The 121,121-nt window shown below is 38.6% G+C and overlaps 3 protein-coding genes across 10 annotated transcripts; 1 reads left to right on the top strand and 2 right to left on the bottom strand.

The window, feature by feature from the left end:
• Positions 1–11,846: 11,846 nt before the first annotated feature.
• On the bottom strand, positions 11,847–32,898 carry LOC115611124. Of its 7 annotated transcripts, none has more exons than XM_030493529.1 (8): positions 32,705–32,898; positions 24,614–24,764; positions 23,510–23,603; positions 22,338–22,456; positions 21,299–21,441; positions 19,939–20,136; positions 17,804–17,963; positions 11,847–12,291 (listed from the first exon to the last, which is right to left on the bottom strand). In XM_030493529.1, exons 1-7 carry the CDS (start codon positions 32,734–32,736, stop codon positions 17,852–17,854), a joined length of 849 nt encoding a protein of 282 aa, XP_030349389.1. In that variant the 5' UTR covers positions 32,737–32,898; the 3' UTR covers positions 11,847–12,291; positions 17,804–17,851. The 7 variants fall into 7 exon arrangements, with proteins under 7 accessions (XP_030349389.1, XP_030349391.1, XP_030349390.1 ...); XM_030493531.1 differs by lacking the exon at positions 11,847–12,291 and adding an exon at positions 29,954–31,016 and having other exon boundaries at positions 17,517–17,963; XM_030493530.1 differs by lacking the exon at positions 11,847–12,291 and adding an exon at positions 29,954–30,610 and having other exon boundaries at positions 17,517–17,963.
• An 11,075-nt stretch (positions 32,899–43,973) lies between these two features.
• On the bottom strand, positions 43,974–97,112 carry SERPINI1 (serpin family I member 1). Of its 2 annotated transcripts, none has more exons than XM_030493525.1 (9): positions 96,588–97,112; positions 69,595–69,862; positions 67,616–67,846; positions 64,742–64,936; positions 63,687–63,891; positions 56,242–56,339; positions 49,989–50,075; positions 48,617–48,706; positions 43,974–46,817 (listed from the first exon to the last, which is right to left on the bottom strand). In XM_030493525.1, exons 2-9 carry the CDS (start codon positions 69,842–69,844, stop codon positions 46,741–46,743), a joined length of 1,233 nt encoding a protein of 410 aa, XP_030349385.1. In that variant the 5' UTR covers positions 69,845–69,862; positions 96,588–97,112; the 3' UTR covers positions 43,974–46,740. The 2 variants fall into 2 exon arrangements, with proteins under 2 accessions (XP_030349385.1, XP_030349386.1); XM_030493526.1 differs by lacking the exon at positions 96,588–97,112 and adding an exon at positions 96,540–96,583.
• On the top strand, positions 96,848–111,437 carry PDCD10 (programmed cell death 10). Its single transcript, XM_030493527.1, has 8 exons — positions 96,848–96,961; positions 103,599–103,813; positions 104,391–104,444; positions 105,769–105,886; positions 106,536–106,662; positions 107,044–107,122; positions 107,432–107,514; positions 109,193–111,437. The coding sequence occupies exons 2-8, from the start codon at positions 103,718–103,720 to the stop codon at positions 109,272–109,274; spliced, it is 639 nt and encodes a 212-aa protein (XP_030349387.1). The 5' UTR covers positions 96,848–96,961; positions 103,599–103,717; the 3' UTR covers positions 109,275–111,437.
• Positions 111,438–121,121: the final 9,684 nt, after the last annotated feature.

Here is a 121,121-nt window from a genome sequence, read left to right as displayed (position 1 = left end):
CGCAATTGTTTCAGCAATTCACTGGCTACCGGTGCCATTGAGGTGCTCGCGTGTCCTGCCCGATATCCCTGGGCACACAGCATGTTTATTAATCAGCTTTGACCCTCTGTCAGTCTTTTTGTTTACTATCAGGCTGCAGGGCTTTGCTTGGATAACCTGCGGCTCCAGCAAGAGTCCGGAGAGACAAACTACTGCCCAAACAAGGAGATGCAGTATAAGGCTCCTATTGTGTATTTTATGAGCCAGTATTCACAGCGGATGCTGTATTTACTACAGCAAGCATAACAAGTTCACATCTAATGTGATTAGGCCAAGAAAGTCCTAACAAAAGTCTGTTCTGTCCTTGCCCAAGGGCTTGTTCACTTCAGACAAGAGTGAGTTCACTGAAGATCAGCTTTCCAAGTAAGGCTTCAGGTGTGGCTGACAACAACCATGTGTAATCTTAGTAACATGCCTCAGCGACCACTTGAGCAACAGCTAAATCTACTAAATGCCAGTGGACCAAGTTAAGACTGGCTCTAACCCAAGCTGAAAAGGGAGTTAGATAGCTCTGCTTTAAGGTGAACTTTAGGAAAATTGCTGCAATTACAAATGAACACAGAGATACACTTGTCATTGAAGTACAAACTAGTTTCTAACAAATTTTATCCACTTTTGCCACGGGTTTTAATGACAAAAGAGCTGCAACACAGTCATTGATAAAAAATGACCTTCACTCAGCTTCTCAAGGTTGAGCATGTAAAATGTGTTTACTCTGTCTGGGCACAGAACTTCTTACTCTGCTACATGCAGGAAAAAGATTTATATTCTTACAGCTAAAAGCAGGTTGAAGGGAATGAGAAACCCAAAGCTGCATATCCAGAGGAAGATAAAAAGTTGCCTTCAGTACGCTTGACATGTCATCAGCCTTCAAACAGGTTTCCTTTCCCTTCCATAGCTCTTGGAACAGTTCTTTGCTGGTTCAAATGCAAAATTATTCATCATTTCATAGACTCATGGAATGGTTTGTGTTTGAAGGGACCATAAAGCTCATCTTCTTCCAACCCCCCTGCCATGGGCAGGGACACCTTCCACTAGACCAGGTTGCTCCAAGCCCCGTCCAACCTGGCCTTGAACACTGCCAGGGATGGGGCAGCCACAGCTTCTCCGCACAACCTCTGCCAGTGCCTCTCCACCCGCACAGTGAAGAATTTCTTCCTTATATCTAACTTAAATCTACCCTCTGTCAGTTTAAAACTATTCCCCCTCGTCCTATCACCACATGCCCTTGTATTTTCTTATCACCATCACTTCTAAAGGGTCGTGATGGCCAATTTGGGGGAAGACACATGCCAAAGAGACAGATAACACAACAGCCAAGGGCTAATCTGAACCATGTGCACCACTACCTCTCAGCTGTAATCCTGGCCAAGGTCTGACTCAAGCCACGTTTCTGTAGATGGGATGCACACTTGACTAGGAGTCAGTCATCTTACTCTATGAACAGTGGAGAGCCCCCAGGGCCTATGGAGCCCTCCTGCACACCAGAATCTCCCCTTGAGTAGGGTTTCATCACTAATAAGTTCGCACAGTTTCTCCCCTGAGAGATTCTCCCAAATTTTACATTTGTCCTGGAGGTGCAATTAAGGCTTTAACTATGAATTGAAGTAGATAAAAAAGGTGAGCTTTAATGCAAGGTTAAACTTCACAGGGAATTTTATACACTGCCTTATGTAAAGAGAACAAAAAAGTCCTAGATGGCATTTTGGAAAAGGCAGCGTCCTTAATCAATGAATGAACAATATTGTTAGCTGTTCATCAGAATGAAATAGCCAAAATTGTGTAAAAATGAGATTATGAAATTAATTCACAGACTATTTAGGATCCATTATTCCACTGGTATCAGAGAGAACTGCAAGACCTACAGTTTCTCCCTGACCCGTAGAAAAAAACAAACTCAACTTTTCCTGGCAGGAGCTGCAAAATACCTTTCTAAAGTAGTAATTGTGGCAAATAACCCAGGTCAGCCAGTGCAAGATAGTCCTGATTTTAGAAGCCCTGAGCTGTTTGTGTACAGGAGATACTGCAAGTTGAAGGCAAACAGCCCTCTCTCATCACAGGGAGCCAATGTTCTGGTCATTTATTGTGACAGGTGAGAAACGCAGTGGCTCCTATTAAGCTGAGATGGTTTATAATACTGAACAGTGTCCTCACACACAAACAAATCCTACCTGGATTTGGCTTTATTAGTAGTTTCATACTGTACTGCCAAAAATTAAAATCAGTATCTGGGAAGACATAGAAAGAATCAGAGTATTCATTTAAAAGTTGGAGCAGAGCACAAATGGGAGGTGGAATATTGCCAAACACCTAGACACCACAGTACACCTCAAAATGATCTATTAAAAGCAATAGTGGTGCCAATGAAAATGGCTGTATTTAAGTCAGGGCCTGTGCCAGGAAAATGATATTAAAGAAAGATTAAAGGAGTTTTCTATTTCACCATGGGAATAACCAACAGGTATTAGAAATGAACACATGCAAATGCCCACTGCAGCAGCTACACCTCTGACAGCTTAAGAGTGACCTCATGGCAAGTACTGGACATCACAGATGTTTTATCAACCACAAAGGACAAGCTTAATTCAGCACCAGCCATCGTGCTGGAGCACTGCTGGGAACCAGGGAATATGAAAGGGACTGGAGAAGGTGGGCAGAAGCGGAATAACTGAAGACATAGCCAGGGTTACCGTGCCAGAAAAGGCATAGGGTGAAAGGACATAAAACCACTTGGCAACAGGTTACATGTGCTCTCATGTCTGTGGAGCAATTTGTGTCACCTTGAAATTCTACAGGTGTGTAAAAAGAATAGACAGGTATACAAAAATACATATTACATTCAGAAATAGTTTGTGGCAAATTATATCTACCTGAACCTTGGGCAAAAACCTCCTGTAGATGATCTCAGTTCTGAGTTTCCAGCTACGGCCTTTCTCCCACAACCCGAGTTAGATCTTTGTCGATATCTACATCCTACTGGCCTCTTTCACTGAAAAGCAGCAATGTTATGTGGCACAGAAGAGACAACTGCACTCCCTTACACTCCTTGGGCTTCCAAGTGCTCTAGAAGACATGGAAATGGTTCCACTCCTTGTTTTACTGCTATGCCAGATGGCCATATTATCAGATCAATTTGCTTGTAAAATTGGGGGATGTGGTACAGTAACGAAAAATGTTGAGGTGTTTCCAATCCCAAGATCAATATTTTGATGGGGTTTAAAATAAATTTGTTGAAAATAATGCTGTAACTGAAGTTTTATAATTCACAGCAATAAATGTGCAAAGCCACAAACCATGTTATTACCAAAGAGACATTGAGATTTATTCTGGAGAAAGGTTATTTAAAATTAGGATATTGGACAACCTGATTCCCTTCTGCAGTTTGAAAGTAATAGAAAAGTTATTTAGAAAGCAGTTTCACATTGCTGGTTTTGTACAGAGGTTCATAAACCCTACTAGGAAACATATCCAGCTCTGCTAGCCCAGAAACCAAAAAACCAAAGAGATTGTGCAGGTTACTTGATGTTTCTGGTACAAAGCAAGGTGACTCAATGCAAGTATGAGGAAAGAACGTGTCATAGCTTCTAGCCTTGCTTCGATTTTCCATATTGATTTTGACTGTTATGTAATTAGTAGTTCAGCAGGTTACTCTGAATGGTGGTTCCACACTGTCAGACATTCCCCTTAGGGCTTGTCCTCACAGAAAACATCATTAAACTTGCAATTTACCTTAGTGCTTGCTACGTCCCCTGTCCAGACAAACCTTAGTGTCATACTGCTTCAGTTAACATGAAGAACTGTTGGCCTACCATTACTTAAATGTGACACAGAGCACCATTTTCCTATCCTTTCTTACCCTGTTTTTATTTATACTATTTCCATTTCTTCATGAAAATCTACACGAATGGCTCTGCCTCTTCAGGTCTTCCCCTTATGCTTTACTGAGCCTCATGGATTCAAGCCCTTTGCAGATAATGTCACCATTAAATCAACCTAAACTCAGAATTTGAGTTGCACATATCTAATCGATGTTGTTAGTGGGCCATCTGCATTATAGGAATCATAATCAGCATTGTAAGGAGTGAAGGAAAGAAGGGGGCATTTTCATAATGTTGGATAGTAAAGGTTTCACATCTTGTAAACTATTACATGTTATAGTAAGGAAAAGAACAGGAATTTGAAATTCCTCTCTATCTTAGGAAACTGCTAAAGATTCATGAATATTTCAAAAAGCCCTGGCTTTCTAGAAGAGTTCCTTGGTTCTCTTGGGTGCGCTACAGATGGGGATTTTTTCATAGCGAGTACAGCACCACAGATGCATCGATTAAGATCTAGCGTGGGTTGACTATATTTTAAGCATCAGGGGAAAAAAAAAATATATTAACCAGGATTGATCCTTCTACAGGGCAATCCCAGGTCTTGCTCAGTTGGTTCATGTGAACACAGAACAACTGCATTTTCACAAATCGCTAATTGTTTGAGATTAACATTTTCTATAGCCAAATTCACATTTGCACAGAACCTGGTCTGTACAATTTGCTCATCCTACATAGTCTCTTACTCTGTTCACAGCCAGCTGAATTTTGCTACTACAAGCCTCTTCGTAGAAAGTAGCATTCAACTGGAGTAAAAGTACAGGGTCAGGTTCCAGTTTTCAGAAGTTTTTGTTTCTTTGCCTCCGTGAAATGGTATTTTTTCTTCTGATGCTGTTTTCTTGGGACAGTTGTGCCCAGAAGACAAAGCAGCTGCCACATTAGTTTTCCAGGGCACCCTGCAGAGGCTCCCTGTCTGTTCCTGTTTACTGATCACTCAGCCACCATTTAGCACCCCATCTGTAGAGCCAACAAACTCCACAGCACCTTACTATTGCAAGCCTGGTGAGAGCAGTGGGATTTGTAGTATGACTGAATTCAGCCCCAACTCTCTGCCTCTGAAACCCACTAATTTCATTAAGGTGAATGCACACAACAGAAACACTGAGAAATAAAGAAACAAGGCTTTAGCCCTCCCAGGAGGCGCTTGGTTTGCTCGATTCCTTATGATCCCATAGGGAAATTAAAGGCCTTCCACATTTTGTATTACCAGGCCCATATTCAAATAACTTCACCACCAGTGAGCAAACTGTGTTCATCCCCTGCAAGACAGGACATCCATTTTCTGTCTCTCACAAGATTTGGACCCATATAGGTATCACCTCTTGCACTGGACAGATGCAAATTGATTGCTGTATCAGCCCTTCTTATACAAGTCACTTAAGCATTCTCAAAAAATGACAGTTACCTTCATTACTTGCTCTTACCAACAGGTAGCAAACATGCTAACAGCCAAAGTAATACAATACCTAATAAGAGGATTAAGTAGAGAGAATTTCTATTTAATATTGTATTAGCAATAGTAGATACCTTCCCTGCCCATTCTAACTGTCTCTCAGGATACAATGTCCATGCTCGTAAGGGAAGCTTATTGACATCTGATCAGTCAATAAACCCATTCTTGTTTTTTAATGACCCCAAGAGTTGTTTCCACATGCTCACATAATCTTACCAACAATTTACTCTCATAAATTAATAATTGCTTTTAGGGCCTTTTAAACCCTAGAACCTGATTTAGCTCCTTTGCAACAATTCTCTTCTAGTTGTAAATCAAGACTCAGCACAGAGCAGGATTAAGCCTCACCAAACCAAGGAGAGCCGCACATAACAAATAACCAAGAGAGAGACAAGATGCCTTCTGTGCACAATCAACTCTGACACCTACAAACAGCAGCAAAAAACCTTCTCAAAAGAAAAAGAATTATCCTGGAGTTAGGATGCTAGATTTGGAATAAGTGGGTTTCAGTCTTTTTTGCTAAAGCCTACATATGACATTTGCAATTAGTTTCCCTTCTGTATTTCAGTTTTGCCTGTGGAAATGGGGAGGACAGCACTTCATTAGTATACAAGGACTTGATCAATAAGAATATATTAAAGATACATATGCAAGTGCATTAAAGCACCCATGCTATGCTAATGTGTCCCATTTAAATACTATAAAAAGCTCAGTGAGCTCTTGACTGAACCGCTGACTGAATAATAGGCAAATCAGAAATGTCCAGAAGAAAGTAGAATTCCATTCTGCTATGAAACACTGGGCAGCTCCTATAAAAATCAATGGGACTGCATAGTAGTAAATTGCTTTACTATATGAGCTTTATTTCATGGCTCATAAGTGAAAATGAATCTCTTAACAACCTGTCATTTTGCCTCTGGAAAGAACTGGCTTCTCAGGCATTGCTGCCGCCACAGCCTCCATTCCCCAGACTGGCTCCTTCAGGCAGCGGATCCCCTCCCAACACAGCTGCCCCCATGTACAAGCAGCCCTATCCTTCAGCAAGGCACCACAGGCTGGAGCATTAGCCACAGGCAGGGATAAGCCCATACGGTGTGTGGTCCCTAGAACACTGCAAGATGGAAGAAAGCCTCGTGAGCCTCACAGAGCTCACCCCACCAAAAGCTGCAGTAAGGAAGATGCTGGAGTGAAAGAAGCCTCAGTCAGCCAAGCTATGCAAACACCTCTTTAAACTGTGGGGTTTCTTTTATGTGCTCTGCTCTCTGACTAAGAATATTATGTTACAAACAAGCAAGTGATTCTCTAATAATGGTATCACTCCACTTTAAAGAGGGTGGCACCAAGAGAGAAAGCAGCCTGCCTGAAAACAAACGGAAAAATCTACAACAAGCCTACAAAATTAAACTGGAGCAGGGCTCCCACGTGCTTTGAAATCTGTGTCCTGGTCCAGGGTCTAACCAAAGCAGAAAGATGCAGTGTTAGCTAGCTGGTTTTATGTTAGGAAAATTGTGAACACATGGCAGTCATCAAATAAGATTGGCAGCAACTGTGGTGCTACAAAATACATTACAAGAGGAAAAAATGCATATTTCAGAGGCATAGACTTGGGTGACTGTGCTGTGCTCACTGAACTGGTAGGATGGTTGAATTTGAGGAAAATGCATATTAATATGCAAGATGTCCTGCAAACATGAGTAGCTTTGCTGCTCCCTTAGCTTGCTGGCAGAACATTCACCTACTCTTGTATGCCAGAAACCTAGCATGTGTCAATAAATTATCTCTTTTTGGATTACCATACAAATTACTTGTTTTGTTGCTGTCTAGTCACTTAGAGAGCATAGTGCCATCCTCCAGATAAAACAATAAAAGCCAACAGGGGTCTGTACAAATCAGCATTTTGTAGCCACATCTAGAGATAAAAGTTTAGGGGAGCAATAAACAAAAATCAAATAAATTACATAAATCCCTGAGGTTTCAGGGGGGAAAAAAAAAAAAAGATTTAATCATCGCCCCCTACTTCTTCACATAAGGACGTTAAACCAGGCCTTTCTATCTGACAGTGAAAAGTATGAACTTCTGAAACCTTGAGATGACAAACCAGCCTAAAACCGGGATGTATTTTCCCTCAAGCCAAGTTCTTCACCTTGTCTTCTCCCCAGATATTGCATTTGCCTTCAGCTCCCACCTTTAAGCTGCCAACCTTGCACGCCCCATATCAGGTGGGCACTTCCATCTCTCTACCTAAACTTTCAACTATTTTCCATATTTTCCATAGAGTTTTATTTTGCCTTTTTTTTTCCCCGATAATGATTTCTTATTACCCTCCAAAAGTCATTTGAATCTGTTTTCCCAGCTCATACAGCACAACAAATTATCAGGAATTAAATTAGGTATGAAAGAGCTAATAGACTTGTTCCTTCAAGGTCTAAATTAGTTTTATCAAACCTTATCTGAACGGGGGAAGGTTTAAAAACGTACTCTGCCAACAGGTTTTGTTCCTCATTACATATACTGAAGCCTATCTTCAACAGCCACTCGAGGGACCAAGAAAAGTCTGTTGCTCAGCACAGATGGCCTTGAACTAAAGGTCAAAGAACAGTGTGAAAAACGTGGAAATACTTTAAAAACATTCTTGCAGACAGCAGTTGCTGGCTGTATAGGCTTTCACTGTCTTTCTGTATAGGCTTCACTGTCTTTGAAATGCCTTCTCAGTTTCACTACATTCAATATAAATTTACAAGACTATTTTTTGCTTTAGCTTTGCTTTGTGTTTTCAGTGGGATTTCTGCTATCTCTCAAGAAAGGAAAAAATATTTGCTACATTGTGAGAGGATTAAGAAATACAGACAGCTGAATTAGCTAAGATACTGTATAACATTAAAGCAGCCTGGACTTCCCATTATTCAACAAAAACTTGACAAAAGCCCTCAAAAACAGATTATGAGAACTATTTTTCCCCATATATAACACTCTAATCCACACTGGCGGCAGAGTGGATGGAAAAGCTATACTGGACACTATTACATCTAAGAAAAATGCAGGGCAAACACCTATTTGTCTAAAGTCCCTTTCATCTTGTCAACTGATATCCAAGCAAAATAGCGTTCATCATTACTTTGACATTATTGTTTAGATACTGCTCTCAAATCACAGCTTAGTGCTGCACTGTACAGTTGATTTCCAATACACTCATTAATACAGAGATCATATGAAGACAGAGATCCCTGGTATAACTGGTACAGAATCCCAGTTATACTGATTGGTATGACCAATCAGTTTGTACTACCAGTCTGGGCAAAGAAGCCTTTTGGGTACAGGATCTTCCCTTACCTGGGTAAGACCAGACTAGATGAGCTCCAGATGGGTCCATTCCAACCCAACCTATCCTGCAATATGACATTCATCACAACCTTTCTAACACAAACATTAGCACCAAGTTGTCTTCCTGGCCACTATGATGTACTCCAACAATAAGATACACCTGTGAGGCAGGCAATCAAACCCAGCTGCCTTTGGCAAGAAAAAAAAGATGCTTAATTACAGGACAAGTGCAAACATGCAGCAACAGTGGCTGTTCCCTAACACACCCCCAACTAGGAAAAAATGGTTAAACAATGCACAATGGAAACAGTTTGTGGTTGCACCTGGGGGGCTCTGCGGAGCTGAACGCACTCAGCCTTACAGTATTTGCTGGGAGTTGAATATCTCTGCACAGAAATGGCATTTGTGAGTCTAAAGAGAGACCTTTAAAATGAGCATCTAATTAATTTTAAAAAACACCATAATAAAAGGATTTTATTCTTTTGGGAATCCTATGAAACAGAATTTTTTGAGACCTGCAGGAAGCTTTGGAGAATAATTTGCACAACCTAAAAAATCATCACAAAGAGGGAAAAAAAGGCACTTTAAGTCCAAGACCTAACACCAGCTACCTCAGCTAGGCTCTTTCAGGCATGCTGGACGCAACAGACTACACTTTTAGCAAAAACTCAGCAACCAAGAGACCCAGAATAACTTTAGGAAGAAAGAGCAGCAAATTGTAGTTGATTATTATGGTCAGAAAGTTCAGTATTTCTCTTTAAAATCTGTGTTCATTTTGGCTGTAGTTCGTTCCACTGGGAAAAAAAAACCCTCTGTATTTCTAATTAATTTTAACTTTTGGCAGTTGCACTGCAGTTTATTGGCTTGGTGGCTGCTCTGCTCTCTACAGTTCTTATTGTTGGATAGTTCAGGTCATATTATTTCACCCAAGACAAAATTAATTGCTGTGACAGTTCTCAGTGCTCATACAGACATCTATCTAACAGATAAGCCCCTAATCCTGTGAATATCTTTTCTTCCAATCAATGGTCTTTGTTAAAACAGGATTATACACTGAAATGAATAAAAGGAGATTCTATAGTGAGTAGGTAAAATCAGTACTAAGGGAGTTACAAAGCCCTATGCTTCGGGAATGAACCACGCACCAGCTGGTGGCAGTCAGACTTGCCCTTCACCTGTCTAGAAAAGGACAAGAGCTAAAGATATCTGAGAAACCCTATTCATATTCTTTGAAAGTGTGCACCCTGGCTCTGCTGCAAATAGCAGCCCTATCTCAAATTAAAGGATGGATCTCCAAATAAATTAGGAAAACAATATGTTTTAAAGACAGAGATAAATTACAACTTAATTAAAACAACATAAGAAGGCTGGAGAAGAAAAGAAGAATTCAGACCAGTCCTAAGGGAGCTCCAGTCCTTGCAGCACTTTGAAAGCAGACATTCGGGTACCATACATCAACACAAGAATTTCCATTAGTTATTCCCAGGAGGCACGACTCTCCTCAGGTAGATGGCTTCACAAATATACCTCTTTACCACAGCATACTTCCCAAGCACAGAAATCACTCACTACAAAGTCAGTTTGTATTTGAAAACAAGAAGGAAGAGAGATTGAATGGGGTCACAGCACCAGTCTGTTTCTGAAAGATCTAAAGTTGGAGCAGACAGAACAAAAGACATGCCACTTGCATAGCCATGAAATGCACCCATAACTTACAGTGCAGTAGCCAAAGAAGGTGTTTCAGCACGCTATCCCATGTGGGAAAGCAGGCAGTACTCTTGGAAATTCGATAAATGCAAGGAGCATGTTAAACTTCAGCAACATATAGTCTTTCAAGAAGCTAGTTTACCAGCTGCTTTTCTCCAGCAAAGTCACATTCAGTAATTAATAATCCAAGCTTTATGGCCTAGGAAAAAAGTGTGTGATAATTAGCTTACCTTGTTTAGCAGCATGTTGTCTCCTTATTTGTTTCCACTTGTAAGTCGCTAGTTGTCCTCAGACTATTAGGAAGAACTGAGGCTTCAGCAAACCTGCTGAGGCTGGAGAAGCAAATTACAGTAAGTCCTATGAAGCAAGCACTTACACAAAACAAATTCAATCTCGGTGATCCCCCCCTTCCCGGCCACTCCATGCACCCCTTAGCCCTTCACCTTCTCTTTCTTCAGAGACTCCAGAGTTCAGTTCACCAAGTTTTGCCTTGTTAGGCAGACCCCACTGGTCTTGGTCCACTGGCTGTAGCTGGCTATGCTGCATATCTGGGCTTTATTTATATGCCTTTCATATGTTCTGCTTTGTAGAAGACTGTTGACCTCTGTCCTCGGCTTCCCAGAAAGCCTAACAAAAACTCTTCCCTTGTTAGGAGGGCTGCCTTGTATCTGGAGATAGCTGCATGGGCCCCACGCCTGGAGGGCAGCATATTTTTTAATTTACAGGCAGGGGAAGGAGGAGAGGCAGTAACAGGAAGACCAGTAGCAACTGGAATATGAGCACATCAGGAGTCCCCCTCACTTAATGATGGACCTTACAGCATCCAGACTGGATTCCTGCCCTTCAGAGGAATTGGGCACATGGAGGAGATATGCTTATAGAGGGAGAAACGGCTTTCATTTAAACACAGATGTTTACAATTAGAAACAGAAACTGAGATGTTTGTTTTCTACTAATATTGTCGTGTAATACCTTTCACTGTACTTTATTTTTAAAAATACTTAGTTTCTTTCAGAGATGACTATTCACACACATTTTCTAAGCAAACAACCCCACCATCCCCAACCCTGGTCCTTCTCTTGCACTATGCACTGCCCTATCTAGCTTGCACATACTTCAAAGTTGCTTGACATTAAATACACACACACATTTATTATGTCACATTATATTTTGCTGTGAACGTAGATGTTTGGGATATCTGGGGCTTTTATTACTCATCTGGACTTTTTACACTGATAAAGACAACAGACATTACCTTTCCATCCATGTTTATAATTCTAAACTTGAAGATAACACCACTGCATCACTCACAATGAAGGCACCGCAATACATCTTCTAGACCAGCGAGGCATTATATTGTGATCTCTTGCATCTTTACTTTGTTGTAACAATGCATTTCCAGCCCTTGCTCTGCCTCAGTCCTTTCTTCACAATCTATGCAGTCCTTGACCAGAGACACGAGCAAGGAGAGAACAGCTTGGTCTGGGAGGTAATGAAAGGTTTGATGCAGTCTGAGTGACCAGAGACAGCCTGGGCTACAGCTTCAGGCTCCGAGAAGCATTAGCCCAACATGGTGAAGGTCTTTGCGGCCACAGAGTGTGACTGAGCTAACACAGAAAAAGAAGCAAGGTAAAATCCAGGAGAGTACAGCTCAAAGATGCTTAACTCTGAGAAAAGGTGAGAGCTAAGCACTGGCTGAAAAGGGCTTGGAGACCTGAGCACAGATGCAATATCTTGTTTGATTTTCCTTGAGTTCAGAAAAAATGGAACTTGTACATTTTACACAGAAAATTAAAATTTTATCAAAGAAACAGCTGACTTCATCATTCATGCCTCTTAATAGAAGCATCCTTAAACTGGTTCAGTGCTCAGGTTGTAAAGAGTAATTTTGGCAATCTATTCAAAAGAAAATAGACTGTAATTAGAGTAGGAATGGGAAATATAATATGTTAACACATAATAAAAATAAAATTATCAGTATAAAAACAAGTAAAAAATGGTTTGGATTTCACTCCCCAAGTCTGGCTGCACCACTTCCTGTAGCTTGACTATTCCTGAACTTTCTGGTCATTCCCAATTCGTTACTGTCCATGCTTATCTTGTCCTTGCTATGGTCATTACATTTATTTTTATAGCTGCTTTTATCCAAAGCATATGTTGGCAATGGCCTTCTTTCCTTATCTTCACTGTTTTCAGTTACATAATGTAGCATGGTACCCAGCAATTCCAAAGAAAATGTATCTTGGATGAGAGATTAAAAATAAAAAATGAACCTTAATATCTTATTTCCACCCATGTTTCCTGCCAGTGCTTCTCTGTGTGTCTCATACATGTATCCAAATAGATCAAAACATCAGTCAGTATATTCACTAAATTATTTTTTTCTTTTAGTGTTGATAGCAAGGAAGTAATAAAAAAATGGTGAAGGTTCTTTATTGAACAGCAAAACTTAAGTGGCAGTGATCGAAAGCTGCCTTACACAGGCCAGAAGGTATTTGATTTTAATCAGTCAGGAAGGAAATGGTAAAACAAATGAATATACTCTGATCTTCACTAAGAGGTTCTCCAGGGAAAGGGGAGAGTGTTCTGCTTCTTGAAGGTGAACAGTCTCAATAGTGCCCTTCTTGGTAACCTGATCCATGATTTGTGAATAGTTTCCTTCCTTCTACACAGAAGCATAAAACTGTGCTTCTGCAGCTTTGAAGTCACTGTTAAGTTTTGTTGTTAAAGCAGGAAAGACATTGGTAGTCACTTGTGTTCTGTGGGGCAATAAGCAAGCACTGAAAGCACCGCTGTCCTGGCATCCTGACACACAAATACCATGGACAGAAACTAAGGTAGACAAAAGAAAACTAATCCCCTTCCTGGCCACAGGAATGTGCAAGTTGGCCCATGGAGGAAGAGCTAGACCATCTTCAGCAGCAGCCAAAGCAGAGCCTGTGGCTCAGTGAGAGGCCAGCAACGATTCTGAGCAAAGCCCTTTGCACCAGCTCTTTCATGGTCTGTGGCGATGCAGCAAGCACCACGACCTACTCTGTCACCCAGATCCTTTCCCAGAGCATATTTCAAAGTGTGTGCCAGGCAAATTTCTTATAGACACAGTGACCTGAGAGTTGACAAGGACCTCAGGAGGTCACCTGTGACATCCTTAAAACCATTCTGTGCTCCATCACTACCAGGCTAACCTCTAGGGAATCACTGACGAGTTATTTCTCCATCCAGGCGTATAAATTTGGGCTTAAGGCATTTCCTTTAACATTCGTGATGATGAATTACAGGCTGAACTGAACAGCTCTGATTTGCCTCTGATACACTCTCTCAGATTCTGAGGCTGTGTAAGGAATTAAAAGACATTTTTTGCAAGGTCTCCTTTCTCAAGGAAATCCACTGATTTCCTCTTCACTGTATTCACATCTAATGCTGGTGCTGCAATATACAGTCCCAGAAAAGGATACTGTCTCAAAGTCTTTATTTCCTGCGTGTTCTAAATAATTTGGACCAATATGAACACATGGTGTTTCTGCTTCATGTTCTACAAGATTAATGTGTATATGAACAAACAGTCTTGGAAATGCTCATCAGTAGTTGATGATTTCTCTTCTGTTACAACTTGCTTTGCTCCCCTGACCCGTGTGCTGTAATTCTTATGGATTTTTTTAAACCTTGCTCTGGAATTCCTGGTATCATAATAAATGGATTAAATGAAAAGTCTTGTTTTCCCTCTGTTCATTTAAGGAATTTGTCTTTTGATTTGATATTGCTCACTTTTTATTTTGTATTGAGAGATTTAGACATAATAAGAAATGAAAAGACAGATAAAATGAGTCTTGGGAACTCAGTTCTGAGTTCTATCAATCAGCCCTGGAACTGTCCCATGATGTTAGGTAAGACTTTGGGAACTCTTTGCTAAATTTTCATGAAATGTCAGGATTGAGGGACTCTTTGTGAATAATTAGTAACTGATGTCATGATACTTTCATACTGAACTCACAGGTGGTAGCTATTATTTTCGATTTCAGAGTGCAATCACAATAGATGAAATCTCAAAAGCTGTTTTACTGTTCCTTCCAGATTTCCTTGAAGTCATAGATTGAGTTTAGATTAGACAACTCCATAACCTAAATGTGGAAAAGCAAGGGAGTAAAACTTTGGAGTAATTTGCTGCAGGCCCATTTTTTCTCGATTGAATGTAAGTATATGTTTGGCAGGAAAAGAAAGTTAGATAGTAATAATCTAATTTAGAACCCAAAATGCATAATAATTTATGCCTGGTTTGGCATGAACTTGAGGCCAGTTTCAAAACGCTCCTGCTGCTGGGGTTTCTAATTGACCAGTAATGTTGCAGTGTATCCAGTGTGCTTCCTCTGTCTTATGGCTGCTGTCCAGCCACCCAGCTGGAACGTTATTGCTCTTTTTCCCAATTTCCCATGTGAGATTGCTAATAGTGAACACATACAAAGGCAACGGGTGATAGTAATGGGTTCTCCTAAGAGCAGACTTTGGCCTCTTTGGGGATCTGCTTGGTAGAGTATCATGGGATAAAGTCCTGGAAGGAAGAGGGGTCACAGAAGGCAAAGGCAGGGACTGGGGGAAAGAAGAACTGCCCCCTGTGGGAGAAGATCAGGTTCAAGAACATCTAAGGAAGCTGAAGGTGCACAACATAAGGATGTGGACCTGCTGAAGTGAGTCCAGAGGAGGCCACAGAGATGAACAGAGGGCTGGAGCACCTCTCCTATGGAGACAAGCTGAGAGAGATAGGCTTGTTCAGCCTGGAGAGGAGAAGGGTCCAGGGAGACCTTAGAGCAGCTTCCAGTACTTAAAGGAGCCTTACAAGAAATCTGAAGAGTGACTTTTAACAAGGGCATGTAGGGATAGGACAAGGGGGAATGGCTTTAAACTGACAAAGGAGAGATTTAGATGAGATACTAGGAAGTAGTTCTTCGCTGTGGGGTTAGCGAGGCACTGGAGCAGTTTGCCCAGAGAAGTCGTGGATGCCCCATCCCTGGCAGTGTACAAGGCCAGGCAGAATGGGGCTTTGAGCAACCTGGTCTAGTGGAAGTTGTCCCTGCCCACGGCAGGGGAGTTGGAACTAGATGAGTTTTATGGTCCCTTCCAACCCAATGATTCTATGATTCTATGATCTCATTTAAATCTCACTGCAGCAAAATGACTCAAACATCACCAGTACATTCTTGCTCCTGGATGCACTTTAAATAAAATCAGAACACTCCCCAGATATTGCCTCGTATTTCTCTGGGATTCTAAAGCCAGAGGATTAAAATAATGAAAGGAAAATATATGAGAGCGGAACCAACTTCCTGTCCGGAAGGAATAAATCACTGTCTGTGCCTCTTACTTGTGACTGACGCAGGACTCAGGTCTAAAGAGCAAAGCCTCTGACCATGTTCTCAGGAGAGATTTGACCAGCTCCTAATTATATGAGCAAGAAGTGGGTGGTAACTTCACTAGGATCTTGTGACTGAAAGAACTACCCACGGGACTGAAGTAATTTCCCATCTCAGTCCCACTTTCTAATACCAAATTCTGGGAAGAGAGCCTAGTCCTCAAGTGCTTTTTGTTGTGTTTTGACCATCGCTGATAGGAATGCTCCTTTGTGTCTGATACCTTAGGGAATGACTGCCTTTCCCATCTCCAGATGCACAGCCTCACAGCAGTGAGTATTCAGCTGGTCACTGCTGGCTGTCTTTGGCTTGGTCAGTAAGCATGATCCTGCTTTAGCTCCCTGCCTTGCTTCTGAGGAGATGGTGTTTTGTCACATATATCGTCAGTTGAGAAGAATGTATTTCATCCTTTACCCTTTCTATTCCCAAACACAACAGTGGGTTTTTTATGTTGATTACTGTATTATATTGTATCTGGATTAATTTCTAGATCTGAGGTAGACTACTAGCCTCACTTCTCGGAAAGCTTTCATGTTTTCTGTTCTTATCCTCCCCATGTAAAAGATTCCCATTCTTCTGGACCAGTTTGCCATGCATGCTGTACAGCACACAGTGTTCTGCTTTTCCTGTTTCAAAGCTCTGGTTGCCTTGTCGTTGCTGTATAAACCACATCGTCTCTCTCTGAACCTGTAAAAGTGTGTTGCCATGTATCATTGAATTGTACCCTATTGATTCCGTAGTATGTTTATGGAGGAGTTTGTCATAGCGCGTTCTGTTCCCATTGTGGGGTGGACTACGCTGACTTGATCTAGTTATCAAACCCTGTGAGCATGTAAGTACTGGAAAGGAATTGGCCTGTTTCTGTGAATTGCAAGAATATTTCCTGAGTGTGAGCCCTGAACCTGACACCTCTCTGCAGTGGTCCATTATCTTTTTCCTTTCACAGCTTTAAAAAACACTTTGAGCCAGATACTGTTACACATTCAAAATCTTGTGATCTAGTTCATGCAATGTTTTGATCAACCTTTCTGAATATTAAGCTGAAGGAGAGGTAAGGACAGTCTTAAAGGAGAGCCTGGAAACTTTTCAAGCTGGTCATTTCTCTTGCCTAGATCCAATATAGACATTATACAGAGCTGCTGCGACCTTTCTGCTGTCATTGCTCTGCAGAGCTCTACAGGCCTGAGCAGTCATTACTCCTCCCTGTGTAACTGAACCAAGCATGCCTGCAGCCAATACACAGCAGAGAATTTATTGATTGTCTCTGGAATTAGGCAATTCTGTTAATTGTCTTCATTTTCCAGGACTCTGTCAGTCTTTTCCTGAACCACTAGTGGCACAGCTATTTGTGTGCCAGCATGAGCTGCCCAGAAAAAAAGCTAGAATTGAACAGCAAATCAATCAAAGACAAGGACAGATGATACCTCTCAAAGATAATTACACTCAGATATCCTGGGGATCCCTTACAAATCCCTCGTCAGTTTCCACAGCTCTTTTCCCTCATTATGGCTTTGGTTTGAGGAACCTCTATTGAGCAACAAGACATTCCTAAACAATGCCAGCAATGTGTCAAAAGACTTCTTTCTTTTTCCATGATTTACCTCCCCAGTGCTCTCTAGGCATACCAGACTCCCAAGCAAGGACTTTTCCATTATTTTTATTTCCAAGGGTCAAAATGGTTGGGGTGGCTCTGCCTTTCCCATCTACAAAGCGCATTAAAGAGCACTAAGACATTGGTGGGACTGAAGAAGGAAGTCAGTTTCAGGTTTTTTTCTTTCCTTTTCGTTGCAGCCTGGATATTAATCCCTGTAACATTTCCCATGGTGGGAACATGTAGTCTGAACTTGGACGTGTTCTAAGTAAATGAAACGGGAGTCAGTAATTGTGAGTTGTTGTCTACATAGATTTCATAGACAAGAATGTCACCCAATATTTTTAATACACCAAACTCGTTACACTTAGTATACATACTATGTCTTATTTACATATAATTTATCTATACTTACTTAAATGAGGTGTTTCTAGCACAGTTTTAATCCTACAAAAATACAGTGCTAGAGTATAGTACACATTTTGAAAAAACCCCTGATATCTGGGGGTGAACAGTCCTCTGGCAGTTTTGGGATACCATCCAGCATTTTCAGATTTGGCAAACTGGAGAACACACTTAAAGAAAGACAAAAGAAAAATAGAAATTGAGATAAATAATCTTGGGAAATATTTAGAACAAAATAGACACCTATAAATAACAAATTGTGGATTCTGACATATCCAAAATAGATTTGTATTACTGGAAATCTTGATTTTTCACTTGTTGCAGAATTTATCTTACAAAGAGCTAATTAGAAATGCTCAGGTTTTGCTCTATTGCACAAGTTTTATATTCTCAGACTCAGTAAAGCACGGCAAATGTCTACATTTTTAATAGAGAAGAACCAAACCAGTTGCCTAATGCAAAAGAGAGGACACAGTGTTAGCCTAGACTGAATTTCCTAGACTTCTGAAAAGCAAAGATTCAGACTGCAAAAAGTGCAACTTTCATTCTTCTGTGGCAGAGAAACCAGGCTCTCTGAAAACCTTTTGCACTCCTGTTTGTCCCAAAGAAAAGTCCTTGTTTTGTGGGCATGATGCCAAACTGAAACAAATGGCTCTACCTCCTGGCCCTTTTAAACAGCATATCAGTATCTCTAACCTCAGCCTTGAAGACTGCTGTTTTTCTGTTCAGAGGAGTGTGACGGGGCCAGAGCCCCTCCACAAGCATGGCAAAGGCTGTCAACCCACATGCTATGGTGTTTGCTTCTGTGCCTTTTAAGGTAAGTGTGGACTTCAGTGCTCAATCTCAGCATGTATTTATCATCAGAGCTTTGTCTGTGCTTGAAACTGATTCATTCTGTCTTATAACACTGGCAATGAAAGTAATACCAGAGTAATACAAATGTTTAATTGCCTTAAGAACAGGTAGGATTTGGAGCAGAAACATAATTAGTAATTGTTAAGAAGTTCTTTTAAGCTTTTGTTCTCCTGGACCTTTTGATATGCAAATAAAATGTGAAATCCATAATTTTAAATTTACTTTTTAACTTTTACTTTGCTGTCTGCCTGTCTAACTTTAGAAAGCACAAGCATCACCATCACACTGTCAAAGGGGTGCCTCTAGACTGAAGGAAAAACCATACTGGAAACTCAGAGAGGTTTTTATTAAACACTTTCTTTTAAATGTCTCCTTTTTTCCCCACTCCAAGAAAGAGATGACTTCTTAGACACATGCTGTAAAGTTTATCTTGAAAAATCAACAATGCCTTCTGTAGATGGCTGACATGACTCTGTAGAGTGTGAAAAACATGTAACCATGCAGATTTCTGAGGAGATCAGAAGGAACACGTTTTATTCCCTTTCTGACCTGTGCACAATTTTTTTCCTGGCAACAGCATTTTGGAGTCAAAACAACTGGGGAAGAACGGAATAGAGGTGTGAGTGTCAAAACATGCATGAGACAACAGAAATTATCTTCCCCTGAATTCTATACTCTGTCTTGGATTTGAATGTTAATTTCCAGTGTCTGAGGCAGCTCTATTAAGTCCACACTACACTACACTGCCTGCTACATACACCTGTGCCAAATAGGGTATTCAAGGCAGTGCAACTTCTGCAGTGCTGCCACAGAGAGAGGAGAGAATCCAGAAAAATCAAATTAAGGTAACTTAGTTTTCTTTTGCTTTAGCTTCCATTTTTCACCACATCCTTCTGATTCCATCTCTAACATGTAATGCAATTTAGACTCCTTTCAGAATACATGAGGGATGCAATGAGACTGAAGAGAGTTTGAGTAATAGGTAGTTTCTATTAATAAAAGGGAATCTAATTTATATGCCCTACTCACTGTCTCTAAATGTGATCCATGGACTTATTTCAGTTCAAGAACTGCCAGTCATGTGATTAGAAAGCCTCCTAGGCTTCTGAATATTTTGTGGCTATTATCAGAAACTGGCTCACCAGCCCATGTTTCTGGAGCATTTATGGTAGTTAAGACTATGGGAAAATAAAAAGATTGCTAGGGAGAAATTGTATTTGAGATCATATCCTTCAGAACTCTCTCACAAACTCTTCTTTGGGTTACCAGCCATGAGATAGTAAGACTTACAGTTGTCTGTATCTTTCTTGAAACTCACAGGGATTCCTCTTGAGTATAAGGGATTCAAGTGGAGTATGTCTGAAGTCTGATATTCCACTTAGTGTCATAATGTTATTTTCAGCAAGTGATAAGTGCTGAATCTGAGGTATCCTTGGCAGCTGTTTGAAGGATGTAAAGTGGTTTTTATTGACATTTAGTTCTCTGCATCTGTAAAGTATAAAATGTAAGACATCACTGATCACATCTGTAGTAGTATATACCTGTAAGTCAAAACAGGACATAGTAGTCAATGTCCTGGCAACTTAGAGCTTCCAATGAGAGACAGAAGAATTGGATTCCTTAGGACCTGCTTTCACACTAGTTTTACATTAGTGCTATTTTTGCCTACCCATGGACTGCAAGATCAGATCCCTACACTTCATATTCTCAGCTTTCTTTATATTGTACAATGGATAGATCATTATTCTTGTTCTTAATATTACAACTTTCCATAAGCCTAGACATACGACAACATAGTAGCAATAGATAGATTGTAAAAACCCTCTTTGCCTGGGTTATATTCCAGGATCCCTTCAGTGTTCAGAAATTTCCCTTTTCAGCATAAATATCATAGAATCATAGAATAGTTAGGGTTGGAAAGGACCTTAAGATCATGCAGTTCCAACCCCCCTGCCATGGGCAGGGACACCTCACACTAAACCATGTCGCCCAAGGCTCTGTCCAACCTGGCCTTGAACACCACCAGGGATGGAGCATCCACAACCTCCCTGGGCAACCCATTCCAGTGCCTCACCACCCTCACTGTAAAGAACTTCTTCCTTATATCTAATCTAAACTTCCCCCGTTTAAGTTTGAAGCCATTACCCCTTGTCCTACTACTATAGTCCCTCAGGAAGAGTCCCTCCCCAGCATCCTTGTAGACCCCCTTCAGATACTGGAAGGCTGCTATGAGGTCACCACGCAGCCTTCTCTTCTCCAGGCTGAACAGCCCCAACTCTCTCAGCCTGTCTTCATACAGGAGGTGCTCCAGCCCCCTTATCATCCTTGTGGCCCTCCTCTGGACTCGCTCCAACAGCGCCATGTCCTTTTTATGTTGAGGACACCAGAACTTATATCACTGAACTTAATGAGATTCATTAATTATTTGCCAGGAATAAAGGGGACATCGTCTGATCTCCTTGCTGAATATTTTCAATTTGGGAATGACATGAACTCAGAATATCAATATACTGATGGATTCTCAATAGAATACCCCCAAAATGTCATATTTTGGCAGTTCTCAAGAGGCTGCTCTAGCTATTACTTAAGTAAGTAATAATTTTTATTTCTATGATATTGCATAAAAAGAGAAACAAGACATTTTGTCTACCTTGGCAACCTTATGGCACTCAGGTCTGTCAAAGAATTGTCCACCAACCAAAGTTTTTCCACACGGATTAACCTTTGGAGAATCCTTTTGAAGTTTTCCACCTGGTAAAGATCACCCAGGTCCTGAAATGAAAGGTTCAACTCCTGGGAAGGGAAAAATAAGTGAAATAATTTACTTCCCCCCCCCCCCCCCCCCTTGCTTTCTAATAGCTATATCATTAAATCTTTACAATGTCAGAATTAGTTAAAAGGTGAATCTATTTTATTATGCTGCTTTTATAACAATTGGTGCTGCCAGTTGCCAAATTGACCTTAGAATCATAGTGACACACTGCATAATTCTTTGAAAGGAAAGAAGAAAGAAACCATCTCTTAAGCATGTGAATCTTACTGTCCAGCCCCTTCTCCCTCTTTGAGTGGGGTTGCTGGTGTGTGTGTGCGCTTTGGGTGGAGAAAGCAGGTCTAAGTGATCGTGGCTTATTGGTTTGGCTTCTAAACTCACCTGAAATAAAAAATGCTGTGCAGCAACCAGATACCAATATTCCCCAATCTGTGTCAGATGTTTATGCATAGGGAGAGGTGTGATTCAGAGTACTGGATCTCAGTGTTAGATGAAGTTACTACCTGGCTTTCTCCTTCATCTTATGGAGGTCATAACCTAATGCTGATCAGAACCAGCAATAATGTAGTACCTCCAGCCAAAAGAACTGCTCAGGCTGCTATAAGGAGAGACTGAAAGAGCTGAAATGAAACTAATCCATTCTCTAACCATTCATTTATCATCAATTTTTGAAGAAGGCACTAAGCAGGCAAATAATGTCACTAGTTCTCACATGTCCAAGCACAAATGAAGCCCAGTCACAACACAGAAGTTTACTCTTTTGGGTCACAACCCAAATAATAGTATATTCCAGTGTTTCTTCCTTTTACAATGTCATGGTGTCAACCAGAGCTTTAAAACTGCTAACTGCAGTGAGCAGCCAGCACATTATTATTTGCCTTATTTACTACAGTACAAAATATTAATGAGAAAATTTTACAGCACAGTCTTCCCAGTTCTCTTGCAGTTTCTTTTGCCACTTCTCTGTGTCAGTTGCTTGTTTTCTTTTTTTCAAAGTATGTTCTTCTCCTCTCAAAAATAGCTCTTCTTCTGAGGGCCCTGGTCAGAAAAAAACTTAGCATTTAAAACGGTGGACGTGATTGATAGGGAACTGGCACTTAGTTACTTGCTAAAAGACTACATACATGGCTTAGAAGATATCTGAAATGACGAAATATATATAATATTATAGGTGTGTGGGTTTCCAGGCTTCTACAATGTAAATTAATGTGAAGATTTTTCTATCATTTCTAGGCTCATAATTCAGCAAGCAATCTAAGGCCGTGATGATTTGGCATATGGTTACTAAAAGACTTCTTCTACAGCTAAGAATAAAAGCTTTTCCTACATGGTTGAGCATAAACATCTGAGTTCTAAAATACTGTTTCTGTATACACTTTCACATGCTATGAGTTTATATAGTGGTTACGTACTTATCCTTTAATTGTCCCAAGAAATGTATATGTTTGCAACTTCCAGACTACTGATAACAACTGCAACTTGAATCAGCAAGCCATATTCAAAACCTCAGTTATATTAAGAACAACACACACTGAAGACTTAAAATCTTAAGGTCTACTGAAATGCTTAGAGCTATGGACATCTTCAAGGTCCTAACAAAAGCAAGTACAGTGTGGACTTTTTCCATTGTTCAGTCCCAAACATGCAAACACTAGATTTTACAATCCACCTTTCATTCTCTGTTCTTGGGTGTGCCTATAGATTGTAATTGGGTCAATTCAGTCTTAAAATAAAATATATAAAACAGTGGTTTGCAGGACTGGATTTCATTCTTGGTTTCTTGTTTGGCAAAACGCTATTGCATTCTCAACAGTATTTAAATGCTAATGAACCTTTGAGAGAAGTAATCGACACCACATTAAAACTAAAACTTTCCACATTACAGTTTTTGCTTTTGTTTCAAATTTTCAAAATTATGAAGGGTATTTTCCTAGTGACTAAAAAAAGCAAACATGTACAATATGGGATGAAATCCTGCCCCTTTTCAAAACAATGGCAAACTCCATGACTTAAGTTCGTAACATTTAAGGACATACTGTTTGAGTAAATAGAGTTGAGTCTTGAACATGAATATGTCTTTTTGATCTTTACCTTCTCTCACTCGGGGACAATGAAGCAGATTTCCTTGAATACCATGTTCTTCTATGTCACACCAGCTGACATACTTGAAGCAATCAGAAGGAAGCTTAAAAAAAAGTAAAATAAAGGTATAAAAGAATCCGTTAAGATTTTTCAGTTTCTCACGTTGTATTTTTTCATGTTTCTGTCCCTGTTACAGTAAAAATAATATTCATACATGTTTACAATGTCTTTTGCCTTAATATCATCTGATGAATAGAAAAATTCTTTATGGAAGCAAGGAGACAATGGCACACTTTTGTGTATGTATATACATGTAAACATATTTCTGGACAAGCTTACATACAATATATCCTGGATGCAATTGGGGAACTAAATCTAAACACAGAAAACCTGCCATTGCATTCAAGAATACAAGGTTTATGCCCATTTTGCTTTTCCACTAAAACATGTTCTGTAATTTCCAGGTCATCAGTCTCCCAAGAGGGAGCAAGGAACAAAGTCTAACTCTGCCTGTAGCGTGTGGAGTAGGTGTGATTTGTGCCATGCCTAACAGACATAGCACCATGATTGCCTGTTGCGGGGGAATCTCTAAGTGCAATGCAGTCTGGCATTTGCTTGAATTTCCAGCATTTCTTTCACTGGAGACCATAAGGGTGGACTTGAGGTGGGAGGAGAGATGGAGCACGCAGCTCTGACTCACCCCCTCCAGTTAAAGCCACATCCAGAAGCTGGTAAATGCGGTGAGAATTCACAGTTTAGGTCTAGTTTACCACAGCCCATCCTGGTTTACTTCTACGAATTAGCTCAAATACTGGAGAGAGATCTCACACCAGCACGCAGGGTTATGACATTTTATAGCCTCTTCAGAACTTAAAACATATTCACCCATTGCATCCAGTTCTGTGCATAGTGCTCGAAGGCTGAGTCAAATTCTTTGTCACTGTTGCCACCATATCATATAATCTTATTTATAATCTGACCTAGCTTTGAAAGATAAAAGTAGGTAAACCATAATCAGCTTCAAAGCTGAGGAAGAGATTTCTGCCTTAGTTTCTCTTTGTCAGTTTCTCTCATCTATACACTTGTAATCAGACTGGTATGCCAAACACTTACTGAGGAAGATAGTCCAGAATCACAGTTCTGCCTGTTGATTCCTCTGTTTTGTGATAGAACCAGTGGAACAGTGTGTGTATCACTTAGGATGGAGCAGCAGGATGAATACAATTTACAGAACTTGTGACTGCTTGTAGTCAGACCTGAGGAACTAGAGAGGAGATGTTAAACCAGTGATTGTTTCTGTTCAGGGAAATGTAAGCTATTTTAAAATAATAGAAAATACAGAATAGTAAGGGGTAGGACTTACTACCAGACAATAGCCACATCATCCTGAGGTCAAACCATAGGTAATCCACTCTAGCCCGTTAATTTCACCTCTCACCTAAGGACCCTTTATTTATATGTACAAGGCTTTCACATGTATGTTCAAACATTTGAAAGAGAAACTTACTGGCAGTTTGTTAGAAAAACTCAGTCTTGGAGAAAATGAAGAACTGAACTTGTTCAACAGCATGATACTGTCCCCTTATATCCTGTATAGCCCTGCTTTTATGCATCCAGGTTGTACGAAAAGATACCTCAACTGCATACTTATTTTAATCCCTTGAATATGTTTTATAGAATATCAAGGCTCCACAGAAAAGTTGAACTTTGTTCAGTAGAGTCTTGAAGTCATGTGCTTATATGCTTTGCTAGTTCATTGCCTCAGAACACTTTCAAATGTATATTTTATATATACCAAACGATGTAATTTCTCCAATTGTGCTTCAGAGAGATTGAACAATTTGCAGACTGGCAGCTGCAATTTAGAAATTTACCATGGAATACTACAAAAAAATAATTTTAATTTACTAAGTGTGTGCATACGGCGCCATAATTTGACTTTTACTGTACAAACTCGGTGAGAGCTTGCCAGAAAGTATCAGCTGTCAGTAAGCATCATTAAAACAATTATAGTCAGGAGCACTAATAGAGAATAAAAATGCAGCTTTAAAATGGTCTAGTGAGGATGGTAATGAAAATTTCATATTGAGTGTAACAGACAAGCTAAACAGAACATCAGTTAAAACTTACGATTAAAGATTACTAGCAAATAATCATGAAGTGATGTATACTGCTGACTTTACTAAGATTGTTTTGCCTTTTTTAAACATTGGTAAAAAACAGTATTATATCTTTCCTGGCTTTTGTCTTAGAGTGCATACAGACTGCACATAACAGTACTGACATAAAGAACTACTACTGCCCTCATGCTTTATGTGTTTTGTTTTATTTTGTTCTGTTTTGTTTTGTTTTTTTAAATGGGAGCAAAGCAGCCATAGTAAACTGCAGGCAACTTAAAGGAAGTTGAGCAAGCTCAGCATTTCTGAAAATATAATCTAATTACTTAGGCAATTTAGAGTTCATCTTGAGGCAAACAGACCATTTTCATGTGTGTGTGCTGATACAGATCAGCAGGCATTCACACACATGAAAAAAACAATTGCTGGGATCTTTTGCTTAGCCCTATCTTGGTATTTGTTTTGCTTCTGGTTTCTTGCATGTTCAATGAGGTTGTACCAGGTAAATATGTAGATATTCTTTTATATTTAAGAAAAAGATATGTTACACTTCTCAGTTTTGCAAGTGAGGAAATACATCTGTTAGGATGTAAACAAATTACTATTTATAAATGCAAGACTTTTCAAAACCGACCTTCCTCTCAGCTAGATACTACCTCCTCTGCTGAGGCATGAATATACAGTCCTAGTCCCTTGAAATGTGGGATGAAATACTTTATCTGAGCCATTTAACACAATATCTATTCTGATCTTTTGGCAGAAACCTACTGACAAAATTCTGTACTGTTGATAGAAAATAAAACATAAAATTCCAGAATCAATATGTGATAGATAACACTTCTCCAATCAGGTGGGTAGTGAGATTTCTATTGGAAAGAGTGACAGAAGGAAGCATTTGCGATCTCAAAACTGCCTGAGTTTAATAAGCACCAGCTGGACCCTAACGTGATGTCACAGATCTTTCTGAAGGAGCAAGTGCAACACTGCTTTTCTCTCCCTTGCTTTGTTTTCCTTACTATTTTGCTGCAAAATTGATGCAAAATAAATGGCAATGAATGCGGCAGGATGCAATTCCAAACAATTACAGATCACAAAATACATGAAAGTAACAACATTTTCTGCCTTGATTGTGAGGCCCTTTGGCTGGATATGAATCTCCAATGACACCTCTGGGACCAGCACACTAGATTATGTCAAGCATTAGGGGGAAAAAAATTAGATTCATGATGTCTGTCCAGGCTGAGTCATTTCCTCTCACTTTGCCTGCAGTGAGAAATTGGTGGTTATCATAAATCATGGACCTAAATTCTTATGAGAGAGGAATTAATTTCACTAATGGAAACCCTCTGTGGCAATTTCATTCCTCCAGTCTCTCTTCTTGTGGGGGAGGGTATCTATAATGTCTTTTAAGCAAAGATACTTGACTATATTTTAAGAGTCTTATAAAAGAGGATTGGAAAGGAAACTTAAAATGGTAAGAGGGAAAAAACTTGTGTGTAACCAACTTCTAACTTCTAAGCCTGGCCCTCAGTCTCGTTGTTCATATCATGGCTGTTCAACATCTTTGTCAGCAACATGGACAGTGGGATTGAGTGCGCCCTCAGCAAGTTTGCTGACGACACCAAGCTGTGTGGTTCGGTTGATACGCTGGAGGGAAGGGATGCCATCCAGAGGGACCTTGACATGCTTGTGAGGTGAGCCAATGCCAACCTTATGAAGTTTAACCAAGCCAAGTGTAAGGTCCTACACCTGGGTCAGGGCAATCCCAGGCACAGCTACAGGTTGGGCAGAGAAGAGATTCAGAGCAGCCCTGCAGAGAAGGACTTGGGGGTGTTGGTTGATGAGAAGCTTAACATGAGCCGGCAGTGTGTGCTTGCAGCCCAGAAAGCCAACCGTATCCTGGGCTGCATCAAAAGAAGCGTGACCAGCAGGTCAAAGGAGGTGATCCTGCCCCTCTACTCTGCTCTCGTGAGACCTCACTTGGAGTATTGTGTACAGTTCTGGTGTCCTCAAATAAAAAGGACATGGAGCTGTTGGAGCGAGTCCAGAAGGCGGCCACGAGGATGATAAGAGGGCTGGAGCACCTCCCGTATGAAGACAGGCTGAGAAAGTTGGGGCTGTTCAGCCTGGAGAAGAGAAGCTGCGTGGAGACCTCATAGCAGCCTTCCAGTATCTGAAGGGGGCCTATAAGGATGCTGAGGAGGGACTCTTCCTTAGCGACTGTAGTGGTAGGACAAGGGGTAATGGCTTCAAACTTAAACGAGGGAAGTTTAGATTAGATATAAGGAAGAAGTTCTTTACAGTGAGGGTGGTGAGGCACTGGAATGGGTTGCCCAAGGAAGTTGTGAATGCTCCATCCCTGGTGGTGTTCAAGGCCAGGTTGGACAGAGCCTTGGGCGACATGGTTTAGTGTGAGGTGTCCCTGCCCATGGCAGGGGGGTTGGAACTACATGATCTTAAGGTCCTTTCCAACCCTAACTATTTTATGATTCTATGAGTCTATGATTCTATGATTAGTGGTTTTGCCACTAATATCAAATCCACTCACAAAATTTCAGAATACTCAAGCCAATGCTAAACATCTAAATCCTCCATCTGGTTGAAGTATGATTTCTCCCACCCAACTGGAGTTGCCAGCCTGCAAAACCAGGCTTCACGGATTTTCTTGGCTCCCTCTACAGTCAGTGGAGACAAGTGGCTATGTCCAGACACCCACTTACTCAATCCAACCTCGATGCCTATTATTCTCATCTGGAGTGAACCACAGTCTGCACTGTCTATATGAGGAGCCCACAGGCTTTCCTGAGAGTGAACACCACTTCAGGGCATCTGAAGTTTCATGAGGAGGACCTCACTTTAAGTGCCCAAAGGGTGCTTTGAAATAGCAGGGCTACGGGGGTAAGTGAAATTACTCATGACTAACCCAATGTATTTTATGCATTTCCCTCAGTGGAAGTCCCAGTGGGGAATTAAGTGGCTGAAATATTTTGTAAACTGGAAGGAATGAGTACAGAACAGCTACTGCATTTTTCAAAACATGATTTATGAGATATCAGGGCATATCTTGGAAAATCATGCACTCCTATAGAGTTCACTGATTAAAGTCACACTTTATCAAGTTGTCAGTGTCAGTCGTGTGCCCATGAAATAGGTCTGCTTCTCCTCCCACTGACATCTTGGCAAAATTTTCATAGGCAACAAAATGCTGTAAATTTCCTAACTGCAGTACAAGCACATTTGAGTCCAGCTGACTTTAAGGGTAGAATATATTAAAAGTACATTAAATATTTTGAAGAGCTATAACTGAGCTACTTCTGAAACTATACCAGTGAAAGATATTTTGTGCGAAAAACATTACTCCTATGTATTATTTTAAATACTTGGCTGTTAAGAAAAGACTGTCAGTCAAAAGACTCCTTTCTCCTGATATAACTGGCAGACTTGATAAACAAACATCTTAGACTCTACAGCACAGGTTCAGCTTTGCCTTACAGAAAATTTGCACAAATAGCTGTTTGCTTGCATGATACAAACACCCCATTATTTATGTTGTCTCAGTCAATTGAATGTGCCAAAGTCAGTCAACATAAATGAACTGCAGGGTTGAATTACAAACCCAATTTGTACAGGTATTTAAAAGACAGCAAACTTAGAAATCAGGCTGTGTTTTGTTCATTCAAAATTCACACAATTTACTGCTATGTAGCAGCTGTTGCTTGTATGCAAATATTTACGATAAGAACTCTGAACTTAGAATAGTAGAGGACTTGGACATAGCGTTTCCATGCTCTATTACCCTTCAATTATTTTTTAAAGGAGTTTTATGAGATGTCTTGAAACAGCTCTTTTGAGCATAATTCAGTGACAAGCACACCTGTAAGTTATGGCTACAATGTATCCTTGCTGTTAGCTGGATCATTAATTATCTCGCTTTATGCATCATAAAATTGCCCCCAAAAAAGACATAATTAACATAATTAGGTTTTATCACTGTAATTATACATTCCTAGCATATTAACTAACATTCCATGCAGCTCTTCATGGATCTAACTTGCAACAATACAAATTCCACATCTCAATCAATGTGCCTTTCACACATTTTTACAACAAATTACACATTTTCGTTGAGACACCTATTGTCTTTCAGTAATCAGCTAATGACACCCAGAGAAAAACCATTTTTCTTCCTGATTACACTGCACAACCATCTCCATCAGTAATATAGGTTGGTATATTTTGAAAAGATACTCAATCCTGTAACACTATCTTTGTTGTCAAAGCATGTCAAGCCAGCTGTGCAATGACTACAGTTACTTCTCTTCTTTCACCCTCCTACCTTTCAGACATGTCTTGCTGTTGCATAAAATCCTCACATCTTGCATAAGGCTACTTGTCTATAGTCAAAACTTATCTTCCCATCTTTACCCCTGCACAGAGCAGTAGTTCTACATCCTCTGAAGAAAGGTAACTTTCAAGGATCCTGGCTGGGGCTGTATGGATTCACTGTCTCCAAGGAAACGCTGTCACCTCGCAACGCAGTCATGTTAGGAGCTATTGTTACCGATCTCTTAAGCACATCAAACAAATTCCTGTGCTGATCTAGCTGGTATCAATGAATCGTCTTTCCAGAAGGTGGCTAAAGATAGGCTGGTGATACCTGTAGCAAGATACATGATCAGTCAGATGAATCTCTGGTGTTCTCACTCCAGAGAGTTCACTTTTCTGAATTGCTTTCACATTTTTGCCCACTTCAAGTTCATCTTTTCCTTGCTTAAAAGATGCCCTGCTTCATTAATAGCTGTTAAATGCCTTATTAGTTTATCCAAGAACTTCGGATGAAAAGAAAATAGATACTTAGAGTCTCATATTTTTTGTAACATTTGTGAAAGTTCTTCATGAGCGTCTCTTCACTCTGTTGAATGTCCTTGACTCACTTGAATATGCTCAGCCATTGCATGAACAATCTCCCAGGCTTCCTTCTTCAAGTTTGCATCTGAGAATGAAAACGAGAGACTTTTCTCTTGGTGGGAACTGACAAGTCAGTTTTGTGTGTCTATTTTTATAATATATGTTTCTTAAAACACTAAAGCTGTAAGTTCTGAGAATAAGTCTAGTGAAGCTGTTCACTTCAAAATGCATTTGATATAATGTTTGTTTGGTTCACTCAAAGTGTAGACACTGGCAGTGTGCCACTGATGGAACTGCAGCAGCCTGATATTGTTACCTGCATTGACTGGTCCCTGCTGAAATTTACAGACGGCTTTTAAACTCTAACAGTAGTTAAGGGAACCAAGTTTCAGTGCTTGCTGTGTAAAGTTGTAATAGAGCAGTCAATCATGCCCTATTGATCTGCATCTCCCACAAACAGGCACAGTTCCTTCTTCAGTTGAGCTCTTAGGCTTCATACAGAAAGAAGATGGAAAATATAAATTAAGATCAATACAGAAAAAAGCACACAGTAAACCCCTCTGCCCAGGGATATGCAACTGGAAATTCCCTATAGTCACAAACCTCTATGGTTCAGACTTCCTACCTTTCAATTTCTTCACAGAAAAATTATTCCTTATCCTCCCCTTCCTTCTGATTTCTCTTTTCTTGGTAGTTATAAAGGCTGATCATTATAAAATCTTTCTGTATAGAAAGGAGTATGCTTTTCTCAACATCGACTGAAGTCTCCAAAACATGCCCTTAAAAATTCTGTTGGCAAACTTGACTGTGCCAGTAAAACACCGGAACATAATGTTTATCTGAAAATTTGAGCTCCTATGCAAAAGTATTTTGTGGTTCCAAATACTGAATTGTCAGATGATTATCTGAAATTTAACAAAGTAGTCATTCCACTTTAGGTAGTACAAACTCAGTTTATTACAGGGTAGGAAGAGGATGGGGTATTAAGAGTTTTTTAGGTCACTTGAGCTTATCTTTATCCCCTAAGAAAAAAAAAAAAAAAAGTATTTCTAAATTAAACAAGACCGTAATTCGGGGGCTTTCTACTTAGCTTTTTAACTTGGTATATAAAATCAGAGGTGTTGGTCCACATCACAGTCTAATGGGCTTCAGATCTTCTATGGCAAACACATTCCTCATAAAGCACAAGAAAAACTACCTATATGCTATTTCAGTGAAATGATATATTTATGGTGTTGGCCTTTCTGTTATAAACACAATTTTTTTCAGATCTTTACAACCTGCCCATAAAAATGTGTTTCTGCTAAGAAATTCAGCAGCAAGCCCTATGCCTGCAAGAAAGAAATATTTTTTTCCCACTTTATCAAATTTTGACCAGTAATTTTGTCTTTGAAATGCCTGAGCAGGACAAATACAGGGTCAGCATCAGTCTCAACCATGTGTCTCTCCCATCTACATTCAACTGATCGGATGCTTCCCTGCAAGTCCTACAGGTACATGAAATATGTATGAACTGGGTAGAATACATCTCATCCTGAGATCTGATTAATAATGGAAACAATTGAAATTATTATTACTGCTGTAGTCCACAAGAGGCCCTATTGTTCTGGGCACCATAGAAAGCCCATTATATAGAGTTTGCTCCAGAGAGTTTGTAGTCTATTTGAACAGAGCAGACAGAAAAAGAGTAAGGGAAAGGAAACAATATTATCCCTCCCCCTTTTATACAGAAATAAGTGAAATAATTGTACCACGAAATCCTGGCGCTGTGGTGGTCAGCAGCAAAAATTCCGATAATATGAATATCATCATTCATGCAGGATTCATACAGAGACTGACTCCCTTAAGATCAGACTAGATGAACAATCTGGCTTTAAAGTCAATGCATTTAAATGGCTGAGTTTTTCTGGTCTAACATTATAGGAATCATCTTTAAAGAATACTTAGATTATACTTCTCTATTATAACATTTTTCTGATTAAGGGATACAGCAGCTTGTAAAAATCAGCTTGCTGATGTAATTTCATGTTCTTTATGTAAAATTCTTACTTTACTTAGTGTTAGCTTGATACTTACTGGTGATATCACACCATTGGGTTGATGCCACCAGTAAAATAAGATCTAAAAACTTAACAACATTAGAGCAACAGCAGAAAGTTAATTTCTGTATTGATCTTACCTGATTTGACTATATCCAGGAATCCATGGCATTTGTGTTGGATGAATCAGTAAGAGAAAATTTCTTTGAATATTTCATTAGGATAATCTGCATGCATACTCATAGGAAGCACTAGAGAAGGAACACAGTATTAAATGCATATATGCTCATCTGTGCTTCAGCAGATAAGCAGGCACGCTTACATAAACTAACTGGTTATTTTGCTGAGTTACCTAGGCAACAAATTTCCTTCTGTCCTGCCCATTCAGGATTCTAGTAAACTATTGAACTCCCACTGGCAGGACCTGGAAAGCATGAAAAGGGAAAAGCCAAGTACAGCAGAATAAACCCTTGGATAGAAGAAGAGCAGAGTTAGCGAAACATGTCATCAGGGTTACCAGGCAAAAAAAGAATCTAAAACTAGCTGCATAAATAATTGAAGTGAAAACTAGTCTGGTTTTCTAAGGTGTTATAAACCCATGAATTCCAAGAGGGTTGAAGGGGCTGTAACCAAGCAACAAGTACTGAAACTTGGTTCTCTCTTCTGGAAGAACAATGGGCTTGCAAGTCATAATGACAATATCTGGCACTGAAGATTGAGTCTATCCACAGATCTTATGGTCTTTGGAATCAAGCCATAAAAAGAGATATTTATGGAATGAAGAATGGCATTTTCATTTGGTTTAGGAGAGACTTATTTCAGTATCAAATCTGACTTTTCTAGTAAAATGTAGGTCAACAATTTCTGGATGTAGGCTTTTTCTGACAGTAAAGAAAGATCACAAATAAGTTGTGTATTGAGAATATTTTCCTGAAAAAAAAAAAAAAAAAAAGGACATAACTTGCTGTCTTTCACATATGGCAACATACCTGTGCATGTATGAAAGGGAAAACAAAATTGTATCCCAAGTAAAGTCAGTGGCATACTGCTGCGTTGCTTCAGCCAAGACTTGCAGAACTAAGCCAACCCCTGGCTTAGGGCTAGAAGATCACAGACACCAATATGGAGGATGACCAAATAGCGTTTTATTAAACAACAGCAGGTGCTTTATACCTTTCGGCCACACGGAAGTACCTGTTCTGACCCAATCAGAAGGGCAGGTTAACAAATTTTACCTTTTATGGTATTGTCCAGCCTAGCCCCACAATTCCCTTCTCCATGCTATGGGGCTTGTGAGAGTACCTAGGGAGGGGCTCTCTCTTTCCGTACATCGCGATATCTTCCGGCCGCCATACCTTAACTACCTACAGCATACAGCACTCCTCTCGATTGATGTGCAATAGTGATTTCTCCCATTATATGTCTGAGAAGAGATATAGTTCCCCTTTCACCTTAAAACATGGCTTTTTGTATTGAACAAAATCATTGCATCCCTAATCCACACATGCACATAAGCTTATGCTTATCTTTTTAGCCCTTAAGAGTAATGCCATGAATTTGACTGGAGCAGAATCAAACTTGTATGTGCATATAGAAAAAAACCCAAAAGGTATCTGCCAGATACCTGCCAGATTTTTCGCAAGAGATTGAACCAAGCATTCTTTTACAGAGGTCACAGTTTAGAGCTCATTGAAATTGATAGGCAAACTGCCATCCATTTTAATGAGCTTTCTGTCAGTCTTCACTTGTCCAAATGCCATTTCTGTCTAATTCTCAAAATTTTAAGTATGTGATCCAAAGCTGCCAAAACAAACAAGAACAGGCATTTGATGAAGCCACCGAGATGAAAACTCTGGAATGAGGGCACTCTCATTTGCCTCCATCCACATCTTTATTATGAATCTCATGTTTCATCTTTTCATATGTTAATTGTTAATAATTCCTGATGGAATACAGTATTAAGTACTTCCTAATTTATTGAACATATATCTCATCAGGTAATTTTAATCATATGAAAATCACTTTTAATTCATTTTGATAAACAATTTCCTGTTGCAGTCCTGTAAACTTCCTTTTAAACTGTGTCATTTGAAGCAGAATCTCTAGTTATTCTCCTGTCTAACTTTCATCATTGCAGATGCCACCATATTTCCATAAATTATTGTGTTTATTTATGTAACTGCTGCCAACTGCTAAGGAGTTATGTTTCCTTTTTTGTGAAGAATTGATTACCTGAATTATACTGAAAAAATCGTTTCACTTCATCCATCAAACCCCTGCCTTCTTGAAACTAAGATCTAGCAAATATGGGAATACTTAGGAGTCTCTAGAACACTCCTTTATTAAACTGGCTTTATGAAGTTGTCATATGTTAGATATGTAAGATAAATAGGCATAATCTCTAAGTGTGGAATGGGAAAACTACTCATAATACATTGGACTCATTCAGTCTCATTATCAATACCAGCAGTTCTCAATTTTTTTATACTGGGCAGCCTTTCCTTTTGGCTGAAATACCTTTCACCTTTCCCCCCCTTTCTCCCCAATACCTTCCTGCCTCAGATATGCACGTGTTTCATTTGTATACTGAATTATGTTTAGTTGTATGCATGCACACACAACATACCAAACTCCACTTGCACAGCAAACCCATTTTATGTGCATATTTACAGCTATGCATATTTGTACATGTATATATATTTGCGTGTGGATGTGTGTGTGCATGTTTACACACACATACATACACACATGTAAATAATGTGCAAAGACAGGCAGGAGAACAGAGTGTAGGTATTCTTATCAGATGAAAATTTTATGGAAGACCATTGAATTTCACTACAAATGTGCTTCAAAACATATCTACTCTCTTTCAAACATCTATTCATTCTTACTTTTGCTTCAATAGTACAACATGTTTTACTGAACAGCTGTTGAATTGTTCTGATTGATGTTACTTCATTGCTGGGCCAAGATCATAAAAACTACCCAGCTCTACATATGCTAAGAATGGAGTGAAAGAACAGTAAAGCGTGCAAAAGCAATATAGTTGCATGATAAACTTAATTGAGTTTTTTAAAATTCAGATACCCCTGCCCCCACTGCAACCAAAGAAGAAACTGAGGGCTATGGATGTGTATTTACACAGAAATTGTTCCCGACATCTCTGATTTTTTAATCTCTATTCTTTTACCGAGTCTTATTGCAAAAAAAAAAAAAAAAGAAAAAAAAAAAAAAAAGAAAAAAGTAGTTAAATGAATGTCTTGTTATTCACTGTCTGCAAGGATAATAAAGATGTTCCCTAGCTGAAAACAGAAAGCAGGGCCTCCTACAATCATGGGGAAAAGAAGAAAGAAACATTATGAGAAGAACCATCTATTCTTATTAAAGGTGTTGTGTTCATGCAGTTTTTGTCAGGAAATCCAAATAATTCACTCCCACTTACTTTCAGCTAAAAAAAAAATGGCAGCCTTGTGCTGCAAGAAAGGAGAAACAGCCTTGTTTCTCTCCAGTGCCTCTTTTATAGGAAGGAGACAGATGCACTGTAGCTGTCCACAATTCCTGCATTTAAAATTGGAAACTGGCATGTCCTGCCAAAAGAAACTGAATGTAATGCAAATGTGTTTCTGGTCAAAGTCGGAGACTGCATTTTCTGTATCACAGTATATACATCCTGCGGGCTACACAACATTCTCCTTCCAGCAGTACTGGTGGTATTTATAATTCTTGGGACTGATGTTACATTGTGAAGCATTTGTACCTGCTGCTAAGCAGGTGTGAGTGCTAGCCTCACCAAATAGGGATTTCTGAGCAACAAACATTTTGCATTCAGAAGACATGATAGAAATACCTATTTTAATTCAGGTCTACCAACTTCAGTAGAGAAGGGATTCTTGACTCATACATATTCAAAACACAGGAAGACTATAAAGTATCTTCAGCCAAATGATGCACCTTCCCCTTGCTCTCCACAATGCTGTCTTTCCACCAAAGTTTGGTACTGCAGGTCACTAAATCTGCTGGCGGGTCTTCCCAGAGCATCTGTTTCTAAGCAGTGATAAGGGTGGTTATCCTTAATATGCATTAATCTTTCCTGCCAACTGATTAGTTTTAATCAGGGTCCAGTAAAGGCAATCCGCTGGCTTGAAGCAGAATGACTTCATCCAGTGCCTCCTTCTGCTTTAGCTGTTTTCATCCAAAATCCCCTCTGAAGACAAACCTATATTTTCATAGGTTTGTTCCCCCCTACTCCCACGTCCCACCCCCCCTTACATTTTTGCTTTAGCAGAGATGAGGTGATGGAAGCAGCAGCTTTTCTGCAAGAAAAAAGAACAAAACTAAACCCCATAATATTCCATCCTGATCTTTGGACTTCAAAGAAGCTAAGTCCACTGCTGGCCTAAAGGGGGGTTTATGAAGGTGCTGTTAAATTACTTCATATTACTATATTCTCCAGTTGCAGACCTGCCAGGCCACTGCACTAGTCCCAGACACAAACTATACCCATTTTTCAGCTGCTCCTCTTTGTCTTGCTCTGCCAGCTCAATGTTGTATTCCAGCAGTTGGGAAATAGGAATTCTCTTTTCTCCTGACTCACACTGAGGGAAGAAGGGGGCCTTGTCTTCAGCAGGAAACATTATGTGCTGTTGTTGCTTCTTCAGGCAAACAAAACTTATTAAAAATCCAGGTGCAATTCTCTTGATTAAGGTTAGTATTTCTGCTGACACTTGTACTTCAATGTCTTCTCTTAGACCTCATAGCTTTTACAGTTGAATTGTGAAAGATCAGCAGCTGAGCTTCATCAGTATTCTTCCTCATTTTGCATGCTGCCTTTGCTGTTTTGTAGAGCTACTGAATACAAAATGAAGCTGCAAGAGCGTGTTTGCTCTACAGCTAGCAAGGCATGAAGTGCTTCTTTCTACAGCTGTGGATTACATCCAGAATAATCATAACAGTGTCACAGAAGTGATTCAGTTTGTGACATTTAGTGTGCTATTGTGTGACACCAGATGATTAATGCTCACAGCAAAACACAGGCTGGTTTAAATAAACAAAATTAAATATATTTTTATGATTGTAGAAATCATGTGTTACATCTCTGAGGGAACATAAGCTGCTGCTCCCAAATGCTTCATATTTCTTGGCTTGTTTTTAAATGCTTTGATTGTTCACTGGATTTTCCTATCACATAAATTCGTTGACACTTTGGCCCAACAAGGTGAGTCAGCGATTTGGACAGTAGCTTGGGACATAGTGGGTAGCTGCACATCGGCCTCCATCTTGTTTTATGATCAGCAATTTACAACATCGTATCGTTCCAATTTTCAGTCTCAGAAAGACATCACAGCAGTTTAAAAGGGCCGGAAACTTAATGCAGTGACAAACTAGCAGGATTCTTCCTTCTCTGTTGTAACAGCATTAGGCCAATTGTACTCGTCGGTTACCTCAGCATGAGGGTTACTTTCTCTGCTCCAGCAATGTTATTTTCTGTGGAACAAGTCACTTGGGCTACAGTCAAATAGGTGGACCAGAGACTAGTTCCGAGTCCAGTGCATGCCCTGGCAGTGCCTCAGCTGCACACTGGAGCAAAACCAGATGATTCAAACCACCATCCCTCTGCATCTTCCCCTCCATGGAAAGGAATAACAGGCATGTAAACCACTGGCCTGTACCACATGCTAGGCATTGATTACAGGCACAGGAGAGAGGGGAAGCCGAAAGGAGTACCAGCCTCACAGATTACAGGCACAGGAAAGAGGGGAAGCCGAAAGGAGTACCAGCCTCACAGAAGAGGCAGAGCCACCATCTCTCTCCAGATCTCAAATCTGAGCTGACAAGCCAGTCAAATAGCATTTTCCTGAGATTTCTGAGATTGAGGACAGGAGTAAAGTTTGTGATTTTATACTGTTCTACCAACTGTGTTGAGAAAAAACTAAGTCCTGGCTGCTGAGCCTGTGCAGGTTTAGACAGCATTACAGCAGCTTAAGCCACCAGCAGCATTATTGCCGCTTTTACTCAAGACACACAAAAGCACTAGACTGTCACAGATTCCCCTTAATTTATTAGGGTCTTCGCTATGTCTGTGCTGCATGCAAACACACCTGCAAAATTAATAATCTCCAAGCTCCACTTAAAAGAGAAAAGGCTTTGCACAGAAAGTCTATAAAATAAGCAGGGCTTTACAGTGCTGAAGGAGATACAAATATAAAACATGTTTTCCACTTGAAAATCTTTGTCTATGGAGTCATCAGGATGCATTTCCTGGGGAAACAGCAAAGACTTCGATCTGCCTTTTTCTTGAATGCTGTTCAGATTATCACACTTACACTGAAGGGTGGAAAATGGGCTGCCAGATGGTTAATGGCCCTTCTGAAAAAATAGCCTTCCACATTGCTTTGTGGAAATCACTTGTAATGGAACTATCACAACAGAATGTCTGTACTCTTGCCGTTCAAAGAAGGAAGCAGATTTTAAGCAGGCGTTATCAAGGCTAAGAGAGCCTGAATTAACTTGTCTTAAAGATACTTCTTCGTGCACTGCCAATAAATCTACCAACAAGTTGCGGTATCTAAGAATTACATGCAAATACAGAGGCGGCATGTAAAGGAATGAGTTCTGCCATCTCCTCAAATGTGGGTCATGGCTCCTTTTCAGGACTCTCTAAGCTGACAGGCTGGATGGTTGGTGAGCTTGGCCACTGCCCACTGTGTTAAGATCTGATATCCCTTTATTTCCCCAGGATTCTCTGCCTTCATCCATCTATTTACCTTATGAAATCTCTGTGCAATATTATAGGCAGAGGAATATGCTGCCAACAGTTTCAAGAGCCCTGAATTCATCTCATTTAACTTCAGGGACCTAAAGACAGGAACCTAGACAAGCTAGTTACTGAGAAAGTAAGAAGGGCAAACAACCTTTTTATTCCATTATAGGCATCCTGCACTAAGGCAAAACCCTCCAGCCTCTAAACCAAGAGACAAAGAGTGGCTTCATTATTTTCTACTGTATTATTTTACGGTTTCATGCTAAGATACTTTGGTTAGGTTTCGCTTACTTATTATAACATAACAGTAAAATAGTAACAATATTTGTGATTCTCATACCATGTCCACGTTTAAATGAAGTGCATACACATATGTAAACACAAAAAAATACTTAATTTCTACATCTTGCATGATTATAGTCTTGTTTTTCTTTTTTTTTTTTTTTTTTTTTTTGTAGAAACTCCAGTGATTAGAACATGAGGTAAGTGGCCAGAACGTATTTTTGAAAACAGGGCAAAAAAATTAGTTCTTGCTAATCACAAAAAAATCGCAGGTACATTGGTTCCCACGCAGCACTCATGCTGCAGGGCATAATCTGAGAAAATCTGCACTTGGTCCAAAATTGACTGAAACTAATAGCAACATTTTTTTTTTTTTTTTTTTTTTGACCACAAAGGGATTTGGAACAGGATCCAAATGACTCTGATCAAATCTAGCTTTTCCTGATGATGGTCTTTGCTGTGGGTATTCGGACACTACATGATTGTTTGCTTGATTTAAACATTTAAGGTTATGGAACTAGACATTCCCTAATTTCTGCTCAGAAGTAACTGCACTTTCTCCCTTAGGATGGCTTACACCTACCTTGTTGTACTCAGCAAAGAGGAAGAACTGGTAATGTCCTCAGTTCTTGTAAGTGCTTGATACAAGGGAAGCTACTTTACCCACGGTTCCAAGCTCTCTGTCCCACACGCGTTATGATTCAAAAGATCAGTAATCAAGAAATCACCTCAGAACACTGTCCCATAGATGTTTACACATTAAACTTGGATCAATACTGGAAAATAAATGAATTAAGAAGATTCAAGGTTAGCTGGTTCAACTTGCATCCTATGAAACTGTATCGGTATGACAAACTCCGAAATATTGTGACAATTCACAAATAACTTCTGTTAAAAAACTGTGAAGTGAACTTACAAACTGCAGCACATTGTCTCTGATTCTCTTTTTGTTTAGACCAAGGAGAAAATTCTGTAGTGGAAAAATCAGTGGAGATGTGTAAAAAAGGCAGCAGCAACATTAGAACTGACTTCTTTCACCTCTCTGTGTGTTTCACCCAGGGCTTTATAGTAGCTCAGCTGATGAAGACATATCCTTGGTTCAGAGTTGGCAGGAGCATTTTATACAGGAAAACAACAGACTGTCACTACACACTGGTAACTCCAAATTGCAGCCTGACCCAAAGAAAACATTTCCCAAGAAAGCCAATTAATTTTAAGACCAGTGTTTCTCTTGTAATAAACTTGAGAAATGTTATTAATTCCTGCATTGAAATACGCCAGCTTTCTGGCTGTTACCTTTAGAAACATTCCATTTACAACATACATTAACAATGACAAAAGCTTCAGATAAATAGGCTTTTGTATCAGACTGCTGGTGACTGGTGAGATTTAGCATTGTCCAGACCATGACCCTTACAGATCTCAGGGCAAGATGGACTTCTTGATGTCTTATTTCTTAGCATGTTTTGACATATTTCATTCTGTTCAGGCAATGCTATCATACAGTTACTGTTTGTAAGCATTCCAGCAGTGTAAGTTACTTGGTTTTAAAACATGACTCAACAAATACATGTAAATAGAGTAAAAATGTTAAACTATGATTCAGTCTAAACTCTTGGTAGCATTAGAATACTTGAAGGAATGGTTGAAGCCCATCTAAAGAAATTGTTCTTAAAGAAAACCCAGGATTTTTCTGTGGCCAGTTATAACCTGTTAATGAGAGCATAGACAACATGATTTAGACACAATCAGATTTCCTCTCTCTGGTTTTTTTTCCTCACTTAGAAGCACTTTTACACAAACACAGAATCATTTTTCCATAGGAATTCTTCCTTCAGTTTGCCCAGAAGATGATTCTTCCATATGGAAGAGATGATGTATGTTTATGAGAAACAGTAAGGAAACTTATCAGTGAAGTGTGGGTCACATCTGAAATATCATTCATACTGTGATTCAGTGTGGCTGAAAAGATAAACATCTCACGCGAGAGGCTAAATTCCCTAGCTGTAGGAAAAATTTCAGTCTTTTTCCTCAACTAGGTTCTAGCAGACCTAGAATTTTGCTACCACAATTTGCCAGAGTAGGTTCCAGAACTTGATGTTGCGAACACATTACTAAGGAAAAAAAAAAAAAAAAAAAAAAATCAGACTTTTATCACAGTTTAAAGTAGAAAGTGCCACGAAGACTTCTGCATACTATGTTTTTCACAAACAGCTGCCGATGTTTTGAGCTTTGCTGTGCTTTGTTTGGAGTTGCACCTATCTGAGGATGATTAACTGCCTGGCTTCTGGGCACAGCCATTAACAGGGCTTGGAGGCTGCATTTTTCAGGTGTTTTGAAAAAGCCTGACCAATTTCTAAAAAAGTGAGTGGAGCTGAGACTCACCTATTGTTTGGCTAAAACATTTAACTTCACCACCTTTCTCCATCTACCTGCCCACCTGAGTGACTGTGAATAAATCTGATATCCTTCGTTAGCTTTACACAGCCTTGACTACTGCACTGTGCTATTGTCTATAAACTGCAATTTAAACTGCATTTTCTTACATGACTTTTGTCTATCTTTTTATTCAGTTTGCCTAATGCCTAGAGCAATTGGTCCATGACTCAGGCTTCTAATTAATGATGTGAAATGAAAAACATTCATGTGGCTATTATTGTAAGAGCAGTACTATATAAAGAGAACGTCATTTGAGAAGCCTTGGTAGATGCGGTAACAGAGATGTAGTGTTGTTGAGTTTAAACTACCAAATACGCTTGCGTATTGCAAATGGTTTCTCATGTGCAACTTTGGTTTATAGCCCTTAACCAAGGCCAGCTGGAAGTGAAAGACAAGCTACTGAACCAATTAACAACGGTCCCCAGGCAGCAGGCAAAATCTTCATTCTCTCTGGACCTCTATAACTACTGCAGCTTGATCCAAAATTCTTGGGGATTGCAGACAGTTTTACAAGCTAAATTAATCTAAAATTTCTCATCAACTGTGTCAGTAGATGCAGAGTAGTTCACACAGGAAGTCAACTCACTTCTTGCTGGTATTATCTGAGTTATTAAGGTACTATTTTCCTCCTCCCTGGCACTGCGGTTTGGGGGTAAGTTATCCATCTCTCTTCAATCCATATATTTCCGCTTTCCACTGTAAGGACAAAGCAAAGATTGCCCATTAAAAGGGAGAGAAACAACTCAAGAATTCGCATGTAAACACCATTTTTGGAATATGCTTTGTCGTCTTTTTTAGAAAATCCCCAGAGGAACAATATTGCCTCCTTCCCAGGAAGAGTAGAACACTGAGAGTGGTGTAACCTCACCGTACAAGGGGAGAACACACTGGGAATCTGCTCCTGAAGAAATTCTAGTGACAGTATTTAAGACAGCGAGGGAGAGGGGAAATAGAGGCAAGCAAAAAGAGAACAACAACAGAATAATAGGGCCAGCACATCAAGAACTTCAACCCCAGTTACTTCTCTCTTGTAGTCAAAATGTCTCCTATTGCAGAACTGACTTTCTGAAGTAACCACGGTACAGCTCTACTGCTGTTCATGGAGACAGATTGAAAGAACAGACCTTTCATTTTATTTCACCCCCCACCAAGTACACAATGCAATCGTGCAGGCTAGGAACTGGACCAAAAAAAGTCCCCTACGAGCAATGAACTTAACCCAGGAATCTGTTTTCGAGAATCAGAAAAAAGCCTGCAACACAAAGCAAGTTTTTTTGGGGTTTGTTTCCCCTGCCCCCTATTATTAATCTCAGGCACCTGGGTCTAATTATGCTCTCAAACTCAAGCAACTCTCATTAATTTTACCAAAACCTAAACATATTTGAGTCCCATTCAGGATATTCAGCTTTTCAACACTCCCATAGGATTACTGTCAACGGGAAAATACTTCTCAGCTTCTTAGGATAGAGTGACATCTTGTGGTTTCTTCTTTTGTCCAGCATTGAAAAATAAAAACCACAAAAGCTTTAATGATTTTTTTGTTTGTTTGTTTGTTTCTGGTATAGCACTAAGATCTTATTTTTTCTAGAAATATCATATACTTGATTCAGAGAAATGGATGCAACAGTTTACTTTGCCACCATCAAGGCTTGTGAAAGGACAGTGAATATTAGTGCTTGGAACAGCAACAAAAACATTCTAATTCATACAACATGACAAATTTTTCTTTGAATGCAGCACTAATATAGAAAACGTGGTGTTCAAGATCATGTACAAATGGGATATTATTAAATAAGTCAGTCTCCAGTGATAGCACCGCTACTGAAAGGATTCATAGGAAAACTACTCTTTCCAACTACAGCTCTGAAAAGCACTTCCACCTGGACTTCAGTACACGTACGCAAGAAAGAAAGAAGACGATGATAGCATTAGGCAACTGCTTTTCATGCTTTAACTCCATCTGCATCACAGAAGGATCTCAGTAGACAGTGTCACATCATGGGTCACTTACACAGCACAACTACAGAAGTTTCAGTAATTTATTTTCTGATATAGCCTTCAACACAAAATACAATTCTTAAAATTTTTGTAAGACTACACACCTAAACTCACATATGAGCTACTATTGACAAATTCCCCTTACAAAATATCAAACACAAAAAGACAAAATTATTTCACTAGTTTTGTCTTGAAAAGCAATATAGTCTTTGAAAGGAACATTATACAAAATCCAGATGAAAACCCACAATGGAATAGTATTCATGTAACTCAATAAATTTGTAACAATGCTTAAGATACTATCACTACTGAAAATCAGTATTGAGAGCTGTTCTAATTGTGGTCTACTACTACTATATCTTTGCATAATTTGGTAATAAATCAATTCATGTTGTTTAAAACCAGGTAATTCTCAATTTTCAAGAAAACATGAAATGGCTATTTTGCATCTGTAAGGACTAGGAGACTATGAAGCAAAATAACTAGTGCTTGCATTTCTGCTTCTGCTGGTTTTCCTATATGCCCATTTAGGCAATTCTCAAGATCAGACCTGGAATATGCAATTTTGCATCACTCCACTTATACCTATGCTCAGTCTAACTGGTAGGGAAGTCTGTGCACTTGCCTGATATCCTCTATAAATCTGACTGGCAGCTGTCCTTTCATAATTCCATAGCTTTAGTTCAAATCTATCTTCAGTGCTTCCCTTGGTAAGAAGCATCTATGCTGCAAGGAACTAATGCAAAGAAAACATAAAATTGGTCAGGAAGAACTTTCTATGAACTGCAAATAACATGAGTGAGGGTTGTCATCTGCTTTCTCATGTCTTTCCAAATCAGAGCGAACACCTCAAAAATTACCCTAAGAAAACATAATATCTTAAAAATAAGGCTCCCATAAGGTTAAAACCACAAGAGAGCCTTAGCACATGGGTTACTTTTACAGATGTTAGATGATGTTGAGAGTCATTTAAAGATGGAGAACCAACCCTTGTGTCTAGGGAGCTGGTTTTATCTTCAGGGAGACTAGTTCTACCTGTTGATAAAACTACTCCCTGCTCCTTTTTAGAAGCACTGTCTTGTTTTCCCTCCCAGGCATAACATTTCTATCTATACAGAATAAAAATGACATTTCTTTTGTCTAAATTTGAATACAAAAACTGTCTCACCAAGTCCAGACTATAATACACTAAGGGTAGTAAGCAACACCAATACACTAAGGAGCTTCATTTTGTCTTCTGTGCAACAGCAATAAACAATCCAAGGAGGCAGGGCTAGAAATGTGTTCAAATGCCCTGAGGGAGCATAACCAGCCTCCACGGAGAACATCTATCACTTTGCAGTTTGACCTGCATGATTTTCACCAGCAGTATAAAAAACAAAGTGAAGAATGTGTCAGATTTTGGAAGTTCTCCTATCATGAATAACTTTGGTAGCAATATCTATGCTGTTTTGAAATGAATGTATGCCAGAGAAGCCTGTAACTAAAGTTCAGCCAATACACATTTGTTCCCGTAGAATTCAACAGACAAAACTCCTATTGACTGAGAAGAATCCCACTTATTATCCAGAAGTTTGTATTTATGATCTGTTTCAAAGCAGCTCCTCCCTTCTTTTCTCCTATTCTCTCTTCTCTTTTTAATAACTTCTGTTCACTTCATATTTCCACAGTGAGGGAGGAATAATTATATGCCTTTCTGGTGACAACTGGTACTTCTCCTCTTGCAAATGGAAACAACAACTAATTCCCCTGCTAATATTTACTTGTGGTATGTGTCACTCTCCTGTCTGTCACTTTATTGTCAATAAAAAGTTAGGGAACAGAACAATTATGTTGTTTCTTTAGATATTTATGAATAGAACATTTTTAGACACTTAAAATTAAAGGTTTTTTTGTTTTACTTTGAAGAAAGCTCATTCTAGATCTCTGAAGTGAGAATCTGCAAAGCTTAGGTTAGAGTAGAACAACAACTTTTGGGGAGAAAAGTACACTCACATGAATGACATTACTATTCAACTATTTTACTTCAGTCACATACATAGCTATTCTACACTGACTAGTCTCAAATATTCATGCGATCAAATTTTATTGGCATCAACAGTTAGGGAAGGTCAATTGCAGAGTCACATGCAGAAGCATTCATAAAAGCAATATTTCAGAATCACATGTGAGAGTTCACACAGTCTACCACAGTTATGTTCTAGAATAAAATCGACTAGGCTTAATTTGTTCCATTAACTTTGATGAGACAGTGTATCGCAGTCTGTTTACTACTTTTACAGGAACAGGAAGAGATCACATTTTCCAGATGTAGTTCTTCAACACTATAAATTATCATCAAGGTTTGCCATTTGCATTATTCAAAGCTGCACACATTCCGCTCCTGTCTCATTGATCAAGTCAGTCTTTGGACTGTAAAAAAATTACCAATAATGAATTTGCAGTTTTTTGCTTCACAATTCACTAGAACAAGAAACAGTTGTTGACATGTACACGATTTTATTTTAAGGACACGGCAATCACAATGACAGAAACAGAACCACTACTTTAATACTGTAAGCTTTCCTCTGGAAATTGACTTGCACAGTTAGATCTGAAAGCATTTTAAACAATATCTTGGGGGCAAACACAGAAAACCTTAAATATATTAACTTCAAACTTTATGTGCTTATCTCCTCTTTTGGTAGCTGGTGACGGTTAAAGCTTTTCAAAGTCATGGCCACTTGTATTCATCGCTTCAGGGTGCATTACCCTTCCCATGAAAAACACAGTACCTGTGGAAAAAGTGGGAAGGGAGGGAGGAAAGGAACATGTCAGCACCAAAAGGAAAAGTTGAGGCTGTAAGATGATGAATACTGATAGTAAGTTAGAGTGCATTTTTATAGGAATATAAGCCTTGGAGGACTTAGCAACCATGAAAGGCAGTGGATCAATATCCCTAGAGAAGAGGACCTCTTTGTATTCAGAACTGATTGATACAGGACAGACAAGAACAGTGAAGTCTTCTGCATTTCACTGCCCCTCTGCTTATTCTAACGGCTTGATGGAAAAACCACCAGAAATCAACACAAATACTCACTTTCACTTCAATGGTTCTGATGAGAGCCCATGAAGTACTGTGCCTCACGTCACAGTGGTTATAACACAGTAGGCTGGGGTGCTCCAAAGGTGGCAGCTAACCCTAACTGAAGTGTGAACACCTAACCAGAGTAACCTTATTGACCACTTTGGACCCTCACATGCCTGAGCTGCTGGACAACATTCCTCACAGAATTAAAAGTGAGCCCCAGAAGCTCCACACTAATCAGTTAATGATTAATAGATAGATACTTCGAGTTCACAGATTTACTCCACATTAGAGCATGCAACCCACAACAAGGAACTCACTACATAAATACTGCTCCTCTACACTATTTAATCACCATTTACATCTTTCCTATTTTATAAATTTCTAACCTACTTAAACACAGTAATCAACCATGAACACTTAGGGTATTCTTGAGAAGAGTAACCATCACAGATTGTATTTTCAAAAGCTTTCTCATCTTAGATGTCTAGATTAGTAAAACGCTTTCAGGATTTAACTATAGTTGTTGGCAATTCCTCTTTCTACATGCAACAGCAACCCTCATGAACATTAAGAACTGCATAAAACCTACCAAGCTCTACTCTTTTCTGATTTAAACTTTTCTTTTTGAGGAGAATTTTGTATATTGAGTAGGGAAAAGAGCAGATCTCGTCCTTCAGAAACATTTTTGCCTAATTCTGTCTACAACAGCAGTGATCCTCAACTTACATTTGGTTAAAAACCCTGTAAGAGCTGGTATCATTCCTTGTACACAAATGACCCTACCTAGTTAGGCTGTAAGTATTACTGCAACCTAAATGGATTAATATACATTGATATTTATGATAGGTATCTCAAATACAGGAAAAAACCCCTTCAAACTGAACCTACCAGAGTTTGCTTGTAGAAAATACAAAATACTGGAACACAGAGACACGTATAATAGCCGGTGGGTGCGTAGTAATCTTTTGTCATCCAGTCGCATCCACATCATTAAAACAAACTACAAATATGAAACTAAGGAATTCCTTAATCATTGCCCATTTTGCTAGTGAGTGCTGTTCTAATCCCTTGCTTGCCACAGAATGCTTCAAGAGCACAACAGAATTATTCATAGCTGTAATATCTGTCTATTATGCAAATCATTTGGTACCAGGAACATATCTCACTGGTCTTACTACAGCCAAGCTCTCACAGAATGCATGATTATGGATATTCAGGGCAATAACACTGTGTTCTCTGAGGAAAAATGGTGAATTTCTCTTCTCTGGGGTTTTTAATCACATAGTTGTAAATATTTTCCAGGATTATGTCAGATTTTGATGTCTTACTTGGAGAAGCATGAGAAGGACATAGAAAAAGTGAATCTTTCAATATTGGGTATTTTAAGGCAAATTAAGGAAAATTCATTATACAAGGACAGTTCACTGATCAAAATATGTGATTTTCTTCTGTATACTTGATGACGTACTGTGAAAAATGTGAAAGAATCTGCAATATTCTCACCTGTTCTTCTGTTTCTGACCAAAAAGAAAAAGGGATGGTCAACTATAACTTGGGGATACAGCACTGCCATTCTGCTAATGGCAATCATTCCTAAAGGAAGAAGAATATAGACAACTTGTTAAATATCACTGCACATTCTCCTACTCTTCATGAGAGATACTTGTGAAGCTCATGAGCAGACACTGAAGTCCCACACTCAACACTAAGCGTCACCAAGAAATAGCATGAAAAATCTAACTGAAAATCGAAGAGTTCTATAGATTAACTGCACGCCTATTTATGCTTTAAGAATGATTAACAATATAGTGGCACAATTCCCCAGGCTGAGGGAGCAGCTTATAAATTTTAAGATCCAGAACTCTAAGAGGAGTTATGACTCCTGCTCACTTGTAGAAAGAAAATGCATTACAGTAGACAGCACTGCTGACCTGTTTTAAACAGCTCCAAGCCTGCAGTTTATAGTAAAAGGTAACCCTTTATAGCTACGGAATATGACAACTAAATGGGCTGATCTTGAAGCTTTTGGCTTGAGTCTTTAAATAATGCAGAGTTTGAAAGTAAAATTAACTGGGAATCAGGCAGAATTTGGCTCTTCGTTATTTTTATTTGGAGATGCATGGATTCCTCCATGACATTATTATTAGTTCCCAGTGTTTCATTTACTTTACATTTTCACTGCAATGTTAATAAACACTCATGCATGCCTGTAATCTCTGTCCATATTAATGTTACAATTTAACCCAGTTACTGACATTCATAACCAGAGAAATAATTCTTCCTTTCTTCAAAGACTGGTACAACTAGAGGCAATTAGAAATCACCTAACGATACATATTGGCAACTAATCTAACTTATTTTCAGGAAAAGCGTATGATAACCAAGTAAACCAACTACCTGGCCTCCTAGCATGAATAAGGGCCAGCTATGTTTCTGCACTCAGTGCTTCGAATCTTACATCTCTATGTACAAGCTTATAAAAGCGCAATTGCCACAACTGTTACATTCCTCTTAACTATTCTGGATCAAATGCCTCTGACGATCTCAATTATCAGATAAAAAAATATGAATCATGAAGTTCCATAAAGAAAACACAAGCTGCAGTCTGCACCCTCCTTACAATCAGAAGCAAAGTAAGGAAGATTTTCACAAATCTTTTCACAGAAAAGAATGTTGCACAACATGCCTTGTTAAAAAAAAATGCTAACACTTTTAATTTCCAGAATTCTCTTCTGAAAAGCAGTATACTAGCTATGCTGTGTCTTCATGCTACACGCTATTTAGCTCTCCTGCCTGTACAGCAAGTCAGTTTTGAAAAATAAACTAACACAGAATAACCAGACATTTGATTTAGTTCTGCTTTTCAGCCAGGTACCTGAGGCAGCAGCAGCTTCTGATCCCTCCTCATTAACTTCTAGAAATGCCTTGTGAAATGCCTTTGCGAGGTAAAGTTCCTTGTTATCTGGAGAGGAAAAGGAAACATATTTCAAGTGGCTGAACAGTAAGACTGAAGTATTTAAAAAACCCCACAAACACTGCCAAACCCCCCCCAAACTATTACCCACCTTCTGTCCCAAGTAGGCAAGTATAAGAGCTTTGTATATAGCAGTTGCATTAAAATACCTTCTGCCAATACTATTTATTATACTATTAAAATAGCACCATTTACCTCACTTAAATTTGTAGCCCTCTCCTACACTATAGTATTAAAATAGCTGGGTGCTGTCTAGAGCACCAGCATACCAGACAGAGTAAAAGACAATCCCTTAACAGATGATTTTAAATGCAACTATTGGGAAAAAGGATTATGACATTATACGGCAAATGCTTATAACAAACAATTTTATCTCAGCATTAGGTGCAATATAAACTTCCTCCAGCAAAATTAGGTATCTTCTTTCTTGTCATTATATTTAAAAGAAGCTGAAGATAAGTATTTAATGCAAAAACCACCACGGACCTAGGCGTTTTTCAGTTGTTCATTTTCCATCCTTCTTTGTCAGTATTTTAATTTCGGTCCAAGCCTACTCCTGCTTAAGTCAGTGGCTGTTTCATTACTTTTCTTTAGCGGCTAAATGATCAGATCTATTGTAATACTCAGCAACTTGCAGGAAGCAAGACACATAAGACCATTTGATCTGTTTGACTAAGTTTCATCAGTAAGACGTAACAAGGATTAGATATACATTCATTGTACCTGCATACAAACCACAGTAATGACAGAGCATGACTGGCAGTTAAAAAAGGAATAAAGGCTTTCTCAGCAGGGAGATACACAATCCTGAAAATCTAATCTAATCACCTCAGTGAGACAGCTACACCATTGTGTATTTCTGATCCTTCACAAAATGTTCAACACCAAAACCAGCTAAAGGCTGACTAAGAAAGGAAAGCTTGGGACTATTTATCTAATTGTTACCCATTTATTTTGGCTCTCAGTGATAACCACTAGTTCTAATACTAATGCAAGTTAAAACCGTAAGAAACAACAGTTTAAAATGTCTCTCCCCAGCAGATCTCATTACTCCTACATTCACTCGTTGAACTGAAGTAAGCCTCCTAGCTCAGGTGCTTAACTTCAATCTCACCGGCAAAAGCTCAAAGTCACTCCCTTTGGGATTGCGTGTAGTAAAATATCCTAGAATCCTAAAAACTGTTGTTCTAGACTTCAGTTCTAAGCCTTCAGTAATGCTATTTTGAAAGCTAGGATAAAGTTCCAACTGCAAGTTCCAACTGCGTTACTTTAAAAAAAAAGGATTTGCAACATCTACTTATCTTGAACACTTAACACAATTCTCACAGCTTTTGTCTCTGTAACTGTTAACAGAAAGGCCACCTTAAAACACAAAGTGGTTGCATTCCAACACTAACACCACCTTTAAACCTCAAGCATTACCTGTGAAAACTAAACCACAACCTAAGTAAATAGTACAATTAAGTGTTCAAATAGTCATCCCCTAAAGCTTCCATTCCATTATGGACACATTAAGACTCAAGTTTTCAAAAATTGTTTTAGAACAAACACCGGATGTGCAAGAGTACTTAGGTAATAATGGATAGATACCCAAGGCAAAAAGGGCAACAATCAGTAATTCCTGCTGTGCATGTCTCATGCTATGAGTGTGCTGCCTTTGTAAACATGTCAGTTACCAGGATTCTTGGCGAGTTTACTGGTCAGTTCTACATATGTCACCTTCCAGCAAGCAATATTTTGCTATCTTTGCTTGAGTCCATTTCAAAGCTCTATTGAACATCTGAGCTGCGCTGCACATACCAAAAGAAAACAATAATTTTACAGTCTTTATAGAAAAATGCTGGTTTGGAGTTCCCTATCTTAAACCCAAATGAATTTTTGTGTTTAATAACAGTCAAAGAACTATCCACTTAGCCTAATCATGTACTTTGATCACTTTTTTGATTACAGCACTTAAGCCTGCTCTTGTGACCTGTAACGTTCACAGCAATACTCTGTATCTTAATCCTGAATGCTTTATTTTGCATAGTGTGGTGGTGGTTATGGTACTCCAAGGTATACTTCTGGTCAGAACTCTTAGCACCTCTGAAGGCTGGTCTCCATCTGACAAGTTTAGAGATAGCATAAACATTGCTAATATTTACCACCAGGTATAATAGTATGCTTACTTGTAAATGTATCTGGGTATTAATTAAAAAAAAACCCAAAACCACCAAACCAAAACGAACTCACAAAAAACAAACCACCAACATTTTGTTGATAGGAATACAAGAAGTGCCACTGCAGATGAGACCAGTATGTCCAATCAGCCTAGCACACTGTGCCAGTGATAGCATTATTGCTGTTTCAGAACAAGGTTTGAGAAGCCTTACAGATGAAAACTACTGCACAACTTACAAGAGAAAAATATCCTCTCACCCAGCACATGCCTTATACCCTAACCTAAGTTTCTAATCCACGGAATATACAGAATGCCTTTCTTTGGTGTAGTATAGATGGTTTTGATTGCTCTGAAGCATTTTTTTTTTAATCCTACCAATCTCATGACCTCAAGGAATACCCAGTAATGATCTCTGTGGTTAAGTTTTCCGTAAGAGAAATACTTCCTATTTGGTTTTAATTTGTTGACTTTTGCTTCATTGGATAACTTTGTTCTTGGATGGTGAAAAGAGCAATTCCACAGCCCACTTGACATTCTCTAGATTCTTCTCTTTCTATTGCCACTATCACATCCCTCTCATTCATCTCTCCCTGAAGTGAATGATTCTATTTTCTCATGAAAGCATAATGTCGTCACTGAGTGTTCAGGTAGTTTTCTCTTTGTTCCGTTTTGTGATTGCCAAATCACTGACTGAAATACTTCAATATCATATCCATCTTATTATTACACATCTTTTTGTTATAGCTTTCACTTGATAAGGTGGGGCTACCTGAATATCTACTATCACATCATTTTTCCCTAGTAGCTTCTTTGAATCTGGATTTTCATAAGAACCAATATGACTTGATTGTTAGCATCTCAGAAAAGTCTCGTGGAGATTTAGCATCAAAGTTTAAGCTTTCTGCAGGACCACAGCCTAGATATCCATTAACGTGTGGGAGTAATCTGATGCTTACTTCTAATGTACATGACTCCGTTAGCATCACACTTCATTTGTCATTACGCTCCATATGCTTGCAAACTCCTACTCACAGCTGCCAACTGGTTGCTCTCAAGTCTCATTTTAAAAAAGAATGCAGGTTTATTGGCTTTTCTAGCTTAGGCTGTCCCAGAAAAATTATACATATGTCAGTCAAGACTTCAAAGAGCTATTTACAGATTCTCTTCTAATTACATTATATTGTGAAAGTCATTAATATCACTTCACTGCTCACAGAAATTCAGGTCACCTTGAGGTTAAAGGTGGTTGACATTTAAGGCATTATGCAACAGTAAGAAATACTATAAACATTTGAAAGAGAAGGGCAATTTCAGTATTTAAATTAGTTCAAGGGTAAGTTCTAAGTGGTGTCAAAATCCTCAAATAGCAAGTTTGCGTGCTTTGTAAATTATAAAAACCCAAATACCAGAAGTTGTTTCAAGATTATCTTGTACACCTGACGGAATTAAGAGATGCAAGTAAAACCTGTCAAAGTCTTTAGCTGAAAGTGAGAGTCAGAATACATGCAATTAGACAGCCAAATAGGAACGTCCTCCTACTCACCTGTGTTGACAATTTGATTTCTGCAAGAGAGTAACATTTAAAACATGCATTTGGATTAATACTTTCTCTTTAGTTGCTCCCAATCGAGACATCATGGAAGGTAAAGCTGACTTGTCTATTTCCATTTTTTCAGATTGAGTGCAAAAAACAAAAAATTCTAAATATTGAAAAATAAGTCTGTAATCCTGCAATTTGATTTATATCCACTAAACCCACATAGAACTTCAATGAAGCCAACAATCTGTGCCTGGATCTGATTGTAGGATTAGGGCTGTTGTTGAAATTGCAGGCAGCTTTCGTTGATTATTTTATTGGAATAATCCAAAAGCGAGAGCAACAGGAGGGGAAGTATTTTAAAAAGTATCAGAATTTCTCAAAAACCTCCTTAGTTTTTTGGTTTGGTGGTTTGTTTGGGTTTTTTTTGTTTTGTTTTGGTTTTTTTTTTTTATGATTTGCTATCTTCCTAAAAGTAAGTGTCCAGACAAATATTTTGTTCAAAATGTAAACCTTGCATTTAAGGTTTAATGAAGTGCCAAATTTTCCACGGGGCTGACAGTGAGATGCATGTAAACTACTGACTTCAAACTTTCCTGTTAACTGACATACTATTCATGTATTTGTAAAAGCAAGCTTTCAACATTTTTCTTCACATTTTTCCCCTTCCTCCTCCCTCCCCATTTTACATTGTGAAAACTAGAAATAGGATAATTATTCTGTATTTTAATTACTTAAAATTTAATTTCCATAGATTCAATAGTAAGGTTTTCATTAAAGACATTACTTCAAAAATATGTTCTTAATTAATGAATGACCTTTTCATCACCTGGAAGCACCTGCCCTTTTAAGTGAAAAGCAAGAAAGTCACAGTACCACTCAAGAATTCTCTCTATACACTGCTCTACATTGCTTAACAAAGAAGTTAATCTTTAAATGGCAGAGGAGTTAATTCAGTCATGCAAAATATGATATTTTGATTTTGTACAGAACAATTGTCAAAAATGTAAAACATTAAACAAATCATTAGTCACATGGATTGGAACACAAGCACATTCCAATCTTTCTGCTAGCCTCTCCACCACAGAATTAGTCCCCTATATAAAGGTGAATTTTACATGACATTTTACATAAGAGACAAACACTGCCTTGGTGGTTCAGTCTCGACATGTATTCTCCATTCTCCATAGTACTTTTCCTCAAGTAAATACTTTTCCATATATAGATCAGAATTCATTGAAAAGCTTACTTTTATTTGCAGTGGCAGAGAAATGGAAGGGTTTTTTCTTCAGAAAATTGGTATTTCTTTAAAGGAGGATTTTTCATTTATTTAAATTCTTTTCACATTGTCTAACTCTAGCTTTTCGCACGATTTCACTGGAAAAGTGAAAGCGGCAAAACAGTGGAATAAGCTACTGACACACTATAAACAATATTTCAAACTTAGCAAAAGTAAGAAGAATATGAAAATCTCAAACTTTTTTGCTGTAGATTTTAAAGGAACATTTCCCTTCATTACCACAATTTTGAATAAACCACCCAGGCATGATTGCTTCCAGAGACAGACAATTAAGAACAGGTATTTTCCATCAGCTAAGGATCTATCTGGCCAATTAGGCAGTAACCCATAGAGCATCATACAGGGAGCAGTATATAAGCATATATTACAAGAACAATGACAGCAATCTCACACAGGCACATGCTTCTAGATAGAGAACAACTGGGTTTACCAAAATTTGGGTCTAGACAGACGATGGTAAATACACTGCTTGCTGGCTACTTTTGTTACACAAAAGTAAAATCACTTCTCAGGCAAAGATGACTCAATTACCTTTTGTTCCACTTCAATAACTTTTAGGAGGTATTAAAAGCATAAATATCCCATTTCCACCTGCATTTCTAAATGTATTGGATATTTTAACTTCTGAAAATAAAGTGTTGTCAACATATGTGACTAAATTGCTTTTATCTCAGAGCTCTTTCTTTCCTGTGGTGCTTCTATAAAGCAGGTATCTGGGGAGATGACTAATTGCACAACAGCTTAATGCTCCTAATGCTATGAACAAACAGCCTCTGGCGATAAAAAATGACAAGCCCCTCATTGTGTGAATCCCATTTGCCATCAAGGCACTGAAGACATACATTGCTCCAATGTGGATCTGCCTCTTGCATCATATTATACTTTCTCCACATTTTTAATTAGATTCAATTCTGAAATGTTCTAAGTGAACTTTCCCAGGTCAAAAATCTCACACCTCACACACACCACCCCCCTGATGGATTTCTCCCCTGTCCCAATTGCTCCTACAGCAAGCACACTCTTACATCATACAAAAATCATGAAGGATCAGAAAACTGCTAGCAGGTTTTGGTTTGAAGAGCTTGTTGGTTATCTTTAGGTGATTTCAGTACTTCCTCATATGCTCTCAGAGACAACACAAGCACCTCTTTCTTACCAGACATTGCAGTGAGGTCAGCATTACTGCTGAACAGCTCTGTAATTCCGAGACCTCTCCAGACATCTTTCAGATCAATTTCCTGTTCTACCGTGAACCTGGAGAATTTAATAGAAAATTACAGAAAGTCCAGACATAAGCAGAGCTTACTGTTATGACAATAACAATAGCTAGGTAATGATGATTGAAACACTGAGGTAAATAATGTAAAATTCGGTGCTAGTAGCACAGTGACACACTTTCTATAGAAACACTTCAATTTAGTTTACTCCCATGGCTCAATTCTTTTTTCCTAATGCAGAAGCAAAAATATGCTAATGTTATGTACAGCCCCTGACCATAAAACCTCAGTGCAAAATTACACAGTAGCTAATGTAAATGTTTACTTTGTATACAACAGGTTTATTATAAAAACTGCGTTTAACTGTACCCATACTAGAATAGAATATCAAATAATGTAAAGGACACCACAAATTCATAAAAAAGCTGTTGGCAAAGGAGTAGAAAAGAAAGATACTCTTTTTGTTTAGACAGTATAAGCAAAGACCAGCAGTTATGAACACGAATATAAAGCATTTCTGACTCAGCTTCTCATTACTCTTGTGGCAAAACTTTAATTGGGTTTTGATGGTGAGTAAAGAACAGGGAAAACAAATAGTTGTAAGCGCAAATACACATGTGAGTATAAGCTGGCAGGATTTCAGGGTTAGCTTGCAAAGCCATGTTCTAGGCTATGTTACTGTGCTGGAAGGACAAATTGAGATTTATCCTGAGTGCAAGATTTTGGTCAAAAGCTTTTTCTGTTTACAAAGACTGCTCTTCAAACATTATAACTTATGCCTAGCATCAGCAAGACAAAAAAAAGACTCAAGTCCTTTGTGTGTGGTCAGAAACAGATTGGAGAGCTGGAGAAACAAAGGAACATGTCAGAATAATAATAAAAGGAAGAATGGCAGCCACAACCAGAAAATACTAGAAGTCTACAAACACAAGAGACTAATTATAAATGTTGTTATGGGTGAGTTATGGATTCTCTGTAGAATTATCAAATTATTAGTGATTTACATTTGCTGACAGTGACTGGTTATAACTATACAACACAAAACATAGTCCGTCAGGTGTTGTTACGGATTCTCCAGTGAACCATTCAGTCAGAAACAATTCTGCAGTTACACTGCAGTCCTTACTGACAGGTCTCACCCGTGCCAGAACCAAATAAATGAATAGGTGCTTCTGTGCAATTTCCTTTTTCAGGATTAAACTTCCTCAACTACAAGGAAGAACATATTCTTCTCAAGAGAAAATATAGCCAGAACTCTGAGCAGAGAACAGCTGATGAAGAGCTGAGATGTGTGACACCTTGGCATGTACAAGTCTTGACAGCTTGAAAAACAACACTCTGGACATCAAAAGGCAACTGGATAAGAGTCTAGTGGATCTTCCTCACAACATTTACACAGAATAAGAAAAATCTAACACAGAATCTACATTTGTAATGAACTTAGAAATGCCATTAGAAGCCAAAAATCTATGATGAAATAGATGTCAGTCATCACCCAGACAAGAATTTTATGCACGTTAAAATAAGATCTGGAGATAGTTCAGGATTGATAAATCACTGGTGACATTGCAAGCGTTTGTGTACCCAGTCCATACGAATTCCAGGATATGCCTGGAATAAAACCAGAACGACTGATTCTTGTGGTTTTATTCTTTGGCAGTTCTCGAAAGAATCAGAAGAGACCAACAACAATTTATGCACTGGAAGAAGCTTCTCATAGTGTTCTGGCACATTCTGTATCAATGTGGCAGCATCTGTTTAAAAAAAACAAAACAAAACAACCCCAAAAAAACAAAAACAACAATAAAAAAAAAAACCAAATGCCAAAAAAACCCCCAAAACCCCCAAAACAAAACCCCAAAACAAAACAAAAACAAAAAAACCAAGAAGACATTACCTTAATGAATGAGATGTAGATACTCGCATGAGATGACCTGAAAACACCCAATAGGATTTTAGAAAATGGGGATGTGCCCTGTTAGATTTCTTCTCTTAGAAAGCTCTGGACACACACATTACTGGTCAAAAACTATGCTTTCAAGACATTATCCATGATTTTAGCTTTAAGAAACAAATCTATAAGTTTCTCATTCATTCAAATTTTCCTGGCTTCTAGGACCCAAAACTACAGTTGTAACTCTCACTACACACTTGTAAAGTATGCCCAGATCTATTTTAGAGACTTCAGTAAAAACCCTAAGATAGAAGAATTGAGATTTGATTCCTAATTAACCAGTACAGAGGTCCTGACTGTGCACATTGGATAAATCCAGAGTGAATAAATCCAGAAATATTTCCTTCTATATTAAAACTACATTATAATATTTTTAAAAACACATCCAATTGTATTTACTTTACAAACAGAAAAGGAAAATGTATGTTAAAATGTATTTTATACAAATTTCACAGTGGGGTGTTGGTTTTTTTTTTGGCTTTTATTTCAGCACCGTTAGTATTAAATTTCAAGATAATTTAGCTATTAACTAGCAACGTCAAACTAATAAGGAATATCAGGATAGGCCAGTAGCAAGTCAAATCTGCATGAAAAACAAAATTTGAAGTCACAAACAAGGAAAATAACTGCATAAAAACATTTTTTTCCAACTGCAGAGAATCACTTTAAGATATAAATTGTAAATCAGGTGGGCTTAAGTCTCTGGATCACCAGACAGAAAACACACTTATCTGCTAAGTGATGAATTGTGACCCAGAAAAGAAAGGTGACAAAAGATGCTTTTGCATACTAATCAAGGAAGAGGTTTGGGAGATGCCTTCAAAAGATAAAATAAAATAAAAACCAACCAACCAACAACAAGACCCCCCCACAAAAAAAAAAAACAAAACAACGACAAAAAAAAAAAACAAAACCGCACCAAACCCCAAAACGAATACACAAAACCAAACAAAACCCCACACTAAGCCTCAGCTGACTATATATCCGAAAGAAGAAAATGCAAACAAGTTCATTAGTTATATTGCTAAAGAAGACCTTCATGAGGGACAGTAGCAGTCACTTCACTCCTGGAGAGACACTACACCCCTGACTGAAACCTCTGGAAAGGCAAATGCTGAACAGGTGGAAGAGCAAAAGTCTCTATAGTATCTATATAAGTGAGTTGCTACTTTTTATGCAAATAAAGTAGGCCAAAAATATCACATCAGCTGTATAAATACCAAAATATCCCTTTACAAAAATAAAACTAATTACTTCCCTTCTCCCCTTTTGTTTTGTCATATGGTATACCCCCACTCTAAACCACTATTTAAACCAGTATCTCCCTCCTTTCTCACATGCTATGAAGAGCAGCTAGAGTTACAGATAAGGTATTAATGATCTCTCAAATATTTTAGCTGACATCAGAACTATCCTCTTTTGGACAATAATAATGCTGCTTTACATGTTGAAATTTAATTTCAGGCTACACAATCTGATGTAAACATTTGGTATGAGTTATCCTCCAGTCATATTTGGATTTCTTTGCATTCCTTACAGACAGTGATGTAGGTATTCAAAAATCAAAGCTGTCTACCTAGAACACCTAAGAGACATTCAATCTCATTTCCCAAGCCAGGCATTTACTGTACCTCAGACTTTGGAAATGCCAAGCTACATGATACTAGCCCTGACAAATGGTTATTTGCAGTGTTTGTTGCAGTGTTTGTTGCATGTACTGAATCAGCTGGTCATATGTTTTTTGTCAATCTTTTAGATGCTTCTGATGTTAAAATACTATATAAAAAGAAAAGTTTCAATACCAGAAGTCATGGAATAGTTGCAACCAGGAGCATTAGAAACTACAAAGGGAGTTCGAGAAACAGACACTAGAGAAAAGATGAGGTTATTTTCACCATAGGACCAGAACAGAATGACTGGTCTGTTGAGTCAAGAGAAGATCTTCTATTCTTCAGCAGTTCTAGGTGGTTCACCAACATACATGTTCATGGATGTATGCTTCTATAGACCAGAAAGGTATTAATAAAGGATAGTAACTCTGCCTATCAGGTTTTAGCGAAAGTCAAGGAGTAGTGAACATGTGAGTTAACTCTACATTTATTTTTACACCGTTCATTTGTAAAGTCTCTCTACTTTCTACGTGTAAAATGAAGTCCAAATAGCTTAACAAAAATACTTCCCTTGTTTACCACCATCTTTGGATCTCTCCCATATGAAACAAAGAACAGAATGAGATGCTTAGGAAGTAGAATTAGAGTGACAAACTAACAAACAGTTTAGCAGAGAATTATGGTATTTTTATGAAATTTAAAACTTACACAAACATTAGATTAAAATGATGCATTTATGTCATTGACAGTCACCTTAGTTATGTATCTGAACCTTTAGGTTTTGTATAGGGCATTAACTTTAACATATTGTATCAAGCCATTTTTCTTTTATTTTACAGACCTTGAAAACAGGAGGGGGGGGGGGAAAAGGGGGCAAAAAAAAGCTTCATCTTCTACGATATTTCAAACCAGCACCAGCCTATTCCTCATGAGAAAGGGACTCAAGAGAGTATGTTAAAAAAAGAAAAAAAACAAACTGAGAGAATGCCTGGGCTTTTTTTGTTTGGGGTTGTTCTGTTGTTGGTTTGGTTTTGGTTTGTTCTCTTTTTTGGTTGGGTTTGGGGGTTTGTTTGGGTTTTTGTTTTGTTTTGTTTTTTCCTTTTTTTTTTTTTTTTTATAAGAAGAAACAACCTTCAGCTAAAAAATCCTTATCATTTCAACATCATCTAAGGCATTTATATGGTATTTTAAATGTAAAAAAAGCAAGGTGATCATTATGGAGAGGTGGGCATACTGTAACAATCCTTAAGATATCTGCAGACTTCAACACTGTTATTAGATGCTAGCTTCTCCTATGCTCTTCAAATAATTTATGTTAGAGAGACAGCTTTGTAAATTAGATTCATGGTCTGTTTCACTCCTATGCAAAAAGTGGATTAAAATGTTGATCACTTTAGTCTGGGTTAAGCTGGAAACAATGATTTGAAAATGAAAATGAGAAAGTATAATTTAACAATTCTGTACAAATCTCTCCTTTGTTATTAAGAGGAATAATACACAATTTCATTTGCACACAGATAACGCAGACAGAAATTGGAAAGTTGTGATTAACTTCACTTTGGCTAGTCATTCAGGTCCTATTACAAATGTTTAAGTTTAAGAAATGTTCACTTTATAATTGGATAGCATCTTTCAGGATATAAAAATTTAATTTTATTCCACTGCTGCTTTCAATTTCTCAGTGGACATAGCCTGCAGGCCACATTTCGTAACATGCCTTTCTGAGTCAGAACATTAAAAATTTATGAAGTTTTTATTTAGAGGATTGATAAAATCCTGTAGATTACCTCTGAATCCCTAACAGAAATCCCAACACATCGGGAGCATGCAATTAATGTTTGGATTTTTTGTAAGGAAATTGCAGTTTTACAGTACTGAATTTCAAGCTCATGATCGTCATCTTTTATAATCTGAAAATACTGAAGGTAATCAGCACCTGGTTGTATGGCTGAGCTTAAACCACGACAATGGCTTTTGCCTTTGTATAGCCCCAATTCAGAAGAGCTTTCCAAGTTTTTTGAGATTCTTAGGTAAGAGTGACAGACTAGTCTGTGGATGGAATAAATAAGGACATTTTATGACCACACAAAACCTAGGCCTCAAACTCATGTCTGAGAACCTGGCTACAGAGAATCCTGGAGTCTCTGCTTTTGCTTAAAAGCAAATAAACCCCCAAACTACCTCTACAAATTTAATTAATGATATAAACATAAATAACATGTTTTCAATTACATTCATGTATTTAACTAGATGCCTGAGCTTGTTGAATTTGGGAGCTAGTTTTCACGGATTCCCTATATAATCCATGCAGAGAGACTTCTGTTGTGGATTTTGCACGCTAGAAATTCTTTGAGAGATGTCCAACTTCAGCACCTGATGCACAGGCTGCAATATGCTCCAGTTATAAAAGGAAAGCTTACGGGATGGAAGAACCCTCATATTCTACTTCTCATTAACATCTATTAAGGTTTGCCGAAGCCTGCAGGAGAAACGCCCTTTCCCTGCACCTTAGCAGACTATTAATACTACAGTTCCTGGGACCTGAAGCTCCAAGAGAAAAACAAATCAAAATCACAGGAACAGTGTACAGTTTGTATAAAACCTGCAATGCAGCAATTTGCTGCTCTCCCCGCTTCTTCAAAGTAAATGCTGCTTAAAAAGGAAAGGAACTCTTACTACGGGGCAGACAAAACTAGCCCCAAAATGCTGCTGTTCCCTTGCTACTCTGACACTAAGCATAAGAGCTAAAAAGAGAACTGGAATTCCACCTTGAATTGGAATTGGGGCATGCTTACAGCACCAGTCCATCTCAATTTAATTTATCCTGGCTAGCCTTGTTCTACTGTGCTCAGCTGCAGTTAGCTTCTTGAAAGTGGTCTTTGCTTTGGAAATGGAAAACAACCTTAACCTAAGAAAACATTATTTCCGCACCATCTAAAGCATTTTTAAGTGCTGCCATGTACTCACTGTACCGTGCCAAAAAAGTAGAGTAAGTAGAAGTGATCCACATCAAACTCATGCGATATTGTTATACAAACACTTAAATGAAATCATTATGAATCACTTGAAAGGACATCATGATCCAACTATACATTAGTGACATTTAGTAGTAAACAACTCCGTTACTAAGTCAAGTGTAGGGCAAGCATGAAAAAATATTTGAAGGCAGATGAAACCGAATTCTGGGCAAGATAACTAAGAGACAGATGTGAGCAAATAAGTCACGGAGCGCACACAACCTATGTCTACAAATGAACCGACAGAAGTTTCATCCCTTCTGGTAGCAACATCTTGCTATTCTATTGCTCCTCTAAGAAAAAAGAAAGCAGCGCTTATTACAACTAAGAAAATGGACAAAAGACAAATTGACTGGAATTACTTCTCAACACTCAACCATTTGTATCTACACAGACACACACCATTAGAACTTTTTAAATTAGCAGCATATAGAAATCTAATTAGGAATTAAATGAAACACTTTAGCTTTTGTTAATTCAGACTTCCAATATTTCTATGGCTCCTGTCTAAATGGAACTTAGCCATAATGAGTTCTGCAATACTCTGAACATCATTCAGAATGGCTATATTCCCGATGATGAAATTTTCCTTTCTACAACTCACATATGAAAGGGATGAAAACACATCAAACAACCATCACCCGGCACTGCACACCCCTGGGCTTTATTGTCAAAGCAACCTCCAACGTGGGTGCTACCTAACTGCAGGCTTGATCAAGGTGTTCAAGTTTTACCTACTCTGATACTCTGATCAATTTGAAGGCAGTCTTTCCGCTTCTATTGACATGGGAGCATATTCTCACCTTGGTAAATATACTTCCACTTTTTGCTTCTTTACAGAATTAGCCCATTCATTAATCAATGAGGCTTTAACCAGGGGTTCCAATGAGACCAGTGGAACTTCCTGTCTGGAAAGAACGATCATCATACTAATCTCATCTCCCTCATACGGTATTTCCAGAACTTGATAGATACCGCCTGCTTCATTGGATCCATCACTGAACTCTCCTACAAGAGAAAAACAACAACAACAAAAGCTAGTAGAAGTATTTTCTTTTGTTTTCACTGGAGATAGGGGAAAAATAGAACGCTAATACTAGGCAGTATATACTAGGTATTAGAACCAAAAATGACCCTCTTTTTTCTGTATAAAATTTATATTGGTGTCTTCATCTTAAGATTTGAGTCTTACATCTGCTTTCTTACTGAAACAAGCAATCACACAGTTGGCAAATAATCACACTTCTGAACCTATTACCTAACTTTCACTGGTTAGAGAAAAGTATGAAAGTTGTTAAGGCTGCCAAGACTTTCATGGAAACAGCCAGAGGTTTTTCATTCGAGAGAATTTTTCAATGATGAGACTGAGCAAAATACTGCAGTGTGAGACACTGTAGAGCTCACTTGCAGTTCAAGCTCAAGGTAAAAATGATCCTTAGTTCTGCTGTTCGAAGAACCCCTATTTTACCTCCCTAAGGACACGACACCAGTAGCAAGCAAACATTTGTTTAAATATTCAGCACAGCACAAGAAAAATATTTTAGCAAGACGCAAGACTAGTTCAAGAATTGTAAAGAGGTTAGATTTAATGGATAAACACTCTGAAACCCACCATGTGGCATCAAACACATACCTAAAAAGTAACCAAGAAAGAGCTCATGACAGATGTTGCTATCTAGTTATAACACCCAAGAATACACACTACAAAAAGACGTCAAAACCAGAGATATTTCACTGGATAAACACCACATTTAAAGTTCTAGGTGAAAGAACAGACACCACCACAAATGAGCATTACTGCAACATATCTATTGAGGGAAGACTTATTAGGTTTAAAATTGCTAAAGTTCCAGCTCACCATAGTAAAACTCTCCCTGCTGGTACATCATTGGAATCTGCACTTCGCTTTCATCATCTTTAGTGAAAGAAAAAGTTCTTGTATTTTCAGGTCTGAACTGTGATTTCCAATTGCCTTTAAAGTAGATTGCGTTGATGAGAGCCAAATGAGTTAGAGCACCAAAATCTCTTGAAGACACAAAATCCTTGATCATATCTAAGAAGAAAACCAACTGTCAGTCTGCATATCAAATTGAACATTAAATCAAAACTTAAGACAGCTTGAAAAACGCAAGAAAAGAGCTGTGCTACCATGTAATTTCCAATTCAGATGTTTCATTAAATCTCAAAATAAACCGCTAATGTTTTGTAAACCTATATCACAGTGTAGGTGTCTAAACCTTCCATTAAGTACATGTTAAGTCAACTGTTTCTTGATCACTACTTAAATATACTCACAATGGAACCAAGTGGAAAAGGGGTCACATAAGGAAGGTTCGCACTCATGCTATAATACAGTTCGGCACTATTGTCTTAAGGTCAGAACTTCTACAAACTTTGGCTCCAATCCAAAGAAGCACTTAAACATATGCTTTATTTAAAGTGTTTAAGTGTACCCGTTGGAACTTCACCAATTTTGGTGGAAGCCAATTTTGAAGGAAACATTCACTTTCAGTAATATTCTACTGACTTCCAAGTAAGGAATAATCATAACCCCCTCCATAAATTCACAGCATTTGTTCTGCTGACATTAGCTCTTGAAAAGCAAAAACCCCAACCATTTAGCATCTGCTCTATTCATGGGAGGTACATCAGCTGAGCTTGGCAGCTGCTTTGCTCCTAACTCCTAAATCATTTACATCAGAATACAGCCTGTTACCTGCTTTAGCTCATCTTAAATTGCTTGCTTGTAAGCAGAATAATTTAGACTTTGTAGATTTGGTGCACTGACCACATTTGTCACTATTCCTGAAGAATTACAATTTACTTCCGATAGCTTTCTTGCTCACTTCTATTTTTAACTGACATTGCAATGCAAGGTGTTAAAATAAACATGCTCCTCAGTCAGATTATTACTTCTTAATCCATGGTTTAAAATACAGATTAATTCTGCTTTCTGGAGCATATGACACTAACTAGTGTGAAATTTATGTATCACAGGGCAGTATTTCTTCTGCGTTGCTGTTTGTACTTCATTTTATCTAGAACATTCTTAGAAATGAGATGTGACCGATACAGCTACACTCATTCTCTGTGATTGGGAAAGAAAAAAAAAAAAGGAAGAATTAAGAAGAAATACACTTCCGGTTTTTCTATTTATATTTAGTACATCATATTCCCTTATATTTTCAGTCACATCTTGTTAAAACACTAATGTAACACTAAGAATTTTCCTGGCCAGAAAAACCTTTGACAGTTACGTTTTCTGCTCTGAGCCTCCCATCATGCTTAACATGCTGGAATTGGAAACCTGCCTGTCTTGTACCCCTTTCCTAATGAGAAAGTGAGCCTCCTCCGTCTGAGCTGGCAGGCAGGAGAGAATGAGATCTAGTGGTCAGAGACCAGGCTGAGGGACTGTTACTATTGCAACCCACTGCTAAGAGACCCACAGCTGCCTTTGCTAGCTCTACACAGCTCCCTTTGTTAGCTCTACACAGCTCCCTCCAGGGCGATGGTTATGAACTCAGCCAGCACATGGCAGGTGTTAAGCAGGAGAACTCTTGCTGTTCCTTCTAAAAGAAAGAATTCCATTTTTCCTTCAGACAGACACCATGTTTCTCTGAAAACACTCTGCAATCTGTTGCATCACTTACATTCCCTCTATTCTGTAACTTGAGATAAAGGGCAGAATTTATTATGAATATAATAGCTGCTATTTTCCTTGGAAAAAACAGATAATATTCAAAATGAAATAATATCAATATATAAGGTGTTTTTCCACTTCAGTGCCATACATTTCCATTAAGCACTGTGGATTCTTAAATGCTCAGACTGTTAATGTGATGTGTTAAGTCATTACAGAAGATTCCAGTACCTTCACATTTACAAGGGTATAACTGATGTTAGTGAGACCCCTGTTGAATTACACTTAAAATATCAACCTCCAGAGCATGTCAGATGAACTAGAATGCAATAATGCTTTGATCCCCACAACAAGGGACTAACCTCACTTCCATATCTTGAGACTTTGCATGTATTCAGAAAATGTCACTTATTTGGGATTCCACAGGCGAAGCAAGAACTAAATCATGAAGATCTGAGTGTGCATATTTACAACAGTAATTTTGTGGTTGCTCCCCTGCTGCAAATTTTTGTTGTGAAGCCCTGTTGACAGTCTTCCTAGAATCAACTACTCTTTCAACATGCTATCTAGTTTCCTTGCATTGGAAAAGATTACATTACAGGGTCTGATTTTGTAGCTTAAAATTATCTTCTGTATTCCTTAGTATTCTGTTCTTACTACCTTGTAACGGAGTTTCTTAGAGAGCTACTCCACCCATTAAAAGCATAGGCAAATAACCCCTTTGTAGACAACTTGTCTGCAGTCAGTAATAGTACTTACCTAATATTTTGTAATTTAATACCAAAATCAGTATTAAAATACTATTAAAACGCCTACCATTAAAACAGTCTCCCGCAGTAAATGTTACAAGCGCTTTAAGACAGTAGACAGGTGAAAAAAAATGTTCAGATACTACTATATGATTAGCTATGGCTAATATTACTTGAGAGATCTTTCTTGTACAGGAAAAAAATATAATTTCACAAAGAACTGATACTAGAATTCTTTTTGCGCAAGGAGCAGATAAAAGCCAAGGCAACAATTTAACACCACTGTAATACTTCAGAAACACAAACACTGCAGAAAGTATACAAAAGAATCACATGGACTTACTATTTGTATGATTCTCCACCCATTTATTGATTTGGGTAGCTACAGCTGCACTTTGGCTGAAATCTACATTCTCTACTTCAGCTCTAAAGTATTTTTTCACCAACTGCAGAAATTTGTCACTGACATGAAATCCATTTTGCACATAGAGAGAATTAGCAACATTCAGAACATAATGACTTTCTTCAGTAGCTGCCATATCAGAAAGGTCCTTTAAGAAGGTAAACTCTTCACCTGAGGAAAGGAAAACAGATTTGCTGTTTCAGAAAAGGAAGGTTTTTTTTCTGCTGGAAGTTCACAGTCCTTTTTCCACACACCTTCAGATCTGAGAGAACAATCTACAATGCAGAACATGTTATTTAGAGCTTATTTTTCTATTATCTATAATTAGCATAATTAACGAGACATTTGGATCCCATCACAGACAAAGCTATCAATGGTAATTCTTTTAACACCAAAAGATGGGGGGGGGGGGGGGGAATCATACAAGTCACACTTGTATGTCTTGTTAACTTAAATCTTTAAGAGAATTTTTGTTACATACTAAAAGCCAGTTGTTTAAGGAAAAATGAATGTCAAGTTTTGAGGCTAAGGACTTCCCCACAGACTTCTCTGCAAAAAAATCCATGTCTATAATTTCCCAAGATCCTGTGTGGGATAGTGCAGAGTCATGTGCTTGGATAATGAGCAATCCCAAGGATTAGGATTAAAATAGTCTGCATTAAACTAGGAAGTTTGTATTGTTGGACTGTCTGCCTGAAGCTGAAATTTCTAATAAAAAAACCAAAACAAAACAAAAAAACCAAAACAAACCAGACCAACCAACAAAAAAAAAACCTTAAAAATTCTACACAATGATATACTGGAAGCAGAAATCATTGGAGTACTCTCCTGAATACCACTCACATGTAAGAACAGTGAGTGGTCCAGCTCAAATCAACCACGTAACTCCTTCAGTTACAGCTAAGGGATAATTTATCAATGTTTTAGAGACACACTGTGGAACCAAATGTGTGTTGTAGTCTCTACAGAGAGACATCATCTGTGCGGTGGTACTGTTGAACACATCTTGAACACTGTATTCAGAAATCCCTCCCCAAGATCCTCTTACCAAAGACTTAAAAGTGCAGTACATTACGTGAATAAGAATTATCAGTCAGGTTTCAAACCAATTACTTTTATATCAAAACTCATAGAAATTGCCTCTTCCAAGTAATTTTTTTGCCATTCACCCATATTCTCCATTTGCAGTCACATTACAGTCATGCGCACTAACACTTGAAACTAACATCCAGCACTACATCCAGGTCCACGACTTATCTCATCCCATACTATAAATGGGACAGCATGGTAGTATTGTTCTCTGCTGAAGAACTGAATCCTGCTTCTCAGAAAGGCTGATGGGAACACATGGTGTATTGTACTGAAATAGCCACAATGCTGATATTTCCTGATTAGCTTGTATATCTGTATGGGACATCATGCAACGCAGAAAGAACATTAGCGACACAGAATTAGGGTGAAGAACCTACAGGTTCTACCTACAAGAACCAAACAATTTGTGTCAGAGACATTTTCAGTTAAATTATTATGCTTTTCATATTTTTTTATAAGCAATATTGCTGGAACTACTACTTTCCTTTCCTTGTTATACTCCCTAAAACAGATGTTCCTAAAAATCTTCTTGTAACTCCCAAGGCAAAGGCAAGCTTATTTTGCAGATAGAAATCAAGATCAACAGTTACCTGCAACTGCTTAAGATTCAGGTGCCCAAGCCAGGGGTGTATGTTTGCATCTCTCAGCTTATGCAGAACCCACTAAAGGATGCTTCAGCATGCTCAGGCCATCAAACATGATGCCAAGAAGCCTACTGATTAATAACCCATGGACATGACCAGGCCACTTCCATCATTGTTCAGGCATTGCCATCTGCTTCTTTAAGATAAAATGCTCCATAGTAAAACATGATTAAAAGGCCTTACCATTTTTTAAGCTGGCAAACCCCAAGGAATGTCGAATTTCTTTCAAAGTGGTTCCATGGGCTCCAAGCTCTACCATTCCCATGGCTATTGCGATGCTCAGAGGAGAGAAAAGAATATTCTCATCTTCTCTTGCAGCTCGTAGCTGATTGTAAACATTCACAGAAAGCTCAGCGATGGTTTCATCAGGAAAACTTGTCTTGAAGGCTTTGCTTTGCAAAGCAAGCAAAGACAACAGTCCAAGGAAATACATGTCTTGAGATTCTAAGATCTGCAAGATAAATTTTAGAGAAAATAACTTAATCTTGTTTAAGTAATAATATATTCAACTTCAGAGAAGAATAGTAAATTTTTTAGTCTTAAATCTGTGAGGGAAAAAAACCCAATCGGAGTTTGGTGCACGATTCAGTTATTTGGAGGCAACACCAACAGACATACTGTTCAAACTGCAGTAAAAATCTGTCTACATAAAAAGATGACCTATTTCATTATGGACCTACAAGTTTTTCAGGTCTTTCAGCCACAGATTACCAAAACATGGTTTGTACAGAAAAAGACCTCAAAGACATAGCAACAGCTTTCCTACTTCTACTTTTTAATTCTGCTGTTGTCATTGTTAAGCAATGCTGATCTGGAATTGGTATGTGTTTCTGTACTTCACCAAGGAGACCTACAAATCCACATTACTTTCATTTGACCTTACAGTAAGATACAATTTATTCATCTAAGTCACTCTAAGCCCCAAATGGTAATTCCTATTTCAAGCACCATAAGAGAATTTGTGGACAATGGTGACAAATGAAATGTACCATGATGTTGCTCAGTTGCAAAAGACATGACAAGCAGCCAAAAATTCTTTGAAAGAAAAATCTTGACTTAGTTACCAATGGAATCCCTTTTGTTAGTAAATAATGGTGAAAAGTTAGGTAGTTATGCTAGCTAAGAGACAACACCCCCTCAGAGATCTTTAGAGGATGAAGTTACTGTACACATCAGTACAAAATATCCAACAGCGGAAACAAGAAAGTAAACAAAATAGCAAAAAGTATTAGCATTAATGCTTCTGACTAATCCATCCTCCAAGCTTTGCTAAAATGCTTCAGTAAGCAACAATTCTCACCCTACCCCAGTTCAGCTCATCACACAAGTACTAATATTAAAATTCCAGCTCCTGAAGCAGTGTACATATATCTCCATCCTTCCATTTTTTCCTTTAAACTTCAGGCTACCTTGGCATCTGACCCACTACCACCAAGTGTCTTGGGTCAGAAATACCAATAATTGAGCTTGCATTTCAATTCCTTCTCTTCACCACTTATTCTCTAACATATAACAAAGCAAAGATTCCTGAAGTAGTAAATTAGACAGTAAAAGACTTCCGTCCAGAAGCGCCTACACGTTGTTGTGCCAGTCTGCAGGTCTTGTCGGCATGGGACAAATTTGTGCGAATGTGTTATTCTGTTGCTCGACTGAAGTCAGTATGCATGCAGCCAGCCCCAGTGCCTCTGCTCTATGCTTCCTAGCTCCCCTGTGCCTGCACTTACTCTGGGTTTCCATATACCTGACAGAAACCCTTAGTAAGCTTTATACAACACTTATATCACACATTTCATCTTCAAAGGCCTATGAGCATTATCTGATTAACTCACACAACACTGTATGATACGTAATTTAATCATTATTACTCATATTTTATAGCTGAGAAAACATAAAAAGCAAGAGTACACATATGTGCCTTGGCAGCAGCTGATGCAGTCAGTAATTAAGGTACTTCCTGTCCCCCAGCCACAGAGCAGCCTTTTGTCTATTTTCGCACCGAAAAAATTAAATAGGTGAACTGGTGCAGCAATCACACATGCTTTAGGGGAAGGACAGGCTCCTAGGGCAACACAGCTGCTAGAGCCTTGCTTCTCCCCTACCCCGCATCTCCTTTCTGACGATTGCTTCCATATATGTAAGAAATATGCCCCTTTTCTCAATTTCTAATAAGCCCTCCTCTGTGCTGGCATCACTTCATCTCTCTGGACTACCTGATCAATCTTTCCCTCATTCTTAGTAAGATACCAAAAATCTCCACCAAACGGTCTTATTCCATTTAAGAACAGCACAGCGTAAGTCATATAAGCCTAAAGCACCAGCTTCATATTGTGCTTATTACTTGATGACTACATATTTCAGCACACTTATAAAACTATCCAGCACTTCACTGCCATCCAACGGAGAACAGTTCAATCAGAGCCATGACCACTGCTATTTATTTCGTAAAGACTGAGGCAGTCTTATTATTGTCCAAAACATCATCAACATACCACAAACTTTCCCAATAACTGCTTTTCTTGTAGCAGTTATTTTTTTTTAACCTGCCTATTTATTGATTATTTACTTCAGGTTATTAGTGTTTCTGTCATAGGAAATAACTGGATTTCTGTTTTCCTTGTGATCACAGGCATTCTAGATTTCTTTATCAAAAAAACAAAAAAAGGCAGAGCATGGCACTCTCCCAGTGTATTGCATGTATGATGTAAGACTTCATTCAGCACATCACTGTGATAGACTGAGCCCAGGTATTAGTCTCTCATCCTAAAAACTGGCTTACAAACTTATGGCACACAGGAGGTCAAGAATAGTAGCAGTGTCAAAAATGATACTCTAAAAACAGACAAGCAGAAGCTCATCTTTCTTTTGTTGAGGATGAACCCAAAGCATCATCATGGCTTTTAAACTGGCCTGCAAATCTGGGGAATCTCACATCCTAATCTAAGCAAAGAAACTCTGTTGCTCAATGTCGATGCAATTACGCAGGTAGCTAAGCTTCACCCCCTGGTATCAAGAACTGTTTGAGTTCACTTTGAGACCTGACAAGGTTACAACAGATGTAAGAATCTTCAATTTCAAAAAAGGAAATTTCCCCTTTTGGTTGCAGAGGCAGCTATTCAGCACTCCATCCCTGATCTTTGTCATGTGTACTACCGCCAGACTTAAACAATTGCAGGGGGGAACAAGGGAGGAAATTTATACATCTTAATTAAGTGCTTAACATGTAGGTTACTTTATTAGCATTCAAATAGTCTATTTGGTATCAGACAATGCTAAAAAAACCTAACAGATCAAAGTCATCTTTCCTCCTGACCACTGGAGAAAAGCTCTTCATGTGAAACAATCAAGTTATAAAATTTGCAATTATTTAGTTGGACAAAAAATAGAGTAAGAACATAGATGGGTACAAATAAAATTAATACTGAAATGCTCTTACAAGAAAAACAACCAACCAAACTCAGTTTTTAAATACTTGCTTAAATCCTGTGGATGGCAATGAAAGAGGATAAGCCATACAGAATTTAAATTCCCAGTAGGAACAAATTAAAGCCAAGTAACTTAGATTTCCTCCCCACTTTTAGTCTAGAGAGGTTTTCTAATAGGGCTCATAGTGAAGTTCCCCATACACATGTCCAGGGAAAAGGAAAAGAGCCAGAGAGACAGGAATGAACACCCAGGTATAGGCAGAGGATGTGACCAGATCTTTTGCTGGCAGCACTCTCAAGATATTTGTGAAAAATATGGCTCACAACATATGACTAAGAGTACAATGCAAGGGAAGATGCTTTAAAGCAAATTGAAGATCTGTGGATGATAGTCAGTGGGGAGAAGGCTGTAAAGCAGGACAGACATCTGATCAGTCCTTGCCAGCCAATGTGAAAACGGTCTAATCTCATCCATCTAATCTGAGATGTCTGTGGTAAATTCTTAAATTTAGTTCTTCTTGCACTTCTGGTACAAGCGTACACTATTCTACTGACAACAGGGAATCCAGCTCTCAATTATCATTCTAGTCATAACAGTTACTGCTTCTCTGATTCTGCCTTACTTTAGGCTGTATTTCTTTTGTTTTATGCTTCCTCATGCCTCTTCACGAGCAGACCTTGATCCAACAAAACAGCTGAGCACTTACTATGGTGCAGCATGTTCTCAGCATCTCTCCTCAGAGTGGAGGGCACTCTTTTGTTTCCACAGCAGTATGGAGAGCATTTTTAAAATTGACTGTACCCTATTCACAAATATACTTCAAGTGAAGGAAATGAAGCTGAATATTATGTAGTATATGTCCAGGAAGTTAAACAATTCCCATGAGTATCATCAAACTTTTTAGTCTTTTTAGACTCTTCCTCAGAGTCATCACCAGCACAGTTTGTCACTGCTTTCTGCATCAGTGAAATCTAGCTAAAAATATTGCATCAGCTGAAAAGGAGTCAAAGTTCACATTGAACAATGTTAAAAAAAAAAAAAAAAAAAAATCAAGATCTGTTTCAAATATTACTGCACGCATTTTGCATTTATTGGCTATCTATATGAACACAAAAAAAGCTGTTCAAATTACTTTCACTCCTCCATTACACACATGTTCAGACCAAAGATACAAATTTCTTGTTTGAGGGCCAGTCTCAGGCAGAATCTACATTTTGCTTTTTTTTATCTTAACGGATGCACAAACACCACTCTCTCCTACAAGGCAATCGATGAATTAGTGCAAAAAGACAAACCCTCTCCTTGCAATAGCCTCTTCTTGAAAAAAAATTGCGTATCACAAACCACCGCTTGCTAGAGAGCTCTATCGGAGCATTAGTTTTGTTCTTTCTTACAACTGTTTGCAAGGGGAAAAAAAGCAGCAACAGAACACTAAACAATGCAGTTATGCTTCAAATATCTGAGAAACAACTGTACCTCCAGATGAGACCTTACTGCATAGTTATATCTGATGTTACCTGGCGACTTGTACCACAACGTCAATGTAAATAGGCTTCTCCAACATAAACACACCATTTATAAACACACTTCATTTGAATACCAATTCCACTCAGTTTGATATTCCTACATGGTTCTTCTGGTGGTTCTGCTATGGGTACAGACATGCCTGTTTTGTTTGGGGGCTTCTTTTGCCTTTGGACACTGTTCCGTGCAGTGTTTAAGAGTTTCTTGGAGACAATGTAACCGAAAGACATCTTTTAAATTTTTTCTTACTTTTTTTCCCCACTTCCATCACACATTACTTAAAATAATAAAAAAGAGACTCCAAATATATGACATTAGGTAGGTACTGCAGTGAGGTCATGACTACTTGAATTCCCAGGAAATGTTTTCATTCAAAATTTCAAAAACCTTCTGTAAAGATTTCATCAGTCCTGAAATTCAGCCTACCACTTCTCTACAACAGCTCACAAACAGCTCAATTTAAGGGCAGCATTGTTGTTTGTCTGCCCTGTGGCCACCACAGATGTAATCCTGTACGCAGGCAGAAGGAACACCAGTTTAAATAACGTTTGAAGAAAAACACTGACAGACTAGAATTCAGGACTGATTAACTATAGCTCTTGCCTTTCCCTAAGCATAAGGCTGGAATGACTAAGAGGAAGTAGAACAACATCGCCCCCTCACACCCACAAACTCTGAACTATTCAATTCACTACATATGCTTTCAGAAAAACGCAAGAGGGGCAAGCATCCTCTCTAAGCCAAGATATTTTGACAGATAGCATAGAATGGTTTGGCTTAGAAGGAACCTTAAAGACCATCTAGTTTCAAACCCCCCGCCATGGGCCAGAATGCTCAAAGCCCTGTCCAGCCAGGCCCTGAACACTGCCAGGGATGGGGCATCCACAGCTTCTCTAGGCAACCTGTGCCAGTGTCTCACCACTCTCACAGGGAAGAATTTCTTCCTAATATCATACCAACAAACTCAAACTGAGTTCACAGACATGAAGTACTATGAATTTTGGAACAGTGAGAATTGGACTCCATGTAGGAAAGTGCCAAAATTCAATCAAGGGTTGAATTCCTGTACCTTGTGCATGTCAGACAGGTTGAAAAAAAGGGATTATAATTTCATTGTCTTTTACACCCTTACAAACCGTGGGTTTTATAAAGAAACTCATTTATAGCTTTAAAAAACTACAAAATAAAGCTGTGATATATTGCCTTAGTTTCTCAGTAAACAGACTTAAAGACTACTCTTGGCTACATGCAAGCTAAACACCAAAGGTTTGGGAAGCACAAATGAGAAAAAACTGCTGATTCGTTCCATCAGTGTATAAAAGAAAAGCTTGGGGAGAAAAGCAAGTATGGTAACAGGGCTGATTTCACTCTCTTCTAGAAAGAAGAGCATCTGCAGGAACAGACAGAAGTCTGGCAGATCAATTTTATAAAGAGAAATGAATTTGGTTAGGGAGGAGGCCCTGCTGATCAGAGCTAAAAAAACCTTATGCATCTAGGTAGGAGTTGGGTGCTTCCTCCTTTCCCTCATACCCAAACAGAATTGTGTCATGTTTGTGACAGGTTAATTATGAAAAGATACAAGATGGTTAAATTCAGTCCCTACTGCTCAGCCAGTTAGTAAACACGGTAATTGCCACAGGCACTTTTAGTCTAGGTGATTTCTGGCTGGCAATCATACCAAACAAAACATCAAAGAGGGAGGGACTGCCTGATTAGTACAACAATTTAGAAAATCAATAAAAGCTCCCTGCAAAAAGCAGGCAGTGATCACCAGCTGAGCTGGAGCAGTTAGCAAGATCATCAGCTGTTCACCAGGACCAGCCGGTAGTTGTCATGGCTACCCCGAAGGATGTGGAAAGGTAGTGCACAGCCATAGGAAGAGCTCTCAGACTAGTTTAGGCTTGCCTCGGGCACACTGCCCTGCAACAACAGGGGAACGTGGCTGCTACCACAAATCTCAAGATTCTTACAAATCCACTTGAGCAGTTTGTACTGCAGAACAATGTAATAATTGGGGTTTTTTTAATCCCTTCTGCTTTGTGCAGGTATCCAACCTTTCAGATTTTTATTTAAAGATTGGGCAAAAATTGCATCTCCTGCCAGCATTACTGGAGCAAAAGTATCCTCCCACCTAGAACGTTGTGCTTTTACCTCTAGAAAATCCCACAGAACTAATGTCGCACTTCCATCAGGTGCTTACTGTGTTCATCATCCTTTTCTTCCCAATCATTCAGCCTCTCTCTCTCTCCAGCACAGGGAATGACAGCCAGTGTACTGTGAAACAAAGCTATAACCTGAGTTGACTTAATCTGAAAAATAATTTTCTACATAACAACTGAAAACAGGCAGGTATGCAGGCAACAGCAGTGCAAAGGCTAACTGCTGTAATCAAGCATCTAAATGGGAAATCTACATCCTACCAAGTGCTATAAGGGTCTCCTTACACAACCCACTAGGGCATGCTTAAGTGTGCATTTGAGATACAGGAAAGCCTGCCTGAAGGTGATAGGAGATAAATGAAAGTACCAATTCTCAGAGCAACAGATATGTAATTCATGAGGTATTACTGCTTATAGCCAGAAGAATATACACAAGGAAATGAGAGAATAACTAGATGTCCATAATTTAAGTTACGGCTATCATGGATAGTGCAAGCAGTACATGAGGGTATCTACAAAGTACTTGGGTTATTAGAAGTAGTTTGGTTACTGGAGGTAGTGACAATCATGTGAAACTACACATGCCTTTTGATACCAGGCAGGCACATAAATACCAGCTACAACATGTGTCAAATTTAGCTACCAAGTCAACGCCTTCATATTAGGGTACATATTTACATTTCTGTGTAGCAAAAAATGTTTATCCCTAAAAAATGTTTTATCTTCAGCTTATGTGAACATATGACCTTGTCAGAGATTCTACAGACACATCTAGAATCATTAAGCTTGTCTGAATCTGTTTCAGAGATGTGCAACGACATCCATATTTCAATCTGCACAAACACTAGTAATAAAGTTATGGGATTTTATCACCATCTGACAATTATGGAGTCATTGCCTTCTGAAGCCGGAAATCTTGAGGTTAATTTCATTAGAAAGCAGCACAGTAACAATATATAAAATCCTGGGGTAAGTAAACCTCTAGCACATAGTGACTAAGACAAAGAAGAGTCATTCTGTAAGTCTTTGGACCATACTAGAACTCTGCTGTCCAACATATAGCAAGGCATGCCCCTCAGGAGTCTTCATTCGTATTTTTTGAATGACCCCATAATGCCAGCAGCTTTATGAAAAGCTGAAAGGAAAATGGTATGCTGAAAACTTTCATATTGACAATTTCTACCATGAAGTCCCAAATGTTTTTAAACTTTCATGGAGCTTGGCATGGAGTCACTAACCTGCTGAGGCAATTATGCAGCCAAAGTTGTCTTAATTGAGCTTCCTCAAGCATAATCCCTCAGCTCCAACTAAAAAATAAAAAGAGATGCCGAGAAGCCATGCCCAAAATACTTAAATTTGAATAGCCTAAAGCAAACATTTAAATTCATGCCTCGACAATTAAGAAAAGGTGGTCTTATTTCCAAAACTACTACTATAAGGCCTGCAATTGTGAGGACCTACATAAAATTTCTCTATTTGTTTCTTAGAATCATGGAATGGTTTGGGTTGGAAGGAACCTTAAAGATCATCTAGTTCCAACCTTCCTGTCACAGGCAGGGACACCTTCCACTAGACCAGATTGCTCAAGGTCCCATCCAACCTGGCCTTGAACACTTCCAAGGACAGTGCAGCCAAAACTTCTCTGGGCAACCTGTTCCAGTGCCTCACCATCTTCATAGTGAAGAATTTTTTCCTAATGCATAAGCTGAATCTCCCCTCTGTCAGCTTAAAGCCATCACATGTGACATGATCACCATCAAAACTGCCCTGGGGACTCTGTGCTCCTGTAGCACTGGCAGCAGAAGGGGGGCCAGCTAAAAATATAATACATCCAGTTGGTGCCTGGAGGTCAGATGGGGCTTACTGCTTCTCACCAACTACTAGACAGACATGACAAGCTGTAAAGTTAAGCAGCTGCTTAGACCTCATCTTATTTTATAAACAGAATTAAAGGAAGACAGAACTTCTGGGACAAATCCTATGAAAATCACTGACCACCAACTTCATTGCCACAAATTTGTCAAAAAAAAAAAAAAAACCAAAAAAAACACCCACAAACTCCAGGGCGCTGCCTTCCTACCCCTTGCTGCAGTTTGCAAGGAAAAGGCACACAAATGAGATAAGCTCTGAAGGCCATTGTAGTTGCTACTACTTCTTTGCAGCATTACAAAGTGGTGGTTTAACTCCTCAGGATGGTCAGTCTAACATTTTTGCTGAATGCTGAATTTCCTTTCAGTAAATGTGTGTTATTATTCCTGTGAACCTCTGAACAGCCTTGTTGCAGCAAACCCTGTAAATTCGATTTTGACAAGTTAGTATTTAGATGTTTTCTTCTGTCTAGAAGAAATTCTAGAAATTGTTTGGCAGAGTACTTTTATTTGTGACAGCTACAATGTGCCCCACAAAGCAAAAGCTATAAATAAGAAAACACAAGCCAAAAAAGCTTCGCGAAGAAGAAAAATTAAAGTACTACAGAATTTGGAGTAAAGACTCAAACTGGGGATACACACGGCGCTTCTGAGAAAGTTGACAAAGCCTGACTAGGGAGACCTTCTAGGCTAGAGACTGAAATATTTTCAGCAGATCAAAAGGGGGGGTCTACCTGTGAAGTTCCATATAAGCAGCTCAAATTTTTTCTCTCTCTCTCTTTTTTTTTTTTTTTTTTTTTTTTTTTTTTTTTACACACATATGTTATATTTAGTATTCAGTGAGGGTTGTCAGTCCTGTACACAACTCACTGAGGTCACTCTCACGCACGTTGGTCTTGCGGTGAAGATGTTGACCTGATTTTACTATGGAAGGACAATGTGTAGACACAGGAGGTGAAGTTTGGTCTTAGAGGCTCACAAGAACCAATTCTGACTAGCTCTACTTTTGGATTTTATTTTATTTTCTTAATTTTCAGTGAAAAGGCCAACACAGTACTCCACTCACAGTGCAACCACGTAGTGAAGATATCCTAAATGTGACAGTAGCATTATTTTTCCTCCCTCAGATTTCCTTATGGCTGTTTGGGAAAGGAACAGTGTGATCCGATTCTGTAGTAGTCATTTTCTATCAGAAGCAGCAGAGTTGGCACAATGCAATCAGTTATTTTAGCTGCAAGAATAACTTCTTGCCTGCTCTTGCATGTACTGCAAATTCTCTTGCTTACAATAAGTCACATTTCTGTTATCTTACAGCGAAATTCAGTTGATCATCAGGCTCCCAAGTATAATTTAATTAAAACAGCAGTAGCTAAGTTTCACCATATGCAACTGCCAGATGCAATCATTGGAGTTTAAGTCTAAAGGCGACGTTACTGCATGTACTGAAGCATAGTTTTATAAGCGATGAAAGCTGTCACTTATGTCACAGATATTGCTGTAATGCATTATGCTATTACAGTTCCAGCAGAACCAAAAAATATAATACATTTTGTGAAAGCATTTACAGCAAATGAGTTTGGAACAATGTTTTATGTGCCATACACTTTCTTGCAACTCCATATTTATCACGAAGTCACTTGAGATATGAAACATTAGACTATATACTTTGCCTGGCATTATACAAGCTCTTACAGCCAATTTTAAATCTTCAAAAGTTGATGGACTAAAGGACACAACTACTTAGGGATAAACAAAAATAGGAGTCCTTTGCTACTCAGTGATTCGCAGGAATCAGGAATACTGAATCAAAGGTACCTTAAAATTGTGTCTCTTTGGAGGAGACTTGCTATATGCATTTCAAAAGCCTACCAACCAGCTCAGGAAAATTTTTAAATGTCTTTAACAAAATGCAGTGAAGAATGATAGGCTTTAAATCATCCCAGAATAACTGAATAGACAAGGTATGTATTAGCTGTGAAACAGTATTTCCAAAGTTCAAAGCAGAAGTTAATTTTTCAATCCATTGTTCAGCTTCCTTTGCAAGGACTTTAGAAGAAAAAAGAAAAAATGATCAGGCTATAGTATGAGTATGTCAAGAAGATGAAGAAAGTCAATTAAAATGTATCAGGATTTCAGAAAAGGAGTCTATCACTTCAAATGTAATATACAAACCAGCTTGCTTTCCTGCAAAACAATATTGGCTTCAGACTTGCAATCGACACTGGGCTGCATTTACATTTGGATATTGTCACTATTGCCTGGAGAGCTATTATTCACTTACATTAACACTACTTAGATGAGAATTAGTTTCTTACAGTACAGTAATAAGATATACAGATTACTTTAGAAAAATAAATAACAATTAACTCTAGCATTTAAAGTATATGTCATACCCTGATACAAATGGCAATTCATCATTGCAAGGTTTGTTATTTGTGATGCACAGACCTTGTTTGTCTAACAATTTTCAGATTCATAGTCTACTTCTACACAGAAGATGCAAGATCGCAGCAGCTGCAGCCATTGGTGATCTTCCAGGCAGCTACAATTACTCTCAGAAGTAACTGCATATATCGGACAAACTGTCATGACAGCCACAGTCCTGACAGCCAGCAACAGAACGGTATTAAATGCTGGCCCACACCAGCTCCTGAGCACAGCAGTGTGCCAGCAGAGCTCCCCAGCCACCCGGGCAGCCCTGGCACCTTCCACACTGGCAGCTGCTCTGGAGCTGGCCAGGGGACCGTGCTGGCAGAGCTGGCCAGGCCATTACCAGCAGTTAATAGAGCTGTCCTGTCACAGCAGCTGAAGCTGGACAGGGCTGACAAAAGATTCGTTTTGACATCAGTTGAAAGAGCTGTTTTGGCAAGTGTGCTTAGCCTGACCAACAGAGCCACAGCTGATATAAAAATCAAAATGAAAACAGCCTGTAAAGCTGGTCTTGCACAAAAACTTCAGAGACAAAAGGATGAGAAACAAGATTCAGTCTTTAGTTCTGAACCAGAAAAAATGGAGTCAATATGCAAGTATATTTCATCAAAATCTGTATCAGAGAAAAAATTAGCACTGATTACAGACACCAATACAGGCAACTGATCAACTCACATAGTGTCTGCACAGGAGGAAAAACCAGCTAGTGTGACATAGTGTACAGGATTGACACCAAAATCCTCACATTTTCTCCACATCATCATTCAAGTCCTTCCTCCTTCTTGCTTCTTCATAAGCATCCATCAACTTGTCAGCTTAAGGCAAAAAAAGGAAACAGTAGTACCTCATACCATTCAAACCAGATGAGCTGGCAGGGTAGAAAGACAAGAAGCAACCTCAGCTCCCTGCGTGTGTTAGTGAAATTGTTCAGAGAGAATATTTGGAACAGCAGCAGTTTCAAGGGATAAATGGAAAAGTTGGAAACAGAAAGGCAGAGAGGAAAAAAACCCAACCCCTGCTGTGCAGGTATTTTATCTACGACAGAAGATATGCAACAACCAAAGAAATACAGCTTCCTCAGAGGCAAAAAACAAGAACCATTTCACTTGTAAGGAATTTCACATTTTTGTTCTAATACTTTTGTTTACTGTGGCCTCAGAGACCTGTAGCTGTTGATCCATCTCTCTTGGCTCACCATGGACAAAACAGCTCAGTTCAGAGTCCAGTATTCAAGCTGTGCCTGGAAGGTGGAATCTGGCCTTGAAGCGCACTTCTGCAGATCGCTGTTCAAGCCTCACTGGTCTGTGTTTATGAGAAATGATGCTGTTCCAAGTATCCACTCAATGATGAGCCATTAAAACACCACACGTAGGGAGCTGAATTTGTCATAATCTTGCTTATTCTCCCACACAGAGAAGTTTGTATCCTGTTAGATCTGATTGTAAATGCTAAAGCAATTCACATGAACAAGAGCAATCATGAAGCACTGAAGAACAGTCTACTTCTGTTGTTTGCTGGCTCACATCTACACAATCTCCCTGTGGCTGTATGAACACATTTGTGGCATGTGGTACAGAGGGGGGTTGGATTTTTTTTGTTGTTGTTGTTTTGGTTTGGTTTTGTGTGGGTTTGGTTTTGGCTTAGTTTTCTTTTAAAATTTTTAAATAGGTTTTTATCATTCAAAAACTCCAATACCTTACAGAAAGTAACCATTTCCCAAACACAGGATGAAAAATGACAGTTGAAACCTCATTGTGTCCCCCTCCCAAAAAGAGACTACCTGTTTTCCAGCAAGCCTTAGGTGTTTCCTCTATGATTTCCTGTAGTAAGCTAGTATTAATTCTGCCTTTTGTTAGTGATACTATAATACTACTCCCATTTTTTGTATTATAAGCTATGAGTCATGCGCTTCTAAGATTTTACATTGGTGGGTAATATACACATTCTTATTAAAAATTAGGTTAATCTTTTTAATGAGCGTGGCTTTGAAAACTAAATAGGCTAACCTGAATTCCTGTGCCTCTCTAAGATCCCAATTTTCAAGCTTTCCACAGGTTATCCAATTGTTACATCTAAATTAAGTTGTTAAATAAGCAAAGTGGACAGCTGTACCCCAAAGCAAGGAATTTAGACCTAGTTTGTGCCAATCAGGTCCATTAATACAGCCACCGCTGGAAAGATATTTTAATTCTCAACCAATATATCTCAGCAGCAAACTCCTTAGCCAACAATCAACTAGGATGCTTGCCTCATTCAGACCTCCTGAAGCTGGTGCAGCTGTATGAGAAATGTTAACTAAAACATGCATAATTTTTTAGTTATTCACCACAGAACATTATTCCATTGGATCCAAATACATCCCAATGCATAAATGGGCAAAAGCTGATCTCTAATCACATTTTAATCCTTGAAGGAGCACACGGAGATCAACTGTACACGTTGCAGAAACTAGACTGTGCACTGCAGCCACCTCTCTGTCTCATAATCAGAAAGTTTATCACTGTGATACATGAGATACTGTTTAAAATTATGGCTAGCCCAGCTCTTAGAGGGAGAAAAGCAGGCATGGTGGTAAGAATTTTCAAGGGGAAACATTACCTAAAGTATGAAATTATTCATCTAAAGTTCTTTTTAAGTATATACTTCTTTGTTCAAAGTCACTCAAGGCAGAATATACAGGCTTTCTTCAAGTGAAGAGTAATGCTCGGATTTGTTTGAAACTGCCTGTGCATAGGTATAAACAATTCAACTGTATCAAGTGTCCAATCCTGTTTGACATTCAATAGCATGGATTTCTGCATGGCTTAAAGAGCAAACTAATCAGATGAGACATCAGCTTCATCCTTGCTTTCATAAAAACATAGGGAAGCCAACTGCAGCAAACATTAAACCTGAAACAGGGGACATGTCTTTTCTAGCTCCCAAAATCTGCAGCAACCAACACTATTAATAATAATAGGCTACAAGTTCACTACATATTTTTTGCCCAAATGATAAATTAAAAAGCTAGACTTTAAATATTCCAGTTATATAGAGTTGTGATACTGGATTGCATACTGCACCTACGACAGTATTAATGATGTCAGACATAACCATGCGCTTGCCTAGGTAAGACTTAAATTTATGTCTCTACAGCACCAGAAACTAATAGCCTAACATTTGTTTTTCCATGATTCATGGAGTTTCAGGAATTGTTACAATATACTAGGAGGGGCAATGAAAGGCCTAGTAAAATAATGGATTAAGAAAACTCTCAGTACAGCAAGACTTGAAAACACACTTATCACAGCTGTAATTACAAGCCCGAATGGCCACAGCTGAACCCTAACTTCTTACACCTCCCTAACACTGCTTACAATCCCATTCAGTGAGTCTGCATTAGGAAAAACTTATTTACTGTGGTCTTATTAAACAAACATTTCCTTGTACCTGTTTTAAGGGTTCTACGAGTTTAACCTGTTCCTAAGGAGTCACACCATGACATTACCAAATTATAGCACTCATTACCTTGAAATCCTCAGGTTGTTCAGATTTTCACAGGTCTCACCACCATCTTTTTGCTGAGTTGTTTCAGGAAGAGAACAGCAACCATATTCACCTGCTATTTGACATAAGCAACTCACTACTCCAACAACTGCTGGGATTCCTTTATCCAGGAATGCATACTAGAAATTTTTCCCTGTAATGTCCTGACTGAACAGTGGATGTCTCAATGTCTTTGGTTTATGATGTTGCTAATGAATTGTCAAAGAGGTCAAGCTGGTTACTGCGAAATAAAAGCTTATATTCTTAAACAGTACCTTTCAAGAACCAGAAGTATTTTGTGTCTAAGTGATCTTCTCCTAAGCTTGACTGTGACACCAGTCCAGCTATGAATTCTTTAAGGCAGATGCTTATTTTTTAATAGGAATAACAACGATGACAGTTGAGGAAGCCAAGTATGAAAGCAATGTGTATTTAAAAGCTCAAATTTTGCCAGTTGGGGGATGTTTTATTTCAGTCTCTATCTTAGATATCAGTGATGCAGGGAGAACAAAGAAAAGGAATTAAAATACTATTCTGATTGTGTACACATAGTGGATGGGACAAGTCTCAAATTGTAGTGACAAAATGTCAGGCTGGACTTCTAGCATTTTGCTAGCATACACAATGAAGCTCTGGAATAGGTTGCTTGGGGAGGTCTCTAGATCTACCCATATCTACTATATTGCTTTGAGAAGGTTAGACAAGCACATCAGCAATCAGGAGACTGTTGGCTGTAACTTGGGAAAGTAGATGAACTAGAGGAGTGAGTTTCAAAGTTCCTCATATGCAGCATACACTTTCTCCATTCTCCACGTTCTGAAAAAGGTACATATACATACAGATATACATAGAGATATACAGACACACATACATCTCCACCCATACACATTTTATGGCCCAATTTTAAGAGCCATGAAACTATGTACCTCTTAAATACTGAAAAACAGTGCAGAGAAGGACTTAATCTAGTGAATGAAGTGAGTGAGCTCACATGAAGATGCGTGAGAGGGAAAGCAAGAGAAAGAGACTATATAAACACATGCCTAATCTATGTTCTATGCAAAATGAAACAACTATTAAGGGAAAATAAATAAACGTACATCTCAAAATCTCTTTTGGTTCATTGATTTTGGGATTCTTTAGTAAAAGCTGGCAAGTAAGGCTCAAATCTCTGTACTGTGGTCAGGTAAGAAGCATACAAGTAGTCACTGTTTTCACAAGTTTTATTGGCTGGCACATAAAGCAGCACTAAGAATCAAGTCCTGTTCACTATGAATCTTTGTTTTTATTTAAGAGGCCTAAAAAATGATAAATTTTGTCAGTTTGGCTTGAACTAATAATGCAAATATATTTTGAGCTACTCAGAAAATTTTGCATGTTTAGCAGCTCAATCCATGAGGGGAATAAAGTTAATCACACAACCCAATTAGGCATTTAGTGTCCCAGGGCTAAGTCACTGTATGTCCGCAGGAAACATTAATAAACATGGTTGGTCTCACTTCATAAAAGTTGATATTACCATTTTTAAGTAATTGAAGCTATGAACAATATTATACTTCTCATAATTTATAAAATTGAACCAAAATGGCAAAGTCTACTTGAATTTAGCTCAAATGCCTGTTTACTGGGAGCATGTTCTCTTTTCGTTCCTCTACATAATGTCAAAATTCAGGGCTGGATTTCTGGAAGTGCAGCACACCAGGGCTCAGTAGAGAGCAAACTGGAGCAGACAAGGACATGAGATAAAACAGGCCTCTATTTTGGTGCCTAAATTGAAGGCAAATATTCCAGGGTTAAAAAACAAAACAAAACAAAAAACCAACCAACCAAAAAAAAAAAAAAAACCAAACAACAAAACCAAAAACCCAACATAAAAAACACCACAAGAAAAAAAAAAGCCAAACAACAAAGCAACAAAAAAAAAAGCCCCAAACCAAAACATTAAGAAAAAAAACCCCCAAAGCCAATACAAACACCTAAACCACTAAAAAAAAACCCAAACCACAAAAAACATACCAAAAAATCCAACCCACCCACCTCCCAAAACCACACAAGAAAATATCCTTCCTCTTTTTCAGAACTGTCAAATCTTAAACACTATATGTAGAAACGGTCCACCTTCCATTTGAGTTACTGAACACACATATAAGTATTTAAGAAGTTTCCTCTATGGAACAGAGGACGTCACAGTACAATGTACTTATAGTCCAAAACCCATTAAAGTAAATAGAAAGGTTTTAATTCTATCATATTTTGCACGAGACATACATGAATTCTGCATGCATGCATATTAGCCCAAGGTTAAGTCTTAAAATTTTCATAGTTTTTCAGAACGAAAATATTCAGATTTTTACTCAAAACCAAGGGAGGGAAAAAGGGAAAAAAAAAAAAAGAAAAAAAAAAAAATCACATTCCCACAGGAACTTTGAATCTCCGGTGAATCTGTTTCAGAGCCTATAACCAAACACTACTCAGGCCCAGCAATACTGTAAAACAAATTTAAAAAAAAAAAAAAAAGTACCAACAAGAAAAACAATTGATTTCCCTAAGCATTTCCATAGCCTGCATAAAGACACCAACTACCATAGCTTGTCTTCTAAATTAATGATTCATGCAAGTTGGCCAGCTGAACATTATACTTTGACTCTGGGGAGAAAGTATAGCATGACTTAATTAACTGTATTTTGTATAACCTAGAAGATACTCAGAAAAAAAAAAATTCTCTACTCAACCAGGTAAATATAAGAAAATAAAACTAGTAGTAATTTAAATACGCGAAAAATCTTCAGTACTCTCCATAATCAATATTTAAAGTGAACGAGCAAGAGCACATTGACTCAAATAAGCTCTGCAAAGTAGTTCCAAATTGCTGTTTTTGTTGAGCGGACTGACTTCAGATCTACTCCCTTTAAGCATAAAAAAAGATGGAAATTTCATGTTAATATGCTGTTTCCTGTCTATGCACAACCTTAAAAGGCTTCAGTTATGGCACAATTTCTTGTTTCAAAAGGGTATCAAGTATTTTCAGCCTTAACTGAAATTCAACTCAACATTTCGTTTTTTCCTGTGAGAGAATGATACATTATTATCTCAAATATTTTCCAAATGAATGCTGTATTCTAATGGCCTTCTTGAACAAATGTAACATGTGTTGTGTAAGTCTACTGATGATATTAGTTACTTTGATCTGGATAGTGCCAAGGTACTTCTACAATTCAAACAATATCTAGGATTTGCAATTGTTAGCTTTCAAAGTGTTATTCGATCACTGTATTGAAATATTCACAAAATAAAAATGGGAAGTCTACGATAAATGTTACCATTTATCCTTAGAGTAAGTAATATGAATGATCCGATATCTCTAAAAATCCAAGCTGCTCCAGGATAGCATAGACTGCCACGCATGATGAATGATGTGACCACCTAGTTGCTTATATGGCTTATACACAATACACTAAGGTTGTTAGAAGTATTAATCACATTCAAATAGACCTTTATCTTTTAAAAAACTAATAGCCAGATGACACAGACTCATCACTGGATTTTATTTTACGAGTAGGAAGAGTCTGGGTGGAAAACACACAGTTAAGTATAGATTAAATTAACTTATCTAAAACCAAGTAAGCTTTCTTCTATATTTCTTTAAAAACTGTCCTCTTCATTGGTGTTACCCTCTCTGAGCTCCCAAGACAACGCTAGAGTTTTTGAAAGCAAAAATTTAATTTTGGTCCTTGTTTCTTAGTGCTTCAGCAATATTACTAGGGATCTTCTAAAGCCTTACAATTCTTAAGGAATTAAGTAAATAATTCAAAGATAGGCTATTTACATGGATAAGTATTAAGGAAAGGATGGTGAGTATCAATTGTCTTTATCAATCCTGAAATGACAAATTGTGGGAACACAGATTATCATACATCTGCCTCCACGTGGTTTTTACTACAGGTGAAAGATGATATCGTCTTAAACCAAGCTCCTTGTAACAATTCTTATACACAGACTTGGAATTCATGTTGCTTTTCTTCTACGTCTACATACAAGATATCCAAGTGTTGTCATTGAGAAATATGCTTCCATCACTTCAAGAATTTATTTTCACTGTGACTGAGTGAAAGCTTCAGCTCTTGAAGCTGAAGGCTATTTTGCTGTCACTTTATACATGGAGACCTGCTATCAGTTATTTCAAATTCACAAATGTACTATGTTTTGATATTGTATGTACATTTTCCTCCTTTGCATTCATGTATGAAAAATCACCAATGGCGTTTTTTGACTTCATGCATATCATCCCCTCAAAATATACCTTCTTTCAGTCATTTGTTTCTTACTTCCACGGACATCACCTGTGTACACCCTGCTGCTCTATATTCCCCACAATTAGACATTCCTGCTTGCTTGTTTTTCTGATACTTGTTTCTCTCGGTATCTACTTGTAAATCTAATAACCTGCTTTCTTTCAACACATGCACTATAGGGAGAGCAGATGGAAACTGCCAGCTACACGATACCAAGTAGCTTGTGCAAAGTGGAGACGCCAAAAGCTCTAAAATCCACACAGACTTTTGTGCTACCATGGCATTTGTTATGCCTCAGAGATGCTGGGCAGAATTAATCAAAGGCACCCTCCTACAGCAAATTGAGAACAAGCATGATTGTTGCATGTAATGACCACACAGGTAAGAGTGAATTGAGAAGCTGCATTCAGGCATGCATGGCACATGACACTTCAGAACCTGTCTCCAAGAAGAACCAGAACAGTTAGAGCTACAAAGCACCACAAACATTGTTTCAGGCTGCTTAGTCTCCTATCTGGCATCACCCTTCTATTGAGAATGTTACCTCAAGTCTTGTGGAATTCCCAATAGCTGTTCAGACATGCTCTTTACACACCTGACCCACCTGAGTTTGTCACATGAGGGGCAGGAGGAAATGTGGGAAGAAGTTATATATTAGCCATTCTCTTGTCTCTGGCTTAAAACAATCAATCAATCAATTAATCAAACAAACCCCCAAAAACCCAATCCAAACAACAACAAAAAAGTCCAAACGAACCATAAACCCAAACCACTTCTGGACAAGTTCATATGGGGGTGGGATATTTCACAGACTACTGTTATATCCTGTTTGAACTGGCAGCAATAGAACTATGGCTTACTCTAAAACAGAAAGCCACAGCTATTACTTCTCACAGCTCTACTTCCTTGGAATGGCATACTCAGATGGCAGAAGTAAGGAGGCAGGCAATGTCGCCTGGAGATTAAAAGAAGCAAAGATCCACAGGTACACACTGCAGGAGCACAGAGCACCATGGGCACAGCAGAGAAAAACGCTAGACATAGGAAAGGAGATCTCTATGCTTAGGGTTGGGCACTGAGGGAGACAGATAAAACAAGTGGGCAGATGAAGAGGGAAGGCCGAGTTCCAATACAGAGGAATAACCTAAGGCAAAGGCAAAAGGGTTATGGACAACACATATTCCTTATCTGTGATACTCAGAGGTCAACATTACTGCAGGATGAAAATGAGATCACAGCAACCAAAGGCCAAAACAGCGTTAAATTAAAAAGGTTCAGCTCTGCATCTGCTACATTTACATTGCAAGCGCTGGATGGTTGTTCTTTTCAACACCTTACCCTACTTACCAAGAGATTCTCAGATGCTGCTATCCTCTTCTCCCCAGCCCCTCAGTTTGTAGACGTTCACTAATAGCTTCTTTGGATAGAGAGAACTGGGAGAACAGACATGCTTGTGCATTCTGTGACTAGACTTATCATAGCCAGAGTCACAGGACAAGTGAAAAAAGAAGATTGTTCCATAACGCATGCAGTCATGAAGCAACATCTTATTTTTCACACTAGACTGTGGAGGTGTAGGCAAGCACATTAAGTATTAAACTAAAAGTCTTTTCTGTCATCTTCAACTCAAACATCGAGTTTGTCAAGTATTATCTGAACCTTTATTTCAGAAGTGTGGAGTCAGCTTTGGTTTTTTACTATGAAAAACACCCGCTGCCTTTAACATTACTGTGAACAAACAATGTTACTTTAATGAAGAGGTTTTTATTCACCATATGTAAGTGCACATGCTTTTAAAGACAAAATAGAATTACTACAGTGTTTTAAAAGTCTATATCCAGTTTAATAAGAGACTAGTTTATTCCTCTTTAGTACTTGTGAGAATCATTAGACATCTTTCCACTCCCACTAATTACTTTGTTTTTGGCAGACATTACTGTTTCCTCCTCCTGCTTTCTTGAATAAATCTGAAATTTCAAGTCAATAAACTGACATATTTACAGTAAAAATAACTTGGCTTCCCTCTCTTTTTCCTCCCACTTCTCATATTTCTCTTTGCAGATGAAAAGGTTATCATTCACCTACAGACTTTACATATACTTACAGAAATTTGGGGTTGTACCTAGGCATCTTTCCTTACATCGACAGGATCTCAAGTTGAAGACCTGATGCTACAATAAGCTGTTAAGAGTTGTCTTAGGTTTTGATTAATAGCTTTAAATACTTACAGAAACCAAAGCAAAAGCTTCTTTCAGGAAAAGACATCCAAGAAAGAAAACATGAGTTGCTTCAGTGAACTCAAATTGCTATGTGAAGTACACAATCATTAAATGTTCCAAGAACTGCTTTAATCTAAGTGTGGAAAGAAAAGCATTCGAAAGGGCAGTTTTAGTGTACTAATTAAATGTCTTAAATCTTTAAACCTACTTTCTTGCTAGCCACAACTTACGTAACTGAGATGTATGGGGAAAAACTGGGGCAGCAAATGTTACCCCAGACATAGAAACAGTGACTAGAAAATGACATTTTGCTATACTGTAAAGGAAGGAGGCAACTGCCACTGGCTAAGTGATTATGAGGAGTTCAGACAGGCTGTCTTTGATGAAGTATCCATGCTCCTAACATTACCTTGCCATGACAAGGTCAGTTAAAAAAAAAAAAAAAAAAAAAAAGAAAAAAAATGTTGAAAAGTAGATGTTCAAGTTCTCCAGCTTACTCCAAACATCTATAGGAGAACCAAGAGCTGGACTGGCATTGCTGCTCAGAAAGTATCAGATGCAAAATGAAACTAGTGCAATTTGGGCATATTACCTTACCGAAAAGGCAACTAAAGCGTTTGTTTCCTGTGATGTCTGAGCAAAATTCTCAGAATTCAGTCAGAATTCTAAATTACAAAACAAAGCCTTAAATACATTGTTCAAAAAAAGTTAGAAAGGGAAATTATAGTTCTCCCTTCACAGATGAGGAAGTCGTAGAATCATAGAATATTAGGGTTAGAAAGGACCCTAAGATCATCTAGTTCCAACTCCCCTGACATGGACAGGGACCCCTCACACTAGATCAGGCTGCTCAAGGGCTTATCCAACCTGGCCTTAAACACTGCCAGGGATGGAGCACTCACAACTTCCTTGGGCAACCTGTTCCAGTGCCTCACCACTCTCACAGTAAAGAGCTGCTTCCTTATATCTAACCTGAACTTCCTCTGTTTGAGTTTGAAGCCATTACCCTTGTCCTGACTTACCCACCAGCCCCTGATGAAGAGTCACGCTCCAGCATCCGTGTAGGCCCCCTTCAGATACTGGAAGGCTGCTGGGAGGTCTCTGTAAAGCCTTCTTTTTTCCAGACTGAATAGCCCCAATTATCTTAGCCTGTCTTTGTCCCCAAGCCCACTGCTCATACAGAAACACGGATGACAAAAATAGATGAAAACAGACAAGATGGGAACTGAAGTTCTTCCAAGGTTTGGAGAAATCATTCCTAGTTAACAAGTGCCTATTTTTGTATATTTTAGAAATCCCACTGCACACATAGTACAATTTCAATTTTGACAGAATTAATCTTCCTAGAAGCAGCAAGTGTCCCTTAGCTTCATCAAGTCATCATGGGTTTAGAATTGTCAGACACACACAGCACATTAGAAACTGTTTACATTATTAAGCAATTCTTTGTTTAGATGTAATGGTAATGGCAAAAGACTGAATTACATAAATCAGTGGAACTGTATTTCAATTAATAGGCTAGTTATTTGGTTAAAACTGAATACAGCCACACGGTTTTAACTTCCTTCTTCTAGACAGTATGTTACTTGCCATTAGTGATTCTTCCTGAAAGAACAGTCTCAAGGTCTAAAAAACTATTACTCAAGAATTATAATATTTAAACACTCAACTAAACCAAAAATCCTTTGCAACACAGGAGGTCAAATCTTATTAACCCAAAGCCAGACACATATTTAACTCATTAGCTTGTATCAATAGGAAATTTTCTCTTCTCCCATCTCATAGCTACAGCTGGTTTGCAATGACTCTAAAAGACAAAAAATGATGCAGATAACTCACACAGCTTTTATCACATTAGCCACAGTCTGCAGTTTGCATAATCATTCACTTTGAAGTATACTAAACAAAGCAGAACATGACCTAACAGTCGGTATTTTAATCATACCACATAAGAACAATTCTTTATCATACATACATTAAGGCCACCAAATGAGATGCTATTCAGCACTACTCAAAACACGAACAACCAGAACAGAATGGTACTGTTGCACAGCCAAGTGAGGCCAGACAGTGACCATGCTACAAGGACGGTTTGTGCTTCTAAAAGCAGTGTCACCAGACAACTTCCAACACAAATCTGATTTTCGACATGCTGAAGCATCCACAGAAGCAGAGCATGTGCATGTGTACAAAACTAATAGAAAAAAAAAAAAACAAACTGAAGCTTTTGGTTTTAAAATGATAGTGTTGTGTAGCTTTACTGATTAGCAAACGCACAGATTATCTTATCTACATTTATATTTAGTGCGATACGCAATTACGTTTTTAGAAATAGCATTTGGGGGGGGGAAGCGAAGAGAGATATGATATGTCGTTCTACAGCGAAGTCAGGAAATTTAAGGTATTTCATATAGAAATTCATCCTACTTGAAATCTCACAGTACGGTGGTGTTAAGAGATTTTTTCCAACATAGACCCCCTTTCTAAGGACTGTATCAAGGTATTTACACTATATATAAAAAAAATATTCCTACTGTGACTCATGCAAGTTACTTACATCCCTGTCATTTTGTACTGCTTTAAATACCAAGTGCAGAGGGAAATTAAATCCAAAACTTTACAGTTATTATTGAATTGTGGGATTATCTTTTTCTGTCCTGAAATGGCTAGCTTCATTATATCCAGCACAATTTTACAAAGACATTTAAAGAAAAAGTAGTTCTGTCAAGACAATGATTCATAACTTAGCAAGTATTTCCTTTTCTCCTGCAGGAATACATTACATTATCTCCTCTCCCCACCAAGTTCTGATACCTTTTGTCATTCAGTTCACAAGACTACCAATACTCAGAAGACATGAATTAAACTCAAGAATTTAAAAGATGTTTCCAAATTTAACTTAACTCCAATGTCTTTCATTTATTTGAGTAAAAATACAGAGTTCTCCCTATTCACAATCGACTATATAGACATCTTTCCTTACCATCTGTCCATTATACTGAGGTGCAACCAGAGATACTCATATGCAAGTATATATAAAGAAAACCAGACTTTTCAAAGCCACGTTTATGCACTAATTTTTAACATTATTTTGAACACAAAACATAATTAAGATGAGGACAGCCTAAAGACTCGGTATAAGACAGATGTACCCTATATTAATTTGTATTCAGCTTGTGTTTTACAAAGATAGAATAAGATCCTGCCTACACAGAACGTGGATTGTCAGAAATTATTTTAAAAGGTATTCAGCCATAACAAAAATATGTCTTCGTGGATGATGAGCAACCCAAAACCAAATCTGAAATTCTGAGGGGGAAAAAAAAAATTTAAAAAAATTAGATATGTTAGTTGAAAAGGACTGTAGAGAGTTAAGAGTAGCTAGATCTTCACGTGAAGAATCCTACCAGCACTAACCCCTCTCCACTGCTACATTTTGAAACAGGTAAGATTAGAAGATGAATTAAACTGTGCATAAACATGAAATTTACATCTACAGAATAAATTTCAAGAGCTGCTGCAATAATTTAGTGTTCCTAGAACTCTGCTAGACTACATATGAATGTATACACATTCTTCCATATGACAGAAGAGATGAGAGGAGGTAACAAGAGACCCAAGTCTTATGAACACAAAACCAGATGAGCATGCTCCCACAGGAAGCAAATCACTTAGTAGCTCAGAAGTGCATTAATCTCAGTCCATTTTTGAGCCAACTAGAGCCAGCAGCACTGTAGCTAAGGCATTCAGAAGGCAGAAAGACACACAGTATATTGTGTGGTTTCAACAATGAATATAAAAGTAGATGAGTGACAACTTCATGAATACTTTCACATACATGTGAGCAAATCATTCGTTGAAAACAGTAGAGAGAGAGACAAAGTCAAAGCAAATTTGAAAACTCAAACTCAATTGGAGAATGTGAACATGTAGGATAGACAGTCTTGTGAAGTTAAGTTTTGGAATTCATGACTGCATTTAACAGCAAGCTTAACATTGCCATAAGCCTTCACCTTGCACTACCTCTTCAGCTGCCCTGCGTAATTCCGCAGACAACCCATACCTTAAAGAAAAATCAACCATTCCTCCTCCCTCTCTTCTTTCCTTGGCAATTATTCCTCACTACACTAAGCCAAGCCACAATTCTCAAAAATACAATGGTCATAAAATAGGAAAATATGAATTTGACACCACTGTTTTAAGAAAAAAAAAAAAACCAACTACAAACCCACCCCACCCCCCCCCAAACAAACAAAAAAACCCCAACACAACAACAAACACCACCGCACCCCCCAGGACACAATCTGAGAAAGTATCACAAAACTGAAGGAGGGGAATAACATAGCCTAGTTTACATTTTAGGACTGCAGCTTTGTAGATTTATGCTAAAATGAACTAATTTCAGTGAAAGGATAAAATACCTTAGACATGCTTGGCCCAGCCTATGCTATGAATTGTAGGTGATTAACAATACACAATTCATACACACTGTGCAGGTTTTAAGTAGTCCTTTAATGCTAAAAGGTGTGGAGTATTTGATATATGAGATCACACAGGGACCTGATCAAAACGAAACAAGACGGTGTGAGAAGAAAATTCAGTATACATAAAAAAGTGCAACAACGCAGGTGCCTTTTTTTTTTTTTTCCTACTTTCTTCCTACCCAGTGTTCTTGCTCACCTAAGCGAAGGTGATGGGCACTGGTAACATACACGGATACGTGCACATGATCTGTCCCCACAGACATCAGTTTTCTTCCCACTTTGCCACTGCAGCACTGCGGGAAGTTACAGCCAACATTTGACAAGTTTAACACTTTTGCTGTTCATTCACGTGTTCGCATTGGAATTTATGTGTCTTACTAAGTTTAGGTAACACTTTTCAGTATTTCAAAAAAGAAGCGAGTTTTAACGCTGATGCATCAGATATAAATCTGAAACTGAGTTACCACTTTAATAATTGAACTCATCTAAAATAGAATTTAAAACTTTAAACCTGAAAGCTCACTGATAACACAATTAAGTAAACACAAGTTTACTTAGTTTCTCGAACAGCCGAAAGAGCAAACGCTCCGGACACCGAGCAAGCTGGCAGACAAGCGTACCACACGCGAGACAAGCCCCACAGAAGCACGGCCGCGGGTAGGGAGGGACCAGAAAAGCCACGCAGCCCTGCCCGGCATCCTCCCTCCACCACGGCCGGGGTTTCAGGAACTCCCACTACAACACTCACCACAGACTAACTAGAAAACCGAGCGCTCCCGCTGAGGCGCGGCCGCCGGCGACCGGGGCTGGGTGCGCCGCGGCTCCGCGGAGACAGGCGGGGAGAAACGGAGCACCTGCAGGGGTTCGGAGCTCCTTTTCGCCTACTCTGAAGTTCTCCCACCGGCGGGAAGGCACCTCCGTTCCCAAACGCCCCCGCTCCCCGCCGCAGCGGGCGCAGCCGCCCTCCCCTCAGGCGCTAACGGAACACCGCCGCGGCGGCCCCCGCGCGGCGCGAGCCCGGGCCGGGCCGCCACTCCCGCCAGCAACCCCCACACGGTCCAGCACAGGGGCTCCTCTGCGCAGCTACTACCACCAGCCCGACACGCGCGCCGAAATCGAGCAGCGGAAAGCTGCGCCCAAGAAACAAACCAGAGCCGCCGCCCAGCACACAGAGCCCCAGCGGCGGAGGAACGCGCTCACTCACCAGCCCGCTGCCAGCCACCACACCCCCACCCGCTGCCCACCGTCTCACCGAACCAGCAGCTGCCGCTCCGCCGCGGGTTTGCTGTCGCCGCCGCCGCCCGGGTAGTCTCACCGCCCCGCGCAGGCTCCGCCTCCTCCACCTTCTCTCCCGCCCCACTCCGCCTGCCTCACGCTCCGATTGGGCCCCTCCACCGCCTTCTCCCCGCCTATCTCCGCCCCCGCGGCCCGGTGCCGCGTGGCATTGTGGGGCTTGTGGTCGCGGGAGGAGGACTACACAGCCCAGGGGCCTGTGCGGCCGCCGGTTGTTTCCGGACAACGCCTGGTGTGTGGTAATCAGCCGCGGACGCTTCCTCCTCGCGGGTGCTTCCGGTGCGGCGGTGGAGCTCACTCGAGAGCTGCGGGGGCTCTGTGGGCTGGGGGGAGGTGAGGTGCTGCACTGTGCCTCGGCGTTCTCCTTCTTCTCCTGGCGCAGGCCCGCGGAGCAGCGAGCGCGTTTGGGGGGTGGCGGGTCTGCGGGTGTGTGCGCGCGGGGCCTGGCTCGCCCTTTAGGGCTGCGCAGCTTTACAAGCGTTAAAACTCTTCCTAGTAGCTGGGCTAGGCTGAAGGGGGTGGGCGGGCGGTAGGTCCCGCCGCAGGTGAGTGCGGCCTCGGCCCTCGCCGTGTGCAGAGGACGGGGCGGGAGGCGGGGTGCCCCTTCCTCGCCCTAGCATGGAGAGGGTCCGGCCCTGGCGGGCGTGCGACTTGTTTCCTCTGGCCCCGGGGCGCGGGCGCAGTAGGGTGAGGGCTTGTCCTTGTCCCTGCCTTTCTCGCAGCCCTGCTTTCCCCGGCGCCGCGGGTGCTTTTGGGCCCTCTTTTCTACGGGGTGTGGGAGGGCCGCCCGGGTTGAGCCTCCTCGGCCTGGCCGTCCCGCGCTGCCGGGCGGGTCCCGAGAGGGCGGCCGGGGGGACGCCCGGGCCCGGGCAGCGTAGGCCCGGATGTGTATTATTTTTAGCTCGTCCTCACGCCGGAGCGGAGCGATGTCAGGTGGCTGCGGCAAGTGCCAGCGGCGGGGTTGGTGCCTCTAAAGGTGGGGGAGAGGAAAAGGCATCGCGGGTCATTCCCGCAAACCTGGTGGCTCCAGGGCCGCTCCGCAGCGGAAAGCGAAACTGCCGGGCAGGTACTCTGGGCTGTCTGCCTCCTGGTAACCGAACAGTCTGGGGAGACGTTCGGTGCTTGGGTGTCCCATTAAGTTGCTCACTTCACTGGTGAGTTGGGTTGGTTCCTTTCCCATAGCCTACACATAATGGGGCACAGGTGGATGGCTGAAACCTTGGGCTAGGTTTGTGCTCATTCACTTATCAGAGGAACTAATTGTCTTCTGGTATTTGTTTACTTGTTGGAATGTATTTTTATGTTTGAAACTGTGTCTTTATCAAAACTGTTAGTGTTTGATAGAGCGATAGCTTTACTTTCACATTCCCAAAAAGGTAAAAAAGGAAACAGGGATATATTGTGATTACATATGCTAAGAACCATAATCTGTTTCAGTTATACCATGTCATAATTGGAATGTAGCTACCCAGTGTAGTTGGGGCACAGTCCAGGAGGTGATAGTTTCTCATGTGGTAGACAGACCCAAAAGCTGGGTGTTATTAGGAGAGACTAAATCACTTCAAAATAAAAGTTCAACGTTGCAAAAGAACATGAACTGATTTTAAGTCTGACTTCAGAGTAGGCTTGGATTTTGGTTTTTTAAGTTAATATGATTCTAAAAATAGACATCTTGCAAGCTCATGTGATTTTTGAATTAGTCATACGAATTGTTCTTACAATAATAAAATGCATTAGTTATGCTTTGTGAGAGTGAACTCAACTGTGAGTGGCTATTATGTGTATGGAGATGTTTGAAAACTGCATATCTCTAATCTAGCGAGATATGTTTAAAACTTCAGTGCTATTTTTCTGGTGATATTCCTTTTATTAACTCTTAAGTGAACTGTTGGGTGTGTTAGTAGAATATGGGATCAGAGCAGTAGAGTACTTAAAGTTTCTTGTTACTGATTTTAAAATACAGAGGTTGTTATTGTAACAGTTGATCTATATGCCAATTCAAATCAATTCAACCATACTGGCATGAAGTCATTTCAGTTTTGAAAGAGGGAGCATAGTTCTGTATATGAAGCACAAAGCCTTTAAGCTTCGTACCATAAAGTTATTCAATGGGAAATAATTGTAAACTATAACTGAAATACAGTACTGGCAGGTAAGTTACCATCTGACAAGGAAAAGGAGTGTGGTGAATCTTAAATTTCTTTTAAGTGACCATTAATAAGGGAAACTTGGTTACGAGGCTGTGCGTGGGGTGTGGATATAGATAAAACAGCATACTCTGCAACTATTTTTCCTCTGTAAAATTTGCAGCTGCAATTAGTAAATTACCTGAACTCCCTCCTCCCATGCACATTGGCCTTACAAATAGGAGCCAAGCTCTTTGATTCTGTATTCAGGATAGAATTCATGCTGCTGTTTCCCTTCTGCTGCTCTTTACTCCTAACTAAAAATTAGTTTTTGCTGGTAACTCAGGGGTCTCAGATAATAAAGGTAAAACCTCTTTTCGAATCCTCACTGCAAAAAGAGGAGCAGAACTTCTTGGCAGGAAGGATAGCCTTTCCTAGCAGGAATGGAGCTGTAATTTTTGTTAGAAGCCAGCTATTTAAATAATCATTCAGGTAAATCATTGCCTGGGGCCTTGTTCCTCTTAAGTACTTTTTCTAAAAAAGCATATTCATGTCTACGTGCTTAAAGTTTTCCAGATCTAAGGTGGAGCCTGGATAAGGGAATAGAAACAACATCAGTGCAAAGATAGATCAGCTGATGACATAACTAAAGATTTAAATCCTGCCAATTGATACCTAACGTGTGTGATGTTTTAAAACTCTTAGGAAGTTGTAATCATGAGACTCTGCTCTCTTTAAACACTGTTTCAAAAGATAGTGTTAAACAAACACCTTTCTTTGATGGATAACTTGCTTGTTTTCACACTGGCCAATGAGCACGTGGCTCTGGGGAAGATTACTGCACTCCGTAGTCATTCTATGCTGGTTATGTTCTTGCTAAGTAGTTCTGCAGTTCTGCTACTTGATGCAGACCAAAAGTCTGTCAGTAAGTGACACAGATTAGAGAAAGCAAATTAACATCTTAAATACTGATAACAATAGTTGTACATTTTGATAAGTGTGGTGGTTTTTGCTGTTTACCTTTTTTGGCTTACAGGAAGTTTTATCTTAATGTAGGGTTTTTTTCCTTATAAAGTTCAGTTGAATGCAATAAAATGTCATTGGATGGATATGGGGGAATAGGTCTGTCACAGAATCCTTCCAAACTAATTCCTCAGCTAAAGTGTACCAGTTCTCTTGGTGTTTGCTGAATAGCTGGGATATAATATTCTAGTGCTGGAGCTTAAGGGTTAGAATGTAAGATTTATACTGATAGTGAGAATAAATTCTCCATGTTAGCACATCTCTTGGAATCCAGTTTGATGTGTTTGATGGTTAAGACTGAGCAGCCAGGATTGTATTAACTGGCATCTTAGCATAGTTTTCTAATTTAGAACTTTAAATTCCCTGAACCTCCTATACATGCAGTCTGATGGTTGATTTCATCTGATGTAGCATGAAGCATGGTTCTAATTGCACATACACAGATTTGAATGTGTGGTATCATTGTAACAAAAAAAGATAGGCTTGCATGCAGGTTAATATTTAGCCGTATCCTCCGATCTTCTCTTCTCCCCCTCCCCCCAACCAATTAACAAGTTTACCAGTAGAATAACACCTTTTTTGCATCTTATAGCATTTTGACAGGATTTTCTGAGCAGCATGATAATTTTGTGCTGTTCTAATAGATCACCTTTTCATGGAATCTTATTCCATCTTTCTTTGAGAATGTTAAAACCCAACCCAATTGTCAGATGAAAGGATGGTAAACTCATCTCAAATAAAAGACTCTTCTGAGATTGTAGTGAACTGAAGTTAAGCTTTTAGAAGACAGTGTTGTGAAAGTTGGCAGCTATGCAGCTGACTGCTTTTGATCACATACCAAAAGAAATACCGAAATCTTCTGGTTGCTTCATGATAATGTGTGTTAAACTTTGGTTTTAGTCAGGCCATTCTGAAGGCTAGTGGGCTTCTAATAATTGATATAATCTATGTAAATAATAGAAGGGAAATTTCAGTTTTCATGGGGATTGGATCCATAGTCAGTATTGAGCCTGTGGTTTAGTGCAGCTGTGTCAAACTTTTTCTGTAATGCAAATAAATGGGTTTGGGTTTTGGTTGGTTGGTTGTGGTGATGGTTTTTTTTTTGTTTGTTTGTTTTGTTTTTTTGTGAAGGTTATTATTCCTGCTATTTAACACTAGCAAAGATTGAAGTGTATCAAATTTACATCTAGCTGCAAAGACAAATAGTGTGGCAATGTTAGTAGTCACGTACTTGCATGACACTACCTAGTGTATCTTCTGGGAAATGGGAAGATTTCTGGAATAATGAAGAACCAGTTTGATATATTGAATATATTTTCAAATATTGGCATTAAAAGTATTTGATGTTCTTATGTATTTCTTGTGTGCATATATATTTAAATCTACCTTTTTGGTCACAACACATGTATCTTTTGTGTTAATATAAATCCAAGGTTTTGTATTTTGTTTGAAGAGTGTCAGTGCCTGCTAAAGAGGTAATAGATGGTGTATAATTGTTTTTATATGGGGCAGGTTTAACTGTACCATGGATTAGTAACAATAGCTTATGGCTCTTCAGGAGAAAATGAGTTCTTCATGGTAGTCCACAGTGTAATAGGTTTTCATCATCATAAAAATCCATCATTTCACTTAGTATTTCCTTTTCTTTCTGGATACTGCTAACCCATAAAAACAAAGTAATTATATCTAATGGTTATTTTATCCTTTTTTGCCCTTCCTCCTATGATAAAAAAATCTTCTGGGTAGACTAGAACAATGTTCAATGATCTCATTTAACTATTTAAAAAACTTACTCTGAGATTGAAGTACTCTAGATAAAAATATGCAGTAAATTAAATCTGTGAATGCGGTCATCAGTCATCAGTGGTGTTTGTTAGTGTAGTATCTTGCATGAGTATATATTTTTACTGAACTTCCAGAAATGCAGAATTAAACAGGAAAACAAACAGCTCTTCTTCCACCCTGCCCCTAACATGCCAGAGTCTTAAGAGCAGGGAATGTGAATGTATAATAAATGGGACAGCTTGTACTTGCAATTGTGAGTGAAAACTTGTTCAGACAAGTTCCCCCTCCCCCCTCAATGTGAGTAGACCTTGCGTGAATTTATATAAGTCTGAAACACCTTCTGTATATTCAACTTTTTGAGGAATTATGAATATTCTTTTGTAGTCTTCCATGTTCTTGGCAGCCATAAAATATCTACGGGTAGCTGATGGAAATTTGAGAGTCCTAACTTTTGCAAATCCATCCATGTGGGCATATTTTGTCTATACAGCCCCTTTTTAAAATCTTGGTAATTGTGTTCTGTGGCTATAGGAATCTGCTCATGTATGTCATGTTGAAAGGTTGGAACAGTAAGAGAAATAAAAATGAGATTTTGCAAGAAGTAGTCCGTGTCAGACTTTTTTATAAAAAGCTACTGCTTGTAACTATAGTCACGTTAAATTAACTTCACATCATGTTTCAACTGTTGGCTGTTTCTGTTACGTGACCAGTTCTTCACTTGATTTCTCACCTTTGGGTATATTCATGCTGCCTAATCATATGCTGAGACATGCAAGATATTTGTAGTCATCCAAGTTCTTCCCTGTGCTTACTGTGATCAATAACAAATTTCACTTGTGTAATTATAGCTAAACTACTGTATACTTGCCTTGGGCAAAAAAGAATACCTGTTCTTCTATTTAAACAGCCTGAAGGTTTTTAGCCAGTGCAGAGTATTATGAGGAATGTAGCTTGAAGAAACGATCTCAGCATTTTTTTTTACTTGTTCAAACTATTGGAAAGTTATATTGATCACTATGGGAGCTTCTGCTGCTTCTTAGAAATGTAACTTTTTTCACTTCTTACTAAAATATCAATAAAATCAATACATGAACATACAAATGCCTGATGTCTGAAGCTTGTTAGCTGGAAAAAACCCCAAACTTATCTAGTCCATTAAATACTCCCAGGAAATATAATCTTTATTCCTAGCTTGGACTTCAGGTCTTTAAACTCAATTTTGTTATATAAAACATTTTTAAAGACTCTTACGAACAGAAAATGTAGGCTGTAACAAGGATTTCTTATGAACTGTAGAGTGACCTTTTTTCTTTTCCAGGTAATTTCTGGGTCATGATCAATTTCTTGCTCCATCATTGATCATGGAGCAGTGATTGCTCCATGTCGGATATGGTGAGCTGGACTGAGTGGGGAACTTCTAAAACCTAGGTTCAGTTACTGGAATAATAATTTTCCATGGAGCTAACATAGCTGTTGATACAGTCTCAGTGGAAACATGACTTAAAACTTTTGCTTGTGTAAAACCAAAGATGTATTTGGAATTCAGATGGGTTGAAAGTAGGCACTGATCCCCAGCAGAATCACAGCTTGATGCATATGCGAAAATATGGAGTATTTATAGGTAGTTTTCATGTTAATTGTCATAATGCATCTGTATGAGGTTTGTGTTTACAGCATGTAGTGCTTTTCAAGCTTATTCTATATATGAATTGTCAGGAACTTGATGTTGCTGCTTGTTAGTGATGGCAAGATTTTTGTAATACATATCAAATAAAATCACTTCTTTCAGGAAAATTAATTCCATAATAACTTGAAGGTAGTACCTCTTTAAAATATCTGTTCACTTAATAGATTTCAATTAGGGTTTTGAACTTACATGAAGTAGTCATTCCATATTAACTCATGTCATAAGTAATTTCTAGTTTCAAGGCAGTAACAAGCTAATGCTATTCTGTGCTTTTTCATTTTTTAGAACCTGTCTCAGTCATGAGCATTCATAATTGTGTTTGTTTTCTTTTTTTGTCACACAACCTAAGGACAAAATATTTTTCAAGTTCTTCAAGTATTCTGGCACAACGAAGAGGAAGAAGAAACATTTCAGTGAATGAGGAGTTTTTTGCTTCTATAGTGTTTTCCTTGAGAAGTGGGTCTTTGAATGAGGATGACAATGGAAGAGATGAAGAATGAAGCAGAGACCACTTCTATGGTTTCCATGCCTCTCTATGCTGTTATGTACCCTGTCTTTAATGAGGTAAGCTACACTTTAGAAGGTAAGAATCCCCTTCACACTGGGAAATGTGATCACAATACTAGGTTGCTCATCTTGATTGGGAAAGTTTTATCTAACACCATCTTCATTCTGTGCCTTGTTTGGCCTTGATCTTTTTTCTTACCTTTTACAGAAGATTGTCACAAAAATGCTAGGTCTGGCGTTCTGTGGCAGGAAGTAACATACAGTTGAACATGTACCTGTAAACAGCTTGATACATTTTAATTTTACTGCTGATGGTCATAACTTAGTAGGATATTTGGATTTTAGTGAGTATCAGAGGTTGTCAAGATGTTCTCATAAGCTTATGTCAGACTTCTGCTGTAGACTGGATAAACGCAAAACACTCCCAGTGACATGTTTGGGTTTTGGTTTATTTAGGGGGGAATTCTTTTCTTTGGGATTAAACTTTATAATATCTCTCCCTCAGATGAGACCAGTAATTTGAATGCTTGTCAGTTCCCTTTTTCATTATGCTATATAAGGCAAGGCATGAGTACTTGACTTGTTTTGTTCTGATAACATTAGAATTGATAATAACTCTAAACTTTTATTGCAGCTAGAAAGAGTAAATCTATCTGCAGCTCAGACACTGAGAGCAGCTTTTATTAAGGTGAGAAGTAACTTGTATTGAAGAGTGATTGTTTAAAAGGTAAACCACATTTGATGAAGCTGAAAAGTCAGCTGTCTTGTTTCCTTGCGTCTTTCTGTTTGAAGACTGCATCCTTGATGCAATAGTCTTAAAAATAAAGTGGACAGTTGCATGGGCTGTAAATTTGAGATGTCTGCAAGTCTTACAAGTAGAAATCTGCATGATACAAACATTGAGCAATTTTAAACAAACAGAAACTTGTCTTGTCCATGTAGAACTTAAATGAGGAATTAAAGATAATAAACAGTCTAAATATAAGATTATGTAGAATAGATAGATGCTCTGAGAAATAGGCATGTAGCAGACTTTGAAAATGGTTTACAAAGTGAATGGTAATGGGATTTTTTTTTTTGTGGATAAAGGTAAGTTCAATATATTTGCATCCAGCAGTAAATAATAAAAAGATCCTTCTAACTTTTCTGTTGTATTCCTAGAGAATAAAAAGACAGATATTCCTTTATATTGCTTTATTGAAGTAGTGGTCTTTCGAAAATCTTTAAACAAGAATAATTGTAGACATGACATACCTTAACATGTGAGCTCTGCGACTAAGTAATATTTTCCTGTTTCTACACTTAGATTTAAGTGTACCTAGACAGTCTTTAGTCTCAACTAGAGCTCATACAAGTTAAATGTCTTTACAGCTGGTGGTAAAGAGCTAAGCTAAATGCAAATACTGTAAAAACTGAGATATTGGTAGAAATGGTAGAGGTAGCTGAAAAAACCACACACCCTCATTCTTATTCAACACAGCATGGTTTTTTGATAACAGCACAGGTAGTCTAGCTTAGTTTTACTTAGCTATGTCGTCAGTGAAAAGGTTGGAGGTTTTTTTGTTTTGTTTAAAAAAAAAAAATTCCAAAATGATGTTTGAGCATATGATATGATTCATAAGAGGCACATTTATATAATGTCATGTGGGAGATGGGGGAGTAGCACCTGTTCTTGAGTGAATTAAATCCCAATGGGTACAGTATCTTTCTCTCAAAGTTTAGTGTTTATGAAAATAGAATACAGAATTCCATGAAAAACTTTATTACTCAAATTGAAATTAGTGGAAAGGCTTATTGGAAAAGTTGTTTATACAAAATCACTGATGTAATCAAAGAAAATAGATGTTGTAGTGAAAGAACGGTTTTCAATACAATTTGCTGGTCTAAAGCCATTAGAAAAGCTTCTAGCAAACTCTTGCAGTATAGGAAGCAAGTTACATGAAAATCTTCCTTTGTGCTTGCAATATTCAGGTCTTGCGTATTTAAGAATAAAAATTTTCATTGCCATACAGGCTGAAAAAGAAAATCCAGGTCTTACACAAGACATCATTATGAAAATCTTGGAGAAAAAAAGTGTGGATGTGAACTTCACAGAGTCTCTTCTGCGTATGGCAGCTGATGATGTAGAAGGTAATATCTCTTACATTGAACAAGTGTATTTTTAATTACGTTGTTAACTAGGAACATGCATTTCTCCATGCCTATTTTCAAAAGTGGTTATTTGTTTCTTAATAGACTTTTTTCAGCAGGGTAGTAGAATATTTGTATTTTCTGAATAACTCTTTTGGCGAAGTTAAATCTCCTTAAAAAACATACTTGACTAATAAGAGAAAGAAGGAAACCGAATATTTAGAACTATGGTTATGTGGGTGCATAGTTCACATTTTGCAATGTTAACAACCAGAAAAAAACTTATATGGGAGTTTAATATTCACTTTCCTTTGCTTCAAATTAAAAGCAATAGTTATACTGTCAGAGAAGGGGAGCACACAGTAGGCTTTAGTAAGTTATTTTAATGCTACATTTGATTAGTGTAGTGTCTTCAGTGTCTCAAAGTAAGATGGACTCTCTTTCCAACTTCCAATAATAGATTATTGTTGCACTGTGTTTCTATTGATGCAATGTGTATTCACTGCAGTTTGCTGGTCATGGCTCACTCTGAGCTGTTCACCTTCAAATGTAACTTGGCAATACCACTGCATTTTGTGAAGTAGTGTTTCTAGCATCGCTAGATACTTGAGGAAGAATAATGGTGTTTTTAATATGTTGTTCTTGATAGAGTATATGATTGAAAGACCAGAACCAGAATTCCAAGATCTTAATGAAAAGGCACGAGCACTTAAACAGATTCTTAGTAAGATTCCTGATGAGATCAATGACAGAGTGAGGTTTCTTCAGACAATCAAGTAAGTACCATATTATGCATCTTTCTGCAGATAGTGGGGTAAAATTTTTCATTTGAGTCTGAATATTCAAATGCCATAGGAGATGCTAGCAGCATTGTTCCCATTGGAGAAGAGCATGATCCTCACTTGTAACGAGCAGAGAGAGTTGAGGATTTTTGATGGGAGCCCCACATTACTAGTCTGAATTTCACCTGCTGATTCCTAGTTTGAATTCCTGTGTCAGTGGTGTAGGTCTTTGCATTTGGTCTTGCTACATCCTCTCTGACTCTTGTTTTGTAGAGACTGTTCTAAAAAGTATTTGACTACTAGAAGGGGATTAAAGTCTGATATTTAAATAGGATAGCTTAAGGATATTACAGCTATCTTTTTATTGCCAAATAGGGACATCGCGAGTGCAATAAAGGAACTTCTTGACACAGTAAACAATGTCTTCAAGAAATACCAATACCAGAACCGGCGGGTATGTGTAGTAACTCCTTTTAAACAATATTTTTAATAGTATAAGAGGAAGCATATCCTTTCGAGTAGAGGATTAATAGGAGAGCTTAAATGGTCAATGGCATAATGATCCTGTTGTTAAAGTATTGTATGGTCGGTCCTGGCCATTTAATAGCAAAAGGACAATTTCTCTGCATGTGTTTTGTAAGAAAATAAAATTTCTATACCTAGCATAATGTTAGCCAATTTTCTTACAAGTTTAACTTCGAGATTCTTGCTGTACTCCACAATATGTGAACTAAGACTGCTCCTCATGCTTCTGTTTTCTTAGGCACTTGAGCACCAAAAGAAAGAGTTTGTAAAATACTCCAAAAGTTTCAGTGATACTCTGAAAACGTATTTTAAAGATGGAAAGTAAGTATGTTTTTGTACTAATGTTTTACATAATTAAAGGCCTTGTTGACTAACAGGGGAAAATGGGACAATCTGTGGGGCGTAAGCTGCCTTCTTAAGAACCTGCCTAATTTTTTTCTCACCTGTGTCCACAGACCATCATGGCTGCTTTAAAATACTTTTATTCCTTTTGTAATGCCTTTAAGGAAAGGGAAGTTTGTTAAATGCACCACCATACAACACTGATGTTCAGTATTAGCTTTGAACTTGAATATATGAAGTTAAATTTCATGGCCCTGTGTGGTTTTTCTCGGTGTATGTGTAAGGACAAAAACTTACGAATTGAATTATTGAAAAACTATTTGTTTGAAATACTATTTGCAAGAACTAAATATCTGTGCAGTGTTTTCCTTGATTTACATTTTTATTGTCCTTTATAGCTCATTATAGTACTTCACAGTATTTGGAATTAGCTGATTAATCTTTTCATTTGAACATTTTAGCCTTCAAACTGAGGCTTTTTTTCAGGTCTTCCCCCTGGGTTTTGAAGTCGCTGTTCTTGTGTGTTTCGCTGTAGTGTCTGTTTAGGATGAATGTATCCCCCTAAGATTTTGACGGTACCAAAGTGTTCTATGTGCTGCTGTTTTAAATATCATAGATGCATAGAATGGTTTGGGTTGGACTGACTTTCATGTTTGGTCTTGTTGAGCTCGGCAAAAACTAAGAGCACTCATGGAATGGAGCATTACTAAAGGAGAGAGAAGTCTTGTGACCAGCTGTGAATACTACCTTGCTCTTATCAAAGCATTCTTTTTATTGGTAATGAAATTGGGGCTGAATTTGATTATGATACCAACGTCTAAATTTCTCTTTCTGGTAGCTTTATGATTACTGAACAGATGTATAGGTAAGTATTCACATGAACTAGGTCTAAGCAATCTCAGTTGATTAGAAAACTATTTGAAAAAATGGAGAAAGGGATGGATGTGTTGTGCATGTACCCCTGCCATACTGAGACCAGGTTTATTTAGCCCTATGTGAATTGAATACTGTGCTGCGTATTGTAGGCATAAGCTTAAAGTGTTAGGTATTATCATTATTGCAGGAAATCCCAGGTAAGGCTTGTATTTCATATCGTTGTGGAATCAGAAGTAATTTAAATCTGAACTGCGCATTGGAAAAGTTGCTCTGCTCCTACTGGAAGATATCAGCACTAAATAAAAGTAATGCTCACAGACGTCATTACTGAGCTGAAAAACTCAGTGACCTCACACCTCTTTCTTAACAAAAAATATCTAAAAGAGTATGTTGTATGCATGCATGCTTTCTTGAGGGAAGAGTTGCAAATTCTGAAATTACTAGGGGATGAAGTGTTCAACTTTGAAAGAACAGGTGTTTAATGATCATCTGCTCCACTCTTAGCTAAAACCCCAGAATTAAATTATTGAGATGTCAATGATGATTGATAGCCAAAGTCTTTAAGTTCCTGCCTATAAACACAGTCTTTCTAGGATTAACAATGCACATAAGTGTTTGCCAGCAGTAAGCTTCAGGTAGATCATGATATGGTGAAACATCAATATGCTTCCTATTTGCAGAGCCTAGATGCAAGTATATTTATTTGCCCAAACTTAATGCTGTATTTATTGAATGACATGTTTCTAAAAATGTCTGAAGCAATGTCTTTCTCTTTTAACAGGGCAATAAATGTGTTCATAAGTGCCAACCGACTAATTCATCAAACCAACTTGATACTCCAGACCTTCAAAACTGTGGCCTGAAAACTGTATATGTTTAGAGTTGTACTTTTAAATGGTGGATAGGGTACCTTTATATGTAAATTTTAAAGTTTTGACTGTATAAATTATCAGCCCCTCTTGAGGGGCCTAATGCAGGATTTTGAATGGGATTATTGCCATCTTACACCATATTTTTGTAAAACATTGTAGCTTAATCATAATCTCACAATGAAGATTTTGCATCACTTTTTGCTATTATCATTCTTTTCAGAATTATAAGCCAAAAGAATTTACGCCTTAATGTGTCATTATGTAACATTCCTTATAAGAATTGTAAATATTTGGTGTTCTGTTTCTGACATTTTAACTTGAAAGCGGAAAACTGCAAGATTATGTATTTAACAATATTGGTGGCAAATATTCAATAAATAGTTTACATCTGTTAGACTGTCTTTTTGTATGTGAACAAAGATGCATAACTCGTCTTGCTGGAACTGCAGAACATTCATTAAATGGAAAAATGAAAATTCCTTTGGTGCTTAAAGGTACTGGCAGTTCAAATGAGTATAGAATGAGGGGTTTTCCTTAAAAGTGAGATTTTTGGCTCTGATCTAATACTAGACCAGAATACCAGATTCCATTAATGTCTTTGACAAAATAATAAGAAACCCCAGAAATGAGAGATGCTTTTGGTTTTGATAGAAACCAAACATCCCTTCTTTATTAATCTTCTGTTGGTGGTGAGTTAACAGGTTTTTACTCCTAGACTATTCAAAGGTTTTGAGCAGAGGATTACTTAAAATATATGCAGCAGAGGGTGAATTTATTAAAAATATTAAGATAATTCTGTTTTATATGGGTACCCTTTTGGGAGGGAGAAGGAGAGAAAATGGAACCCTTCCAGGTAGCACTAGCAATGTCTATACTATGCATGCCATAAGGCAACTTGTTTTTCAGGGAATGAAATCATCTGAGACCTCGATTGACAAAACTTCCCAGTGTAGATGGTTAAGAACTGCTGATGGGCAGATTAAAATTTTATTATTGTGATTTCACGGTAATATTTCACAAGTTCTAATGAGTATCCTGCATGCCCCTTTGAAGTGCACCTTGAGTTTATTTTAAATAGAATCTGTGTTAGAATAAACCTCGGAAAGTTTTCAAAATATTTATGTGGCCATAACTAGTAAGTTTAGGGAAGAATGTGAAGCAGTTAATAAAAGCTGCACAAGCTGTTGCAAGAAGATTACTTCAGACTGAAAGAGCACAATCGTTACAGAACTATTCCTTGTTTAGGTATAAATGATGAAGAAAAGTTACATCCAGACTTTTTTCACACACCTGTCTGGTGCTGTATTGCTCGTTTGCGTCAAGTGCCTTATCCAGAGTACAACAGATGGGTCTTTGAATTTGGTTATCTGCTTAAATGATCCAAAAGGGGAAAATGCGATCTGCAGCCCTCCAGAATGGCACTGGATGTTCTGCTGTATATCTGTGCATGGCAATGTTTCCTTGATGAAAGTACTGACTGTAGTGAAATAACAATGTCAAGGAGAAAATTATGTAAAAATGAGTTCTTGACAATGTATGTTATGGATTTCTCAGTTACATGAAACTGTAAACAGGACGTGGTCCTTAAAGCTTGCTGTTGAGGCTGTTTTCTGTTTTGACAGTGCTGTCTTGTGTTTACTAGCAAATTGAGCTTAGTAATATGACAAAGGGATGGATATACAATTTATAGCTAAAATTTATTAAAGCTTGGCATGCTAAACTCATTTCTTGGAAAGTGGTAAAAGAGAAGCAATGTTAGCAGTTACTAAGGAGGTAGTCTGACTACATTTGAGCAATATTTAATTTGCATCTTTGAATTCTGTAGTAAAAAGGTTGAGTAGTCTTCCTTGCAGATTATGTTAACTTAAGTCGTAGCACCAAAGGGCTTCATGAAAACTAATTACTCATGTAGAAGAAAAGGAAAGCCACCCAGAGTTTCTGATACTTCATTTGTCTTGAAAAGAGCACAGGGAAGACTGCACCAGTGCCTGTAAGGGGAGACATGAAATCTTGGCTTATATTTTGCGAATTGGACTTAATTCCAGTAAAATTTGGAGGTTTTACTATCTTCTTGGATTGGGAGGGTCAGTATCTAGTGTTGGGAATCAGTAGTTGAATGATACTATGTCTGTGAGTATAATAAATAAAATAAATAAATTGGAAAAAAAAAAAAAAGCCCTTTATGACTTGGGTCCCAAGCAAGATGCTGTGTTGTCCTAATAATTGATCCTCGAAGTTAAAATCAAAGATGCTATCAAGAAATGAACTGTAGCTGTTCATCATCTCTTCCTAAAACCTTTATTGGGCAAAAGGTACCAAGTACAAGGCTAAGCTTCAGGTAGTCTGGCCAATATGTTTTGTTTTATTTGTAACCTTATTGTGCTTTGGTTTTGTTGCCCTTAAGAGCAATGGAAAATGACTCATTGTAATCAATGCCTGGTAATGGGAAAACTTGAAAACTGATGTCTTCGGGTCACTCTCTTGTGTGCAGTGAATTCATATCTACTGGTCTTACAAACTTTATTTTCCACTGAGTAAGAGCTGGGTATATGTCTGTCAAATTTTATTGTGGTTTTGCACTTTATTCAAGTTACCTGACTAGCGAAAGATGAGTTTCTCTTAAGGATTTCTAATACAGCAGTTAATATTGCAAAATGCTATTAGAAAATTTCTGCTGTGAATGTGAGTTATAATTGATACAATAATGTTAACATACAGAAAACCAATCTAATAAAATAAAACTTTGTATATTTGTTAATGAAGCAAAGAAATGTCTTAATCGCTTGTTTTGATCTTTCTCAGCCTATAAGGAAATGAAGAAAAGCTTGGATTGGCTTATTTCTGGTTAGAAGCTTCTTGTTTTAATCCTGATAAAAAGTTCTGTTTAGAAGTCTGTAAGAAGTGCCAGGTGCCAAGCACAATATAAGCTTTATCTGGAGTTGACATAAAGTGGTAAGTATGAAATTTCATGGTGTTCTGGTGTCAGAACTTCCATTTATCCAGACAGTAAGATGAGATAGTATCAGTCTTGATTAAGCATTATTTTTTCGTGTGATTGCCACTGAAGTGGTCCTTAATTTTCTTTTCAGATTTTTTGCTGTATGTCAAAGGAAGGTGTGCCTTTGTTTATTCTGCAGGTAGTATCTGCTCTCTCTATTTTACAAAAAGACTCTCTATGCTTCTCTGAATTAGGTGGGGAATGAAAAGGTCATCTAGGCAAACTTGCCACAAATACAAGTTTTAGATTATTCCATTATGAAAGGGAGATAAAATAAATGTAACTTAATGCATGCAATACTAATAACTGGATTTGGTACAGCAGTGATTATCACCTTTGGAGCAGGTACTGGCTATTCTGGTTGAGAATACTGCTTTGCCATGCTCTGCCTGGCTCATCTTCCCACAAGACCAACCCGTGCCTTCCAAAAAAGGTACTGCAGGCAGTTTCTACTTGTGAGGCGTGGGAACTCTTTGAGCTTTGCACAATTGTAGAATCCTAGAAATGGTTTGGGTTGGAAGGGACCTTAAACATCATATAGTTCCAACACCCCTGCCATGGACACAGACACCTTCCACTAGACCAGGTTGCTCAAAGCCCCATTCAACCTGGCCTTGAACATTTCTGGAGATTGGGGTATCCACATCTCTGGGCAACCTTTTCCAGTGCCTCAGCACCCTCACAGTAAAGAACTTCTTCCTAATATCTAATCTAAATCTCCCCTTTCAGTTTAAAGCCATTCTCCCATGTCCTAATAATGGTGCGTTTACTCACTTTGTCATTTTTCATTCCACTGTTTTCGTTTTCCTCTAGGCAGATGTTACTTTCAAAAGAGACTGTTGGAAATGTGCTTCAGCAACAGAACTACTTCCTAGCAGCAAACTTAGTGCTAAAAATTAGGACTGAAAGATGCTCCTGGGTCATCAAGTTTCGTTTCCTGTTGCAGAGGTTAAAAAGTACCATATAGTGTTGGTCATAAATCTGTCAAATTCTATTTTAAAGCCAGCTTTTGTTCTCATTCTTCTTGTCATTTTTAAATGGTCTGAAAGAAAAAAAAACCCTTTCAAATATTCAATTTTAATATGCAGTGTAAATGTAATTTATGATGGAAGAATTCACTAACCTTGTCCACAATCGGTTCTTCTATTTCCCTGTTCTTCACTCGGTCTTGGGATGAATTATATACCACCTTGAGCTTCATTTCTCAAAGATGCACAATCCCAAGTTTTTGGTCCTTTCTAAAATGTGCAGAGGTATTAGGCAATGCTAAATTTGCTCCTTCAAGGGTGGGAGAAAACAATTTGCCCTCATACTTGTAACACAAGCTTGAATTTTTGCAACAACATTCACAGTTGATTGTGTCTCTGAAGCACAGGAGGAGGGTTTGCCTCATCTAGAGATTTCTGTGGAGGTGATGTCCCTTAGATTCTCTGTCCTTGTCTCCTGCCTCAGCGTGGTTATGATTTTGTATACATAGTGCTTGACTTCCGAGACAATGCAAAATACTTCTGACTAGGTACGATGCATGGCAATTGTTTGCTGGATGGCATAGCGTCTTTTCCATAACTTGCTATTTTTGTACCTAGTCCTCCTTCAGCCCCATCCCACTGTGGGTGCTATAACAGCTCGGGAAGCAGAAACCACATGCTGTGGGTCTATAGCCAGCACATTGTCGTGCCAAGGACTTGTGTAATGGGGAGGGAGAAGCTCTTCACTAGGTACCTACACCAGGATTGATTCCTAGGTGATTGTATGTGATTCTCCTCTCTAGCATATATTGCATGCTGTTTCCACAACTATTTTTGCAAAATCTGTGCAAGTACACGGCTTTTTTAATGCCCATTGTAAGGATGAGGGGTGCAGCTTGGCAATGTTCAAGGTGCAAGAATTGTTTGTACCCATGCATTGCAGTCATTGTAAAAACCTTGGACTGTGATAACAATACCTGGATACTATCAGAGTATATGAATAAAGGGTTTAATCTCTTCCCCTTTTCTGCCATCTTGCAGTGCTTCTTATCACAGATCAAACTGTGTTAAGGTCAGCATGACTTTACCTGCAGCATATGCATTAAGAATTTGCAATTTAGGAGTCTACTATTCCAGAAAATGTGCGTTATTGGGTAAGGATTAGTTTGGTCAGAAAATTTCAGTTAAAAGTTTGTCTTTGGTTAGACTTTGCTATTTCTATTCCTTTGAAATTTCTTTCTTGCTATTAAAGATTCATAGGTGCTTCTTTTTTTAAGCAGTTACCAAAAGCAGCTGTGGAGGGAGGTTTAGCTGTCGTTGTAGGGGCTGTTGGGGATTGTGCCACTTGTGAGCACCAAGAGGAAGAGAAGCAAAAGACTGAGCATTGTGAACGTTAAACTCTTCTCACCCTAGAGACAAAAGTGTTCTACTTGCTAAATGTGTTCAAGAAGGAAATCTGTTTCTGAGTGCTGTCATTCCATTACTGGTGACAAGGTAAACAAAATAGATTGTCAATTGCTGATTTCTAATGCAGACTCAGATATACTGTATAAATGTTTGTGGATTTACATTTGGTATCACAGTCAAAGGAGTCATTGTACCTGATGGATGTAATGATTTTAGAGAACATATTTTAGTATTTCACTAAGCTAAGAAGTTTAAAACCCTATGTGTAACTTAGATATCTTTGACATTTTACTATTTTGTAATTGTAACTACTAGATTTTTCACAGACAGTAGGTAATTGCTTTTTTTCCCCAAAGCTGCAGTAGCCTCCAAGGACAAGTGATGGGTGAAATAGAAGCCTGAGTGCCTGAACTTTTAAAGTAAAGAGAATAAAATATGAGCTACAAGTATGATTCTGTCAAACTCCGTTTTTGCTGCTGGGTATGTAATCTTTGATAGAACCACGGTGAAAAATGCTGTGGAAGAACTTGTAAGGAGACTGATTTACAACCTTTAAGAAAATGCAGAAACTTTCACGGTAAGTGAATTTTCTAATTAAAATGTTAATTGGAAGGACTTTGCCTGGCTTATTGAGGAAAATATAGTAACCATTTTTCACTGCTGTTTGCATAGCCTTGTGGTATTAAAAATTTTGTGTGGTTTTCTACATCTGCTTAATGAGTGACAAACGGACTTCTCTTAAGTGGTTTGGAATGGAAGATCAGAAATTCCTATCAGGGATGTAATGCAGTAAGAATAATAAATATTGCCTAGGAAGGTTAAGGTTAAGAAGCAAAACTCAATCCTAGCTGTAATCTTTCTCTGAATTAGGCAGTCTCTGCAATAGCTATATCTAAGTAAAATTCTCATGCCTGTGATGCTACAGTTGTAGACAAACTGATCAGTTAACCCCCAGCACTAGTATTCAGGGAGCCATGCTGCTGACTGGGGTCTTGTCAAACTCAAATTTAATGCCAGTTTCTCTGAAACCTAACAAAGACGCTTGGCTGCTGCAGGTAACAGGAGAAAAAAATCCTATCTATTTCTATTCAATAATAATTACCAAGTTTAAGGGGCAAAGGAAAACATAATTAGAGCTGAATTTTACCTGCATTTTTTACATGACTTTAAATATTAAAAAAAACCAAAACATGCATTCAACAGTAAAGCCTTGTGCAAGTTGATATTTTCTATCAGAAATACCTGAATAAGTCCTGAGCTGTCTTTGCAAAGAGAAAACAAATGTCTGCATTATCAAGACATAAAAGCTAAGTATGGTTTTGTGTTTATTTTGTTTCCTTCCAGCATCAGGAGAGACCTTTTTATAATGAAATACAAGCAGCAACAACTGCTGATGATGCCAAAGTAAGTGAAGTTCAACCTGTTGACCTCTTTCTATCTGGAGCTTTTTCTCATGAACATGCAATAATGTTCTGTAATTCTCTGCCAAGGAAGCAACTTGAATTAGTAGAGTAATGCATAAGAAAAATAGGGCTGAGGTGCAAAAAAAAAAAATAAAAACCCACAACAAACCCTGTTGTAATCATGTCTGTTAGACACAAATTAAACAGCAAGGCTGACACACTGGAGTAATTAGAGATCAAACCTGTCATTTGGCCAATTCTTATTTACTGAGGTGTCAAGAGTGATGTGTAACCTTGTACTGCTGCTTCCTCAGCAAGGACACTGAGCCCAGTGGGACATGCTTGCTGTTCTTGTGCTGTCTTTACTGGGGGAGGAAACCAACACCCCCCCCCAGGCTGAGCTGACACTGATTTGTTTACCCAATTCTTGAAACAGTCAGTGAGCAGCTACCACATTTCCCTTCACACCATGCACACTGCAATCCTAAAATGTAAGAAGAATCAGGTGCAAACCTTCCTGTTTGTTTCATGATTTGGGTACAGAATCATTCTTTATCTCTACAGGCTGCACATTGGACTCTCGGCATGGCTCTTGGGTTTAGAGCAAGCCCCTGTGGTTGCTGGGTCAGGGGTTGAGGGCAGGTGGACTAGAGAATGCATTTGGGTGCTCTGCCCATGGCCATTCTGTGCAAGACCACCACAGCCTTAGATCAGGGCCATAACTTTCAGCACAGACTTTTATTTGTTTGCAGACTCTTATGCTTCTGTAGCCTTTGAGGCTGTTTAAAATGGATGGAGTTCATTTGTACAAGTTACACCTACACACTGCCATTTATTTTCACAGCAACAGTCATTGGGCTTCATTTTGTGTGTTCAGACTGCGAACTCCAATTTCAGTTCTTCTCTAAGCTATTAGTCACTGTCCTTTAAGCCTAACTTTAGGAACAAGAAGGAAAGTTCATCATCAAAAATGCCTTAAGTAAATGGATTTTACTAGGGAATGACCCAGCTGCAAATTACTGTTGCTTCTGTTCATCTCTACAGTGTCTGTCTCTCTGAATCTAGTACCTGGAACTAAATTTTAAGAGTTGGCAGCTTTGTGGGTTTCTGACTTCTCAAAAGCTAATTCAAAACTTGTACCTTCTGCTACTTGTGGGCCTTGCAGGCAAAACTTCTTATCACTTCTGTATTTCCAAAAAGCTATTTGAACAAGAACAGTGTGGTAGAAATGAATGAAAAACATTTTACGTTTTTCTTGACCTCTGAAAACTGGTCAAAGTGGTGAGTGGTAGTTTTGTGTTGGGATTTTTTGGTTGGTTTGGTTTTGTTTTGTTTCCTTTTATTTTTTAGGGGGAATGATGATTACAAGTTAGTTATACATTTAAATGATGTCTAAAGACATTTCCATCTAAATTTATGAATGCGTGGCTACTCAGCACAGTGGAAGCTGGTTAAGATTTTTGGTTATATACTGTATACGCTAGTTGTTAGGATGACATTGCTTCACTTCTACTTGCCTTTTACTTTACTGTTGGTAGTGTCTAACTATATGGTGTGCACATTGTAGACTATAGTGTATTAGCATAGTTGAATGTGCGGGGATTTTACATGGTTTGGGTGGTTATGTTTAGGATCAATTGCAAGACTGTGGCTGCTTTGCTGAAATTTCTCCTTCCCGTGAAGCAAAGGAGTTGTAAAAGCTACTGCATTTCTCAGGTTTTTGTAGCTGAATTAGCACCAGAAACCAAAGAGATAAGTTTGTATTAATTTTATCCCTGAGCTATTAGAGTTCAAAATGAGCATGCAATCTACATCTCTCACAGATGATGCACCGAAAATTCTCTGTCTTTCTGCAGTAGGAGGCTGCTTTTCTGCTGATGCATCTCAGTGAAAGAACTCAAAGTTGGACAAAAGAATTCAAGCTATTGAGAATGGAACTTGAAAACTAGAAAGACAATGTTTGAAATTGCATAATTACGTATTAAAATAAGGATTGAATTTTCCTCACAAAAAGTGTGACACTGGAACATGGTTCCTGAGAGCTGCCTTTGTCACTATTAAATGATTTCCAGAGTTGTAAGCCCATTTGTGTAGGAAAGTGTTGGTGCATAGGAAAATCTACACTGGCTTTAGCATGAGTGTAACTTCTACTGCTTCTTCACAGCCTCATGATTACTTCCTAGCTTAAACATAGTCTTGGTATGTCTGTAGTTAATAGTATGTCTGTAGTTAATAGAACTATTTGGTTTGCAGCCACACTAGGTAACTGCATATCCAAGGTTTATCAACTTTTTCCCCAATGTGTAGAACATCACTCAATAGGTAACTCTAAGTTGAAAACAAAAATAAAATCCAGTATCATTTGTGGGTGCAGAGAGGATTCAGTTTCCTTTTTCCATGGATCACCGTTGTTAGAGGGCTGGTTTGCTTGTTGTGAAGAATCCCTCCTTTGTGCTACAGTATTCAATCCCTAAGTCAGAATTACCATCAGTGTGGCACTGCATTTGTCTTATTTTTCTCATATTTCTGCTTATGGCTGGCATAAGTGGTCCCTTTTTCTTAAAAGTGGTGGATCAGTTGTTTTGTTTCTAGTTTCAGTGCAGTTTTGACACCACAGCAAGGACTGTCAGAGAAGGAGGGCCTGGTCTCAAATGGCTGTAGTTCCAGTGATCCTAACTTTTGTCTGACCTCGATCAATGTGCTTAATTTCTCTGTACCTCAGTTCCCTGTTCATTATTTAAGGAGTACACACAATGAGGCCCTGATTTCAGCTACATTACTGTAATAACAATAAAATTTTCCAAGCATAAAAGATTTGCAAGCCAATGAGTCTGTCACATTTTAGAGTGCTGCATAGTCTTTAGAATGAGAAATATTTTAATGTGAGCAAAGGCAAATCAGTTAACATTCAAAAACTAGATGGTATCCTCTAAATATTTTAGAATTGAGGTAAAACAAATAAGTCAGTATCTTTCAGCTAAAGAGCTTAGCTAATTTTCTGCATGGATTATACTGCCAGAAGAAAATGAGAGAAGCAAATACTGGGAGAGAATAATCATAGTTTGTAGAAAATTGTTGGAAGGTGGAAATCTGTACTGTCTCATTAAACTGTCTACTGCAGGTTTTCTTCCTGGAGTGAGAAGATGCTAAGGTATCTTAAATTGCTTGTTCCTCACTGCAGTACTTGCAGAGGTGCCAGGTGGAACTGATCTGCAGTTCCCTGCAGCTCTGTGCTGCAGTGTGGACTGTGATGTTATTTGGACATCTTGCAGTCACCTATTGCTACTGCCCGTGTGCCTTTCGTCTCCTGGCTTCAAGTGGTGGCATCAGTAAGTACCCTCACATATATCCTCCTCCAAGATGACGCTGGTGGAGATGTCTGCTCTATTCCAGATGAAGGCTTCTGGGGCTGCTGTATAATGTGCTAGCTCCCTTGTGCCAAAGAAAGAAATGGAAACCAAAAAGTGTGGGGGGAGGGGTGTCTTACCCACCATCCTCTATTGTTAAATAGCTTTTATTTATGTCACAGGTAGAATTTCTGAGCTTCATCTTTTTTTCTAAAGATTGAGAGCTTGAACAAAATGTCATCTTCAGCATCTTTCTTATTTCAAGAATACAGTCGGAGTACTTAATCTTTATGAAAAATTATTCCTAAGTGGTCTCTATTTCAAACTTATTCCAGAAATATAGCATTATTTATTGTATTGTAATAGTTGTCAGCTCATACCCTTCATTTGTGAAGAGATACAAGACAAATTAAGGTGAAGGAGCTTGGAGTTTAAAACAGTATGACTCGCAGAATAAGAAAGGAAAGAGTTTTGACAAAGATCACTGGCATAATGTAAGTAGAAACCAGGTTTCTTTTGTCCAAAGTTGAATTATGTCACTTCTTTATAGACCAACCTGCCTCTGTAAGGGGAAGAAGTCATATTATTTTATTTCAGTGATGAAGATTGTTTGGACAGAGGTCACAGAGAAATCATACAAAAGTAGTATAACTTGCAGTGTCACATTTAATAAAAATAATAGTAAAAATTCCCTTGATGTAAGATGTTGGTTGTGGGGAAAAGAATGACCTTTGACTTCAAGCTGCAGTGTGATCATAACACTCTATCTCTTCCTAATCCTTTGCTAGCATTACATGCTGGTACCAGGGTGAAAACAGTGGAGAACAGAGCAAATTGGCTGTGTGAAAACAACTTAATCTTTTGCTTCAGAGGCTATTTGCAGGAGATGGCAATTCTGCTGAATGAGTTTATTTTAAAATTTGATTTTAAAATTACATTTTGTAATTGAGACAAGTTGACCAAAGAAGTATGGAATGGAAAAAGAGGAAAGTGAGAGGAAGCTCAGAATAGTTAGGGTTGGAAAGGACCTTAAGATCATCTAGTTCCAACCCCACTGCCATGGGCAGGGACATCACACGCTAAACCATGTCACCCAAGATTCCATCCAATCAGGCCTTGAACACTGCCAGGGATGGAGCATTCACAACTTCCTTGGGCAACTCATTCCAGTGCCTCACCACCCTCACAGTAAAGAACTTCTTCCTTATATCTAACCTGAAGTTCCCCTGTTTAAGTTTGAACCCATTACCCCTTGTCCTATCACTATGGTCCCTAATGAAGAGTCCCTCCCCAGCATCCTTATAGACCCCCTTCAGATACTGGAAGGCTGCTATGAGGTCTCCACACAGCTTCTCTTCTCCAGGCTGAACAGCCCCAACTTTCTCAGCCTATCTTTGTATGAGAGGTGCTCCAGCCCCCTTATCATCCTCATGGCCCTCCTCTGGACTTGCTCCAACAGCTCCATGTCTTTTTTTTATGTTGAGGACACCAGAACTGTACACAGTACTCCAAGTGAGGTCTCATGAGAGCAGAGTAGAGGGACAGGATCACCTCCTTCAATGGTGGTGTCAGAAGGGATAGAAGAAAATGTTTTTACCTTAAGCACCCTTGTAGGTCAGATGTACAGACCCAGCTCTGAAGATGTTTTGGCACCTACTGTCTTTGTGGTTAAATGTGTGCTCACAGTACGCCAAATTGTTTGGTTTTGTGTAATC

This window comes from Strigops habroptila, chromosome 8 (genome assembly GCF_004027225.2).
Source record: "Strigops habroptila isolate Jane chromosome 8, bStrHab1.2.pri, whole genome shotgun sequence".
In the NCBI taxonomy this organism is placed as follows: Eukaryota; Metazoa; Chordata; class Aves; order Psittaciformes; family Psittacidae; genus Strigops; species Strigops habroptila.
This window is presented reverse-complemented; position numbering and strand designations above follow the sequence as displayed.

What these genes read in the sequence shown, in the direction of transcription:
- LOC115611124 (XM_030493529.1), bottom strand. Translation starts at nt 32,736, where the DNA reads ATGCCATGGATTCCTGGATATAGTCAAATCAG. An exon ending in TTGTCCCCGAGTGAGAGAAG is followed by an intron (nt 22,457 to 23,509) that starts GTAAAGATCAAA and finishes TTTTCTGACCAG; the next exon opens with GGCCCTCAGAAGAAGAGCTA. An exon ending in CAAGAAAGATACAGACAACT is followed by an intron (nt 17,964 to 19,938) that starts GTAAGTCTTACT and finishes TCTTTCTTTAAG; the next exon opens with TGTGTTCTCCAGTTTGCCAA.
- SERPINI1 (XM_030493525.1), bottom strand. Translation starts at nt 69,844, where the DNA reads ATGTATTTCCTTGGACTGTTGTCTTTGCTTGCTTTGCAAAGCAAAGCC. An exon ending in GCAGGGAGAGTTTTACTATG is followed by an intron (nt 63,892 to 64,741) that starts GTGAGCTGGAAC and finishes TTTCTCTTGTAG; the next exon opens with GAGAGTTCAGTGATGGATCC. An exon ending in TGACCTCACTGCAATGTCTG is followed by an intron (nt 50,076 to 56,241) that starts GTAAGAAAGAGG and finishes TTTCCTCTCCAG; the next exon opens with ATAACAAGGAACTTTACCTC.
- PDCD10 (XM_030493527.1), top strand. Translation starts at nt 103,718, where the DNA reads ATGAGGATGACAATGGAAGAGATGAAGAATGAAGCAGAGACCACTTCT. An exon ending in TGTACCCTGTCTTTAATGAG is followed by an intron (nt 103,814 to 104,390) that starts GTAAGCTACACT and finishes CTTTTATTGCAG; the next exon opens with CTAGAAAGAGTAAATCTATC. An exon ending in TGAGAGCAGCTTTTATTAAG is followed by an intron (nt 104,445 to 105,768) that starts GTGAGAAGTAAC and finishes ATTGCCATACAG; the next exon opens with GCTGAAAAAGAAAATCCAGG.